At 42.4% G+C, this 144,179-nt stretch overlaps 1 protein-coding gene across 1 annotated transcript; it reads right to left on the bottom strand.

Annotated features, from left to right (window-relative positions):
- Nucleotides 1–41,666: 41,666 nt before the first annotated feature.
- On the bottom strand, nucleotides 41,667–126,515 carry MAPK8IP2 (mitogen-activated protein kinase 8 interacting protein 2). The gene is made up of 12 exons (XM_044283409.1): nucleotides 126,258–126,515; nucleotides 92,644–92,749; nucleotides 81,963–82,211; nucleotides 79,865–79,937; nucleotides 77,711–79,558; nucleotides 77,423–77,498; nucleotides 71,441–71,610; nucleotides 68,971–69,080; nucleotides 52,674–52,784; nucleotides 48,085–48,155; nucleotides 46,965–47,063; nucleotides 41,667–41,793 (listed from the first exon to the last, which is right to left on the bottom strand). The coding sequence occupies exons 1-12, from the start codon at nucleotides 126,320–126,322 to the stop codon at nucleotides 41,721–41,723; spliced, it is 3,051 nt and encodes a 1,016-aa protein (XP_044139344.1). The 5' UTR covers nucleotides 126,323–126,515; the 3' UTR covers nucleotides 41,667–41,720.
- Between the last annotated feature and the right edge of the window lie 17,664 nt (nucleotides 126,516–144,179).

Below are 144,179 nucleotides of genomic sequence, written 5' to 3'. Positions count from 1 at the left end.
AGAGAGTCGAGACCCTGTCTGCCTCTGTGCAGGACCTGCAGCTGGAGAACCAAAGATTGCGTACTTTGGTTAACCAAAACGCAGGTGCTGCACCTCCCAGAGAGGGACCTGAACCCAAGGTCTGTGCCCCCGAACCCTTCTCCGGGGATAGGAAACTATTCCGTCAGTTCTTAAGTTCGTGCAGACTCATGTTTGATCTGCGGCCACGCACTTATTACAACGACCGTATAAAGGTTCTCACACTCATTTCCTACCTTAACCCCTTAAGGACACATGACGTATCGGTACGGCATGTTTCCCGAGTCCTTAAGGACACATGACGTACCGGTACGTCATGTGTTGTTCCGATCACTGCCGTGCGGCCGGCTGTGATCGGAACAAGGTGCCTGCTCAAATCATTGAGCAGGCACCTCGGCTAAATGCGCGGGGGGGTCCCGTGACCCCCCCATGTCCGCGATCGCAACAAACCGCAGGTCAATTCAGACCTGCGGTTTGTTGCGCTTTCTGCAGTTTCTGATCGCTGCGGTCCCTGACCGCGGCGATCAGAAACTTTAGTGTGGCGAAAATATATATTTATTACCCCCCCTGCACCTCTGAATGATTTTAGCCCGGTGGGAGGTGCAGGGGGGGTGTTGCGGGCGGTGGGGGCGGTGCGGGAGGCGGGCGGTGCGGCAGGCGGGATCGCGATCCCCCGCCCGCCTCCTATTGCGTAATCGTTGGTGTACAGTGGGTATACCAGGGTGCCAGCACATTGCTGGCACCCTGGTATAAACGGCTGACATCGGTGATGCGATGTCAGCCGTTTAACCCTTTCCATACAGCGGTCCGTACGGACCGCTGTATGGAAAAAGTTAACAGTAAGAGGGAGCTCCCTCCCTCTCCGATCGGGGGGCTGCAGTGCCTTTGCAGCCCCTCAATGGAGAGGGAGAGAGCCCCCAGACAGCCCCACCAGAGCCCCGTCCTTACCCTTCCCCGTCTGCGCAGTTCTGACCATAACTGAGCAGACGGGGAAGGTTCCCATGGCAACAGGACGCCTCTCAGGCGTCCTGCTGTCCATGGTGCTGAACAGATCTGTGCTGAAAGCATAGATCTGTTCAGTGTAAGTAAAATATAGTACAGTGCAATATATATTGTACTGTACTGTATTATACAGACATCAGACCCACTGGATCTTCAAGAACCAAGTGGGTCTGGGCCAAAAAAAAAGTGAAAAAAAGGTAAAAATCAAAAAACACATTTATCACTGATTAAAAATTAAAAAAATAAAATTCCCTACACATGTTTGGTATCGCCGCGTCCGTAACGACCTGATCTATAAAACGGTCATGTTACTTTACCCGAACGGTGAACGCCATAAAAATAAAAAATAAAAAACTATGATGAAATTGAAATTTTGTCCACCTTACTTCCCAAAAAAAGGTAATAAAAGTGATCAAAAAAGTCGCATGTACGCCAAAATTGTAACAATCAAACCGTCATCTCATCCCGCAAAAAATGAGACCCTACTTAAGATAATCGCCCAAAAACTGAAAAAACTATGGCTCTTAGACTATGGAAACACTAAAACATCATTTTTTTTGTTACAAAAATGAAATCATTGTGTAAAACTTACATAAATAAAAACAAAGTATACATATTAGGTATCGCCACGTCCGTATCGACCGGCTCTATAAAAATATCACATGACCTAACCCCTCAGGTGACCACCGTAAAAAAATAAAAATAAAAACGGTGTAAAAAAAGCCATTTTTTGTCATCTTGCGTCACAAAAAGTGTAATAGCAAGCGATCAAAAAGTCATATGCACCCCAAAATAGTGCCAATCAAACCATCATCTCATCCCGCAAAAAATGAGACCCTACTTAAGATAATCGCCCAAAAACTGAAAAAACTATGGCTCTTAGACTATGGAAACACTAAAACATCATTTTTTTTGTTTCAAAAATGAAATCATTGTGTAAAACTTACATAAATAAAAAAAAGTATACATATTAGGTATCGCCGCGTCCGTATCGACCGGCTCTATAAAAATATCACATGACCTAACCCCTCAGGTGACCACCGTAAAAAAATAAAAATAAAAACGGTGTAAAAAAAGCCATTTTTTGTCATCTTACGTCACAAAAAGTGTAATAGCAAGCGATCAAAAAGTCATATGCACCCCAAAATAGTGCCAATCAAACCGTCATCTCATCCCGCAAAAAATGAGACCCTACTTAAGATAATCACCCAAAAACTGAAAAAACAATGGCTCTTAGACTATGGAGACACTAAAACATTTTTTTTGTTTTAAAAATGAAATCATTGTGTAAAACGTACATAAATAAAAAAAATTGTATACATATTAGGTATCGCCGCGTCCGTGACAACCTGCTCTATAAAATTACCACATGATCTAACCTGTCAGATGAATGTTGTAAATAAAAAAATAAAAAACGCTGCCAAAAAAGCTATTTCTTGTTACCTTGCCGCACAAAAAGTGTAATATAGAGCAACCAAAAATCATATGTACCCTAAACTAGTACCAACAATACTGCCACCCTATCCCGTAGTTTCTAAAATGGGGTCACTTTTTTGGAGTTTCTACTCTAGGGGTGCATCAGGGGGGCTTCAAATGGGACATGGTGTAAAAAAAAACAGTCCAGCAAAACCTGCCTTCCAAAAACCGTATGGCATTCCTTTCCTTCTGCGCCCTGCCGTGTGCCCGTACAGCGGTTTACGACCACATATGGGGTGTTTCTGTAAACTACAGAATCAGGGCCATAAATAATGAGTTTTGTTTGGCTGTTAACCCTTGCTTTGTAACTGGAAAAAAAAAATTAAAATGGAAAATCTGCCAAAAAAGTGAAATTTTGAAATTGTATCTCTATTTTCCATTAAATCTTGTGCAACACCTAAAGGGTTAACAAAGTTTGTAAAATCCGTTTTGAATACCTTGATGGGTGTAGTTTCTTAGATGGGGTCACTTTTATGGAGTTTATAATCTGGGGGTGCATCAGGGGGGCTTCAAATGGGACTTGGTGTCAAAAAACCGGTCCATAAAAATCAGCCCTCCAAAAAACAAACGGCGCACCTTTCCCTCTACGCCCCGCTGTGTGGCCGTACAGTAGTTTACGGCCACATATGGGGTGTTTCTGTAAACAGCAGAGTCAGGGCAATAAAGATACAGTCTTGTTTGGCTGTTAACCCTTGCTTTGTTAGTGGAAAAAATGGGTTAAAATGGAAAATTAGGCAAAAAAATGAAATTCTCAAATTTCATCGCCATTTGCCAATAACTCTTGTGCAACACCTAAAGGGTTAACGACGTATGTAAAATCAGTTTTGAATACCTTGAGGGGTGTAGTTTCTTAGATGGGGTCACTTTTATGGAGTTTCTACTCTAGGGGTGCATCAGGGGGCTTCAAATGGGACATGGTGTAAATAAACCAGTCCATAAAAATCAGCCTTCCAAAAACCAAACGGCGCACCTTTCACTCTACGCCCCGCTGTGTGGCCGTACAGTAGTTTACGGCCACATATTGGGTGTTTCTGTAAACGGCAGAGTCAGGGCAATAAAGATACCGTCTTGTTTGGCTGTTAACCCTTGCTTTGTTAGTGGAAAAAATGGGTTAAAATGAAAAATTAGACAAAAAAATAAAATTCTCAAATTTCCTCCCCATTTGCCAATAACTCTTGTGCAACACCTAAAGGGTTAACAACGTATTCAAAATCAGTTTTGAATACCTTGAGGGGTGTAGTTTCTTAGATGGGGTCATTTTTGGGTGGTTTCTATTATGTAAGCCTCGCAAAGTGACTTGAGACCTGAACTGGTCCCTAAAAATTGAGTTTTTGTAAATTTCAGAAAAATTTCAAGATTTGCTTCTAAACTTCTAAGCCTTATAACATCCCCAAAAAATAAAATATCATTCCCAAAATAATTCAAACATGAAGTAGACATATGGGGAATGTAAAGTCATCCAAATTTTTGGGGGTATTACTATGTATTACAGAAGTAGAAAAACTGGAACTTTGAAATTTGCTAATTTTTCCAAATTTTTGTTAAATTTGGTATTTTTTGGTGCAAAAAAAATAATTTTTTTGACTTCATTTTACCAGTGTCATGAAGTACAATATGTGACGAAAAAACAATCTCAGAATGGCCTGGATAAGTCAAAGCGTTTTAAAGTTATCAGCACTTAAAGTGACTCTGGTCAGATTTGCAAAAAATTAAGGTGAAATAGGGCTGTGTCCTTAAGGGGTTAAAGGGGAACCCCGAGCCTGGGCCGAGACCTACTTTGATGAAGAGGATGAGGTCCTAGATTCCTTCCCCAGATTCATGGAGGCCATGGCACTCCTCTATGATGACTCCAGTAAACAATTGACCGCAGAGACTGCCATCAGAGCACTTAAACAAGGCCGCCGACCAGTCGAAGATTATATAGCCGAGTTTAAACGGTGGGCCAGGGAGACGGAGTGGAATAATCTCAGCCTTCGTAACCAATTCCGCCTCGGCCTTTCGGAGGCCTTAAAAGATGAGATTGCCCGTGATGAATTACCCCCCACCTTAGACGACCTTATCCAACGCTCTGTTACAATTGACCGCCGCCTTCGTGAACGGAGAGCAGAGAGAGTCTTTACCCCCACACCAGCTGTAAGAGGAGCCAGATTTACCCCTAAAGAGGAGCCAATGGAGCTGGGAACCTTGCGAGGACCCCTCACGCCGGCTGAAAAGGCCAGGAGACGCACACTGAACCTCTGTCTCTACTGTGCCTCCCCTGACCACGTAGTAGACGACTGCCCGGCGGTTAAAAAGAAGACAGAAGGTAGGGAGATACATATCTGTAAATTGACACATAGTCTCTGCCACCGCAATTCTTACATATACATTTCTCTCAGCTTACAGTGGGATACCGAGAGGATTATCGTCAAGGCCATGATAGACACCGGAGCCTGTGGCAACTTTATAGATTCACACCTGGTTAAATCCAATAAAATACCCCACACCTTGAAGCAGAACCCGGTCTCAATTACTTTTTTAGATGGGTCCACATCCCCTTCTGGACCAATCTCTCACCACACCCAACCATTACTCGTGGCCTGTGGAGAGGGTCACATCGAACACCTTATGTTTGATGTCATTTCCTCTCCCATGTTCCCTGTAGTATTGGGGCTTCCCTGGATCAGACTGCACCAACCCTCTCTCCTCTGGCCTAAAGGGGAGGTACAGTTGGATTCCCACTACTGTACCTCCACTTGTTATCCAAACACTGCACTCATGCAGATCGCTCCCACGGGGATACCTCCCCATCTTGCTGAATTTGAAGACGTTTTCAGCCAATCAGGTGCAGCCACACTTCCCCCACATAGACCCTATGACTGCCCTATTGACCTCATTCCAGGCAGTCCTCTTCCTACGGGCCGCATTTATCCACTTTCCCAACCCGAATTAGTCCACCTGAAGGCCTACTTAGACGAGAACTTAAAAAAGGGTTTCATCAGGCCCTCAACCTCACCTGCTAGTGCAGGGATGTTCTTTGTGAAAAACAAAGATGGCGGATTAAGGCCAATAATTGATTACAGGGGTCTCAACAAAATTACCATAAAAAACCGCTACCCTCTTCCACTCATCCCCGAACTGTTCGAGAGGTTACAATCATCCCGTATTTTCACCAAACTCGACCTCAGAAGCGCATATAACTTGATCAGGATCCGGGAAGGAGATGAGTGGAAGACGGCATTCAGAACCAGATACGGACTGTTCGAGTACATGGTAATGCCTTTCGGGTTGTGCAATGCCCCGGCAACGTTCCAGCATTTCGTTAACGACATCTTTCAAGATCTGCTGGACGTCTGCGTGGTAATCTATTTGGATGACATTCTGGTGTACTCGGACAGTCCTACCGACCACAGGAGGCACCTAAGATGGGTGCTGTCCCGTCTTCGGGTCCACTCCCTTTTCGCTAAATTAGAGAAATGTATCTTCGAACAGCCTTCCATTTCCTTCCTGGGATATCACATGTCCCCCCAGGGGATTCAAATGGATCAGTCCAAAGTGGAATGCATCCAGGCCTGGCCTGTGCCCCACACACGCAAAGCACTCCAACGATTCCTAGGCTTTTCCAACTATTACCGGAAATTCATAAAAAATTTCTCAGAGATAGTAAAACCCTTGACAAAACTAACCAGTACTACAATACCCTATACATGGTCCTCCGACGCCCAAAAGGCGTTCGAAATACTCAAACAGAGATATACCTCAGCTCCCATACTCCAATTGCCCAACCCCGATTTCCATTTTGTTCTAGAGGTTGATGCTTCCCACCTCGCCATTGGAGCAGTTCTATCGCAACAACCATCCCTTTCTGGTCCCTTGCACCCAGTTGCATACTACTCCCGAACTCTCAATACTGCTGAAAAGAATAACCCCATTGGGGAAAAGGAGCTGTTAGCTATTAAGGATGCTCTGGGCAACTGGAGACATCTTTTGGAAGGAGCCAAACATCCCATCATGATCTACACTGACCACCGCAATTTACAGTTCCTCAAAACTTGTAAAACCATGTCGGCAAGGCAAGTACGGTGGAGCCTTTTTTTTGATCGTTTTGATTTCCATATATCTTACAGACCAGGTTCCAAAAACACAAAAGCTGACTCTCTCTCCAGGTTATACGAGGAGAGTACTGACACAGAACCTCCTGCCCTACTACTTCCGGCAAACCGGTTCGTGGGTCTCACCACGGGATTCAAGGAACTCTTGAAACATACTCCCTCTGAAGGGGATCCTCCTGCTCCTCCGGGGTTGACAACAACAGATGGATTTCTTTTCAAAAACGACAAACTTTACATCCCTCCTAGAATGCAACCATCTGTCATTCGACTCATGCATGACACACCCCTAGCGGGCCACCCAGGCATCACCAAAACCTTGGAGCTTGTATGCAGAAAATTCTGGTGGCCAGACATGACCAAATCCATCCACGAATATGTCTCCACCTGTGATGTCTGTGCCTCTACCAAAACCGACAGAAAACCTCCCTATGGGTTACTGATGTCACTAGAAACACCCACCCGACCTTGGCAGATGGTCTCTGTCGATTTTATAGTCGACCTCCCTCGCTCAGAGAGTTGCAACACCATCATGGTTACTGTCGACCTACTAACCAAAATGGCTCACTTCTCCCCACTTAAAAAATTACCATCTTCAAAAGAAACCGCCCAAACTTTCCTCAGTCAAGTCCTTCGATTGCACGGTTTACCCTCCGTAATTATTTCCGACAGGGGCAGTCAGTTTGTATCAAAATTTTGGAAGGCACTTTGCACAGCCCTCCAAATTGATCACAGAATGTCAACCGCATACCACCCACAAACTAACGGCCAAACAGAGCGAGTAAACCAGTGTCTAGAACAATACATTCGATGCTATTGCAGCCATCTCCAAGATGACTGGTTCGATCTACTGCCTCTCGCCGAGTTTGCATACAACAATTCAATGAACTCCTCCACTCAATACTCTCCTTTCTATGCAAACTACGGTTTCCACCCCACCAACCTGCCCCCTGATTACTTACCCGGGAACGTTCCTGCAGTTCAGGACTATCTCGAATGTCTAAGAGAGACTTCCCTTACAATACAAGGTAACCTAAAGACCGCAAAGGAGCGACAAAAAAGACATTATGACACTCGACACTCTAATCCCCCCGCATACTGTGTGGGAGACATGGTGTGGTTGTCTACGAGAAATCTCCGCCTTAACGTACCCGCTAGGAAACTCGGTCGTCAGTACATCGGGCCATTTCCCATCGAGAAAGTCCTGAATCAAAATGCGGTTCGCCTAACTCTTCCTCCCGACTGGAAAATCCATCCCTCCTTCCATGTCTCCCTGCTTAAACCGTACAAACCTAACCGACTCCCCCTTAGAGCCTTCCCCCCTGGCCCCCCAATTCAGGTCCAGGGTGAGGTTGAGTACGAAGTCGACAAGATACTCGACTCCCGTAAAAGGGGATCATCTATACAGTATCTCATACGATGGAAGGGTTATACTCCTGCGGATGATTCTTGGGAAGACTCGCGGGACGTACATGCTCCTAGATTGACCCGTTTGTTCCATCGTAGGTATCCTGATCGGCCTACTCCCAGGGAGAACTCCGGAGGCGTTCCTTTGAGGGGGGGATACTGTAATGCCGCCGACGCGACGGCCTTTCCTTCTCTGCCGCGCTCCTTGCGTTCCACCGTGGAACGCGGAAGACGCGCGGGGGCTCCAGGTTGTGACGCGGCGGCTGCGTTCCACGGTGGAACGCGGAAGTCGTCCGGGCCAATCTGAAGGTCCTATGACACTTCCTGGTGCTATTTAAAGGGGCTGGTGAGGCGGCATGGCGTGCTGTGATTGTAGTCGGTACGCCTGCTGCCTCACCACCTGTGTTTGGGACACCAAGAGATCTACGCTTGCAAGTCTCCCGCACTGTCATCTGGGAGACGGATCCGCACCGCAACCGGACCCGCTCCAGCTACCCTGCTGACATCTGCGAGACGGATCCGCACCGCAACTGGAACCACGCCAGTAACCCCACTGCCAGCTGGAAGACGGATCCGCTTAGGAACCGGACCCTTCTCATCTCCTCACTAACATCAAGAAGACGGATCCGCTCTGCCCTGAAACTACGGTCTCCAAGGAAGTCTTCACCATCGCATAGCCGCTGCCAATCGCAAGTACCCTCTCTGTGAGAGAGCACCTCTCCTTACTTTCATACAGGCTGAGATAACTGTGTAGGTCCCCTGTTGAGTGGCCTCTGTTAACCCCGCGGCAGCTACCACATTCTTGTATGCTAAACCCCTGCCCGCAGTCTATGAAGCAATAGTACTGCGCCGACCAGAGTTGTTTTCTCCCGATCACGTGATGGTAGAATCTCAAACTCACCGTTGAGGTTGTGAGTGACGCCTGAGATTCATATCTGATTGATCCTAATAAATCCGCAGTTGAGATCCACTGTTGAAAAATTGTAGGCGTGACAAGCGGCCGGGCCTAGCGACTGGTCAGGAGTGAGGGAAAGCTGAATGGAGCAAAGTACCAAGAAAATCTTAATGAAAACTTGATCCAGAGTGCTCTGGACCTTGGACGGGGCCCAAGGTTTACCTTCCAACAAGACAATGACCCTAGGCATATAGCCAACAAAGGATGACAACTCTGTGAATGTCCTTGAGTGGCCCAACCAGAGCCCTAACTTGACCCAATCAAACATCTCTGGAGAAATCTGAAAATGGTTAACCACCGATGGTCTCCATCCAACCTGACAGAGCTTGTATATATCTGCAGAGAATTGCCGAAAATGCCAAAATCCAGGTGTGAAAACCTTGTGACATCATACCCAAGAAGAATGGAGGCTGTAATCACAGGCAAATGTGCTTCAACTAAGTACTGTGTAAAGGGTCTGAATACTGAACGTCAATTCAGTATTTTAGTTTTTCCTTTTCAATAGATTTTGAATATTCTGTTTCCACTGATTATGAGGTATTGAGTGCAAAATGACCACAACATAACGAAATGTGAAAAAAGTGAGACTTTCTGAATGCATTGTAGTTGTGTGGGAAAGTATCCATCAAAACGTGCAATTTACACATTTGAATATCTGTTCTTTCTAAGTTCAATTATACAAGGAAGGTGAGTTATCAGTTACTGACAGCTATATACATCTGTGTATACACATTTACACTGAGAATGCTATCACTGAAACTAGTCGAATGGGAGTTTAACCATTTCTCCTCTCAAGACAAAGAACATTTTAGAGAATGACTAATACAATCATCTTCAACATTCTTCCTTATGGGACCAGGGCAAGGGTAGGCAGAGTAGTCAGCCTTCTTTGGAACTCTTGAGGTTGAATGTAATTTATGAATTTAAAGCCCTTTTCTGTTTCTATGTCCAATTATATGCTGTCACTAAGTGAATAATAATGCTGTAGACACAGGTGCCAAGAGTACTTATCCTGTGCTAAAGGAACTGCACCTATATCAACTGCACCTATATCACAGAGCAAAACCTTTGCTCTGTGAGTCATCCATTGAAAACTATTAGTACTTCACTAAAGAGGGCTGATTTATGAGAGAAAGCCACAAATAGAGATGTGTCCACCTTTACCTTAGTCCTAATTTGGTTAAGGAGGACAGTTCCTTATTAACCCAATTCATTATTGTGACATACTACCAAAACTCTTGAGAGGCTGTAATTCACAACACAAACACTAGGCGGCCACACATTGACATATGGCTGTGATGGCTAACCTCCGGCACTCCAGCTGTGGTAAAACTACAACACCCAAGATGCACATTCGCTTAGCTGTTTTCAGAACTCCATAGAAATGAATGGAGCATGCTGGGAGTCGTTTCACCACAGTTGGAGTGCCGGAGGTTACCCATCACCGACATATAGGATAGACAACATGTTACACAATATTGCAAAATTGTGTATTTCATTGTTAGTGGCATAGTACAGCCGATATGAAAATAAAAACAGCTACAAAATCTATACAAAAAGGTGTCCCTACATGGGCGTAGGGATCACCATAGCAACCATAGCAATGGCTATGGGGCCCTATGCCACTGGGGGCCCAGGCCGCCTGCTGAGGATTATTATCATTTTTTAAATTCATGTAGTATAGCTACAGGGGTCGCAGGCCCCTCCAGGACAGACAGAGAAGGCGCTATCTGCAGGGCCTGTAGGCTGTGGGCAGTGCGATAGGGGGCGGCTGGAGGCAGAGAGGCGTACCTGCAGTGAGGAGAGGGAGTGGTCCCGCTCCCAGTCTGGGCGGCAGTCCTACTGGTCGGAAGTTGAAGAGGCGGAGCATACAGCGAAGCTGCGTGCTGCAGGGCCTGGCAGCACTGCTGGAGTGTGGGCGCGCAGACGTTCAAGTGGCTGTGAGGTGAGGGCTGGCTGACTCTGGGACTGGTAAAATTTACTCTAGAGTCCTGGACCATTATATCTAGGGAGGAGGGGGGAGCAGGACCCTGGAGGTCTGGACCAGTACATTTAAGGAGAAGGGGGGAGCAGGACCTGGAGGTATGGTCTGGACCATTATATAGGGGGGAACACGACACTGGACCATTATATCTTGGGAGGAGGGGGAGCAGGACCCTGGAGGTCTGGACCATTAAATTTAGAGGGAAGCAGGACCCTGGAGGTCTAGACCAAATCTCCAAGGTCTAAACCATTAAATTGAGGGGGGGGGGGGGAGCAGGACACTTGATGTCTGGACCATTATATCTGGGGACTGGCGGTGGGAGATTTCGGATGGGTGTGGGGGTGGGAGGTCTTGGAGAAGTGTTGGGATGCTGGGGTGGGAGGTACTGGAGGGCTGTTTGGGTGGGAGCTCTGGAAGGGGTGGGAGGTCTAAGAGGTATGTGGGGGTGGGAGATCCGGGAGGGGGGCCCATACATTTTTTTGCTATGGGGCTCAGTCATTTCTAACTACGCCCCTGTGTCCCTATATATAATAAGCCTCCTTCACATAGTGGCTTTGGCTTACAAATACTGATGAAAAATACTGTCCATAAGAAAGTGGCCATGCTGAATATCAGAAAGGGACAAGGAGTGACTTCATATCTGCATTCATGTTACATTTCTCTGCCTTTTTATCCCATGCGGTGCATTATGGGATCTCAGCTATGCTAATAGGACAGGCTTGGAATCTATATCTCTTAGGGCTTGTTCAAACGACTGTGAAGCCTGTGCCCATGCTGTGGACCCCAAATTGCGGTCCGCTAAGCATAGGCACCTGCCGTGTGGCAGACGCATAGGGATCGCGGGCCCATTCACTTGAATGGGTCCACGATCCCTCCGTTCCACAAAAAGATAGAGAGCGGAAGCACGGAACGGAACCTCAGAACCCCTTCCATAGTGCTTCCGTAGTGTTCCGTTCCGCATCTCTGGATTTGTGGACCCATTGAAATGAATGGGTCCGTATCCGTGATGCGGAATGGCCACGGAACGGGACCCGTGTATTGGGGGTCCGCAATACGGGCACGGGCTTCACACGGTTGTGTGAACGAGCCCTTACATACGTGTTTTATCTTAGTACATAGGAAGTAAACTGTTTCTTCATACCAATCAGAAACATGCTCATTTTGGTTTGTTTCCCAAATGATTCTTCCAAGGTCTGTTTAAAGGACCAGGCATTGACTTATTATGTAACAATCCATCAGGTCGCACTAAACATTTCATATAATTTTAAAAAAATCACCAAAGTTCAGCATATTTGCTTTCCTTCTCTTATTAACTGGTTTTCAGTATTTATACATTTATTCAGGGTTTTCAAAGGGAAAAAAACTCTTAATTATTCCAAGACTGTTGTTAAAAGTAACTGCTGTATCGATTCTCTTCTTTTTTGAATAGTTATTGTTCATATATGCCACTAGGTGGCAGAACTATCTAAAGTTTTATGAACCTTGCAAATCTTTGCCTACAGCAGTGATGGCAAACCTTTTACAGACTGAGTGGGTCTTTTACAGACCCAGGGGTGCAGAACCTCCAGGCAGGCCCTATGTCCAACATTATACATTTACTACACTTTTTGACACTGTTGATATGTTGATAGGCATATCAAAAGTATTGATAGCGGGGATCCCAGCTCTGGGACCCCTGCTAATCTCTATAACGAGCAGTCTGAAGCGCTCAGCAGAAATCCCATAGACTTTATATTGAGACTGTCTTCACTACAGCTCTCGGCAGTGAGGAGAAGCACCGCGTTTCAGACTGCTCCCTATAGAGATCAGTGGGGCTCTCAGAGCTGAGACCCCTGCTAAAGCCCACAACTGCAAAATCTGGCACCCCACTGCGCAGCAAGGCCGCATAGCCTGCCGAGCGCCTCTGGTTAAGGATCACGCGCCACTGCCAGAGCCTCCTCCTACACATCTTGAAAGCTGTGCCCGCTCAAAGTGACCAATACCAAAGCTCCTTTCTGTACTGATGATGGCATTGGTAAACCTTACATTTTTTCCAGGGCGTGTGTGCCCACAGAGAGGGCTCTGAGTGCCTGCTCTGGTACACGTGGCATAGGTTCACCACCACTGGCCTACAGCATTGCTCAGAAGTTAGCAAAGCGTTATTGTTTCATGTTAAATTCGGGACCACGCACAGGAGGTAAGTGGCCTGGAGCAGGTGGCAGGATGATGTCATTACATAGCACAAAATGCTCCGGGACCCTGACTACGGCTCGCTTTGCTAATTGCTAAAGGGCCGTCATTGCTTTTTAGGTTGCCACAAGGGGCATTATCACTTTTAAAAGGAATAACCATGGGGCATTATTACGTTATTACTTTTTGGGGATACTCAGGGGCCATTATTACTTTTTAGGGAGCACATTTTTATTTTTAGGGTCACTCAGGAACATTACTTAGTAGGGGAGCACTCAGAGGGATATTTTTTGGGGGCATTACTGTTCACAAGGCAAAACGGGGGAGCTATTACTTTCTAGGGTGCAAACTGGAGCATCATAGAGGGTATACCTAGGGCATTTTTATTTTTAGGTTGTATCAGCAGGATGGGAAGTTTGTGTAGGTCAGGAAAAGATACAGAAGATTCTGAAAAAGTGGGGAGCCAAAGATGTCTTTGTTACAAACAGTGGAGACACAAGTCATGGATGGAATAAGTCATCAAGGTGGGAAAAGGTAGGAAAAATGAATGAATCCGATTAAAGAACGCGTGTCAGCTGTACGTCATTGGATTTTACAGTAGTGCATTCACTTACACAATCTGCACAGCACCTGTGTAACATGAATATCTACCACTATATGGAGGTAATATTGGTCTTTTGAATAGTGGTATTTATTTGTATGGTGGTAATGTTCAGTCACTGTGGTGGCAGTATAGTGGTTTTGCTAATATTGGTCTTTGTATGTTGGTTTTGCTCTGTAGCAGTGTGGTAATATTATTCAGTTGCCATTTAGTGGTACTGGAAGTGGTCATGTTGTGGCACACAGCGTTTTTTGTCTGGCTGAATCCTGGCATATTTTCCAGGTAGCGGCCAGATTTCTGAGCAACCCTATTATGGTAAATGGAGCTGGCGGGCATTCCGGTAACATCCGGCAATGCCAGAGAGCTCCAACAAGCTGTTCTCTGTTGAAACATATAATGTACTAAACCATGCAGTGACCCTATATTCTACTATAGAGTGAAAGAGCGCACCCCTTTTACACCGTCTGCTGATTCCACATAGAGTGCTGAAGAACCTGTTCTGTTACACGCTCATACATGTAGTGTCCCCCTGACTGGAGAGGGTGTCAGTAGTAAGTTTGTGTTGATGTCACTGTTTATTTTTTCCCTTTTTCTGATCTGTCAGAAGAACAACTCCAAAAAACTGATTCTGTCTTTTGAGCATCCACCTTCACATGATCAGTATTTGGTCAGTAATCCATCAGTATTGCTAAGGCCAAAAAAAACTGGAGTGGGTCCGAAAGAGAGATGACACGTGATGGAAATATTTGCATGTCTTCTGTGTTTTGGACCCATTCTTGCTTTTGGCTTCCAAATCCTGATGCAAAGACACCAACTGTTTTGACAGATCAGAAGAAGGGTAAAACAAAAGGCAAATGGGGCACAAGAGGCCCCTTCACAGAGTGGTGACGGTGGCAACAATATGAGGAGTCAGCATAGTGGCATAGTCACAGAGTGGGGAAGGTGGCAACAGCATGAGGAGTAACACAGTGGCCTAGTCACAGAGTGGTGTGGGTGGCAACAGCATGAGGAGTCAACACAATGGCCCAGTCAAAGAGTGGTGTGGGTGGCAACAGCATGAAGAGTCAACACAGTGGCCCAGTCACAGAGTGGCGAGGGTAGCAACAGCATGAGGAGTCAACATAGTGGCCCAGTCACAAAGTGGTGAGGGAGGCAACCGCATGAGGAGTCAACACAGTGGCCCAGTCACAAAGTGGTGAGGGAGACAACCGCATGAGGAGTCAACATAGTGGCCCCGTCACAGAGTGGGGAGGTGGGGGGGCAATAGCAGTGGCAGTAACAGCACAAAATGGTGTGTGGCAGCAGGTGTGTGGCATCAAGCAGGTGGCAGATAATATAAAAAAAAGAGAGGAAACCACTAGTCAGCGCTGCCAATTAAACATCATCTTACATGTCACTTCTTGTACGTCACATATTTGATAGAGTGTGGATGTGGCTTATATTATGTTGGACGTACTACGCAAGAATTACATTGCCGTGTCAACCAACATAGGCACAACATTCAGAAACAATATTTGAAACAGTCTATCTAGACATTGTGCCTCCACACTGGATAAAGCAGAACATCTGTGGAAAATTACCCCAATTGATTTTATACCTGACAAGCCGTTCAACCGCTTTGAAAACTTGCAGAAAAGGGAAGTCTATTGGATTTATCAACTGGACACCCTCAATCCTTATGGTCTAAATGAAATCAGTGAAACCATTTTATAATCTCCAGCTATTCTTGTCTTACTTTGTATCCTTGTGACTGTTCCTCTATTATTCCTACTAGAACATAAGTAAGATTACACTAATCCCCTAATAAAGCCGAATCTTTACTCAGTCATAATGGTCTTAATGAAATCAGGGAAACCATTTTATAATCTCCAGCTATTCCTGTCATACTTTATACCCTTGTGACCATTACTCTATTATTCCTACTAGAAAACAAATAAGATTAACAATAACAAATATTTTCTCATAATTAATCTATTATTGTGTTTTTATCTTAATATGTGCCTTATGAACAAATAAATGAGGACAAACTATTCCCCCCCCCCCCCCTTCTATAGGCTTTTAAAACTTTTTTTTTTCCCATATACTCTCAGCTCAGTATTTCTTTTTTGTTGGATTATATATATTTTTATGGTCAGGGCTAGGAACTGGAGATGATTGTACATGGACTCCAACCCTGACCACAGTGGCTGAATTATGCCCGGAGCCATGGACGCGGGAACACCAAAAAGGGGGCACACCCAAGGATGCAAAGAAAGAAAAATGGACGGGAGGGAGTGGCGCGATGAACGGGCGACTGGCCTGGGATCTGCCTGAGAGGTTAAATAGTCAGACGCCCCTCCCACAAATACAGGCTGAATATCAGCCTTAACTATTTATGGTCAGGGTTAGGAACTGGAGATGATTGTACGTCGACCCCAACTCTGACCACAGTGGCTGAATTATGCCGGGAGCCACGGACGCGGGAACACCAAAAAGGTGGCAAGAAAAGGAGTCAACCTGTTAGGTGTAGGTAATTTCTATTGAGATTATTACAGAGCCAAAGTACAAAAAGCTTGTGATATTTCGGTATGAGGATTGGGAATATACCTGGCAAAACAAGATGACTGCCAGCGTCCCATGGAGTGGATTATATGGGCCGGTACTTAATGCCGGGAAGCTGCTGATGCCGCCCCTATGTGAAAAGAGTGCCCAGAAATTACCTTGGGATCGTGACCTAGACCTTGGACAAGTGTACGGATATGAGAAATGAAATGCATGGTGGTTAGGGGTCTATCTCTGAAGGGCAGGAGCGGGCTATCTGGAGAGGAAGCCTGAAATGTGGACAGCAATCGATTGAGTACCTGGACCGGGCACCATTTATTAAACGTAGGGTAGAATTTGACCTCTGTGGGCGGACAAGACTGATTGGTTTTAGATGAGGGCAGGTGGAGGATATAGTGGCCATTGCCCCATGATAAATAACGTTTTAAGAGGCAGCTACGTTGATATGCACCGGATGTGAATTCCACAGGCCTGAGGAACCCGTAAAAACTAAGATACATGGCTGCTTTCAGGACAATGCTGGTGGAGTGCCCAAAGGGATTGCCGTCCAAAGCCGAGGATAGCTTCCTAAACAGCACGCTGGACACTGGCTGTCTGCAATTTTGCGACCCCTTCCCTTCTCTTTGTATGCCCCTGAGAGTGGCTTTGCTGGCTTGAATAGACAGGATGGACCCGCCGCTTGGATTAGACAGCATGTAGTGGTGTTGTAAACCAGCTAGGTATAACTTAATAGTATTATGAGACAAGGTAAGCTGCGAGTGGCAAAAACCGATGAAAGCCATGATGTAAGATGTTTGGCTGAGCTGACCCCTCGGGTAGGCCCTTGTGAATTTGTTGAACACTCTCAACCCAGCTTGATAATTCCTAGCCGTGTTGCGGGATAGGGATCTCTTGACCAGGTTCTTAACTTCAGCCACGAAAGAGTCTAGTCCATGGTGAGTGAACTGAATGCTGTAATTTGTGTGCCTGAACGATCTGCGTTGGGCATTTCCTGAAAAAAGACCGGAAAGTTAAGACGGGACAGCGCATCGGCGGCTATATTCTTCTTGTCTGGGATAGGAACGCACTGACTATGAAAATTTAAGGTAAGAGAAAGCCAAACTAATTTGTATAGCAATGCCATGATTTTATGTGACTTGGCCCTGTCCTTGCTGATAATATCCACCAAAGTCTGGCTATCTGTGACAAAAGTTACTGATGAGTTGGCCTAGCTGTGGCCCCAAACCTGAGCGGCCGCTACAATGGGGTAAAGTTCCAAAAGTGGTGATGATTTGAGGGCTGACGTGTCTGAGCACAATTCCGTTGGCCATCTGGCAGCCAGCCAGTGGGTCCTGAATATGGCAGCGAACCCGAGAGAACCAGCGACATCAGAAAAGATGATGGGTGAGGAGGAATCCCATTGTGGAACAAACAAAGATATGCCGTTCCAGTCAGAGAGGAAGGAGTTCCACATGGTCAAGTCAGCTACCGTATGGCCCCAGAGAATCCCGCTCTGGGGCAAAAGTTGTAACAACCTGGATAAAAAGGTCCTACCCTGTGGCATGATCCTAGTGGCAAAGTTCAAAATCCCCAACAAAGACTGAAGTTCCAACTTGGTCAGGGTGCTGGACCTGACTGCCTTGGAGATGGCAGAACGGATCTTGAGCAACTTCTCGGGGGGAAGACTGGCTTCCATTTTGACTGAGTCTAGATTGATGCCCAAGAAAGTGACCTTGGTCGCTGGACCTTCAGTCTTTGCAGTGGCCACCGGAACCTGGAGTCGGGAAAAAATTTCAAGGAGGGTGGCAGGGATGGATGGGACCTGGTGAGGCCTTTTAATGAGAAAAAAAGTCATCCAAGTAATGAATGACCATGGATAAGCCACCGTGGTGGGTGAGTATCCAATGAAGGGCTCTAGCAAATTGGTCGAACAACCATGGGCTACTTTTGGACCCGAAAGTAAGTCGGTTGGCAAAATAGAATTTGTTCAACCATTTAACGCCATAATACCTCCAAAGTTGCGGATGGACTGGCAGCAACTTGAAAGCATCGGCGATATCCGCCTTGGCAAGCCAGGACCCTTTGCCTGACAACAAGATGAACTGGATTGCCTCGTAAACTGAAGAGTAGTGCATGGAGAACTCCTCTGACGGGATAAGCGAGTTCAAGCTGGGAGTAGCAGACATATGAGGAGCGGAGAGATCATAAATGAGATGTTTTTTATTAGATGATTGTTTTGTGACAAGGCCGATGGGATTAATCCGCCAACACTGATAGGGAACCTCTTGGAATGGTCCGATAAATCCTTTCTTGACCTCTGATTGAATGAGATTTTCTACTGCCTGTAGATCTCTGGTGGCAGATAACAAATTGGGGCCTTCCCAAGAACCCTGAGGCAGCGTGAAGAGGTCAGTATGAAAGCCTTCTCTGAACCCTGTCAACAGGAATAACACAAAATGCTGATCGGGGTGTTCCTGCAATAGGGCAGCTAACAGGTCTACATTTATGTCGGTTAGTCAGGAATTCTTGGCTGACTTCCTAGGACAAGTGGACCGGGGGTGTGCCCTAAAACAAACGGTGCAGATATGGAGCACCCAGCAAGCGTTGAAAGCGCAGCCCCCTGCATTAAAATTATTACATACCTGGCTTTTACCCAGGTACACGATTGGTCTACCAAGCTTGTCTACCAATGCTGCATTCCTCGGAGCCCCGAAGGGACCTGGAGCGGGCCCTGACTGATTAGGATGGACCGAATTGGGGCACCATTCAGATGAATGGAAGATGGATTGGCATATGGAACAGAGTAAAGCCTTGAGGCCTGCAAAATGACAGCAGAAAAGTTCCATGTCCAGATCTGCCCAATTTGTGACAAACTGAAACTGGGCTAGGGCCGACTGTTCTTCTGCCGGACCCGAGGCTGTCATTAGTAATCGGTATAACTCCACTTTGCGAGCGGACGCAGGGTGCCGAATCTGCCTACGATTAAGTTCGGCGATCAGCTTCGGAATAGTCCAACTCCTTAAAGACATGCTGCTGGTGTGGCCTGAAACGGATGTTCCTGGCATAGAGAGGTTGTCATCCATCTCTGAAACTTGGGACATGCTTGACCCGATGCGACCGATAAGATGCACTTGAAGACCCGGCTTCAAACACACTTTGAAACTAGAGGCGAGACTAAAGAAATCATTGCCCTGAGTACTGATTCCATCAACTAACAAGACCCAACTAGAAACCCCCTGAACAAAACTTACCTTGAGACGAACTCGACACTTACCTGACTGGTTCAGGAAAAAAAAAAAAAAAAAACACGCGGAGATCCTGAAAGCTAGGAATGAAACGATGGAAGATGAATATCACAACAAGTTGACATACTGTAACCGCCTGGTCGCCTGCTGACGAACCAAAGGTTTCTCTTTTTTTTTAATGCTAGATGATGAAAAGAGTACAGACCTGGGCGTGCCAGGACACGACAATGACTGATGAAACACAAGCCTGTGTGAGCCAGGCAAGAATGACAGACAGCGCAGGAGATGACATGAAAACTTGGGCATGCAAGGCGGCAATGTGGGGAAACCAGTGACATTTAGAGGACCATGAGCACAGCACAGAACAGGTAAGATAACACACAGAACCTAAAAGTGGCGTGAAGGACGATGGAGGTGAGACACTAGACCCAATGCCTGGGGCCCGGACACCCAGTGATTTGGCCGAGCCGTGCGCCACTGAGCAGCGGAGACTTAGCGGACCAGGAAGCGGGATACGGGATATGAAGGACCTGAACCCTGATGCCAAGAGGAGAAGAAACCTGAGCGTGCCAGGTGACAAAAGAAAATGCGAATCCTGGTTGGACCAGGGAACCATGAAGCCAGGGATGGTGAACTGTGTGACTAAGGGGAAATGACAACACAAGGCCTGAGGGAGCGAGACAGCAGGAAAAGAAGAAGGACAGGCGGAGCCTGGACGTGCCCAGCAACACTGTGACCTTGGCGATCCAGGTAGCAAACCAGGTCGAACCAGGTGGTGAAGGAGGAAGATGACAAGACCGAAATGTACCATGCAACATTGGGAGAAAAAACATGGAGCCTGAGCGTGCCAGGCGACACAGAGGCCTGGGCGATCCAGGAGACAAAACATAAAGCTTGGGCGATCCAAGCAACAAAGGAGGAAGACAATGCAAGGCCTGAGCGTACCAGGCCACAGAGGAAGGAGAAGGACAAACACGGAGCCTGGGCGTACCAGGTGACACAGTGACCTGGGCGATCCAGGAGACAAAACATAAAGCCTGAACTTCCGTTTCCGGCGCCTGCATGTGAGCAGCAGAGAGAGTCAGCACCGGAATCCCTGACCGAAAATCAAATCATATTGCCCAGACATTCTCATTTCAGGAGCAGTTTACTGTTCCGATAGATTGCTACGGTCCGGAGGTGGTGAATGGACCGTTTCATTGTCACCATGGGCAAGAAAATCAAGTCTAAGACCTTGGCTGATGTTCCCGCCGATATAGCCAAGGAGGAAGACATGGCGCTTGACGCCCCTTCACCCCGCTCGGAAAATGACGAGAGCTCACCCTCCGCTATGATATCGCAAGAGGTGACCGCAGCAGGAGGAATTTATTATAAATTACTGGCGATAGAGGTGGCAGCGCAATTGGCTACTGATTTACAGGCCACACTGGAGGCGTCAGTGAAAACCTCCATGCAGCAACTACATGAGGCGCTGCAAAAGCAGGACACACGAGTGACAGAGGTAGAAAATAGGGTGCATACCCTGGAACTGTACTCTGAGGAATGTATCACGCAAATTTGTGGTCTTATGCAAGAAAACTGGAAATTGTGGGACCGAGTGGAGGATCTCGAAAATCGATCCCGCAGGAATAATTTGCGGATCGTTGGCTTGTCGGAAGAGATCCCTGCAAAGGACTTGCTCACCATATGCGAACAAGAATTGCCTAAGCTACTAGGCTTAAATGGGCCTTGCAAAGTTGAGCGCGGGCATAGGCTGGGTCCCGATTTGAAAAATATATCGCATGTCAATGATAATAACGGTGCTAGATTTAATCGCAACCCGAGACAAGTGATAGTAAAATATCTTGACTTTCAAGACAAGACGAATATACTTCGCAACTTCAAGAGATTCACTGACCCTGTCGAATTGAGGAATTTGAGAATCATCATATTCGGGGACTACTCAGCAGAAGTCACCAAGAGATGGAGGGCCTTCTCAGCCATCTGCTCTGAGCTTTACCAGAGACATACCAGGTTCGCTTTATTGTACCCAGCTTTGCTGAAAGTCTTCAAGGGAGACAGATCAGCGCAGACCTTTTCAACGCCGGAGGAGGCTGCTGAAGTCTTACAGATTACAGTGGATTCCTCGGATCGGGCCCCAGGAAAACAAATTAGGGAGAAGGATGACGACTTTGATCGCCCTGCAAGCCCGAAGAGATACGTGGGTCGACAAAGGAAAGACCTGGACAATCAATACGGTGCAAGAGCGCCAAGGGCTCCGGATGAAGATCCAAGGGACTTAAGTATACCTTGTATTGTTTATTCTTGACTCTAGCACAAGGAGTCTTGTAGTTTTGCTGAAGGGTTGTATAAATAGCCATGTCTAGATAAGTATGATTCTAGGATGTGCTCTCTAGATAATCCAGGTTAGCAGAAAGTCCTAAAGTTTGGTTTTTAGATAACCACTTAATTTACCATAGGTCAGGGACCGAGTTTAGAGGTAATACTATAGAGAAAACTTTGTGTGTAATTTTGCACATAGGCAGGAAAAAAGTGAAGTCAGCTTACAATTCATTTTTGGAGGGAGGAATAGAGACTTCTCGATGTATTCCCAGAAGGGGAAATGTTGCGTAGTTGCCTTTAGGCAGTATATTTGTGATGTTGGGGGGTTTTCGGGGGATTATGGGATGGTTATTTTCTGGATGTGTATACATCTTTTCCATGCGAAGATCCCATGACGCGCATAGTGTCTTGGAACGTCAGAGGTTTGCGTTCCCCAGCCAAACGTAACATGATACTCAAATGAATGCACCGGCTCAAACCAGACATCGCTATGCTGCAGGAGACCCACTTAGCTGAAAGGGACTTTTTTCGTATGGAAAAGATGTGGGTCGGGAAAGTGGTTGGATCGTCCTCTATAGCCGGGAAGGCAGGTACACTAATCCTGATGAGTAAACACTTAGATCACAAAATACTGCATCACAAGGCGGATATAAACGGAAGGTATCAGAAGCTGAAAATGCAATCTCCTTTGGGAGAAATATGTTTGGTTAATGTATATGGCCCAAATGGGGAAAACGGATCTTTCTTTAGAGAGTTGAGTGCTCTAATGGGACAAGATCCCTTAACACAGTACATTGTGGGAGGAGACATGAATGCTGCTATAGACCGTAGGGAGGATAGACGGATTACATCTGGGAAGGTTATTTCACAAAGGACTAAACTTCATAAATTATAATAATCTAGTGGATCTCTGGAGACTAGAAAATCCTGAGGGTAGAGAGTACACGTTTTATTCCCCACCAAACAATTCTTGGTCCAGGATTGATTATATTTTTGCGACAACTTCTGTCCAGCGCAGAGCCCACCATTCCAAAATTTTAGATATTGCAATCTCCGACCATGCTCCAGTACAGATACGGTTTTTCTGGGGAGTTCTTTAAGATTCTTAGAGAGGACATTACACAGATATTAGTAGAAAATTACAATAATATATTAGGTGGCCAAAACCTGACGGAAGCAAGCAATTTAGCGCATATCAAATTACTGCCCAAACAAAATGGGAAAGACCCCTTTCAACCTGCATCTTACCGCCCTATATCCCTTATAAATGTAGATGTCAAAATACTTTCTAAAATAATGGCGGACAGGTTGGCCAGTATTTTACCATCGCTGATTGGAGAATCTCAAGTGGGGTTCGTGAGGGGGAGAGAGGCGGTGTTCAACATCCGTAGAGTTCTATCTGTGCTGGACCATGTTAACAGGAAAGAGAATACTATACCGTTACCTGCCTTATTGACTATTGATGCTGAGAAAGCATTCGACAATATAAGCTGGAGTTGGCTGGGAAATGTTATGGACAGAATGCAAATTACAGGAGTCTTTAGGACTTATGTCGCTGCTCTGTATAGACCTCCCAGGGCGCAGATTGCTATACCAGGATTTTTATCCTCCTCTTTTCCACTTTTAAAGGGGACGAGACAGGGATGCCCTTTATCTCCTTTATTATTTAATATTGCACTTGAACCATTAGCTAGACTGATGGAGTCCACAGATGTCTATGAGGGTATTCGCATAGGCAAACAGGAGATTAAACTCTCACTGTTCGCAGATGACATCATCATGTTCTTGTCAAACCCGCAAAGGGATGTTAAAAACATTTTTGATGTCATAAGGAACTTTGGCTCCTTCTCAGACTTCAAAGTAAATCAAAACAAATGTGAATTGATGACTTTAGGGGTGGGACCCTGTAGGAAAGAATTTGTCCTGGGAGACTGTCCGGTATCTTTGGTCACAAGTCACATCACGTACCTAGGGATTAAGATAGGCCGCACGCCGCATTCTCTATACACCCTTAACTATCCACCATTATTCATACAGATGAAGCAGGAACTGAAGAGGTGGGAATCGTTACCATTGTCAGTAATAGGTAGGTGCCACCTAATCAAGATGATCAGTTTCCTGAAACTGTTGTACCCCATGCAGACTATGCCGATTTTACTTAGACATTCGGACGTGGTAGGTATTAATAAGGCCTTTACTGAGTTCATCTGGTCTGGGAAGAAACCACGTATAGCTTTAAAACAACTGTGGGCTCCCATAAACAAGGGAGGGTTAAGAATGCCAGATGTGAGGAGCTACAACTTGGCATGTCTTTTCAGACACTGTAGAGACTGGCTGAATAAAACATCACATTACTCTAACTGTAGTCTGGAAAATGAATTGGCGGGAGGATGGGATCTTGGATCCCTATTACATTCCGGGTTGAGCTCCTTACCTTCGAATATAAAGAACTCAGTAGTGATTAGAGATACGGTGGTCACCTGGAAGGAGACAAGAAAACTCTTTGGCCTGTCTTTCCTGGCATCTAAGCATATGCCATTGTGGAATGATCCTGATTTTGTTTCAGGTAAAACAAACAAGTTGTTCCAAGCTTGGAGAGGGTTAGGTATCCACAAAATGTCACATATACTTCATGAGGCAGAACCTAGGTATGTGTCATTAGAAGAGCTTCATGATAAATTTGGGCTTTCTAGGGAGCAATTTTTACAATACTATCAGGTCATTAATTTTTGCAGGTCTAGATTGAGGGACTTGAAGTATGAGTATGTCTCTAACCCTTTTGACACCCTGTTGAAACAAAAGGAAATTAAAATATCACTCTCTGACGTATACAGAACTCTGAGAGAAAAGGGGGATGATAACATGTTTAGCAAAAGATTCCAGGGATGGAAAGCATTTTTGAACTCTAGTGATTGTGGGGATAAACTCTTGGGAGGATGGGAGAGAGTAAGGAGAGCAGTTTTGTGTGAAAAGTGGAGAGAGTCCCATTTCAAATTATTACACAGGGCGATATATGCCTTTAACATTCCATTCAAAAATAACCTCCCTGATAGGATGACGGACTGCCCTAAGTGCCATCTACCTAAAGCGGATCTGATCCATTGTGTCTGGGAATGCCCACAGGTAGAAATATTCTGGAAGGAAGCACTAGCCTGGATACGAAGAATATGGCAATTAGATTTGCCACTTGAACCTCTGGTGGTCCTGTTTCATGTATTTCCAGATACATTGGTAGTACCCAAGTTATTGGATGGAGCTTTGGTGGTGGCACTTAGGTGTTTATTGAGCGCGTGGTTACAACCAAAAACTCCCACAATCTCAGAGATTCAAGTACAAATGAGATTTTTTATACTAATGGATCAATTAGATGCGGAAAAACAAAAGTCTGGTAAAACATCACAGTTCTTTGGACAGTGGAAGATTTACATTAGTAAACAGCTTTCCGAAATTGAAATTCAAAAGATTATGAAAAACTTTCAATACACGGAATGGTATCTGCTCACTGACTTGAAAGGGAGGTTGGGTAATTTGAAGGTAATTCAGCCATCCTAGCGGGGAATTTACACCTGCTTTTAGGAAGTGAACGTTGTTAGTTGGGACGGGTACACATCCAGAAGGGGGTGGGGGGGGAGAGTTGGGGAATTGAGTAATATGCTTTAAGAAAAGAATAATGTAATTTGGAGCAGAATGTGTTACTGGTACTCTTCTTTTGTACAGATGGAATGATTAGTCAGTATGCCATTATTTTGACTCTTCTCTTGTACTTCAGCTCTGTGTAAAACCATATTTTGCTTCTGAACTGCTTTTATCATAAAATGAATAAAAATGTTATTTAAAAAAAAAAAAACATAAAGCCTGGGCGAACCAGGCAACAATGAATGACACCAAGATTTGCACTACTATAAAGAAATAGCCTATGACGTGAGCCTGAGCGTACCAGGCAATCCTATTAACAAGGAAAACCTGGGCGAACCAGGAGACAAGTGATGTGAGAAAGCCGTGACACGCCGAGCAACCCAGCATACTAAATACCCAGGAGAGACTGAACGAGCCAACCATATAGAGGTAGACACATGAACCATCTGGTGGGGATTTAAGAATCCGGAAAGGGGTTAACAACGGGTCCCCTCGATAGCCAGGAACCGATACCAACCCCCAAACCCTATATGTGTTCCCAGAAACCATCCCCCGGGGACTACCCCCGAGCCTCACGCTGTGCTGAACAAAGCGCCGGCACTTGGGCACCATGAGAACTGAGCGACCCATGAAGCATTCACCGGGGGCGGTGCCTTGGCCAGGATGCCGTTCTCAGTATGAAGGAGAGCCCCCTAACCTGTTGCAAGAGCTCTTGCCCACTTACCTATGCAGCGAGATAGGGGGCCCCGGCGCTGGGGTAACTTGGCTGCCAGACGGGGACGTGAGCAGTGGGGGGGGAAGCACGGCAAACCTCGCTACTTACCAGCCGGGGTCCACACCTAGAGTGAGAGAGTGGTGCGGATCCCCCCTGCCTGTTCGACCCACGGGGAAGAGACTCCTGAGCGGGATGCTGATCAGCAGAGCGGCGGCTGCTCAGAGCCACTTACCTTGTGCGCAGGTGTGGTAACGGTATGGTAGGTAACGGGGAAAGGAACTCCAGCTACCAGTGGGGCGCGATGAACGGACGACTGGCCTCGGATGTGCCTGAGGGGTTAAATAGCCAGACGCCTCTCCCACAAATACAGACTGAATATCAGTCTTAACCATATATATATATATATATATATACAGTACAGACCAAAAGTTTTGACACACCTTCTCATTCAAAGAGTTTTCTTTATTTTCATGACTATGAAAATTGTAAATTCACACTGAAGGCATCAAAACTATGAATTAACACATGTGGAATTATATACATAACAAAAAAGTGTGAAACAACTGAAAATATGTCATATTCTAGGTTCTTCAAAGTAGACACCTTTTGCTTTGATTACTGCTTTGCACACTCTTGGCATTCTCTTGATGAGCTTCAAGAGGTAGTCACCTGAAATGTTTTTCACTTCACAGGTGTGCCTTGTCAGGTTTAATAAGTGGGATTTCTTGCCTTATAAATGGGGTTGGGACCATCAGTTGCGTTGTGGAGAAGTCAGGTGGATACACAGCTGATAGTCCTACTGAATAGACTGTTAGAATTTGTATTATGGCAAGAAAAAAGCAGCTAAGTAAAGAAAAATGAGTGGCCATCATTACTTTAAGAAATGAAGGTCAGTCAATCCGAAAAATTGGGAACATTTTGAAAGTGTCCCCAAGTGCAGTCACAAAAACCATCAAGTGCTACAAAGAAACTGTCTCACATGCGGACCACCCCAGGAAAGGAAGACCAAGAGACACCTCTGCTGCGGAGGATAAGTTCATCCAAGTCACCAGCCTCAGAAATCGCAGGTTAACAGCAGCTCAGATTAGAGACCAGGTCAATGCCACACAGAGTTCTAGCAGCAGACATATCTCTAGAACAACTGTTAAGAGGAGACTGTGTGAATCAGGCCTTCACGGTAGAATATCTGCTAGGAAACCACTGCTAAGGACAGGCAACAAGCAGAAGAGACTTGTTTGGGCTAAAGAACACAAGGAATGGACATTAGATCAGTGGAAATCTGTGCTTTGGTCTGATGAGTCCAAATTTGAGATCTTTGGTTCCAACCACCGTGTCTTTGTGCGACGCAGAAAAGGTGAACGGATGGACTCTACATGCCTGGTTCCCACCGTGAAGCATGGAGGAGGAAGTGTGATGGTGTGGGGGTGCTTTGCTGGTGACACTGTTGGGGATTTATTCAAAATTGAAGGCATACTGAACCAGCATGGCTACCACAGCATCTTGCAGCGGCATGCTATTCCATCCGGTTTGCGTTTAGTTGGACCATCATTTATTTTTCAACAGGACAATGACCCCAAACACACCTCCAGGCTGTGTAAGGGCTATTTGACCATGAAGGAGAGTGATGGGGGATGGGGTGCTGCGCCAGATGACCTGGCCTCCACAGTCACCGGACCTGAACCCAATCGAGATGGTTTGGGGTGAGCTGGACCGCAGAGTTAAGGCAAAAGGGCCAACAAGTGCTAAGCATCTCTGGGAACTGCTTCAAGACTGTTGGAAGACCATTTCTGGTGACTACCTCTTGAAGCTCATCAAGAGAATGCCAAGAGTGTGCAAAGCAGTAATCAAAGCAAAAGGTGGCTACTTTGAAGAACCTAGAATATGACATATTTTCAGTTGTTTCACACTTTTTTGTTATGTATATAATTCCACATGTGTTAATTCATAGTTTTGATGCCTTTAGTGTGAATCTACATTTTCATAGTCATGAAAATGAAGAAAACTCTTTGAATGAGAAGGTGTGTCCAAACTTTTGGTCTGTACTATATATATATATATATATATATATATATATATATATATCTTTACTATTTATTCATATTTTTTTTGTTATTTCTTTTTTTATCTGGTTTTACCTATATTTATTATATATTTTTTACATTTTCCTTTTGGCTATTTGTCTTCGTTACTCTCTGCCTTAAAAAATGCTGCGAATAGCCATCCAAAGGGCCGTTTTCACTTTTAGTGGGATCAGGACTCGGCACCGCCTAATAGCCTCTCCACCCTGCTACATAGTGAACTGTCTGACTACCCACAGTGAGGAATGAAGGATATTACATCAATTTCACTGCACATACCTTTCCCTAATCAAGTAACAGGTATATATATACATATATATATATATATATATATATATATATATTTTAGATACAATGGCCATTAACATTGTAACAAACACAGAGCGCAGAGCTAGTACGGGATGGTGGAGACTTTTGTAGAGCAAGCTCTGGACGCGATCGCTACAGCTGTTCCCTGAAAGCACTCCTTGTAAGACTGTATACTAATAAAACAAGCACGATGTATATGTAGGTAGGAGTGGGCACTACACAAGGGTCAATTGGGTAGCGTGTTACTTCTACTCACAAGGGACAGTGATATTGTATTGATCTATGCATTTAATGTATTTCCTATGTGTTTTTGCATTGGTATATTTTCCCTGTTCATGTTTATCAGGCCTAGTGGGGTGTAATTTAACATTCCAGACACTAGAGGGAGATAGGGAGCCCCTAGTATAAATGTCCAGGCCCAGACAGGGAGGGGTTAGGTCATAGTCAGGAGTCTGTGGAGATAGAAGTGAGAAGGCACCAGCCCAGGATATGCTGCTGGACAGTCCTGGTTCCTAGCTGTACCAAGAGGCTAGAAGGATTACAGCCTGCTTGGAGACCGAGTAGTGTATTCCAGGGGACTAGAGGAGTTACCTCGTCACCCTGATGCCCCTAAGGCTAAGCTTAGCTCAGTTGAGATACCCCAGTAGTAGGAGAGCACCTCCTGGGAGCAACCTGCAGTTACCCTACCAAGAGAGGAGAACACAACCAAGTACAGATAAGTAACCTGATGGGCAGAGACACTATAAAGTGAAGAGCAAGGGTCTATACTGGAGAAAGGAATTTATACCAAGGATTTAAGCCAGCACTCAGGCATCCGGGCCTTGGGATCCAGCCAGCTAGAATAGCTGAGGGGATAGAGCAGCATTGCACCGCAAAGCATTAACTGTTTGCCCTCCAAGTATCTTGCATGATTTATACCTGCCATCATTGTGAAGTAAGCCTGCTTGGGACATTGTGTTCAAGGGACTGCGTCATCATCTGTAACTTCTGTAATAGACTGTACAAAGTTGGACTGTTTACCGTTTACCAAGTAAAGCAACGTTTGGTTCACCCTACAATCTGTGTACCTCAATTTCTGTGCCTACCAACCGGTGTGCCACCGTTACAGGCACTGGCGTCACGATCCTTAAAGGGACCTTGCCTCAGGCACTCTAAACACCTGCAACAACCAGGGCACCTCACCCAACATCAGGCCAGGTCTCTACACCCAGAGTGTGCCACAGAGGAACTAGTGTCTGCCTCTCATTCACTGTCGCATGCCTGCCCAAGGTCCTCCAAAAAGTGAGTAACCCTCGATTGCCCATACCGTGACCTCACTGTCGCTATACCCTACAGGTCTGGCGTGCTGCATAAATTGGCGTCACGAACAGGATACGATCATTCCTGCGCCATTGCGGATACAAAAACTGTGTGCTGTTAATTGCCTTAAAGTGACAAGCCCTAATTGTTTTATTAAAAATTGCTGGGCCAAAGTGAACTGTGATAATTGCGGTGTGAAGATTATATTGTATGGACTGTTTGCTGCTTATTTTAGCCACCGCTTGCTGTCAGTGAATAGACAGCGATTTTGCTCAAAGATGGCCGCTTAGCTTGACTGGATTTGTTTGCTGCGTCATCTTTATACTGAATTGGCGGTAAAAATTGGCGCCTTCTGCTGAAAAGTGCAGGAAAGGCTATATGTCCGCGCCACCGCCCTGTCTGGAAATTTACATGTCTGCAGAAATGGACTCCGCCTCCCCCATACTGGAGTACCTGGGGGGCGGCCTCCCAGTGCAATGGGAGGATCTGTCTGAAATTGTAAGCGCCACCCTGTCGCTCTCCAGAGAAGGATCAAGCATGTTGAAGAGTGAAGACTGCTCTGCTGGGATGTCTGCGCCTGATCTGCTAAAGATGAATGTTATGGGTGTAGAGCAAGAGGACGCTCCACCGGCCTACTCTCCGGGACCGGAGAGACCCACCTGCCCGCCACCGAGGACGCAACCGGAGACCTATTATGGCTCCTGGAGAGACTTTTTCCAGCCCTCATTCAAGTGGTCAGCGTTGATGGCAGAGATACGGGAGGCTGCAATAAAGAAAACGACTAAGACTAAAATCTACTACGAGGAACTGGCAAAGACCGTTCATGAGCGCCACACTGACACCCAACCCCGCCTGGAAAGGAGAATGGGGTTGGTTGTGGCTTTTGATAAAGGCCGAGGCTTCGGTTTCATCAAGGACTATATTACCGGCAGATACTTATACGTGAATCGGAGGTCCGTCAAGCGGAGTTACCTCCCAGAGCATCTGCATAACCTCCGCGAGGGAGAGGAAGTAGAGTTCACCCCTGCCGAGGGCCTGCGAGGTCCCTACGCCACTGCCGTGTCCCGTCCTAAAAAGAAAACGGAGGACTGGGACCTTGATGAGGACCACCCTGGCTGCGAGCGCGAACCTGTGCGCTCTCCAGAACCGGCCCATCATGCCTTCCAAGAACGGGGCTCCTTCATTGGCCCGAACGTCTTTTGGCAACCTACAGTGGTGGAGAAGAGGCTAAGCCCATGGCCCTCACCTGAGCTGCCTCGCAGGGAGAAGACTGTCCGTGAACTGGAAGATGCCGAAAGATTCCGTGCTGCCCTGGACAACATCAGAAGAGGAAGAAAAGCGGACGCCTCACCTGAACCTGCAGCGGCTGCGCAGGACGTGCCATCCACCTTACAAGTGCCGGCGACGACAGCGGAGGACAGCGATCCCGACTCCGAAAGCCTGGACGACCAGATCGTGCGGCTGGAGAAGAAACTACGGGAGCTGCGCCAGATTGCCTCCGCCAGGATCCAGACTCCACCTGACCTGAAAGAAAAAGGACTTAAGGACTCGGACGTCTCCGGGTCTAAGGTGAGAGTACCTGTCCCTTCCAGCCGGCCCTCTTTAGTGTCAGCACCTGCGGTGAGTTCCTCCTATGCTGTGCACCGGCGCACAGAGCCAGTTGTCCAGGAACCCACCGGACCGCTTGCAGCAGCGGTACCCAGGCCAGTGCAGCAATCTCCAATTGTCATGCCTTGCACCGGTGCGGTCAGCAACAGTGATAACCCCTAGGCCTATGGGGCCAATACCTATTAGGGGTCCTTTCATGCTGCAGTTGCCCCCCAATACTGTGTTGTGGGCACATCCGCCTGTTGATTCTCAGTACAGGCCCAGTCTACAAATGGAGCCAGGGAGCACCACTGAGATGCCAAGTGGATATGACTTGCCCCTGTGAATTGGCCTGCTAGGTCATTGATTTCATTACTTTTGCCAAGGGACCCTAATAAAGTGGATTAACCCTTGCCAGGACAGGAGTCCTTCGTTGTTTTGGCCCTCTGTTGCTGCTGCCAGTTACCCACGGCTCAGTGGTAATGGTCGACCACTTTAATACCAATTGCAGCAAGGCCATATTGTTTACAGGACCTCCTGCCTGCTTTCTCAGAGTGAAGATATAATCCCAGTTGTGCCTATTTTATATGTTGCACCTTTAACCCTTTCACCCCCTTTTCAGGTTGATTAAGGGTATTGCAGCACTGATTTTATATGTGCCATTTGAATAATGTGGACTATTTATATGTGCTGTCATTTTATTGTGCAACTTAAATTCCAAGGAAATGTGCCCAGGGATAGACTCTAAACGCACAAGAGCCTCTGAGATATTGCTATTTTAAAGAAATGTGCCCAGAGATGGACTCCACTGTATGCGAGCCTCTGTGGTCTTGTACTTCTGCCACTGCTATGAATAAGAAAGGAACCTGGGTACGGACTCATGTTTGTTCTTTGAGCCTCTAAGAACTTTTAATTGTTTTACATTTTTCTACTGTTCTATTATGGACAATTTGCACTTAAAGTATCAATAGTGGACTATCCTGGTATCTACTGATACGCTGCACCAGGTCAGCGCCCCTGTTCCCTTATGTTATCCTGAGAGAAGAGAACGACGCCCCTTTTCACCGAACTTGCTCCTTAGCCAGTGGAACTGCCTGATGTATACGTATAATGTATTTCGCAAATGTAGATGTATTTTCCTGCTTTGCATTATTTTTCTATTTCAGGTGCAGTATCCAGCTGGGCAGGGCCCCTTTCATGTTGCGCCGAGGATGGGCAACGTCATAGCGTGGGGGTATGTAGTGTCCCACTAGGTAGGAGTGGGCACTACACAAGGGTCAATTGGGTAGCGTGTTACTTCTACTCACAAGGGACAGTGATATTGTATTGATCTATGCATTTAATGTATTTCCTATGTGTTTTTGCATTGGTATATTTTCCCTGTTCATGTTTATCAGGCCTAGTGGGGTGTAATTTAACATTCCAGACACTAGAGGGACATAGGGAGCCCCTAGTATAAATGTCCAGGCCCAGACAGGGAGGGGTTAGGTCATAGTCAGGAGTCTGTGGAGACAGAAGTGAGAAGGCACCAGCCCAGGATATGCTGAGGGCCTCCTCCTGACATGCAGCTGGACAGTCCTGGTTCCTAGCTGTACCAAGAGGCTAGAAGGATTACAGCCTGCTTGGAGACCGAGTAGTGTATTCCAGGGGACTAGAGGAGTTACCTCGTCAGCCTGAAGCTCCTGAGGCTAAGCTTAGCTCAGTTGAGATACCCCAGTAGTAGGAGAGCACCTCCTGGGAGCAACCTGCAGTTACCCTACCAAGAGAGGAGAACACAACCAAGTACAGATAAGTAACCTGATGGGCAGAGACACTATAAAGTGAAGAGCAAGGGTCTATACTGGAGAAAGGAATTTATACCAAGGATTTAAGCCAGCACTTAGGCTATTCCAGCCAGCTAGAATAGCTGAGGGGATAGAGCAGCATTGCACTGCAAAGCATTAACTGTTTGCCCTCCAAGTATCTTGCATGATTTATACCTGCCATCATTGTGAAGTAAGCCTGCTTGGGACATTGTGTTCAAGGGACTGCGTCATCATCTGTAACTTCTGTAATAGACTGTACAAAGTTGGACTGTTTACCGTTTACCAAGTAAAGCAACGTTTGGTTCACCATACAATCTGTGTACCTCAATTTCTATCCCTACCAACTGGTGTACCACCATTACAGGCACTGGCATCACGATCCTTAAAGGGACCTTGCCTCAGGCACTCTAAACACCTGCAACAACCAGGGCACCTCACCCAACATCAGGCCAGGTCTCTACACCCAGAGTGTGCCCCAGAGAAACTAGTGTCTGCCTCTCATTCACTGTCGCATGCCTGCCCAGGGTCCTCCAATAAGTGAGTAACCCTCGATTGCCCATACCGTGACCTCACTGTCGCTATACCCTGCAGGTCTGGCGTGCTGCATATAGATGAAATGTATAAATGCTTATTACTACAAAGGAACCTTATACCATGGACTATATACAATGTATTATGGACTTAGTTAATTATGCAGAACACGCCTCTGTTCTCCCCTCCCCTTCCTGCCTCCTGGCTAGCCCGACAAAAGTGTTTTTAAATTTCCTTGTGTATGTCACTCTGTTATTGTCCTGATGAAGGGGACGCTCCATCCCAGAAACGCGTTGTCCGTTTATTATATATATTTTTTTAAATAAAGAACTTTTAAAGAACACTGATTCTCCATCCATATTGCTGGCAGCGCCGACCAGTGGATTCCACTCTTTTTTTTTTACATTATCTACAAAATCATCCTGATACTCGTTTATTCGAGTCAGGAGGGAACCTGGGCAGCAGCGCAGCATTACCTTATTCTGGTGAGGATCAAAAACCAGCGAAGCCATCATAGCTGTTGTGACTACTCACCACAGCATCTGGTAAGCGCATATACCTTACTATATCTGCACATCCTTCAAGGCGATATTGCACATGAGGCCCTGTATGTTTTTGTTTTTCTTTTGTCTATCTATATCAAGTGGGTGGCAGCATCAGAAAAGTGTCTGAAGCACTTGGCCAGAAGTAACGTGCCTGTTCTGCCCAGCTGAGTTAGAGAATTATTACAGATCACGTCTGCCTCAGTCTTTGTATTTCTCAAGTGTTTAGTGTGGTTATAGCACCATCTAGTGGTGTTAAGTTGTATTACACTTTGTTTTTCCTGTTACAATACTACTGCATTATGGGTGGTGCACTGCATTGTGGGAGTACAAAGCATTCTGGGAAAGAGAAGTCTCCAGGACACATCAGCAGAGCTATCCTTTCTCATATCTCCTTCTTAAACTCCACTATCCTTGTATAAGCATATCTGGTGAGAGATCTACCTTTGTTTCAAGGACATGATGTTATGCAGAGCTGTTCAGCTAGTTGTAATTGTTAATCATGGAGTTGTTACTGCTGTTAGCTAGACATGTAATCCTATGTATAGGCAGCCATTTTACCACGTGCTTTCAGTGTTAATGCAAATGTTATAGTACATGCTATCTATACTTTATACTTATATTTGCTATTTGTATTCTTATAGTTTTACCAGTCAACAATCCTGTTTTACCAATAACCAAGTTAGACTACAAAGAACAGTCCTCTTATTTGGAAGACAGGAATGGTTTATGCTGAATGTCAGATTGCACACTGTGTGAACATGTATGAAGACAGAACAGGGTCATTTGTCACAATTCTCTGATGTGGCAGCACACTGCAGTCAGAACATTATGCCAGAATGTTCTAGTCTGATGCATCCGGCACCGATGTGTGGAAATCTTGGCTGATCCACCTCTGATTCATCTTTAGAAAGGTTAGTCTCTCAACATTTCCTCTTGAAAGGTGAGTTCTCTTTGTGTAACTATGCCTCACACCACATTAAACACCTGTTCTGATGTCACACTACTGGCTGGACAGGAAAGTTTGTCCAGGGCAAAATCGGCCAGTTGCGGCCACAAATCAAGTTTGGCTACCCAGTAGTCCAGGGGATCTTGGATCTGGGATGGCAGGGTACAGTCCAAGTATGCCACCACCTGCTGGTTCAGGTTCTGCTCCATGTCCTGCTGATGCTGCTGGGTGGTTTCTTCAGTAGGCAGGTGAAGAAAAGTGCTTATTAGAAACTTAAGTTGCTGCTGATGGAGCTGGTGCCTGCTCTGCCCCACCCCCCTAGCAGTCATGGCAGTGGAGCGTGAGTGCAGGGGTCCCCCCGGTCAGACCTTTGTGAGGATGAGTGATGGCGCACATAGACAACAACTAACTCACTACATAGGATGTCTCCATAGTTGATTTTTTTCATTCCTCTTAACAGGTGTAAAAAAAGGCCCCTATTTTGGACCGGTAGTGAGGGTCTAACATTGTGGAGAGCCAGTATTCATCTCTGCACAAGGGAATCGGAGCGAGTCCCTGCCTACAGCTCCACTGCATACTGCAACAGTCTGTCCGGTCTTCCTCATCACCTCCAGCTCCTCCTGTTCCTCTCCGGTCACCTGGACAGATAAGCCACCTATTTATGTATACAATTCCTGGGCTTTAATGTCCTCCTCCTCTGCCAGTTCAGACCCCCCAGGAATCAGGTGGTTGTGAAATGTAGGCGCCACGTCTCCTGTCCTTTGGCCAGCCAGATTTATCAGCATCTACTCAGGGATGTGAAGGAGTGGAATTACATCATGCATCCTGTAGTCCTGGCGACTGACAAAGTGGCCTCCTCAAAGAGCCTGAGCAAACAGCAGGTGTCACGCAGGAGCTGCCACTGACTAACGTCAAAGTTACACAGGGGAGTTCTCCTGTCTGCCTGCATCATCAAGAAATCGTTCAAGGCCTTCCTAAGCTTATATAGTCAGTCCTACATGTGGAGGGTGGAGTTCCAATGTGTGGAAATGTGGCATATGAGGCAATGTTGGAGAACACCATTCTGCAAGAAGGGTGTGTTTTGCAGGGTAAGAGTGGCTAAAGTACATGCACAGTTTTCTGGCTATTTTCAAGACGTTTTGTATTTGGGTGGAAGACTTGAGGAACTAGTTTATAGTAATGAGCGGCAGGGACAATATTCGAATTTGCGATATTTCGCGAATATTTGCCATATATTCGCGAATTCGTAATCTCCAGGCATTATTTTCTTGATTGCGAAAATTTACATAAAATTTGCATACAAATTTTCGCATAAAAATTCGCATGAACTGGTATTTTCAAAAAAATTGAATATTCGCAATTACGAATATATTTAGCGATATTCTAAATATTCGCGAATTCTCGAAGTGCCGATATTCGCAATTAAAATTCTTAATTCGAATATTCGTCATCAACACTACTAGTTGACAACCAGATTAAAGACGTGCGCCATGCAGGGTACATGGGTCAGCCCTCCTTGACGTAGTGCCGACACAATGTTTGTAACGAACCAGCGGGTGTGAACCCACTGTACCACTGACTGGCTTTTTGTTATGATTAAGAACAGTTGTTCGAAACGCATAAACAATGGTCATATGGTGGATGGATTGTCCTTGTCTGATGTATTGAAGCAACAATAAAGAACAAAAAAACAACACATCTTAAAAGTGAGTGTTGGAACCTCTCTTTTTTTTAAATTATGCAATGAGGTCTTACCTGTTTGTTCCGTGCACAATAGGTGCTGGGATATAAGTGAGCTGGAAACAACAGAACATGGAAACTGACTGGCAATACTCTGGAGAGGTGTGACTAAGAAACACCTGGTATTCACTAGAGCCTCAGATAGTGAGGATAGGCTTGGGCTGAAGGTAGTTGCCAGGGGCTACTCCAGAGCGTAAACTGAGTCAGTGGCAGCTGGTCCAGCAGACCAGAAGATACCAACAAAGGTACCAGCAGAGTCAGACAGCGATACTGATACAGATACAGAATCCACACACAGGCAAGGCATAGCAAAAGGCAGAATCAGGTACCTGAGCCACCAGCAATAGAAGCAAGGCAGCCCCAGGAAGAGCTGCACAGAGACAGAGAATGGGCATTCCCCCTCTGGGGAACACAGGAACCCTCTTCCGAAGGTAGGACATAGGAGTGACCAGAACAGAACACTAGAAGCAGTAAGGACTGCCAGACAGACAATAACAGGAACAGGCAAGAACAAACATGAACAGGAACAGATGCAGATCAGCTCTGCTAGGCTATCCAGACGCAGATAAGCTCTGCTCGGCTCTCAGATGCAGTTACGCACTGCTAGGCGAACATGGACAGGACATAGATCATGGACAGGACATAGATAACAAACATGATACAGAGCAGGAACAGAGCATAATACAGGGCAGATACAAATCAGGCAAGGATAAACAGATACAGATACAGAATACAACAATGTAAAACCAGGCAGAACGATACAAACGGGCAGATGGTAAGACCCCTTGGGTCAGCAGTAAGGAGGTACACCTAGAACGAAACAGGACAGACTGACTCCCCTGGCAACCAGCATCCACGGAACACCGCAGCCAGTACGTCAGAACACAACCAACCTGAACACCCACAAGGAGACAATACAGCCAAAGGGAGGGTACACGCACACACACGGGCAGGAACACACAAGATACTGCAGCCAGCACGCAGCCAAAAGCAACCAGCCTACATGGTACACCACAGCCAGTACGCAAAAGGCGTGCAGCCAGCCTGCACGGCAACCCACGTCAAAGTGAACCACACCGTGACAATGTTCTTCCTATTATCGGTGACCATCATTCTAATCTTCAGTTGGCGAGAACACATCCAGGGTTTGATTTCTTGGTTGATGACGCTGAGCAGTTTTTCCCCGGTGGGACTCAGTTCGCCCAGGCAATATGAGAATCAAGGCCTAATGGAATTGATTATCTATAAAATGAGATGGACACCACACTAACTGTTATATTACATTGTTTATTCACCCCAATATGAGAATTAAGGCCTAATGGAATTGCTTATGTAATGAACACCACTATAAGGCCTCTTTCACACTACAGTATGTCGATTTCAGTGTTTTGCGGTCTGTTTTTCACGGATCCGTTCAGTTTTTTTGCTTCTGTTGTGTTTTCCGTTTCCGTTCCGTTCTGTTTTTCCGTATGGCATATACAGTATACAGTAATTACCTAGAAAAAAATGGGCTGGGCATAACATTTTCAATAGATGGTTCAGAAAAAACGGAAACGGAAGACATACGGATGCATTTCCGTATGTGTTCCGTTTTTTTTGCGGACCCATTGACTAAAATGGAGCCACGGACCGTGATTTGCGGGCAATAATAGGACATGTTCTATCTTTCAACGGAACGGAAAAACGGAAATACGGAAACGGAATGCATATGGAACACATTCAGTTTTTTTTGCAGAACCATTGAAATGAATGGTTCCGTATACGGACCGCAAAAAACGGACCGAAAAAAAGGGAAAAAAAAAAGGTAGTGTGAAAGAGGCCTAATGGTTATATTACACTGTTTATTCATCCCAATATGAGAATCAAGGCCTATTGGGATTGCTTATGTATAAAATCAGGTGGACACCACTACAACAGTTATATTACACAGATTTTTCCCCCCAATTTAAGAATCAAGGCAAATTAGGATTGTTTATCTATTAAACAAGGTGGGCACCCAAATAACGGTTATATTACACAGCTTATTCACTCCAATTTGAGAATAAAGTCGTAATAGAATTGCTTATCTATTAAACAAGTTGTGCATCGTTCAGTTAGATAGCTCTGTGCTCTACACAGGAGATTGATGCAAACTGCACTCCTATGGATTCCTTCAGCTTACAGATTCTGCACTGTACTGCAGTATTCCTATGCCCTCCCTACAGTGACTGAAAACTCTCCATACGCTCTCCCAGCACTGTCCCTATCCCAGATTATACTGTTAAAAGCTTTGTAAAACACTTTCTCTAGCACTTGTCACAGCTGTTCCTATGCAGGATGATGCTTTTTATAGGGCTGTGACATCACATAGGTTGGCTATCTGCTGATTGGCTGGATGCACGGCATTATGAATGATCCCCCATTCCCTGGCTTCTTACTTACATTTTGTGCAGCAGTCATTTTAGAAAAAATCTGATTCATTACCACGAAGAACGAGGCAATTTGGATTCAGGGCAAATCTATTTTTTCTTGAAATTCGGATTGAATTACACTTAGAAATTCGGATTGAATTACACTTAGTTAACTTCGATTCGCTAAACACTAGTGATAATGTCACTGCACCTGGCCAGTGTTATGACATGGTGACATTATCATGTCACCACATGTGACATTTTGAGCAGTTTCTTAAAATCAAGTTGGCCAAGATGGCATATCCGCGAGCAAATGGATGAGGTTTTTATTTTTTTTTACCCCTGATTAACCCCTGAAAGGCCTCAATGTTACTGTCAGATGCCGCGATCAGCGATGAACGTGGCATCTGAGGGGTTCAATGACAGGGGACAGTGCATTCGCCATTGTGCCTGCTACATACAATGGAATGCAATTTGTGACAAAGTTATTTGTAACAAATCGAATTTCTTTGTGAAATTCGGTGAAGCAGCCAAATCAAAGTTTTAATAGCTTATCTCATCTGTAGCCGTGTTGTTCCAGACATGTTTTACTGCACCACCACACACTTCACAATATAAGTAACACAAAGGAAACAGCACTGGCGCAACTCCATTTTTTATTTAATGCTGAAAGGAAAAAATATGAGCATATTATGACATGAAAAAGATAAATACCATTATCCCATCAAGTGTCCTTTTTGTAGTCCAATGTTCTGGAATCGTAGAACACAGCAGGTTTTCAAGATTTCTACCCCACAACCAGAGGACTAGTAATAGCACAAGATTTATTTCTTAATATGACATGGCCACGGCTAGATAGTAGCAATTTACTAAGTTCTCTTTAATGGATAGGCCAAACCTGCACTGCATTTGGACATTGGGATTGTCTTAGCCCACCATGGTATAGATCCGTAGCTGTTCTGATGAGATGCCCCCCTATGCCTCACAATATGTATATGAATGCTTCACATGAAAGCACTTCCATGACAATACGCTAACTTTATAGCCAATTTTAATAATGATATATATATACGACCTACGGTAGCTATGCTCTTCTCACACTCTCCAAGAAGACTTCTTGATACAAAGTGAGGGACCAGTGTCTGCACCTGATGTCTACACAGACTTCATGCTATACAGTGTGTGTCTTGTGCCATTCAACCCTTTTACTGCAGGTCTGGCATGAAAAGCATGATATCAGGACAAGGGAAAAGGGTCTGCAGATTGCAGTACAAGTAATGGAGTAATGAGCTGCTCATCTCCTCACAAGGAGAGGTCATCTTCAATGAGCTGCAGATTGTGAAAGGTATATTTTTAGGGGGCTTGCAGATGTGGCAACTAGCATATCACCCGTCCCAGCATTTACACAAAATATTATATACAGTTGTATTATTTTAGTGTATACTGTAACAGAAAAAACTTTATTACATCTACCAGCAACATAGAAAGTGCTGACAAATCTCAGCAACACGTTTAACATTTTGAATGAAGGCCCCATAGTTTGCTGCCTCCCATTGCCTGTTGCTGGAGTAAGCAGTCTGAACCCGCCGCGTTAAAAAGTGACCGCTTGGTACTATATAATGGACAATGGTGGTATCCAGGTCTCGTTTATGAGAAGACGTAACTGAATGATGAACTATAGGTCAACGGAAGTAGTAAAGAAACTGTACATGACCGAAATGCCGTAAGTGTGTTTGACACATGAGCGGTAGGCTTGTCAGATGTAATACATGAGGCAAAGGGACATGCCTGCTCATAGCCAGAGACTGACAGGGCCATTGGTAAAGAAAAGATCATCTACGGTGATGTGCTAGGCAGACACTAAGCAGAAAATCAGCAGATCTGTAAGATAAAAGGTGCAGCAGGAAACATGGTTAACGGGAATCGTTTGCATGTTTTGTGTGTGAAGGGGGTTCACACGGGGACTGCAGTCTGCAGTATAAAGCAGGATAACAGTTAACCCAACATGCTCTGCAGTCAGAAGCCAGGAAGGGGTTACTCCGAGATGCTCTACAAACCAGAGCAGGGACTAAGTCATGGTGCTCTAAAGTCTGTTGGGGGGGGGGGGATTAACGGGAGGAGGCTTAGAGGCGAGTAACTGCCGTTGGCTTGTAGGAAAGGGGTTATGTATAATCTGTATAATGGAAATGATATAATTCCTACTAAAGATTTGTGGTGGAGTATGTCAGGGTTCATGCAGACTCACTGCTTCTTGTGTCCTGGCTGAATGACGGTGACATTAAATTTGCAAATATATTTCTATTCCCAGAAACCCCCTCCCCAATGCCCATTTTAATATCTACAAGCCCCAGATTACTCCAAGTAAATATCTTCTGTGGGACAACTGAATTCCACATGTTCCTGATAGAATTCCTGGAAAGCCCGTCTAAAAAAAAAAAAGAAAACAGTGAGATAAATGTCCTCAGAAGCTTAGGTATTGCCCAACTTGTTATGTACTGTACTGTATGAACTGGTTCTTATATCCACATGTCTTGCATCCCAAACATAAGGATGTAAAGAGATTAAATGTCTTAACTGTGGTTTGTAGTTTCTCCAAAAACCTTGGGAAAAAGTTATCCCCATCACATTCATCACAATATATCCCCATATGAAATTGAAGGGAGTAGTTCACCTAAAATTACCATCATACACCACAAACATGAAGATATCCACATATTCCCCATATTATAATCTTACCTTTCATATTGCTGTCCATCGCCTATTTTCTCTTAAAAACGCTTTTATTCCATATGCTAATTAGCTTCTGAAGGTGCCCGGGGGCGGCGTTTATGTGGCCGGTGCCCATGTCCCACGGCGCTTTTCAAATCAAACCCCTCCCCTTTCACCCCTCTGGCCCTAGGTTCTTCAGAATCCATCCTCCCGACATTGACAAATCCGGCGCCTGCGCCGTTCAACATAATCCTCGCGCCTGTGCACTCCTTAACCACTATGGGCAGAGGCAGCAGAGCGTTTAATGCTCATGCGCCGGCCTGTACCTCCCAATCTAGCCGGCAGAAGTAAACTGCCACAAGATCGGGAGGTATGGGCCGGATCATGCGCATTAAATGATCTGCTGCCTCTGCCCATAGTGGGTAATGGAGTGCGCAGGCGCGAGGATTATGTTGAACGGTGCAGGCGCCGGATTTGTCAATGACGGGAGGATGGATTCTGAAGAACCTAGGGTGGGCCTGAGGGGTGAAAGAGGAGGGGTTTGATTTGAACAGCGCCGTGGGGCATGGGCAACGGCCGTATAAACGCCGCCCCCGGGCACCTTCAGAAGCTAGTTAGCATATGGAATAAAAGAGAAAATTGGCGATGGACAGCAATATGAAAGGTAAGATTATAATATGGGAAATGTAATGGATATCATCATGTTTGTGGTGTATAATGGTCATTTTAGCTGAAAGGGTTTTTACAGGATTTGTTTTTTCTTTTTTTCTTTTTTTTATTCTTCCTCTAGCAGTACCTGTGAAGAGATGTATACTTACCTGCTGCTCCATTTCAGCATTGTGGCTCCTGGGCTGTGTTCACGGCACTTCCAGTCCCTGCCTTTCATCTTCGGCACCCACAGGGTCATGTGTACCACTGTAGCCATTGAGTGGCCTCGTGGTGATGTGTCCCCAAGTGGCACATGACCCAGCAGTGACATGCCACTTAGGGATACATTACCACTGAGGTCAGTCATTGGCTGCAGCGGTGCATTGGACTCCACCTGTGTAGAAGATGGCAGGCAGAGACCAGAAGGGTGATGAAGACAACCCAGCAGCCACAGAGCTGGAATGGAGCAGGTTAGGTATACATCTCTTCACAGGTACTACTAGGGGGGTAAGGAATAAAAAAAACATTCTGGCTAACTCCATTAACCACTTTAACCCCGCTAGCTAAAACCCCCTTAATGACCAGGCCACTTTTTACACTTCTGCACTACACTACTTTCACCGTTTATCCCTCGGTCATGCAACTTACCACCCAAATGAATTTTACCTCCTTTTCTTCTCACTAATAGAGCTTTCATTTGGTGGTATTTTATTGCTGCTGACATTTTTACTTTTTTTGTTATTAATCAAAATTTAACGATTTTTTTGCAAAAAAATGAAATTTTTCACTTTCAGCTGTAAAATTTTGCAAAAAAAAACGACATCCATATATAAATTTTTCGCTAAATTTATTGTTCTACATGTCTTTGATAAAAAAAAATGTTTGGGCAAAAAAATAATGGTTTGGGTAAAAGTTATAGCGTTTACAAACTATGGTACAAAAATGTGAATTTCCGCTTTTTGAAGCAGCTCTGACTTTCTGAGCACCTGTCATGTTTCCTGAGGTTCTACAATGCCCAGACAGTAGAAAAACCCCACAAATTACCCCATTTCGGAAAGTAGACACCCTAAGGTATTCGCTGATGGGCATAGTGAGTTCATAGAACTTTTTATTTTTTGTCACAAGTTAGCGGAAAATGATTTTTTTTTTTTTTTTTTTCTTACAAAGTCTCATATTCCACTAACTTGCGACAAAAAATAAAAAATTCTAGGAACTCGCCATGCCCCTCACGGAATACCTTGGGGTGTCTTCTTTCCAAAATGGGGTCACTTGTGGCGTAGTTATACTGCCCTGGCAATTTAGGGGCCCATATGTGTGAGAAGTACTTTGCAATCAAAATCTGTAAAAAATGGCCTGCGAAATCCGAAAGGTGCTCTTTGGAATATGTGCCCCTTTTCCCACCTAGGCTGCAATAAAGTGTCACACATCTGGTATCGCCGTACTCAGGAGAAGTTGGGGAATGTGTTTTGGGGTGTCATTTTACATATACCCATGCTGGGTGAGAGAAATATCTTGGCAAATGACAACTTTTCCCATTTTTTTATACAAAGTTGGCATTTGACCAAGATATTTCTCTCACCCAGCATGGGTATATGTAAAATGACACCCCAAAACACATTCCCCAACTTCTCTTGAGTACGGCGATACCACATGTGTGACACTTTTTTGCAGCCTAGATGCGCAAAGCGGCCCAAATTCCTTTTAGGAGGGCATTTTTAGACATTTGGATCCCAGACTTCTTCTCACACTTTTGGGCCCCTAACATGCCAGGGCTCAATATGCCCCTCACAGAATACCTTGGGGTGTCTTCTTTCCGAAATGGGGTCACATGTGGTGTATTTATACTGCCCTGGCATTTTAGGGGCCCTAAAGCGTGAGAAGAAGTCTGGAATATAAATGTCTAAAAATGTTTACGCATTTGGATTCCGTGAGGGGTATGGTGAGTTCATGTGAGATTTTATTTTTTGACACAAGTTAGTGGAATATGAGACTTAGTAAGAAAAAACAAAAACAAACAAAAAATTTCCGCTAACTTGGGCCCAAAAAAATGTCTGGGGGGTGATCAGGGAGTCTATATGGGGTGATCACCCCCCTGTCATTGATCACCCCCCTGTCATTGATCACCCCCCTGTAAGGCTCCATTCAGACGTCCGTATGATTTTTTACGGATCCACGGATACATGGATCGGATCAGCAAAACACATGCGGACGTCTGAATGGAGCCTTACAGGGGGTGATCAATGACAGGGGGGTGATCAGGGAGTCTATATGGGTGATCACCCCCCTGTCATTGATCACCCCCCTGTAAGGCTCCATTCAGACGTCAGTATGATTTTTATGGATCCACTGATACATGGATCGGATCCGAAAAACACATGCGGACGTCTGAATGGAGCCTTACAGGGGGGTGATCAATGACAGGGGGGTGATCAATGACAGGGAAGTGATCAGGAAGTCTATATGCGTGATCACCCCCTTGTCATTGATCACCCCCTGTAAGGCTCCATTCAGACGTCCGCATGTGTTTTGCGGATCCGATCCATGTATCAGTGGATCCGTAAAAATCATACGGACGTCTGAATGTAGCCTTACAGGGGGGTGATCAATGACGGAGGTGATCAGGGAGTCTATATGGGTGATCACCCCTCTGTCATTGATCACCCCCCTGTAAGGCTCCATTCAGAGGTCCGCATGTGTTTTGCGGATCCGATCCATGTATCAGTGGATCCGTAAAAATCATACGGACGTCTGAATGGAGCCTTACAGGGGGGTGATCAATGACAGGGGGGTGATCAATGACTGGGGGGTGATCAGGGAGTCTATATGGGGTGATCAGGGGTGATCAGTGGTTCATAAAGGGTTAATAAGTGACAGGGGGGTGTAGTGTAGTGTAGTGTTTTGTGGTACTTTACAGAGCTGCCTGTGTCCTCTGGTGGTCGATCCAAACAAAAGGGACCACCAGAGGACCAGGTAGCAGGTATATTAGACGCTGTTATCAAAACAGCGTCTAATATACCTGTTAGGGGTTAAAAAAATCACATCTCCAGCCTGCCAGCGAGCGATCGCCGCTGGCAGGCTGGAGATCCACTCGCTTACCTTCCGTTCCTGTGAGAGCGCACGCCTGTGTGCGCGCGTTCACAGGAAATCTCGGCTATCGCGAGATGACGCACGGATGCGTCCAGGAGGAATGAATCAACCACCTTCCGGACGCATCCGTGCGTTAGGCGGTCCGGAGGTGGTTAAAGGGGTTATCCAATCCTATAAAAAGCCCCCCAATATGCCGAGCCCCCCACACTGAATATACTTATCCCGCTCCCCGCACTGCTCCTGGTCCCCGCATCACCACTGCTGCTTCTCCCTGTGCACGGATAAAAAGATTTGGTGTCTGGGGGGGGGGGGGGGGAGCAGCCAATGGCGGGGACAAGGATGAGCCTCCCTAGCATTGCCTGCCATTGGATAACCCCTTCAAGGCTGTGGCTAAACATTGATCTTAGCCGCAACACCCACTGTGTGATTGCAGATTGCACTTTCACTATGGCATCTCGCAGCATAATGAAAGTAAATGGAGTTGGGTGGCTTCTTGCGGGTTACCACGACTGTGAAAGTGCAGTTGCATGAAATCCAGCAAGTTTGGATTTCTTGTCACTATAGTGTTGCAATAGTAGCAGCGCACTAGTTGTGACTTCATTCACTTTTACTATGCTGCAATGTAACATAGAGAAAATGCAATCTGTCATTGTGCAATGGGTGTTGCAGCCAAGATCACAGTGTAGCCTCGGTCTAATCCTTCTTCTTGGATAGGAGACATGGAAATTACATGTTGCCCTAGTGGCGAACAATGTAGGACCCCTGGTGTATCCACTTGTGTATAGCATATATACAGCAAAATAAGAATTAGGACTTCCAAAGCCATATTGAACTTCTATGGAACCATGGTTTCCTTATCTTGCAGTAAAAAAGGGAATAATCCTGAAATAAAGTTGGAAATAAATCTGATGTATAAGGGTGGGACTGGATTTTTATGTAAAGTGGAATATGCACTTTGGCGCCATAAATTATACTGTCTATGAGCCCAGAGCATCAACTATTATTATGACACCTCCTGTCTGGGTTTTAATGTGCTGACCGATGTGCCCTAGGTATTATGTAGGACTATCCCCTACATAATCAATAGTTTCCTCAAAAATGTATTTTTAAATTGTGCATATATGGTTTAAATATCTATAGAATCAAACTCACCCCACACACTCAGCCACTCGCCGCATGGAGTCTTGGGAAACAAAGACGTGGCAAGCAAATCGATTCAGAACAGGGTGTTTCGTAATGAAGCCAAAATAACTATAAGAAGAAGTGAAATATACAAAAGGTAAGAAGCTCATATATGAAGAGAAAGGGGATCACATGTACTAAAGTGAATCAATTCATTGTCAAAAGGAGAAAACTAGGGAAGACATATTAGTGTGATGGAAACATAAATGTACTAAATGTGTGGTATCCAGTAGTAAGATAGACCAGATTGTAGATGAAAGCTTACATATCTTTTAGTACAATATGTATGGATGGTTGGTGAAAAATAGTTTGGACCGAACCAACTGCGATCTTTTTGAAAAAAAATTACATACTACAGTCATATTGACAACAGTGGCCAAAAGGCTTAGTCTAGAGGTTGTCATGGCCTAAAATGTCAAAGCTGAGTTCAACCCATGGATCAGTAAGTAATTCATTAGGACAATATCTGTCCTTTTGTTGCTGCTCATTACCTAAAGGTCTTTTGAGGAGGCACCACGGCCCAGCCAATATTTGGCCAATATACTGTAGGTGCAGACCATTTTATGAACACAATTAAAGAGGTTCTATGGGATTTACATATTGATAACCTATCCAACCCCCGACACCCCTGTAAATCAGCTGCACTACGTAAGTGCTTAGGCCTCCTCATGGGCCATGTGATGTCACGTTCATGGGGCTGAGCTGCAATACCAAGAACAGCCGCTATACAATGTACAGCTCTGTGCTTGGTGAGCTGTGAGGAGGCCGCAGTGCTCACTGGATAGGTCATCAATATGGAAATCCTGGAGAACCCTTTTAACACTTCCTATTCAGGGTTCTAATTATAGGTTGACTTTTCAGTTTAGCGAAGAAGAAACTCCCAGGACTGTCTGTGTCCAAAACTTAGAAAGTAAAATGTCTGTGTCCAAAAATATAGAAAATAAAATGTTTGTGTCCAAACTTTCGAAAGTAAAATTTCTGTGTCCAAAATTTTGACATTAAAATGTAGCAGGTAAAATGGAGATTTGGATGCCATTTTAGATGTATGTATAGGATGCTGTAATGGTACAGATACTAGATCACTTCTTACCAGCTGTTACGTGGATGACAACCACAGAAGGAAATATTTTTCATTTGGAAAAAGTGACTGCAACGCTCATCCTGCAAAACAATGAAGACAAAGCACCAATGAGAACTACAGTGTGAATAGGTTTTTTTTTCTTTGTGGATGTACAACAAAAATATTGTCAAGGGTTCACTAGCAGTTAAAGTTAATATCTGAAGACATTGGCGCAGATTTTCTATTACTGTCTAAGACAGTGTAAACTTAGACTAGACAGTGTACAAATGGAGTGGCTGATGCTGGAGGATAAATCTGGAGTATATTTAGACTGTCTAGTCTAACTTTACACCACAAACTTGTTGGCTTAGTGTACGCCAAAAAATGTGGCAACATATTGGTGCCTTTTTTTGGCACAGAATGGAATGTTTTTAAGCCACGCCCTTTCTCAACAAAGCCACACCTCCTTTCCATGAAGTCATGACTTGCCAGAATAGGCATGAAAAGTGTCAATTGTCTAAAAGACTTAATAAATATAGTGCAAGATATGTAGTAGTCTGGCACATTTTGAATAGTAAATCTTTCCCAATGCCTGTGGTGAAGAATAGTGTTGATCACAAATATTCAAGTTGCGAATATTAATCACAAATACCGGCACTTCGAGAATTTGTGAATATTTAGAATATAGTGCTATATATTCGTAATTTCGAATATTCTAGATTTTTTTTTCATCAGTAACCTCCCTTCTTGCTTGTGGACCAATGAGAAGGCTGCAATGTCTTTGTCTGAGCTTAGCAACATCCCTAGCAACCAATAGGAAAGCTGCCTACCCCTCACTATATAAGAACCTCCCCAGCAGCCGTTTTCTGTAGTTTTTTTTAAAAGTTCTGAGAGTGTCATTGCTGTGCTCTGTGTTTTCCACACTACATTAGATGGATAGTTCGATAGCTTATATATATAATACAGATAGTTAGTGGGAGATAGTCAGTGTAGGTTAGATAGTGATATAGTGTAGCTGTTGCCAGAGCAGGACGTTAGGTAGTGTGATAGGTTCTACTGTCCATACATATATGCAGACCTGCTAAAATGTGAAGTTTCACGTATATATTGGAGCACTGTAATGGCATATAAAGCCATTTTTAATGTTCTGCCATGCCAACCATTTTCTCCAGTCTCAGGAAACTTCTAGCAGCTTGGAAAATGTAGCAAAAGTGACCCACGCCTGTATTTCGCACGCATTATGCGAATATTAAATCTCTGATTTTTCGCAATCAAGAAAATAATCTCGAATTAGCGAATATATGATGAATATTCGCCCAAATATTCATGAAATATTGCAAATTCGAATATAGCCCCTGCCGCTCATCATCACTAGTGAGGAAGTCAGATATCAGCCTCTGAACATCGAGTACAATGCTGGAAAGTAAGTACAAGGTGGCCTGACAAAGAATTAAAGACAGAATTCCAGGAAGGTCAAAGTCATATCAGCAACCGGGCAATGTATAGTGATCATCGGGGTATGTTTTCTCATGAGCATGTACAATCCTGCCAGGCAGGGTTGATAGTGCTGCTCATAAGAAAGTAGCCACTAAGGTAGAGATTTATTATCTCCCCCTCATCAGACAAGTGGCTTTAAAAAGTCGTAAGCTGTGTTTTTGTGACTTTTTAAATGCAACGTTTTTTGGGGAAAAAAAAGTTGTAACAGCCTCTTTTTATGTAGCCCTCACCACTTTTATAAAAGAGGCTTGGCAAGGGCGGGAAAGGGGCATGACCAACTTCCGAGACAAATTTATCTTTATTTAGACCAGTTTTTTGGAGCAAATGAAGCTGCCGTATATTTCTGTTTAGGCACACGGACTGTTAAAAGATGATCCTAATTTGTGACAAGGCCCGCGCCTCGTCATAAATTAGGCACATCCTCTGGCAGCACAGGGGATATCAAGATAAATCCTAATAACTATCCCCCTAAGTGTATATACTACGGTCACTGAGACAGCTGCTCTAATTTAGCTGCTAAATCAAAAGGACCTTGAAGAGGTTTAATAATGGAATGGATTTTATTTTTCTGCCTACTGATGTCGCAGATGGCGGATAAGCCCATGCTATGGAGCTACATTGTTTAAAAACAGCTTTTGTAATTTCCAAGTATCCACTTCATGTCACTGTATGACAGTACATCATCAATGTCTAAAAGAGGGAAAGGAATAGCTAGGTCATTACAATGGCCTTTGTTACAGTGTCTGAGACAACAATAAAAAACACATTACCACCTTAAGGTAAGGCTACTTTCACACTCGCGTTTTCGGCGGATCCGTCATGGATCTGGAAAAACGGATCCGTTACAATAATACAACCGCATGCATCCGTCATGAACGGATCCGTTTGTATTATCTGTAACATAGCCAAGACGGATCCGTCATGAACTCCATTGAAAGTCAATGGGAGATGGATCAGTTTTCTATTGTGCCAGATTGTGTCCGAGAAAACTGATCCGTCCCCGTTTGGCTCAGTTTCATCAAGCGGACAGCAAAAGGCTGCAGGCAAACTGATGCATTCTGAGCGGATCCTTTTCCATTCAGAATGCATTAGGGCAAAACTGATGCGTTTTGGACCGCTTGTGAGAGCCCATGACGGATCTCACAAACGGAAAGCCAAAACGCGAGTGTGAAAGTAGCCCAACATAACTGCATATGATGGCCCTGATAAAAAGTCACTTTCAGCATGTGCTGTTATATGCTAGAAGAAGAATGCAGGACAGAGCTGTTCCTCAGAAGTTAAAACACTGTGATTTGTTATAAGCATTTGCAGGCTGGGCAAACGTCGTAGGCAGGCTCGGACTTGCCCACAGGGGAACAGGTGAATCCCCCAGGGGGCCCTTGAGCAAGGTTGGTCCCTAGTCCCTCACAACTTGCACAAATGGCACAGCACTAAATATAGATAGGCCTATGTTCTTCTTTATGTTCATATAAAAATCTATTATCTTGTAGCATATTGCTGCGGCCTACCAATGTGTGAGCAAATAATATTTGCATGTAGATTTTCAATGGGCCCTCCAAAACAAATTTTACTAGTGGGCCCAAGGCACCCCAATCTGACACTGGTCGTAGGGCACCCTTTTATTTCAGAAACATAAGGGAAAATGAAATATATGAATACCCCAGCAAGTAATGGGTGAGGGGGCCTATTAAAGGGCTACATCTGGAACATGGCCGCCATCTTAAAGGCCACCATATTGGATCAAGGGCAAATTTTTCCATTGGGAAGGGGGTCATGTGGAAGGTCATGTTCAAAAGTTATCAACACAGAAAGTTCAAAATTTCAAAGTTCTGTGTTCAGCACCAGGGACAGCACATTGAACATTAGATAGCTGTGTATATCAGAGAATGCTCCCGGTTGTTGTTGATAACTTTTGAAACACAAGAGATATTGGAAATATGATTGCAGCAATTGATTTCTTAGTAAATTCTGGTCTTCTTTTGTACAATTATTTATAGTACCAATGAAAACTACAAATTGTCCCATGAAAAATCAACCATCACCAAGCTTTGTCAATGATAAAAAAAAAAAAAAGCTATACCACATAAATTATTTTTTTTAATGATTTTTATAAAGTAGTAGAAAAAAACTGTATAAATTTGATATTTCCCAAATTGTAATGTCCCGCAAAATAAAGCTAACATATCATTAATACTAAACAGCTTGTGGGTTTTTGTGTATCCTGACCTCCACCCATCAAAAAATGAATACAAGTTAAAATAAATGAAACCAGTAGAAAGCAAGCCCTTCTTAGGAAACATTCATAATGCATTAGCAGTTTAAGGCCTCTTGCACATAACCATATTTTTTGCAGATATCCACATATTTTGCAGACTGCACACTGACCCATTCATTTGTATGGCACCATGCACGTATCCGTATTTTTTGCAGATCCGTGTGCTGTTCCACAAATTATAGAACATGCCCTATTCTGGTCCATATTGTGGATGAGAATAGCCCTTTCTCTTGATGGGAGTGAGAAAACTACGTAATGCACATAGAAGGTATCTGTATTTTGCATATCTGTTGTTTGTGAACCAAAATACAGACACAGCTGTGTCCAGGAAGTCGAAGGAATTCCTGGTGTATGACATAGTACTGTCAAACCTCACTCACAGACTCTCATGTTAAAAAAACAACAGTGCAACAGCGAATGCACGGTCTGCATCTGCAATGCTCAAGCAGAAGAGCCTCTGTCCTTGCTCCACTACATGGAGCAGCAGTGCAGGGGCAAAATGGCTGGCACGTTAGATCAACAGGACGAGGGTGTCTCTTGATCAGCAGGGACAGACCCTCACTACTCAAGCAGGCTGAGTGAGGAACAAATTAGATTCAAAAGAATAGATTCGCTCATCTGTAGTTTTTCACATATGCGCCAGGAGCATTCTTGGCACATATGCAAGGTGAATACACCCTTAGCTAATACACAGAGCTAGATACATATTTACAGTCTGCCACAGGAGAGTACCTGAGATAAAGATCATCTGTACAAAACCAAAAGACATTACAGTAAATGTTACTATTCACTTGATGCTATCTGTTTCTTACCAAACAGCACAAGTGGTCTCTTTCTACTGTCTTACCTCTGGTCGGTCGTTTCCTCTCAAAATGAGCTTGATGCCACGCAAAGAAATTTCCAGTTCACAGCTAGCGGGCGGCCTCAGGTGCACTGTCAGCTTCCTCGCTGTTGCAATCTGGTTGTGATATAAGATGATATAGTAAGACCCAGGAGTTTATCATGCAATAAGTATCTAACTGTAAAACTACTACTGTACAGCAGTAGCTAACCTATATGATTGATAACTCATGATTAATGTTATGCTCTGATTATATGCCCATTTTACTTCTGAATGTGGATCTTAAATTGTTTGCAAACATTATTTGTTTCTTCAGCACATCAAATTAGTTTTATGCTCACCAGAGAGGCTAGGGATACTACAACAAAGAGGATCAATATTCTCCATCACATCTACCACTTCCACCCTGGCTATGTTCCTTTCAACCGACGCTGAAAGGGTCTTTGACCAGGTCAACCTGGACTTTTTGTCCTGGACTCTCCATCATGTTGGTCTTGGTCCCAATATGCTCAGCAGGATCAGCTCCCTATATTCCCAGCCCTTAGCGGTGGTCAATGTCAATGGTTTCATTTCTGAGTTCTTTCCCATTAAAAGGAGCACCTACCAAAATTGTCCCCTATCATTTTTATTCTCAGTATACAGCCTTTCCTTTGCACATTATTCTATAATCCTAATATCCTAATTGGGCACTCGCTAAGCAGGTAACCTGCTAATCTTCCTCTCTAAGCCCTCTAGTTACTTTCTGAACTCTCTCCTAGTTACTTTCTGAACTTTAATAATATACCACATTGTCTAGTCATAAGATCGACTAGTACTCTTCTGTTCTATTTTCTTTTCTTCTTTCACATTGGAACACTTAGGAGTCTATTTAACACCCCAAGTTAATATACTCTATCAGTAAAAATGTTCTCCTCTTCTCCATTCCATTAAAGCACATCCTGATTGATCCATCTTGGATTTCACATGGTTTAGGTGTGGCATATGTAAAATGAATGTTCTCCAGAGAAGCCTTATCTATTCACATTCCCCAGGTAGTCTTCAAAAAGATTTAGTTGCTTCTCACCAAATTCATCTGGGCCTATAAACCCATGGTTGAAGTATCTGCCTGTCAATTGTAAGTTGCATCCTACCATTTCTACTACCCTTAAAGCGCCTCTCAAATTACTCTCTGTGGGTCAACTCTCTTCATGCATGTCTCCTCTGTTCCCAATCCTGAGGATTCTGCTTTGGCCTTAAGTGTTTCAGTTTTTTCCCATTTGTATCATGTAGGCCATTGCCGAGTCTTATATTTTATCCAGAAAGGGGGGCGGATCCTGACCGCACATGGAGAAAGAAGTGTGAGAGACAAGCTCCTCCACAGCAGTCCCTGCAAATAGCCTAAAAACCTTTTTCTCTAGCGGAAACATGGTCAAATATGGGAAGGACCAGAGGGGGGAAGCTATAGGTATAAAAATGCCTCAGACATCCACAAATTCCTGCAGCAGAAAACCACTAGCTCTCAAGTGCAGCCACCCAAGATGGTGCCTGATGACTCAGCTGTAGCTCAAAGTGAAGAGAACTCAGACCAACCCGGCAACTGTATAAGCGAGCATAGTGAGTCGGATATAGCCGCCACGTCTAAAACCTTCTTTAAGACAACTATCATTAAAGTCCTTCGCCCAGTCCTCTCAGATTTATCCAAGATCAAAACATAAATCAAACAGGTGGGGGCTAGAGTGGAAGGGCTAGAAAACACGTACGCGGCCATTATTACTCATTCAGCAGCCATGGAATCGCACTCCTCAGACCATCTAGCTTATATTAACAAAGCACTGACCCTAATAGAGGATCAAGAAAATAGAAGCAGAAGGCGTAATATACGCATAAAGGGTCTGCCTGAATCATGGTCGACTGACTCGTTAAAAAAAAAATCGGCCTTGAGATCTTTGGAGGTCTGCTAGGGGAAGCTGAAGCTCAAGGAGTAACTATTGAACTAATTCATCGCTCCCTGAAACCTAAACCATCACCTAATGAACCTCCGAGGGACATGATCTGTGGCCTCCTCTCGTATGTTGACACGGCTAGGATCCTGGAGGCGGCAAGAGAACAAGCCCCAATAATCTACGCTGACATGGAGTTAGTGTTTTACCAAGATGTGGCCCGCACAGGCCACTGGATGTACCGCAGTTAAACTTACAAATTTAGAAGGTTGGCACTTTTTTCACAGGGCTCATGCAGGTTTTCTCACACTTGCCTACTAGAGTTGAGCGAACACCTGGATGTTCGGGTTCGAGAAGTTCGGCCGAACATCCCGGAAATGTTCGGGTTCGGGATCCGAACCCGATCCGAACTTCGTCCCGAACCCGAACCCCATTGAAGTCAATGGGGACCCGAACTTTTCGGCACTAAAAAGGCTGTAAAACAGCCCAGGAAAGAGCTAGAGGGCTGCAAAAGGCAGCAACATGTAGGTAAATCCCCTGCAAACAAATGTGGATAGGGAAATGAATTAAAATAAAAATTAAATAAATAAAAATTAACCAAAATCAATTGGAGAGAGGTTCCATAGCAGAGAATCTGGCTTCCCGTCACCCACCACTGGAACAGTCCATTCTCAGATATTTAGGCCCCGGCACCCAGGCAGAGGAGAGAGGTCCCGTAACAGAGAATCTGTCTTCATGTCAGCAGAGAATTAGTCTGCATGTCATAGCAGAGAATGAGGCTTCACGTCAGCCACCACTGCAACAGTCCATTGGCATATATTTAGGCCCAGCACACACACAGGCAGAGGAGAGAGGTCCCGTAACAGACAATCTGGCTTCATGTCAGCAGAGAATCAGTCTGCATGTCATAGCAGAGAATCAGGCTTCACGTCAGCCACCACTGCAACAGTCCATTGGCATATATTTAGGCCCAGCACACACACAGGCAGAGGAGAGAGGTCCCGTAACAGAGAATCTGGCTTCATGTCAGCAGAGAATCAGTCTGCATGTCATAGCAGAGAATGAGGCTTCACGTCACCCACCACTGCAACAGTCCATTGGCATATATTTAGGCCTAGCACACAGGCAGAGCAGAGAGGTCCCGTAACAGACAATCTGGCTTCATGTCAGCAGAGAATCAGTCTGCATGTCATAGCAGAGAATGAGGCTTCACGTCAGCCACCACTGCAACAGTCCATTGGCATATATTTAGGCCTAGCACACAGGCAGAGCAGAGAGGTCCCGTAACAGACAATCTGGCTTCATGTCAGCAGAGAATCAGTCTGCATGTCATAGCAGAGAATCAGGCTTCACGTCAGCCACCACTGCAACAGTCCATTGTCATAAATTTAGGCCCAGCACCCAGGCAGAGGAGAGAGGTCCCGTAACAGACAATCTGGCTTCATGTCAGCAGAGAATTAGTCTGCATGTCATAGCAGAGAATCAGGCTTCATGTCAGCCACCACTGCAACAGTCCATTGGCATATATTTAGGCCCAGCACCCAGGCAGAGGAGGGAGGTCCCGTAACAGAGAATCTGTCTTCATGTCAGCAGAGAATCAGTCTGCATGTCATAGCAGAGAATGAGGCTTCACGTCACCCACCACTGCAACAGTCCATTGGCATATATTTAGGCCTAGCACACAGGCAGAGCAGAGAGGTCCCGTAACAGACAATCTGGCTTCATGTCAGCAGAGAATCAGTCTGCATGTCATAGCAGAGAATCAGGCTTCACGTCAGCCACCACTGCAACAGTCCATTGGCATATATTTAGGCCTAGCACACAGGCAGAGCAGAGAGGTCCCGTAACAGACAATCTGGCTTCATGTCAGCAGAGAATCAGTCTGCATGTCATAGCAGAGAATGAGGCTTCACGTCAGCCACCACTGCAACAGTCCATTGGCATATATTTAGGCCTAGCACACAGGCAGAGCAGAGAGGTCCCGTAACAGAGAATCTGTCTTCATGTCAGCAGAGAATCAGTCTGCATGTCATAGCAGAGAATGAGGCTTCACGTCAGCCACCACTGCAACAGTCCATTGGCATATATTTAGGCCTAGCACACAGGCAGAGGAGAGGTTCATTCAACTTTGGGTAGCCTCGCAATATAATGGTAAAATGAAAATAAAAATAGGATTGAATGAGGAAGTGCCCTGGAGTCCAATAATATATGGTTATGGGGAGGTAGTTAATGTCTAATCTGGACAAGGGACGGACAGGTCCTGTGGGATCCATGCCTGGTTCATTTTTATGAACGTCAGCTTGTCCACATTGGCTGTAGACAGGCGGCTGCGTTTGTCTGTAATGACGCCCCCTGCCGTGCTGAATACACGTTCAGACAAAACGCTGGCTGCCGGGCAGGCCAGCACCTCCAAGGCATAAAAGGCTAGCTCTGGCCACGTGGACAATTTAGAGACCCAGAAGTTGAATGGGGCCGAACCATCAGTCAGTACGTGGAGGGGTGTGCACACGTACTGTTCCACCATGTTAGTGAAATGTTGCCTCCTGCTAACACGTTGCGTATCAGGTGGTGGTGCAGTTAGCTGTGGCGTGTTGACAAAAGTTTTCCACATCTCTGCCATGCTAACCCTGCCCTCAGAGGAGCTGGCCGTGACACAGCTGCCTTGGCGACCTCTTGCTCCTCCTCTGCCTTGGCCTTGGGCTTCCACTTGTTCCCCTGTGACATTTGGGAATGCTCTCAGTAGCGCGTCTACCAACGTGCGCTTGTACTCGCGCATCTTCCTATCACGCTCCAGTGCAGGAAGTAAGGTGGGCACATTGTCTTTGTAGCGTGGATCCAGCAGGGTGGCAACCCAGTAGTCCGCACAGGTTAAAATGTGGGCAACTCTGCTGTCGTTGCGCAGGCACTGCAGCATGTAGTCGCTCATGTGTGCCAGGCTGCCCAGGGGTAAGGACAAGCTGTCCTCTGTGGGAGGCGTATCGTCATCGTCCTGCCTTTCCCCCCAGCCACGCACCAGTGATGGACCCGAGCTGCGTTGGGTGCCACCCCGCTGTGACCATGCTTCATCCTCATCCTCCTCCACCTCCTCCTCATCCTCGTCCTCCTCGTCCTCCAGTAGTGGGCCCTGGCTGGCCACATTTGTACCTGGCCTCTGCTGTTGCCAAAAACCTCCCTCTGAGTCACTTCGAAGAGACTGGCCTGAAAGTGCTAAAAATGACCCCTCTTCCTCCTCCTCCTCCTCCTCCTCCTGGGCCACCTCCTCTTCCATCATCGCCCTAAGTGTTTTCTCAAGGAGACATAGAAGTGGTATTGTAACGCTGATAACGGTGTCATCGCCACTGGCCATGTTGGTGGAGTACTCGAAACAGCGCAACAGGGCACACAGGTCTCGCATGGAGGCCCAGTCATTGGTGGTGAAGTGGTGCTGTTCTGTAGTGCGACTGACCCGTGCGTGCTGCAGCTGAAACTCCACTATGGCCTGCTGCTGCTCGCACAGTCTGTCCAGCATGTGCAAGGTGGAGTTCCACCTGGTGGGCACGTCGCATATGAGGCGGTGAGCGGGAAGGCCGAAGTTACGCTGTAGCGCAGACAGGCGAGCAGCAGCAGGATGTGAACGCCGGAAGCGCGAACAGACGGCCCGCACTTTATGCAGCAGCTCTGACATGTCGGGGTAGTTGTGAATGAACTTCTGCACCACCAAATTCAGCACATGCGCCAAGCAAGGGATGTGCGTCAAATTGGCTAGTCCCAGAGCTGCAACGAGATTTCGCCCATTATCACACACCACCAGGCCGGGCTTGAGGCTCACCGGCAGCAACCACTCGTCGGTCTGTTGTTCTATACCCCGCCACAACTCCTGTGCGGTGTGGGGCCTGTCCCCCAAACATATGAGTTTCAGAATGGCCTGCTGACGTTTACCCCGGGCTGTGCTGAAGTTGGTGGTGAAGGTGTGTGGCTGACTGGATGAGCAGGTGGAAGAAGAGGAGGAGGAAGCCGAGAAGGAGGAGGTGGCAACAGGAGGCAAAGAATGTTGCCCTGCGATCCTTGGCGGCGGAAGGAAGTGCCAGAATTAGACTTGGAAATACACAGTAGCGGGTGTGTGTGAAGTTATTCTGAATGACCCAATGTGCACCTTGAATATTATATACCCTTTTAGGGATAGATTTCAAATAGCTCTGATATAGCAGAAACCACTAAATTATGAAATTGCTAAATTGGGAATTGTATTTCAACCCAGAACAAGAAATGTGCTTGAACGGACACTAAATAACTCGCCCAGCTACAGCACTAAGGACAGATTTAGCGGGATATAAATTTGAGGCCTAGTATTTAGGCGCTGGGTGACAGGTATGGGTTTAGTGCCAGAATTAGACTTGGAAATACACAGTAGCGGGTGTGTGTGAAGTTATTCTGAATGACCCAATGTGCACCTTGAATATTATATACCCTTTTAGGGATAGATTTCAAATAGCTCTGATATAGCAGAAACCACTAAATTATGAAATTGCTAAATTGGGAATTGTATTTCAACCCAGAACAAGAAATGTGCTTGAACGGACACTAAATAACTCGCCCAGCTACAGCACTAGGGACAGATTTAGCTGGATATAAATTTGAGGCCTAGTATTTAGGCGCTGGGTGACAGGTATGGGTTTAGTGCCAGAATTAGACTTGGAAATACACAGTAGCGGGTGTGTGTGAAGTTATTCTGAATGACCCAATGTGCACCTTGAATATTATATACCCTTTTAGGGATAGATTTCAAATAGCTCTGATATAGCAGAAACCACTAAATTATGAAATTGCTAAATTGGGAATTGTATTTCAACCCAGAACAAGAAATGTGCTTGAACGGACACTAAATAACTCGCCCAGCTACAGCACTAAGGACAGATTTAGCGGGATATAAATTTGAGGCCTAGTATTTAGGCGCTGGGTGACAGGTATGGGTTTAGTGCCAGAATTAGACTTGGAAATACACAGTAGCGGGTGTGTGTGAAGTTATTCTGAATGACCCAATGTGCACCTTGAATATTATATACCCTTTTAGGGATAGATTTCAAATAGCTCTGATATAGCAGAAACCACTAAATTATGAAATTGCTAAATTGGGAATTGTATTTCAACCCAGAACAAGAAATGTGCTTGAACGGACACTAAATAACTCGCCCAGCTACAGCACTAAGGACAGATTTAGCGGGATATAAATTTGAGGCCTAGTATTTAGGCGCTGGGTGACAGGTATGGGTTTAGTGCCAGAATTAGACTTGGAAATACACAGTAGCGGGTGTGTGTGAAGTTATTCTGAATGACCCAATGTGCACCTTGAATATTATATACCCTTTTAGGGATAGATTTCAAATAGCTCTGATATAGCAGAAACCACTAAATTATGAAATTGCTAAATTGGGAATTGTATTTCAACCCAGAACAAGAAATGTGCTTGAACGGACACTAAATAACTCGCCCAGCTACAGCACTAGGGACAGATTTAGCTGGATATAAATTTGAGGCCTAGTATTTAGGCGCTGGGTGACAGGTATGGGTTTAGTGCCAGAATTAGACTTGGAAATACACAGTAGCGGGTGTGTGTGAAGTTATTCTGAATGACCCAATGTGCACCTTGAATATTATATACCCTTTTAGGGATAGATTTCAAATAGCTCTGATATAGCAGAAACCACTAAATTATGAAATTGCTAAATTGGGAATTGTATTTCAACCCAGAACAAGAAATGTGCTTGAACGGACACTAAATAACTCGCCCAGCTACAGCACTAAGGACAGATTTAGCGGGATATAAATTTGAGGCCTAGTATTTAGGCGCTGGGTGACCGGTATGGATTTAGTGACAGAATTAGACTGGGATATGGCCAAAAAATAAACAGACTATTGCTGGTTAAATGCACTTGGTGTGACAGCTTCACCCTGATGTAGGCTTTAGCCAAAAAACAACCACACCATTGAGGGTTAAATGCACTTGGTGACAGGCGCAGCTTGCCCCTGATTTAGTATATGGCCAAAAAATGAACAGACTATTGCTGGTTAAATGCACTTGGTGTGACAGCTTCACCCTGATGTAGGCTTTAGCCAAAAAACAACCACACCATTGAGGGTTAAATGCACTTGGTGACAGGCGCAGCTTGCCCCTGATTTTGTATATGGCCAAAAAATGAACAGACTATTGCTGGTTAAATGCACTTGGTGTGACAGCTTCACCCTGATGTAGGCTTTAGCCAAAAAACAACCACACCATTGAGGGTTAAATGCACTTGGTCGCAGCTTGTGCTGGCGCACCACAAGACACAAAATGGCCGCCGATCACCCCAGAAAAATGTGACTGACAAACGGTCTGGGCAGCCTAAAAACAGTGAGCAATTGAGGATCAGCAGCTCAATGATCCACAGCTGCAGATCGATCAGTTAATCAAGTCCTTTGGAGGAGTTAATCTGCCTAATCTCGCCCTACTGTCGCAGCCGCAACCTCTCCCTACGCTAATCAGAGCAGAGTGACGGGCGGCGCTATGTGACTCCAGCTTAAATAGAGGCTGGGTCACATGGTGCTCTGGCCAATCACAGCCATGCCAATAGTAGGCATGGCTGTGATGGCCTCTTGGGGCAAGTAGTATGACGCTTGTTGATTGGCTGCTTTGCAGCCTTTCAAAAAGCGCCAAGAAAGCGTCACAAAAGCGCGAAGAAAGCGACGAACACCGAACCCGAACCCGGACTTTTACGAAAATGTCCGGGTTCGGGTCCGTGTCACGGACACCCCAAAATTCGGTACGAACCCGAACTATACAGTTCGAGTTCGCTCATCCCTATTGCCTACTCATGTTGTTTTATCCTATGTTCCTCTCTTTTGTTCTTTATTTTTTCCCTCTTCCTTGTCCTTTGTACTCGCCCTTTTTTGAAGATATAAATTATGCCTCACCTTGGTGAGGCACATCCGGCATGTCCACATAGAACTAGTGTTTATTACCTGACGACCAGTCAACCTCCCCTTTTCAGAGTCTAGACTAGTAGGTTGTAGGTTGACTCCAAACCTTGCCTACTAACTTTTTTAAGACACCACCAGGTTTTGTTTTATGCATCACTTCTTTTTGGGTGAAGGGAGGCATATGGGCGAAATCGCCTGACAGAACTCTTCTAGCTCCCAGGTTCTTATTATGTGTATTTGGTTTTCCTCTGTAATGCAATATGGTATGGTATGATGTTTTGCTGATTAGTAGGCTGTTTTGCTAACTGCTGAACGGGACATTTACTGTCTTTGCTCTCACTTCCACCCCACCCCATCTCGAGAAAACTCGAGCACATACACTCACACACTAAGAGCAGTTAATATATATTTGCTTATCAGGCTCACTTTCTTGGCTCCCGCACACTCCCTCACCCATAAACCCTACTTACATACCCCCTTAGTGCTTTTCGCATCGTCAACCGTCCCTCCCCCCTGGCCACCCTCTCTTCATACATCCCACCGTCTTTCCCTAGATGGACTGCAAAATAACCACAACGTAAAAGGCTTGAATTCTCCCAATAAAAGAAGCCACATTCTAGTATTACTTCGTAAACTGAAATCTCACATCATCTTTCTACAAGAAACCCATTTCACGCACTGGTTTCATAGTACTAGTACCTATTTCTGCTTCCAGAGGGGTGGAAATTGCTATTCACAATTCCATCCCTTTCAAATTGAAACAACACAATGACGCAGAAAGGAGACTATTACTGGTCAAGAGTGAAATAGGATCACAGATGTACACACTGGCAAACTTCTATGTTCCCAACCCCGGTCAAGTTGCATGGCTAATCAAAGCATTAGATGTTGTTAAAGGAGATATTAATTATTGCTATTTTTGCAAATCTCAATAATTATTATTCATAAATAGGCGTGAGTTAGAAGCACAGGGGCAATACCAGGGTAACAGAGGATATCTACAATCCTGGGGGGATACAGGGGATATCAGGAGTATAGGGGGGACTCAGGGTAAGGGTTACCAAGGGTTCAGGGGGTAAGGGTAAATGAGCTGTAGTGGAAGGTAAGGGTTATAGTGGGTTTAGGGGTATCCGAAGGGTTAATGAGAAGGTATCAAGGGTTATAGGGGGATTAGGGGCATACAAAGGGTCCAAGGGGTTCGTTGGTGGTATAGGGGAAATAAGGGTTGGTTGTATGGGGTGGAGTAAGGGTTAAACAGCGTTGGTGGTATAGGGGGGGTAAGGGTTGGTTGTAGTAAGGGTTAATAATATCGTTGGTGGTATAGGGAGAATAATAATAGTTAATGATACTTAGGGTAGTATGCTCGTTGTCCAGGGGGGCTCGTTCGTCCAGAGGATGCTTCTTCCTGCTCCTGGTGGTCTTACCTGTCTGCTGAGCGTAGCGCCGCCGGCCTATTTAAGCTTGGCGGCGCCCACTCTTCGTCCCACCATTGCCACCGTGGGCATGCACACCGCCGGCCTGAACACGTGGGCGGGTGCAGTGATATGACGTCACGGCGCCGGCCCGCGCATCTCGGCGCGCGCTTCCAGGCGGGGGGACCCTTTGATCCTCCCGCCTGTGGAGCGGACGCACACCTCCGGCGCTGTAATTACAGCGCCGGAGGTCAGCCATCCACAGTGGCATGGGAACTCTTTGTTCCCATGTCCCTGTTAGGCACACCATCTCTGGCGCTGCTGGAGATGGTGACAAAGGGCAGAGGATCTTATTGATCCTCTGTCCTTTGAAGAGGCCGACGCTGGACATAATTGTCCAACTGTTGGTCTCCTCCACCCCCCCCCCCCCCAAGCAGGCGCAGTGAGCAAGGGAGATTGGGCACAAGAATAACGGCCATATATGTTTATAGATGCTTGAGGCACATCTATAAACATATATGAATGGACATGACATACACATAGGGGGCAGGCACAATAAGCCCACCTATAATATATGCATAGGGGTACATATATATCCATAGATGTTTGGGGCACATCCATAGACATATATGTACCCATACCCATGAAACCCCCCCATATAATATGCACTATATACATAGAGATGTATGCTGCCAAGGGGGCATACATACATCTCCATGTATGCATACACATCCTACCTGGACGGGCCCAGAAAAAGGGCCCATGAATATGCATATATGTCAGGGCATATATACATATATATATACTTGAATATGACACTTCCCTCAACAGATATCCTACAGTTGTTTGCAGAGGGCACGGTCATTCTGGGAACAGACTTAAATACTGTCCTAGACCCACACGTTGACTCTTCTACGTCCAAATCTCACATTTCTGCAAGGGTCCTCAGCAAACTCATAGACAAACCCCATGATTTGAAGTTGGCATGAGAGATTATACTTTTCATTCTATTCTCCATAATTCCTTTCAACGCCTGGACTACTTATTTGCCTCTGAGAGTGCCCTATCTCACTTTTCCGTAGCTCAAATAGGTTCAATCACGATCTCAGACCACGCAGCATGCTCTGCGATATGTCATTTATCTCAACTCCCCAGTTGGGAATGGATGTGGCGACTTCACGAATCGCTACTTAGTTCTGACCCCAACCAGAAACATATTAGACAACATATAAACTCGTTCTTTGAGAACAATTTATCACCCCAAGTCCCGCCCTCATTGCTGTGAGAATCCTATAAGGCTTATATAAGGGGAGTTCTAGTTAAGGTAGGCTCTAGAACCAAAAGAGAGAGACAAAAAGAAGTTGATTCACTGCTAGACCAAATAGCCTCAGCAGAAAGGATTAATAAATCTTCCTATTCGCAAACGAAGCAGACAGAGCTGACAACACTCAGGCAACAACTCAGGCATATCCTAGATTTGCGACATGCGAAACAGCACCTATACTTTAAACATAAGTTATACGCTCATGGAGATAAAGGAGGAAAGCTGATGTCCTTTCTAATCAAGAAAACAAGGGAAAAAACTTACATCCTCAAAATTTTAGAGAATCAGGGATTAATACATACCCAGACAGCTGACATAGCACAAGCTTTTCACTCTGATTATACAGGACTGTATAACTAGTGATGAGCTGCAGGGGCAATATTCGAATTTGTGATATTTTGCAAATATTTGGGCGAATATTCACCATATATTCGTGAATTCGTTATCTACAGTCATTATTTTCTTGATTGCGCAAATAGGCAATTGAAAATTTTGCAATATAAATTTGCATTACGAAAATTCGCAATCAACACTACTTCAAAAGTCAAAGATTTTTCAGCCTTCTCATTGGCCCACAAGCTAGAAGCAGGGAGGGATCATGTGTACTGATTTAAAAAAATCTCAAATATTCGAAATTATATATTGCTATATTTGCAATTTGAATATTCGTGATCAACACTATGTATAACCTCCCAACTGCTCCAGAGCCATCTTTCACAACTCACCTCCGAAACTTTTTAGGCTCACTAAATCTTCCCACTATCTCGCCTGATGAGGCCTCTAACTTGTTAACACAGGTGACTACAGACAAACTTAGAGCTATTCTACATAGTTTTCCACCAGGGAAAAGCCCAGGTCCAAACAGCCCTCCACTTATCTATTACAAGAAATGTAAAGACATTTTATTACCCCACTTAGTATCACTGTGCAATCATCTACTACAGGGTGGCATCCTATTCCCGCAATCACAAGAAGCCCACATCACACTAATCCATAAAACGGGAAAAGACCCTCAACTATGCGGGAGCTACCGTCCTATCTCGTTACTAAATCTTGACCTCAAGATATGGGCCAAACTGATAGCTATGCGTATTAGCCCCTTGATCCCAAGACTGATAGGGAAGGCTTTGTTAAGGGGAGGGAGGGAAGGGATAATACCTGTAAAATGCTACACGTCATTCATTTAGCACACAAACGAAAATTACCTTTAGCTCTTTTAGGAATAGATGCCGAAAAATTGGGCTTTCATGGAAGCCACTCTAAATAAGTTTAACTTTCCCCCAGAATTGATTGCGGCCTTCTTTATGCTTTATAAACAACCCTCAGTGCGCCTCAAAATAAATGGCACATTGTCACCTTCTTTTCAAATAGCTAACGGAACGAGACAGGGTTGCCCCCTTTCACCCTTCCTTTTTTATATTAGTAGTTGAAACTCTTCTCCAGAGCCTCAAAATAGGTCACTCACAACTCAAATGTGTAGCATTTGCGGATGACTTGCTCTTCCTTCTCTCAAACCCAGCAACAGATCTACCACTCCTCACAAAAATATTGGAAGACTTTGGTCCGATATCCAATTTTAGGTGAACGTGCTAAAATCGGAAATACTTATTATCACCATTCCTGTTAGAGAAGTCTCTCAGGTGAAGAATTCCTCTCAGTACCCATGGGTCACAACCTTCCTGAAGTATCTAGGTATCCATATACCGAGTCAGCTTAAAGGGTTGTAGAAAAAACGAAACTTTCTCCCCCTTTTAACTGAGATTAAAAACCTCTTACAGGATTATGATTTCCCCTTTATCTCATGGATGGGTCGCGGAAATCTTCTCCAGACATATATTGTGCCCAAAATACTATATACACTTCTGACAATACCAATACACCTACCAGCCAGCATCTTTAGCTCTATCAAATCCCTATTCTCCAAATTCGTCTGGAAAGGACGTAGACCCAGGTTACCATACACAAAAAAGCGGGATAATGGAGGTCTGGGTATCCCTGACATAGCCACTTACTATAAAGCCATTCACCTTAACAGATGGTTAGAATTGATTAAGCCTAGTAAACAACTAGATCTAGAGGTTCTGGCACAACTATCACTTAAGTCTGCACTTCAGAAAACTCTTTGGTGGCCGAAGAAAGGCACCCTTAGTTGATCTGACATGGACCCGCTACTGAAAGGTACTTGCAAAGTCTGGGTCTCAATGAAGGATGCCCTGACACCCTTCCCCTCTCCATTACTTCCTTCAAGTACACTTCCCATAGCTATCACTAATATTGACTCACCATATTCAGACTTCTGGGAGAAACTCAAAAATATCCCTATCTCAGACCTCTTCCATGCAAACAAGTTGCCATCAGCAGAAAAGCTACAAGATCTCATGCAATATACGCCTATTAACCCACTCCATTTAGCACATTTTAGGAGAGTAGTGGAAAGATTTCTACAAGCTTACTCCCTTGGCAGACAACTCAGTCCATTTGAAACTGTGTTAGCCTCTGGCCTACAAATGCCACGGAAAGAGAGAAAACTTTATTCACTACTTATCACCCCTAGGACTCCCTCTAAACTCACCTTATTTCCTCCTGGGAGAGAGAGCTGAGCATAACTCTAAACGATAAAGAGATTCGAACAATTCTATACACATCTCATGGCTTTTCCTCTTGAGTGAGACTACAGGAGAACCATTATAAATTGTTAACCCGGTGGTACAAAACCCCAGAATTTCTCTATGCACATAAGCTATAACCATCAAGGAACTGCTGGAGATGTAAAACACATGCCGGCTCCCTCTCCCATTTCTGGTATGAATGCCCACTTATTTCTAGCAACTGGAATCAGGTCGAGGGGACTATTCGTAAAGTTTGCTCGACCTCTCTCTCCCTCTCATTTGACCAAATCGCCCTAGCAAGGGCAAGCTCTTCTTACTTACCTTCTAAGAATAATCTAACCACCCATATCTGTCAGCAGCTAAAGCCCTCATTCCTCCTAACTGGCTCAGTAAAGATCCACCATCTCATCAAGAATGGATCTCAAAAGTAAACCAAATTTGCCAGTTTGAAGAACTTACTAGTATGGCCACTAGAACCAGGGAGAAATCTCTCAAACTCTGGTCTCCATGGTGAAAGTACCAGATGCAAAGCCCATAAGTCACTTGGCACTTTGGGGTCTGACGAATACAGCTTAATTTAAGAAAACAACTTGTTCCTCCCACTCCCCCCCCTTCCTCTACCCCCCCCCCCCCTCACCCCGACGTTTTTATCTCTAAATGATCCAAATATATTGTATGAGAATATGGTTTGTTTCTCTCGTTTATCTGTACATGTTATATAATCAGTACACCCGCCTTTTCGCAAAATTGTTTTACTATTGTATTACATAATGAACAGTGATGTTATTGTATTTCGTTAACTTGAGAATAAAGAATAAACACATATTTCATCCAGAAAGGTTTCTGGATACCCATAGGTGCCCTTATCATCTCAGAACCTCTCTCACTGTGTTTATGGAGAGCTAACCAACTTTTTAATTTTCTTGCCTCTTTGCCATTGTCAATGTCTGTTTCCAGGGCCAAGACCTCACTGGATTCTCTTTATTCTGGTCCAATGAGACAGAGACTCGTTGGTTTACACGTTGCACTGATCAGCACTCCCACCTTTTATTGCAAAATAGGAAAAAGACCTGTATTGTCCCACGATCATTTATTTTAGGAGTGGGGTGTAGAGAATAGCTCTCCCTTCTGAGATTATACTATACCCTTCACTCCATACTTATTTTTACTCACAGCAACCTTCCCCTAAAGTTCTACTGTATTACTATCATCAGGCATCTTGTTTATGGTGCCAGAACTTGCATTCCAGTACAATGGAAAAAACCCAATCCATCATCATTAAATCTCTGGTAGCAAAAACTGATCCCTTACCAACGGAAACTTACCTATGACTCCTATGTACAGTATGTCAGGCCTGCCTTTATACATGCCCTCACATTGCTCCAACATTACATGTATTTGCATTACAGTTTCTTCCTGTAAAGGAAACTTGTCAGCTCCATTTTGAAAAACCAAACCACTCATGTTGACATGTAGAACAATGGAATGATTATCGTTCCTCTAAATTTCTTGATTTCTTTTGCAATTTATAGTTATTTTACATGTAAATAGGTGTTATGCATTTCATCCAGAGGCTGAGTTTGGCGTATTTATGAATTGGCAAACTAACCACACCCTCAGCAATGACGAGGGTGAATTATGATCAAAATTCCTTCTACATCCAGGATCTTCTTATGGAAATCTTGTGCATATGACATGATCGAAGTTTTCTGACTGCTTTGCAATGTAACCACCCTATACAGAAGGTTGACTGCACAGATCTACTATGGATGCTACAGAAGTGAGAAGTGAGAGAGAACGAAGATGTCCATCAAAAGGCTGGAGGTGGAATGAAGGTTGATTCAGACTACAAAGTTTACATACAAGGCAGGAACGCTTTGAAGCCAATTTAGAAAGGTTTTGCACATTATTTGGGAGAAATGATAAGGAACAACCATCATTGCTTTGCTCTACATGCCAATTAGAGTACCCAGTTTTGTTGCCAAAACAGAGGTGACAAGTTCCTTGCTTTTATTTTACATGGTAAATGTTTTCCGAAAAAGAGGATTCTGGTATCCTTTCACCACAGCCTTTTATCCTATGTTGCTGTCACCAGTTACTTACCTTCTGCATGGCTGCACACAGAATACCATTGCCCTGATGATGTGGAACTTCAACAGAACCCAGAAACTGCACATCAAACATCTGGACCCAAGGAGAATTTCCTTTGATTACTGTACAGAAAGTAAAAAAAATATATAGTACTGTAATAGACATATACTATAGCCAAAAGATGGGCAGCAATTCTAAGATACATAAGCATCTACGCTGTTTCCAACCTGGTGAATTATGTACAGATGGTGCATTGTCCCTGTGAATGGATGGCATGTTAGTCTATTTGAGCATTGCATCGCAGCATACCACATTATATGCAAAGCCATTCAAATTGCATGAGAATTAGAATGGAATGCTATACAGATAGCATAGTGCGAGGAGGTACAGATGACATTTGCAACATATGTACATTAAAGGGAACCTATCATCAACTTTATGCTGCCCATACTAATGGAAGAATAAAGTAGAGACAAGTGAGTTGATTTTAGCGGTCTGTCGTTTTGAAATCATTACAGACTGGGCCTGGAAAAGAGTCCCGGCCACCTGAGAAGAGCCCTGGTTATTCATGAATTCCTGCTCTCCTGCCCACCGGCTGATGACTGACAGTCTTCTACCTAGTTTTCTCCCTTTTTCTCTAGGAGAGAACTGACGATCATCAGCAGATGGGTGAGAGAGCAGGAGATTAGGAATAACCATGACTCTCTTCTTGGGTAGATTTGACTCTTTTCAAGTGCTGTAATGATTATGATGCTGGTTCTCAGCAACCACCTACTATTAGCTCATGAGTGACATACCGCTGAAATCAGCATTTCTGTCACTATTTTATCCTGCCCTCAGTAAGGTCAGCATAAAGTTGATGACAGGTTCCCTTTAATTACATTTTATAATAGAAGCATATGACTATTGTGCTGGCCTAAAGGATGATACAAGAAGTCTACAATTTCTAGGACATAAATGCTTTTCTTGAAAAATCTTTTGTGCTACAACATCAAAGAAATCAACAAATTTGAGTTTTAGATACTGTTTTAAAGGTGCAACTTTCCCCATAAAATGCAATGGTAAAAAATGGTCATGCATAAATGTGGTGAGTGACCTCAAAAATTGTCCTTTTAAATGTAGCTTAATGAGTCTAGTTGTAGCAGATAAAATATAATACATGACAGTGAAAAAAATGTGCATTAAAAATCGACAAACTGTCAGTTTTTAATGGTCATTCTGCATTCATTTTCTTTCTATTTGTCCATTTTAATGGCCACTTTTCATCGTCATTAAAAACGGCTATGAAAACAGATGAATGTCTTTTTTTTTGTTTGTTTTTTAGTAAATGCCAACCCCGGCAGTGCCTTCAAAATATATATTATACACCCCCATAGTTCTCCCAGTATATATAATAGCCACCATATTGCCCCCAGTATCTATAATGGCCCCCTGTAGTGTCCCCAGTGTCTATAATGTTTCCCCATAGTGGCCCCAGTATATATAAGGCCCCCCACAGTGACTCCTGTATATAAAAGGGTCCCAATAGTGCCCTCCAGTATAAATCCTGCCTCCAACAGTGCCCTTCAGTATAAATATTGCCCTCAATAGTGCCCTTCATTCTGCTCGGTACGAAAATCTAAAAATATTTTTATTTCATTTGAATATGAGGGAACGCTTGTTCTGCACTAGGGGAGCAGGACCTGATGCTGAGAGTGTCAGGTCCTGCTTCCTCCAGTGCAGAGTGAGTGTTCCCTCACGTTCAAGTGGATGAGTTTTTTTTTTGTTTCTTTTAAACCCTTGAAAGGCACTTTTACCCATTTTTGACGACCGTTAGATGGGTGCACTCCCGTCTAAATGGCTGATAAATATGGGCCTATTGACTTTAATGGGGTTCTTCTTACTGTAAAAATATACAAAAATAGGACATGTCCTATTCACTAGCGGTTAAAAAAAAACACCATGTGAATTGCCCCATAGACTTCTATTGGTTCTGAAAATGGCTGTCACTCGGTTGAAACACAACTAGGCAGCCACAACACAAAAAGGCAGGGACAACAGAAGTAGTCGGGGCCAGTAACACTGTAGTGCTGCACAAAATGTCACCCTAACACAACCAAAAACCATCCTGAGGACGGCAATATAGTTCAATTCAGGAGGTTACCTGCAGCCACCGGCCAGGGGCAAAAGTATCTGATGCCCCTATCATTAATTACTACTGAGAGCATCAGATTCTTAGGTATCCAGCTGGCAGTCATGAGGAGGGCTCTGGTGGCCCACTGGGCAAATTCTCTGTAGGGTCTATGGCCAGTCTGCCCCTTCGTGACAAAAATACAGGTCCAGAGGTGGTAACTGCATCTATCACACATTTGTTGAATATGCCGTAAGATGGAAATAACACTTTAAAACATAATTTATGTATGTGTATTCAAGACTGGAGGAATAATATCTGAAAAAAAAAAATGGTAGTTTTACAAAATATTTGACTCCTGCAGAACCTTACCAACATTCTCCTTCACTGGACACACAACCTCATGAGCATAAAATGAAGGGAAAATCCCTCGTTCTCCCGTCCTCATGTTATAACCACGACACCATGAACCATCCTCACACTCCACCAGTAATGGGTCATCAACATCTAGCTCAAGCTCATCTTCATGACGAGGAATAAACCTGAATAAGAGAGTCACAGACAGTATCCAAGTGAAAATAATGATTGTCTTTCACAGCATACACTGTTTAAAGAACTGGGGGAAGGGGGGCCCAAGCTGAACTCTTGCACCAGGGCCCATGAGCCTTTAGCTATACCCCTGCTGCTGGTTATTTTTATTTCTGCTTGGCTGCTATTTTGGGCCAGCTTCTTTATTTTAGAGCTGTGATCTGTGACTACAGTTTATCTGCTGTATATACAGGGAGTCTGATGTAGTCCAAGACACACCTCCTGTCTTATCATTGGTTCAGGCTGCAGCTCTCTCCCGCCCCCTACAGTTCTGACTCCTTAGATTTGCAGCTGTGTGTAAACACAAGTCTCTGCCTGCTGAGCTATGCCTTGTGCACGGTTTTACAGGCTCATCAGGAAGTCAGTGTATGGAGAACTGATTGCTATTACAGCAAGGGCAGAATGATTATAAAGTACAGATTACTAAACCATTGGTGAGAAATAGATGATTATCAGGTACAGTAGCTGCCACACATACACTAAGGTAAGTGAGCCAGAATTGGGTTGCCCGAGATAATAGAAAATCTTGGAGAAGCCTCCCAATTGGAAAGAATTAAAAATTATGTTATACTCCAGTGCCATCCCCTGCATCACCGATCTGATCCTCCTGCTTGTTTACACACTGCAGTGGTGATGTGCAGGAATATAGCATGTGACTGCTGCAGCCAATATCACTGGTCTCAGCTGTATAAGACACGATAATGCTGAGGCCATGATTGGCTGCAGTGTTCACACATGGTACAGTCATGGCTGTAAGTGTTGGAACCCCGGAAGTTTTTCCAGAAAATGAAGTATTTCTCCCAGAAAATTATTGCAAATACACATGTTTTGTTATACATATTTATTTCCTTTGTGTGTATTGGAACAACACAAAAAAAAAACTGAAAAAAAAAGGCAAAAATAATATAATTTCACACAAAACTCCAAAAAAGGGGCCAGACAAATTTACTATCACCCTCAACATAATATTTGGTTGCACACCCTTTGGAAGAAATACTTGAAATCAATTGCTTCCTATAACCATAAAGCTTCTTACACCTCTTAACTGGAATTTTGCAAACTCATATTTGAAGGATGCCTTCTCCCAACAGTAATTTTAAGATCTCTCCACAGATGTTCAATGGGATTTAGATCCAGACTCCTTGCTGGCCACTTCAGAACTCTCCAGCGCTTTGTTCAAATCCATTTCTGGGTGCTTCTTGGAGTATGTTGTCCTGCTGGAAGTCTGGAAGACCCATGACCTAGGATGCAAACCCAGCTTTCTGACACTGTGCCCTACATTGCGACCCAAAATCCTTTGGTAATCTGAAGATTTCATGATGCCTTGCACACATTCAAGGCACCCAGTGCCAGAGGCAGCAAAACAACCCCAAAACATATTTGAACCTCCACTATATTTGACTGTAGGTACTGTGTTCTTTTTTGTAGACCTTATTCTGTTTTCGGTAAACAGTAGAATGATGTGCTTTACTAAAAAGGTCTATCTTGGTCTGATCTAACCACAAGACGTTTTCTCAGAAGGATTTCGGCTTACTCACATACATTTTGGCAAACTGCAGTCTAGTTTTTTTATGTCTCTGTGTCAGCAGTGGGGTCCTCCTGGATCTCCTGCCATAGTGTGTCATTTCATTCAAATGTCAAAGGACAGTTTGCGCTGACACTCATGCACCCTGAGCCTGCAAGAAAACTTTAGAACTTGATTGGGGATGCTTATCCACCATCTGGACCTATCCTGCGTTGCAACCATTCATAAATTTTTCTCTTCTGTCCACGTCCAGGGAGATTAGCTACAGTGCTATGCGTTGTAAACTTCTTGATTATGTTGCACACCATGACCAAAGGAACATGAAGATCTCTGGAGATGGACTTGTAACCTTGAGGTTATTGATATTTTTCCACATTTTTGGTTCTCAAGTCCTCAGACAGTTCTCTTCTCTTCTTTTTGTTCTCGATGTGGCACACACAGACAGCACAATGCAAAGATTAAGTCAAATTCTCTCCTTTTTATCTGGTTTCAGGTGTGATTTTTATTTTGCCCACACCTGTTAGTTGCCACGGGTTAGTTTGATCAAGCATCACATGGTTGAAACAAAGTTGTTACCCACAATTTTGAAAAGGTGCCAACAATTTTGTCTGGCCCATTTTTTTTAGTTTTATATGAAATTATGTCCAATTTGCTTTTTTTTTTCTTCAATACATTTTTCTTCAATACACACAAAGGAAATAAACATGTGTAAAACAAAACATGTGTAATTACAATAATTTTCTGAAAGAAATACTTAATTTTCTGGAAAAATGTCAGGGGTGCCAACACTTGCAGTCATGACTGTATATAGGCACATCACTGCTGCAGCCACATAAACAAAGCCCAGCCAGGAGGACCATAGTGGGTTCAAACTGGTAGGTATAACGTGTTATTTATGTAACCCCCTCCCTGCCATTTAAACATGTTTGTTTTAGCTTGGGCAACCCCTTTAATCAATTACTTACTGCAACCTGGTATTCATTGTTACCTTTTTTTTTAATGCAGTATTTTGATGCCTACCGCAAATATACTGCTGTTATTTTCAATATGCTAAAGCTGAGTAGCTCAGTACAGGAACAGTACTAACACTGTGTAGACCTAATAATTTCAAAGATGGGTTTCTTGTGTCTAAATGACCCACACTTCTATGCAAACGTTATTGCTAAACCATTTTTTTCAAAAATGCATAAAAGTCCCAGAAGGGTGAAAAGGTTTGACACTGTGATACTAACATTGTACAGATAGCGAAGAAGCATTTTACCAAATAAGATTTGTCCACTTGATGGAGCCAAAGTTTTGTCAATAGCTAAATATTGCTCCACCCTAAAGTTGGATGTCCACATGAGATAGCTAAGGCCAACAGCTAATTTACCCGACACATGCTCAGCCAAGCCTGAACAAGAATCCTACATTTCTGTTTAAAGGATGAGAAAAAGAAAATGAAACAAAACTAGACATATTTAAAGGGGTTGTCCAGATGTTAATATTGATGATCTATCATCAGGATAGGTCATGAATATCTGATCAGCGGCGGTCCGACACCCGACAATCCCACTGATCAGCTGTTTGAAGAGTTTGGAGAGTGCTCCCTGCGAGTGCCGCTTTCTGTTCATCACGCTGCACTTCATCTCGGAAGTGCAGTGTAATACAAGTACTAACTCTATTCAAGTGAATGGAGCGAGTACTTGTAATTGCAGTACGCCACTGCTCCACAGGAGACGAGATGTAGTGTAATGATGAGAAAGTCAACCAACTGATTGGCTATAGGCCATCAATAATAACGGCTGGACAAACTGCTTAACAAGTATTCAGTGTTTTGAAAGGGTTGGCTGTGTAACCTTCATCTATTTGTTACATGACATCAAGTTATAATTTATGAAACTTAAGGGCACATTTATTAAGACCGGCATTTTAGAATACGGTCTTTAAAAGCCCTATACCTGGTGGTGGAGGCACAGACCTCTTCATAACTTCAGCACATCCAGCGCCACATCTAAATGTAAGATGTCCTTTGCTGTGTTACATTTAGACCTATTCTACGCCTAAAACAGGCATAGAAAGGGGTAAATGAAGGGGTCTACCTTCCCTTCTCTGCTCACACCCACTTTTTTAGACCTGGCGTGAGCGGCTAAAAGTCACAGATTGCGGTGCAAAGGACTTTTGCGCTGCAATCTGTGCCAGAAATGCACCTAATTTAGGCATATTTCTGCTTAATAAATCACCTCCCTAGTCCTTTCTGGGAAGGGAATTCTATGAGGTCTATAGGATTTTGTTGACTCCCATTGGTAAAAAATTGGGATCTTACCATCATAGCCAGATTATAGAACTTATGTTGTTTTATATATGGTTGATGCATATTGTGTGCTGTGGTCACTACGACATAAGTGGTGGCGTCCAGATGCCATAAATATTTATAACTAGATGTTATGACATACTGTAGAGCCAGGGGCAGACCACGCAGCTGCTATGGGGCCCGTAAAGAAGGGAGATTGCAGTGGTCGCAAGGCCCCACCCCCTAATTACATTCAATACAGGCTCCAGTCTAGCTCCAGTCCAGAGTCCCTGTCATGAGTGGAGATAGCTAAAGGACCTGTGATGGCAACATGACTGAACCCTGGACCATTAGGAATTTTAAAAGACTCTAGTCCTTTATAACCACTACTGACTTTTCACAGAACAGGATATGTGATCGCGGTGCTGTAGATGTTACTGTTCTGGGGCACTGTGGATGTCACTGATATGGGGGCACTGTCGATGTCAATGTTATCAGGGCACTGTAAATATCACTGTTATGGGGGCACTGTGGATGTCACTGGTATGCGAGCACTAAGAATCTCACTGTTATCGGGCACTGTGAATGTCACTGTTATGGGGTCTCTGTGGGTGTCACTGATAAAGTATGGGGGAACTGTGGATGTCACTTGTATGCGAGCACTAAGGATCTCACTGTTATCGTGGGGTGCTGTAGATGACACTGTTATGGGTCTCTGTGGATGTCACTGATAAAGTATGGGGGAACTGTGGGAACTGTTATCAGGGCACTATAAATATCACTGTTATGGGGGCACTGTGGATGTCACTGTTATGCGAGCACTGTGAATGTCACTGTTATGGGGGCACTGTGGATGTCACTGTTATGTGAGCACTGTGAATGTCACTGTTATGGGGCACTGTGGATGTCACTGTTATGGGGCACTGTGGATGTCACTGTTATGCGAGCACTGTGAATGTCACTGTTATGGGGGCACTGTGGATGTCACTGGTATGCGAGCACTAAGAATCACACTGTTATCGGGCACTGTAAATGTCACTGTTATGGAGTCTCTGTGGATGTCACTGATAAAGTATGGGGGAACTGTGGATGTCACTTGTATGCGAGCACTAAGGATCTCACTGTTATCGTGGGGTGCTGTAGATGACACTGTTATGGGTCTCTGTGGATGTCACTGATAAAGTATGGGGGAACTGTGGGAACTGTTATCAGGGCACTATAAATATCACTGTTATGGGGGCACTGTGGATGTCACTGTTATGTGAGCACTGTGAATGTCACTGTTATGGGGCACTGTGGATGTCACTGTTATGCAAGCACTGTGAATGTCACTGTTATGGGGGCACTGTAGATGTCTTTTAACCACACACAAAAACAACAAATGAAATAGACCCATTTGAAGCTGAGTAACTCTACTAGTACTGTATACTGTTGGTAAATTTAAACTTTGTTTTTAGAATCTGAGTTTAAGGTCTTCTTTATAAACCTGTCCACAGGATAGGTCCCTTCTCTGAATGGAGCTGTAGTGCAAACGTCTGTTCACCACTCCATTCACTTCTATAGGGATGATGTAGACAGTGCTTCAGCAGTCCTATAGAAGTGAATGGAATGGTGGACCAACATTACTGGCACTACTGCTCCATTCAGAGAGCGAACTCAGGATCCCTCAATCTTGGGAGTGTGAGGGATCCCATCTGTTAGACTCCCCACCACCACCATGATTCCTATTTATTACTATTTGTTACTTATCCTGTGGATTGCCTTGATGGGATAACCACTTTAATCAAATTCTATTTTAAAGTCAGAATTTACACCAGCTACAATTCAAGGAAAACCGAGTTGTGTTGATTGGATGACTGGTGTATTGTGAAAAGCAGAGTTTATAATGCAGGCAGTCAAATAAGGTATATTCAGAACAAAGTTAGCAAAAGGTTTAATTGTGAGTTATTACAGAGCAGAATTCTCATACCTGAAAACAGCTCTGTGTGTCTGTTCACGCTCTTCTCCATTGAGTACACAAGAAAATAGTCCAAAAGACTCAGTGCCTGGGGAAAACATCAGATAACAGTATTATTATTCAACAAAAGTGAGAAATATGGCTGAAAAACATGACACAATAAAACAATTGTGCAGACAATGTGAACTTGCTGCAGGTTTCACAAAGATAGGGGCGTAGGGATCACACAATACAACATATTTAGAAAAATTAGAAAATAGCTCACTACAGACACATACTTCTAATAAACCTTGCACTTACTGGAGGACCGTGATGTGCTGTTGACAAAAACATTGAGGAACTTCTTGGAGAAAGGCATGTTGGGCTCTGGTGATGAGTCTTCAGATGAAGATTCATTTTCATGGGCTTCAACATCATCTCCAAATTCATCCTCTTCAAAGTCACAGGCTTCACAAGCTCTAAGAAGGTCACTGCCATCACTTAGTATAGATGTACATCTCTGAAGACTAACCAGCTCAAGTTGAGTGTGCTCATCCACTACCAAAGTGTATTTCATTGAATCATAGGCCAAAGAATCATCTAGGATTCGAGATTCAGCTGAAGACCGCTCCATAAAAGATTCTTCTCCAACACAATTATGGTAAGAAGAACTTTTTAGGCTTCTGTAATAAGGAATATCTTCATCTTCCTCACCAGTATATTCTAGGTTAAAGCCATGATTTGTTCTTGCTGTTGAAATGTCCATTGTGGGTTTATTTTGGTCTAGCTCTTGACAAAGATCATCACAAAGATCATTATCCTCTAGAATACCAGAATCTAAGTCACGATCAATATCCCAGCCATCTCTTCGTTTCTGAAGAATTTGTTCTGTGCCAGGCCAAGGTTTCTGTTCAACTTTATGCCCTGGAGAAAGGGGACGACATTTAGCTGTATGAGATAATCCCTCCAATTGAAGAGGAAGGCCCTCAAAAATTGGAGCTACAGTGTCACGTGAGTCATGCAGAACATATAATCCGGGAACATTTTCCTCTCTATCATGATGACTAAGAGAATGCTGTAGTGTCTCCATATCCACCAGCTCTATACTTTGTTGTGCTGTATCTAGATCTTGTGAGGATTCTTTGGAACTTGTAAGATCAGCCTCAATGTCTGGACTAACTGACTCAGGATCCAGCTCAGAGGCAGGAGAAAGAGTATCACATGATGGGCTTGTTTGCCTTTGAAAACACTCATCTGGGCATGAAATGGGATAGGATCCTTCAGAAATCATCTTATTTACCAGGTTGCTGAGCAGCCAAGGCGAATCTGAATCCTCACTTAGGTCAGCTTCTGATTCAGAGTCTGAGTCATATTCACTATTTGCATCTGTTTCTGGCATGAGCTTGGGTCCTACAGGTAAGTAAAATGAGCGTCGTATACTTTCCAGACTTCGTTCTTTATTCTGATCTCCTTTTTCTTGTGACAGGTTCTCTTCTTCATTCCATGTACTATATTTATCCTCTGGTTCTGTCATTAAAGGACCTCTCTCTTTCTCCTTGTCTAGCAGGATGGAGTCTTTGATTCCTTGAAGCCCTAATTCTCCCACATGATCTGGTTCTGGATCAGAGGTTGGAGAGCTTGCCTCTTCAATAGAGTTGGTGAGATGAGACGACCTTCCACTGCTTGACTCACTGGTTAGGTCTAGTTCTGTTTCTGATATTGAGGAAATCATGTTACTAACAAGTCTCCCACCCTCACAAGCAAATGCTGCTTCTATTTCTCCTTCTATGTCAGAATCAGAGCCAGGGGAGCTGAGATCCTGACTACAATGTCCTGTTGGCAGGAACCGACCTCGACTGGTCAAATCAGCCTCAATACCAGGATCTGAAGATGGAGATGTTGTTTCATTGGAAGAATTAGATGGATGTCCTCTGGTGCTCCCTCTCTGCTCAGGGCTCAAATCTGCCAGATTCTCTTGAAGTGGTGTAGTTACCCTCAACTGTGAATCTGATGCCCATCGCTCTCCTGGACTGGAGACATGATTTCTGTCTGGAACAATCCTTGAGACATCAGTGATATCTCCACTGTCTAATTCTGTCTCTTCAGTATCATCATCTTCTTTTTGAGTTTCCATTTCAACATGGGTAACCTGGGTATGGGATACCATTTCTGTAGATTGAAAATGTTTGTTATTAGTTTATTACACAGAAAATCATGATATACTTATAATTTGCAGTAAAAATAGGGAATTCAAACACAGAGGTATGCAACAACCATATTGCACCTTCAGAAAAAGACAGTGAGATCAAAACAGGAGGTAAAGAGGATAAATAAATGAATTCGTGCTAAGACAAATGATTTTAGCATGAACAAAAACATTCCAAACCATGAGGAAAATATAAAACTAACACAAATGAGAAATTCCAGGAAAGTAGTTATAGACAGCCATGCAAAGAATGAGTCTAACTCTCTCACCAGTCTCATTTCTCTCAGGATCTGCCCAGGTGTCACTCTGAGAAATGAATCCACCGTTGTTGTTAAGTGTGTCCTGAGATTCAGAGAATAGAACATCTCAAAATAATCCAATGTAATTAATGGCACCCACCATATGACAAATTAACCATAAAAACATTTTCATTGCGGCTATGCTCCTATTCACTTCAATCGGAGTAGCACCACAGTAAGCAGCTCTGTCCACTGCACAATGGACGGGGTTGTGTAGTTCTGGAGCCTATTTCCGATATCGGACTGACTCAGGAACAGCTGGCAGGCAGTGAAGGCATCAGGCCCCTGCCAATCGAATACGAATGGCCAATCCTTAGGGTAGGCAATTCATATAAAAATCCTGGAACACCCCTTTAAAGCTAGGGCTACATTGAGTAATATAATTGCTTTTTCATGTTCTGATCATTCTGTGGAGAAAAGTGTTATTACAAAAAATGTAATCCAAGCTTAAAGGGAATGTGTCATCAGAAAATTACCTCTTGTTTAATTCAAGTATTAAAAAAAAATTATTGAATTTTTTATGATTTTTTAATGAGTGTCACTATATATAGTATAGTGTCACTATATATAGTATATAGCTTAAAAAAATTCTTCACGTTTTCACACTGGCCAGTATGCCTAATAATATGTCAAGTCTTCTGGTATTTTGTACAACAGAATTGTAAGTGATGAACTTTTGGTATAATGGACTTAAAAAAAAAAAAATCTAATAGCTATTACTTCAGCATTTATTGATACATTGCATTCGACTCCATATACATTTCTGTACATCATTTAGTAACATCAATTCTTTAAAACTTCTCTTTATTTATCTTTCTGAACACTTAAGATAAAGCAAACCAGTTACGACAAAGAAAAATAGATCATGTACTGTATAATAAAACCAGCAAACCGAAAAAGAAATTAGACACACAGAGGCAATATGGGATAATATAACAGAGAAACAATTATAAGAGGGGAAAAGGAAAATGTTCAAAGCTCTAGTTTCTGTGTTACAAACAGAAATTAAGAAAAATAAAACTAACTGGATGGGAGAAAGTACACAAAAAAGACAAAAAAGAAAATCAGAAAGGCCAAAGAAAATAAGGGAATCAGACTTTACTGTGTTATCACAATGCAATTCACACTAATATTTCTAGCAGTTTAATATTTAACCTCACAATTTATTGTGGCATAATTCTTGAACACCTTTGTTATTTATCATTTGTCCCAGTGAGTATTTTCTGTCACCCAAACCCGCAAAAATAGGTGTAGTTTACTTTTCTGGGATAAGACATTTGGAATATGCCATGTGCTAATGTAAGCGCTCATGTGTATACAGATAAATTGTGGGCCCAATCTTTTGTGGTTTGTAAATGTCTTCCAGGATGTGTTACTTTACATTAATTTAATGTCTTAAGTTTTACCATGGTAAGTTTATATGATCTGTTCTATTGACCTTTCCTAATGCAGGCGCTACTGATCAAATCTATTTATTTCTCAAATAACCACTACTTAAAAAGCATTCTCGCTGGTCTAATATTTACTCTTAGATATGGTCTATATATGAGGTTGAGCGACTGTGAATAACTGGCTTTACCCTTGTCTTCTAATCTTTTCACATATGGGAACCAGAATTCTACTTGGTACTTAAGTTAATTATTCCCGACAATCTCTTTTTGTTCAGTGTCTACACGTGTTCTGCTAATTTGCAGTCTAAGTACAGTAAGATGAAAAAATAAAATGAACTCTCCCTGTAAGGAGTGCATGAGAAATCAGTGCATTACAAGAGCTCAGCTCATCATTTCTGAGGTGTCAGCACAGCTCTGATTCCATTAGATACCCAAACATAGATGGGGCTGTTCTGTGACCTTACTTCTGAATAACTTAATGAGATTGCTCCAGTTGGACATTGTAAAGAAAGGTGATTCATGTGTTACTAAACACGAATTGTTATTGATTGTATTGAACTCAAATTTGTCTTCAGTTTGCTCCCTCTATCCTTAGTAGATTGAGTAGACAATTCAAAGCTCCAACCGATATTAATAATAGTAAAAAATTTAAAGATGTAAGCCCTTGTGTTTCTCACCTGGGTTCGAGGGGCACTAAGTCTCAATGTGCATGGCCTGTTTTTCAGGGTATCCTCAGGTGGTAGAGGAGAAGGATTTGGTGATGGAGGTGCTTCTACTTGTTTTCTGTTTTCTTGAGGTGGGAGCTCATCTTCCTCTTCTTCTTCATCCTCATCTTCTTCCTCATCAATCATTTCAAATTCTTGGAAATCCTCCTGGAAAGTGCAGAGTGCACGGGAAGGATCACATCTTCCAAAGCCAAGACCCTCCTGAAAAAGGAAATGAACATACAGTAATTCTAACATCAGTTGCAGGCACAAGAAGCTCATGGCTATAAGCAGCCCTACAGGGATAGGTGAATGCTCCTTAAAGATGATAGTTTTGTTCTTTTAGTAAATGCTGTTAACAAAAAAAACATACATACACAGAGTCATTTTACTGTGAGTAGTCAATAAAGAAAGCTTTAAATCAATGTATTTCTTATCCTTGTCATAACTTATGATTCAGGCAGCTTGTAGGCTCTGTTGCTAGAGTGTGGGTGGGAAGCATCTCTGCACCACATGATGCTGACTTTATCAGCAGAGAAAAGCCATATGTACTAATATTTGTATCCCACCTGAAGCTGTTAAAAATAGTCCTTTTGTTGCCTTCCTACGGTGTGCCACATCAATCCCATTGCCTTGATAGTGTTGATGCAGTTTCTTCTCTGCTTGTTAGAGGAGAAGACTTCCATGTTGATTACTCAGCAGCTCCCCTGACAAGCAGAGAAGACGATGCAGCTTCAAAGGCAGACTATTCAGGAGGATCTCTCCACAATACCAGTGTACCCCGCTGAAAAAGAGTATCATAATGGTGATGGTGAAGGTGTGTCCACCTTGGCACTTTTCCTAAGGTAGATGTAGTAAATGGTGTTCAATAGAAAAATCTTAGTTGTTGACTATATAGTGAAATGAGCATTTTTTTAAATAATTGTAATTATAAACTATATTCATATTTTGGCGCTTGTTGTAAATAAAAGCAATATTCATCATGGGACAACCCCTTTAAAAAACCTGCCAAGATTTCTTTTGTTCTTGAAACATTTTTGTTGCTAGCAGCCCCTCTACACAACTACAGTCTTCTTTCTCCCAAACCTGCTTCTCCACCATTACAGATTGCATCTATATGCTTCTGTACCACTTGTGCACTTGACCCAATCCAATCCCACCTCATCCCCAGTGAGTGTTTATCCCAGCTTATCTCTAATCACTGGAATCTTCACACCTATGTTTAAAAAGCATTTCCTTGCTCAGTCCTCTTTGTCCAACTATTGCCCTATATCACTACTCCTGTTTGCTTCAAAACTCCTTGAATGGGAAAGAAGGTGGGATACATTTCCCTGACATTAGAAGATATAACTTAGCAAGCAACTTACGACACTGTTTAGACTGGTTGTCGCAGTCCAGTCACTATTCCAACTACTCAGTAGAGGCCAGCTTAGTAGAACCTTGGTCATTATAGGCTTTATTACATACTAGATACTCATGTTTATCTCCTAATGTAGAAAAGAGTCTCTTAATTAAGGATACTATAGCCTCGTAGAAGGCCACCAGAGAGATGTATAATCTACCATTTTTACTATCCCAAAATGTAAACTTTTGGGGTCATCCAGAATTCCAGGAGGGCCTGCATAATAAGCAGTTCCAGAAGTGGAGGGACAGAGGCATATACAAAGTACAGGATTTGTGGCATGGCTCGGAGAAAAGGTAACTCGTTTTCTCGGAAGTGTGTAGCAAATTTGTGTTGGCTCCATCACAGTTTCTGGCATACCTCCAAATAATGGGATTCCTAAAACCAAGGCTCCTAGACATTTAAAAGAAATTTGACCCTATGCAATATGACTTACTTATTCAGGGAAACACTTCAACTTCCCTTTCACTGTCTGATTTGACACAAACATGCCCAAGTTACTCCACGGTTTCTCTGTTTAAACCCTGGAGCAAACAACTGCAGATCCCGGAGCTGCAGGATAAAATACTCAACGAAATATGGAGAGAAACCCAATTTAAAATAATGCATAGGGCAATCTATGGTTTTTATGACTTCCGCCTTCTAAAGAAGGCAGACAGAATTACTAGCTGTCCCAAATGTCATCAAACTCTGACTTTTTTACATGGTCCATGCTTATGCCCAAACTCCAACGCATACTGGGAAGGAGTAAAAGCCTTAGCCGTTAATCTGATGAATATAGACATTCTATTGTCCACAGAATTGTTTTTATTTTATTGGCAACCTGAGGGGCAGTCTACCTCCCAAATAATACATTTCTTGCAGCTAAAAGGTGTTTGCTACAATGGTGGTTAAAACCCCCAACCCCAACCCCTTCTATATTCATACAACAAACGAAACACTGCCTGAGGATGGAATTGTTGGGAGCAGAACGCTCCAAGGAGGTTTTAATAGGGAACACAAAATGGAGGAGATTCATATGTGCAGTATTGAATGATGAGGAATTTAAAGGGTTTCTGTCACCTGAAAAATGTGTATTAAGCTGTCTGACATTACTTGTATAACATGCTAATTAGCCTCTAGAAGCGGGGGGAGGGGGGGGGGGGGGTGCTGCCCCTGCTCCTAGCGGCTCCATTCTCCCACCTCTGGCCACGCCCTGCTACACTAGATTGACAGGGCCAGGCAGCGTTGGTCTCCTACCTCCGGCCTGTCTGCAGTGTAAATCTCATGCCTGCGCCATCCTGTTCAGAATACGGCACATGCGCAGTGAGTGAAGGGTGCTCACCAGCTGCCAGCTTCCTCACTACGCCTGCGCATAAATACTGAACGGCACGAGATCTCCCCAGCGCACAGGGGCGGCAGGAGGAGGTGAAGGCTGCCTGGCCCTGTCAATCTAATGTAGCAGGGAGAACGGAGCAACGCCCCTCCCCCCTGCTCCTAGTGGCTAATTAGCATATTATGAAAGTTTATTTTCTCAATAACAGGGGCAGGCAGTGAGATGGCACTAATATAGTTTAGCACATCACTAATGTCAACCAGCTTAATACCCATTTTTCAGGTGACAGAAACCCTTTAAGGCCTTGGTCAAGCCATTTTGCAATACCAAATGGTTTCTAACAGAACAATTAAAGGGTACCCTGGGAAGTCTAGAAGTAGCAGATGAATAAAGTATTCTCGTAGTGATAAGAAATAGCTAGAAGATATGTGTACCAGGCTGATCATGGTCTCTCAGGGGGGATGGGTGGTCTTAGAGCGGAGAAGGGGGAGGGAGGGAAACGTTTCTGTAAGGGAGTTATTGTATTATTCTTTTCAAAAAGGAGCAGGAGGTAACTAAATGTGGAACATGTGACTGTGGTAACGAAGTCATCAATGTGCCGATTATTTTATTTTATCATGTACTGATTAATGAAGAAATTTAACAAGCTGATGTATGTATGTAACTGCTTCCATGTGCTCAAATAAAAATTATGTTTAAAAAAAAACAACTCCTTGAACAACACGGCCACCTTAAACTATCCTCCTATCTCTCATCCTACTCCCTTCTCGACCAGCTACAGTCTGGCTTCTGACCCAGTCAACCCACTGAAACCACCCTAATAAAAGTCACCACCAATCACATAACTGCCAAAGCCAAACAACTTTGTCCTCCTTTTCTGAGAACTCTCTACCTCAACCTGAACCTGAACTACCCTGGAAACCTTTAACCCTTTCTACCCTGGAGGTTTTTTCATTTTTGCGTTTTTGTTTTGCGCTCCCAGAGCCATAACTTTTTTTATTTTTCCATTCACATAGCCGTATGAGGGCTTATTTTTTTGTGGGACAAGTTGTATTTTTCAATGCCATATTAATATTGCTTATGATGTACTGGGAAACAGGAAAAAAATCCAAATGGGGTGGAACTGGAAAAAAAATTCCTCCGCAAGTTTTTTATTTACTACATTTGATGTGCAATAAAAGTGACTTTTATTCTACAGGTCTGTACGAATTTGGCGATACCTTATATGTATAGTTTTTCTCGCATTTTGATACTGATAAAATAATAAAAACCTTGGGGGAAAAATTTAGTTTTATTTTTTTGTCGCCATATTCTGACCCCTATAACTTTTTTGTAGTTATGTGTACAGGGCTCATTTTGTGGGAAATGAAGCAACCATTTATAAAAAAAAAATATTTTGGGGAAATGGCGGGTGATTTGAATTTTTATATTTTATTTATTTTTAAAAGCTATATCATTAGATTAGAGTCCATGAGAAATGTAGTAGTTTCCTATGTACAGACAGTGGCCAACCCCTTTAACAGCAATACGGCACAGTGGATATAAGTGTTTCATTAGGCATTTTGGCATAACTATTAGGAAAGAACTCATTAAGATACAGTGGATATAAAAAGTCTACACACCCCTGTTAAAATGTCAGGTTTCTGTGATGTAATGAGACAAAGATAAATCATTTCAGAACTTTTTCCACCTTTAATGTGACATATAAACTGTACAACTCAATTGAAAAACAAACTCAAATCTTTTAGGTAGAGGGAAGAAAAAATATTAAAATAAAATAATATGGTTGCATAAGTGTGCACACCTTTAAACTAATACTTTGTAGAAGCACCTTTTGATTTTATTACAGCACTCTGTCAGATTGCAAGGACATCTCCTGTGCGCAGTCCTCTTCAGATCACCCCACAGATTCAGGTGTGGGCTCTTGCTGGGTCATTTCTTCTGGTGAAGCCATTCCTTTGTTGATTTGGATGTATGCTTTGGGTCATTGCCATGCTGAAAGATGAAGTTCCTCTTCATGTTCAGCTTTCTAGCAGAAGCCTGAAGGTTTTGTGCCAATATTGACTGGTATTTAGAACTGTTCATAATTCCCTCTAGCTTAACTAAGGCCCCAGTTCCAGGTGAAGAAAAACAGCCCCAAAGCATGATGCTGCCACCACCATGCTTCACTGTGGGTATGGTGTTCTTTTGGTGATGTGCAGTGTTGTTTTTGGGCCAAACATATCTTTTGGAATTATGGCCAAAAAGTTCAACCTTGGTTTCATCAGACCATAACACCTTTTCCCAAATGCTTTCGGAAGACTTCAGATGTGTTTTTGCAAAATGTAGCCTGGCTTGGATGTTTTTCTTCATAAGAAAAGGCTTTCGTCTTGCCACTCTACCCCATAGCCCAGAAATATGAAGAATACTGGAGATTGTTGGCACATGTACCACACAGCCAATACTTGCCAGATATTCCTGCAGCTCATTTAATGTTGCTGTAGGCCTCTTGGTAGCCTCCCAGACCAATTTCCTTCGTCCAGTTCTTGGTATTGTCACTGTTGTGCCATATTTTCTCCACTTGATGATGACTGTCTTCACTGTGTTCTATGGTATATCTAATGCCTTGGAAATTCTTTTGTACCCTTCTCCTGACTGATACCTTTTAACAATGAGATCCCTCTGATGCTTTGGAAGCTCTCTGTGGGCCATGGCTTTTGCTGTGGGATGCGACTAAGAAAATTTCAGGAAAGACCAACTAGAGCAGCTGAACATTATTTGGGGTTAATCAGAGGCACTTTAAATTATGGCAGGTGTATGCTGACTCCTATTTAACATGATTTTAAATGTGATTGCTTAATTCTGAACACAGCTACATCCCCAGTTATAAGAGGGTGTGCACACTTATGCAACCACATTATATTAGTTTTTTTTTTTTTTTTCTTCCCTCCACCTAAAATATTTCAGTTTGTTTTCCAATTGAGTTGTACAGTTTATAGGTCACATTAAAGGTGGAAAAAGTTCTGAAATGATTTTCTTTGTCTCATTTTTTTTACAGCACAGAAACCTGACATTTCAACAGGGGTGTGTAGACTATTTATATCCACTGTATATGCACATTGCAACATAGTATCTGTAGAATTTCCATGCAGATATTTGTGCAGATTTCTAGGTGCACCAAAATTTGCATATGTTGAAATCAGCACTGAAAATATGCACAAACCATTGACACACTGCACACCACACCGTGTAGATGAGATTTTGAAAATGTCATCTACTTAGCTGGTGATGTATTATGCTGCATATTTCCATACAAAAATCTGAGCAGGAAATCTGCACGTAATGTGCATAGTGGCATCATCGTGGTGGAAAGCGGAGAAAAAATTCAAAATGGGTGGAATTATTTAAAAAAATACCATTCCGGCACAGTTTTATGGGTTTTGTTTTACATTTCCTATGCAGTAAAACCATCCTGTTACTTTTTATTCTCCAGGTCAGAACGACATATGTATACGGTAGAGTACAAAACCTTAAGACAGGAGCGTAGCTATAATTGATAATGCCCTGTAGCTAAATAAAATGGGGCCCTCACCACCTAGCGTAAGAAAAACAGCAGCATAAATAGCAATAATTAAAGTTATGGTATGTATAATCGCTATATTGTTATTGCCCACAAAAAGAGTCAAAAGAACATCTACTGTATCTATGTAATTATTGTAATCTACTTATATTTACGATTGCCATATTGATTGTGATGTCAATACCCTACTTTCATGTACTACCTCATTTTGTACTTGTAACCTATTGTATAATTGAATAAAAACCTATTGTTAAAAAAAAATAAAAAATGAGTCAAAAGAGTCTGAGGGGCGTGTCTGACTCTCAAAGGGATTGTCTCTACTTGCTGACTGCTGAGCTACGCTGTTTCCATAGCTCTCATGCACTATAATGGGACATACTGAAACAGCAAGCGCCGGAGTGCCCTGCAGTTTCCCGGCTGGCTGTGTCTCATCTCGCCTTAGTAACTCAAGATGAGACGACCCCTTTAACGAGGGGACCTTCAATGATGGATTTGACTAATCATGTTCATTTTTGTTCAGTGAATCTGAGGCCAGCTGACAACCCAAGCAGCTATCATAATGTAGAGGAAGCTGTTTAATTATGTATTCTAAGAGGTGTGGACAAGGGGGGAGCATCTAATGAATATTCATTAGTGACTATTTCAATTAAGGAATACAAGGGAATTTCAGGAGGATTACAGTATAAATTACTGAAAGAAAGCAGTTCAAAATGTATTTTTATCATTCAGACATGATTTGTACAAATACATGAAAAAAGTCTCTAGATGACGACTAAATAGAAGTACTACTACACTGAGAAAATCTGATTAAAATTATGACAGTGAATTTTCAGCCATAATACTCTCAAGTTCTTTAATCGCGTCTTGCAAAAGGCTGATTATGATAATCTACTCACATAAAAATGTATTCATGTTTCCTAAAGAAAGGAATCTTAGGCTGTGTAATTAATTTAAAAAAGCTATCTGGCCTGATAGAGTGCAACAATTAACACTAGATTCAAGAAAGTTACATTTAGGTGACCTTGACAAATGGCAGTTGCAGTGGCGGATTGGCCATAGACAGGGAAATTTTCCGGTGGGCCGATGCCCAGGGGGCCGCCTGAGCCCCCCTCTTTGCCGCTGACCAGGTACAAAATGAGCTCTCAGCGGTAATTAATACTTTGAGAATCAGAAACTCATGTACCCAGTCAGAGACCGCACATGTCCTCCTGAATTCAGCTGCTGTGGCTCACATCTCAGCTCCTAAGCCCCATACTCCATATCTTAATCAGACACAACCGGAGGAGGACAGAAAATGGCATCTAATGATGGCCACAACTGAAGGACAGTTTTTTGGGCAGTATATTGTGCTGCTCTGTGGTATATGTTTCTGATGGGACAGTATTTTGCGCTATGGTACTGCTGCCCCTGTCTATTTGTGTTGCACAGCCTTTTGTCAATTTGGATCAGTCCATTGCTGGGCAGTTGTATATAGTCTTAAATCAAACTGCAATGCAGGCATTGCCGACAAAATACACAGAACAGGTATTATCATGAGGAATTTCAAGAGGTATTCCCCATCTCAGACATGGGTGGCAGACCGCTAGATCCACGTTAAGGAGAGCACACTGCACATGCACATTATGTTTTCCATTAACTGCTTTGGAAATTCCAAAAATAGCCAAGCAAATTAGCTCAGCTATTTTCAGAAGTCCCATAGTGGTGAATAAAGCGCGCATCGCGCATGCACGGCCACGTTTCCATTCACTGTTGTGGGACTGCTGGAAATAGCTCCTTCATTTTGGGGGACCCATTCTGGAAAGAGAAGCAGGCCCCAGAGGTCATTGGTGGCATATCCTAGTGATATGGCACCAATGTTTGAAATTGGTATAACCCGTTAAAGGGGTTCCAGGAATTAAGAAAATAAAATTACTAAAAATACTTAAATATTACTTTATTATAAATATATTCCCAAATACTTTTCATTTGTTATAATGGCTCGTTTGGTCTGGGGAGCAATCATTAGGAGAAATATAATGGCTGCCGTCCTATTAGTACCCATAAAACCTGTCCTAATCACACAGGAGGACAAGTTACTTCACAACGCTGAGGTTAAGAGCTGCCTTACCCTCCTCTCTACTTGTCAGGGATTATAATCCTGAATACAGCTGGTAAGATCTTCAGCTGAATCTCTGTAGGAATGGAGCTGACATGAGAAGACATGAAGTACAGCGAAGAGGTGGGCATGTGGCTGATGAGCAGCAGCTCTTGTATGCAGTCTCCATTACCACAGCCCCACATTACTACAGTCTGTCCTGTCCATCCTCCCTGTACTTCATGTCTCCTCATGAACTCCATTCCCACAGAGATGCAACTACAGATTAGCTGTATTCAGGATCATAATTCCTGACAAGTAGACCAGAGAGGAGGACGAGGCAGCTTTTTACCTCAGTGTCCTGAAGTAACTTGTCCCCCTGTGTGATTAAGACAGATTCTGTGTGTACTAATAGGACGGCGGCCATTTTATTTCTCATAATGATTTCTCCCTAGACAAACAAGCCATTTTAACTAATGAAAGGTATTTGGGAATAATTAGAGATGAGCGAAGTTTGCAAAAATTCAATTCAGCTACTTTACCAAAGTTCATAAAGAAATTCGATTTGTGACAAATTACTAAGTCACAAATAACATTCCATTGTATGTAGCAGACCCAATGACGGGGAACAGCAATTGTGCCGCCGCCTTCATTGAACCCCTCAGATGCTGCATCCAACTCTGATCGCAGCATCTGACAGTCACATTAAGGCTTTTCAGGGGTTAATCAGGGTTTAAAAAATAATAATAATACATACCTCAATCATTTGCCATCTTGATTGAAGAAAACGTGCAAAATCTCTCGCACACTGGTGAGATGTAGTTACCAAGTCATTACCCTGGGCAGATGCAGTGACTTTATTACTGATGACGTCACCGCGCCTGGGCAGCATGAAGACATCACATGGAAGCGTGAGAGATTTTGTGAGTTTTCTTCAATCAAGATGGCGACAACAGCCTCTCCGCAAACAAATGGATGAGGTAAGTACAGTATGTATTTTTTTACTTTTTTACCGCCATTTCAGGAAAAATTTATTTGTTACCACGAAAGCACCAGGAAATTCAGCTTCATGGTGAATCAAGTTTTTCCTGAAATTCTGAGGTCAATTCGTTTTACTTTAATTTGATCAACACTATTTATAATAAAGTAATATTTCAGTATTTTCATTTTCTTTATTCCCAGAGAACCTCTTTGAGCTGAATTCTTAGGTGAAACTCACTTATGCTAGATTCACACTACATTGGAGATCTTCACTTATTGAATATGCTGTGTACACTTGGCCATACAGTACCTTGCAAAAGTATTCACTCCCCCCCCCCCCCGCCCCTGTTTCCTCTTAAACCACTCAAGTGTTGCTTTAGCAGTGTGTTTGTGGTCACTGTCCTGCTGGAAGGTGAACCTCCGTCCTAGCGTCAAATCACGCACAGAGTGGTACAGGTTGTTGCGCGACATTGGTGCAACAAAATGTTGCACGATAAATGTTGCAGTGTAGTTGTGCCCTATCTGTCGCGGGACTTATTGTCGCGCAACACATGTCGTCGTGTAGACCTAGCCTAATACCTGAACATCAGGTGATCCTACTACACCTTTATGAACATCACATGATCCTACACCTTTATATAATCATCTCACCTGAGCTGACTGAGTGGTCTGGCAGCAAATGAAACCAAGAATAGAAAGATTTTGCACTTAATTTTAGGACATTTAAATGAGATGATTTTAAAATCATGTGATACTTGAAGATTTAATTTTCATCTTGATGTGGAAACAGAAAATGCTTCCATCAAAGTCATTGCAAGCAGTACTTTTTTTTGTAAAAGTCACATATGCTACCTTCATTTTGTTTTGAGCATTTTTAACAGGGTCTGTGTGAGGCAGTGTATACTGAAAGAAAAGTCATTTACATCATTAGGGCAATCATAGTGCAGCATCCTATATTATGGCTAGAACTTTGTGGCTGGTTAACACATTCCGTTTTTGAAGCTTAAACCAGATGGAGATCCTAAGGACAGATACTTCCTCACTTTTACTTTAATCCACTCCTGGTTTTGGCTTCAAAAACCGCACCAGAAAACGAAACTTGTAACAGCCTACAGCGACCCCTTTTAGGATAAAAGCTGGCCCGCTTAGACTTGCGCCTGGCAGCTGTAGTGATAACATGGGTAGCAGGGTCAACCAGGGGGACAGCTTCTGTTTGTTATCAGCTCTCTGCACTAGCTCAAAGAGCGGCCCCCATATGATACCCAAATGTCCTAACAGGCCACGTGAGTGACAATATTGCTATATTACCATATTGTACATTACCTTGTCACAATGGTCTGAGTCATAGTTTAGTCCAATTCCACAGTCATCTGTAATTTCTGATAAATCTTCATCATCAAATTCCTCCAAACTGATGTCTTGTGATGGCCTAGTTACAAGAAGAGAGATGGCAACTTACTAAGAAGGGCAACAGACAATGATGATTTATTAGAATAAAATGCTGGCCACGGGAGGGCTGTGCGGCATTAAAGGGAACCTGTCAGGTCCGCTATGCTGCCCTCTCTAAGTGCAGAGACAGACGTCAGCAGATGTGGATTTATGGAGTAGTTGTTAAGAAGGTCCAGGTTATGCTCTGCTGGGTTCTGCAGCAGCAAGGAGTCCGATCATATTGGGAAGATACAGTCCTCCCCTCCGCTGATTGACAGGTTTCTCTGCTTTACTGATGTTATAGAGAAACCTGTCAATCAGCTGGAGGACAGGAGGAGCCTGCAGCTCATTGGACGCCTCGCTGGCGACAAGTTCCAAAAAAACACTATATAAATCCACATACGTAGTTTTTCAGAATCTACATGTTAATTATGTTGCCATCAGAGAGGGCAGAAAAGGGGACCTGACAAGTTCCCTTTAAGCGCATTACACATAATATATTTACAGGTTTTCCTTCAGCATCACCAGATTTTTCTACATTTAGAAACACAATCCATTTCATCCTGATGTGCTAGCTCTGCATTCCTTCCTATAAAAGCCTGTCAATGCAAATGTGAATGGCTGGTCCTTCACTAATGGATGTGTCTAGTGCTTGCCTTCAGGGTAATCATTTATGGCTTTCCGCGCTAGTGTAGAAAGCAGGAGATGAAAAAGTGTGGTCAAACCATTGAATGGAATCTGTCAGCAGTTTTTTGCTGCCCTAACTGGGGGCAGCATAAACTAGTGACAGATCCCCTTAGCAAAGCTCTGGGTCACTTAAGGTGGATTTATCCAGGGCGATACTCAGGCAGATTATTGTGAACGGACGTTCCCAGCAATCTGCCCATCTAAAGATGCAGCGGGTCAACCAATGAATAAGAAAAGCGCTTGTTCATCAGGTGAAATGATCGTTAGTGCTTGCAAGTTAATGATCATTTCTGGGCAGCAGACTGTGTTGTCTAAACAGTGATCTTCTGCCCAGAAACAATGCCGCTGAGGACGAACAATGAAATTAGCGATCACTCCTCCCCATACTGTGGAGGAGATCGCTGCATGTAAATGCAGCGCTTCACCCCCACTAAATGAGCAGACTGTCGGGAAGGAACGCTTCTAGTCACCACATCCACCAAACCATTTTGCTAAAATCTTGGACTAAACAGTTCTTGTGCTTGACCGAGACAACAGGTTTTATTGAACATTTTTGGAATTTGAATATAAATCATACATAAAGGCATATCTTTATCCTTATATAAACCTGATGTTTTTAATACTGGAGGGGGGGGGGTGCATGCGCCACCAATGATAATTAACTTTGAATACAGGTACAGGAGGCGGGTGCAGCAGAATCACATAGCCGGCACCCGACCTCTGACAGGGAGCTGCGATCAGCGGCAGTTAACCCCTCAGGTGCGGCAGAGGTCGAGTGTCGGCTATGTGATTCTGCGCACCCGCCTCCTGTATCTGTATCAAAGGTTAATTATCATTGGTGGCTCAGTTCAGTTCTCCCCTGTGCTTCTGAGGGAACATGGAGTGCGCTGAGAGCAGCACGCTCTGTGTTCCTCGATACTAGGCAGGGACAGGGTGATATTTAAAGGGACCGCGACTGCCGGAGTGGCCCCCTAAGAAACAGTGGGCCCCGGCATTCGCCTGGGTATTCCGGGTGCTGATGCCGGCCCTGGTCCCAGGACAACAAATTATGCATTATGTAAAGAAGGTAGTGAATATATTAGCACCAATTTAATGTTTAAATACAATAATATGATTGCTAGATTTCTATAGGAAAATTATGTAAATCAGCAGGGAGAACCAGGTCCCTATGAATATCAGAACTCCTTGGCTATCTGTATTGCTACACACGGGTTATGGCTTATGGCTTTTATCTGATTTCCTCTCAGTTGACCTTACATGTCCAGTACTGATGAGAAGAAGCCTTTTCTACTGTGTACCACCTGTGTACAAGAGGATGCAGACGGCTGGATAGAGTTACTGAGCATGTGCTTCCAAGGGAAAAAAATGTGGATGTGCAGGATAAAAAAAAAAGCGTGCTTTCTTTCAGAACCACACCAGTCCATACTGTAAGTGTCATGTCTGATATGCAGCTCAGCTTCATTAAAGTCAATGGCAACAGGAATGTAATACCGCACACAACCTGTGGACAGCGCTGTTAGGCTGTGCTCAGACCTGAGCGTTTTACAGCGCGTTCCTACGCGCTGTAAAACGCTCAACAGGCAAGAACCAATGATTCCCTATGGGAATGGTTCTCACCTGAGCGTTTTACAGCGCATACAATCGCGCTGTAAAACGCCCGACGCCCAAAGAAGTACAGGAGCTTCTTTGGGGCGTCTTGTCGCGCGTTCCCGTACATAGACTTCCGGGAATGCGCGACAATGGGCGTTCGCTTGTCTCTGCATGCGCGATTGCAAACGCCGGTACAATCGCGCATACAGAGCGCGACATCCCGAACGTTCAGGTCTGAACCCAGCGTAAGAAGCCACGCTGTCCCAATCCTGAACAAGCTCTTTAACAGTCCACACTGAGATTTAACACCTACCTGAAAACGTGCTTTCTGATTGTCAGAGAGGCAAAATTTAGCCATGACAAGATGTTACGGTAATCTATGCATTTTAGGAACATTACCCTTAAACATTCTACATAAATGAACATGTATTTCTAAAAACTTAGTGACGAAATATAGGGATTGTTCCAACAGAAAATGCCCTACTGTTTACAAACACATTTATAGAGAATTTTACTGATGTTATATAAAATTTTCCATGTCTCTACCTATATAAAAAAAAATAATCCTAAATTTCTGCAGGTTTCTTATGGCCACTAAGCATAATAATAGGCTCCACTTCTTGTTCTGTCCTGTACTGGTCACCATTCACAATATGTGATATCACAGCTTATCAGCTCCCTCCTGACCTCTGCACAGAGCAAGCCTCTCCCATAGAAATCAATGAGATCCCGTCCAGACCAGTGTCTATGGCCCATGGGGCTGACGGAAAGCTATTTTCTTAATGCTTTGTAAATGCTGTTAAAGGACACCTGTCAGCAGATTTGTAGCTATGACACTGGCTGACCTGTTACATGTGCGCTTGGCAGCTGAAGCCATCTGTGTTGGTCCCGTGTTCATATGTGCCCGGATTTCTGAGAAGAATGATGTTTTAAGATATGCAAATGAGCCTCTGGGAGCAATGGGCTCAGCTGTCTCTGCAATGGCAACTCCCCCATTGCTCCTAGAGGCTCATTTGCATATATTAGAATATCATTTTTCTCAGCAATGCGGTCACATATGAACATGGGACCAGCACAGATGCCTTCAGCTGCCAAATGCACATGTAACAGGTCAGACAGTTTCATAGGTACAAATCTGCTGACAGATGCCCTTTAAGAACTGCTCAGGCAAGATGGCCGCTCTCATAATCATGTCCAGGATATAGAATAAAAACTGTACAATCATAAATACAAGGATATGTGTCATGATCTGGTTTTAACTAGCAGAATACAATACAGGTGACATATTCCCTTAAAATACTGAGAGGGAATTTGAAGCACATGGGATCCTGAACACTGTCTCCTTCAGCAGGTGGATTTTCCAGATTTCCATGGCGGTGAGTATCAGACATGCACTGACGGATCTTTCGTGCGCCATGACACGTTTGTGGTAGCTATATGTGAAGTACAGGTGTGGCCCATGCTCATGCAGTTATGGAGGCTGTAATAGCACCCTTAGATTTACACACAGGGCTCCTTGTTTTACCACAAAAGATGTGTTTCTTCAAACATGGGGACTAATTACAGTCATTAGCAAGCCTGTCTGTATAATGTTGTGACTACAGCACGTAGTCAGAAACAACTGCAAGAGTACAATGCAATCTTCCCACAGCTGTAAATCTAACATAGCCCTTTTACGTATCTGGCATCTTAACCCACTCAGTCAGAGACCGGGAGTAGATGTCTGAGAGCTATTTTCCGACAACCAAATTACCACTATTCAGGGGGCCGTTTTTGTCCCCTAGTCGCCATGGAGCACCCCTCCTCCCTGTCCTCATGTGTACCGTCATGCTTTATTTCACGTATGCCTCTACTGTGAGAAACATAACCTGCTAAGAATGAGGAAATGTTTATTTGTCCACCAGGGATGTGACAGACAGACAGACATCCCTTTTTAAAGGGAACCTCTCCGCAGGACCATGCGTCCATAACAATGGGCTCTATGAAATAGTGGCAGGTTAGCTTATTACAGAGACCTACGTCTTAGGTGGAGACCAGTCAACGAAGCTTAGCTGGGTGGAGAGAAGGCATTGGGCCGCCACCCAGTGACATTTCTCAACACTTTTTACAGCTATATTTTCTCGGAAAAACCACTATTCCATGGTCGTGCCTCTGCCGGAACTCCGCCCCACCCCCATTATAGTCAATGACGGAGCAGCAGTCCGGGGGCACACGTTCACTAGCGGCAGGACGGATCCGACAGGCTGTTCACCCGACGGAACGGTCTGCCGGAGGTCTGTGCCGCTAGTGTGAAAGTAGCCTTAATACATAACAACATAGCATAGCCTGAACCTCTCCAGAGACACATCTAAACACATTTTATACCACAAATATGCTATATTAATCACTAGTAATACAGTATATGGGGGTACATTTGTTCCTGGTAGGAATAAAGCAACTCTCCCTAAAGCTTCATTTACTCCTATGAAACCCTTTAGAATGTCTCAGAAATGTTTCTGTAAACCTGCAGAAAGGAGTGTAACATACTAGATATATTAACTGTGCTTTTTAACATGTACTAGTCACAGAGAACCAGACAGAATATCATCATCTAATATCTATAATGGGCTTCCTGGAATCACGGACATACTGTCTGAATTACTTCCACTACACTGCACTCACCATACACCATAGGTCTTCATCTCTACTCTTCACAGGCTTATTGATAACAATAAGGTAATAAAGCTAGAAGATCATAAAAGACTCAACTGATGTGGTCATTAACTGTCAGCCGGACGGCAGGGAGTCGGAAAAGGGGACTAATGTAAAGAAGAGTTGATGAGGAGGAAGTGCTTTTGAGAACATTACTTGCTATGGAGGGCAATCACAGCTGGAGTGTATACAAAGGGGAGTCTCCAACACTTCTGCTAAGTGCCTTAATGTTCTTGCTGTCCTTTTCCACCAACTGCCTTAAAGTCCCTTCTGACTCCACTAACCAGGTGCCTCACTGTCCCTGCTGACCCCCTCCCATCATGTGTCTTAATGTTCTTGCTGCCCAATCCCATTAGTTTCCTAACATATCCCTGCTATCCCCCCGCCCCCTCGTCCCAGGTGCTTAATTTTTCCTGTTGCCTCCCTTCCTCCCCTGCTGACACCCCAGCCAAAACACACACAGGTAGATACAAAAACTGTGGGGGATAGACTCCCCAGGAGAAGTAGTCATGGAAGTCTGGACTGGAGAAAGAAGAAAATATTTATAAAATGGCTCCAAAGAGAGATTAAGCCTGTGAAATGGCTCCAAAGAGAGAAATGGCTCCAAAGAGAGATTAAGCCAGTTTATTCTGTCTCCAACTGCTTTGAATTGGTATTGGATTCCCCAGTCCAGCCAGTACTAAGTGTAGCCCTGGTACCATATGTGCTAAACTAGGCTTCATCTATGTGCTAAACTTAGCTGCAGTACATCTCTCATTACTGTGCATGATTCTGATACTGTATCTATCTACTACGCTTGGTTTTAGTACTCTTTATGTACTATGCTTGATTATGGAACTGTATCTACTGAACTTGGTTGTGACATATTTATGTGCTGAGCTTGGTTCTGATACTGTATCTCTGCATTGACCTTAGTTCTATTGCTGTATCTATGCACTATGTTTTGTTCTGGTACCAAATGAGTAACACGTATTCTACACATTTACATAAGCATTAAAAGGGATCAGCGCTGTCCATTTGATAGCGGCTTTGCTTGGTATTGCAGTTAAGCCCCATTCCCTTAAATGGGGCTGAGCTGTGCCTAAGCCATTTGACCAATTAATATGACGTCATATGGCCCAGAGGAAGCTGCAAGTGCCACTAACTTCTCAATATAAGTCCTGGAAGACTCCTTTAATATTATTCTGTTCTAAGAATTTATCTAAGCCTTTTTTTAAATCATCAACTGTTCCTGCCATTACCAAATCTTGAAGTGACTATTCCACAGGTTCACAGCCACTGGAGACTGAAACATTTTCTTCTCCAGATGGAGGCAGTGCTCCTTTGTCTTTTGATGGGATTTTACATAGAACAGATTTTCAAATATTTTGTTGTAAGGACCATTTATATGGGCTAATCATGTTCCCCCATCGACACCTTTTTTCATACATTTTCCAACTCCAGGGCATAATGTCACAGGTTAAGGGGAAGGGAAAACACCAAATACACACCACAACGAATAGACAACAATCTAGGCCTCAAAAGCTAAGGAAGAGGGATGTGACCTCCTAGTAATCCCTAGGCCTTTACCTAACTCCTGCCAGTATGAGCAGATCCTGATGGTGGAAATACTCATACGCCGGATACCTAAATCTCTACTAAAACTGACGAGCCCTAGGATAGGTAGCAGGGGATGAGACTGCTGGTTCCTTCCAGAATGAAGGATCCTGCGTCTCCCTGAGGCCTAGAAAACAACACACACCAGATAATAAGAAACAGCAAAGGCAACAAGTACTTAGCTTAGAGATGTATGGAGAAGCAGGAGCTCCAAGACAAACCAGCACTAGCAACTCCAAGCAGAAACTATCAACCGCATGGTCAGCAGTGTGAGGCGGATCTAAATAGAGCCTCATCACTGATAACGAGCGGCACCTGAGGAGAGGGGAGATCCTGCCAAACAACAACATACATATAGGAAAACAGAGAGACCTATCAGATAGCCTCACATGCAGCAAGTCTATCCGATCTTCTCACCTCTCTCACAGGAGGGACCGTGACACATATTTTCTAAGAACTGATGCCCAGAACTAAACTGCATATTCCACATGAGGTCGCAACAATGCTCTGTAAAGTGCTAATATTACATCCCTGTCCCATGAATTCATGCCTCTTTTAATACCTGACAGTAGCTAGCCTCAGGCTACTTTCACACTAGCGTTTCTATTTTCAGATATTGAGATCCCTCATAGGGTCTCAATACCGGAAAGAAACGCTTCCCCATTCATTGTCAAAGGAGACAAAATGTAACTGAACAGAACAGAATGCTCAAAAATGAATTCCGTTCCAAACCGCAGCATGCGTCATGACCCACAATGCAAGATCCGTTTTCTCTGACACAATAGAAAACGGATCCCTCCTCCACTGACTTTTAATGGAGTTCATGATGGATCCATCTTGGGTATGTTAAAGATAATACAACTGGATCCGTTCACAACGGATGCAGATAGTTGTATTATCAGTAGCGGAAGCATTTTTGCTGAACCCTGCCGGATCCAGCAAAAACGCTAGTGTGAAAGTAGCCTTAGAAGCAGCTGATTGACATTGCATTCTGTTATTTAGTCTATGATCTACAAGGACACCCAAATCCTTCTCTACAAGTGACTCCCCAGTGTTACTTCCCCTAGGACATACAGTATGATGCATGCAGATTATTCGTTCCCAGATGCATAACTTTACATTCATCCACAATGAGCCTTATTTGCCAAGTGGATGGCCGAATACTCAGTGTCCAAGTCAGCTTGTAGTTTAGGGAGATCTTGTTAACTCTGTAATACTGTGACACTGTATAGCGTGGCAAAAAGTGGGAGAATAGCCACACACAATTTAAAGGATTATACCATCTCACACATAGGTGGCATATCGCTAGGATATGCCATCAATGTCGGTATAGGAGCAGGTTCCACCTCTGGGATCCTCTCCTATCTCCAGAACATTCAAGGAAGAGTCCCAGCAGTCGTGTCTTCAATCAATCAATCGGATATTTATTTCAACAAAGAAATGTCCACAATCCTGGACGCGTTTCGGCTAGCATGCCTTCATCAACAGGTACAGGTATACATAATGACCTAGTTTATATAAGAGAATATACTCCTCCCCTTATGAGAACCTCACCTACTCCCATTATCCACACAGATGATGGGAGGGCTCCATGATTAACAAAGAAACACCCATCATTAACACTATAAGTGGGTCTGTGTCTCAGACTGAGTTTCACAATCACATATATATAAAGAAACAATTCAAAACATATGCATGTATTTATAGATACTTCTATGTCATATGTTGCCAGGTATTAGATCCCTCACCGAATATTAGAAGTCTGAAAAATAAAAATAAAAATATAAGTATAATGTTAACTTACTAAATATGCATAATCTCATAATCCCTATTGAGGCCTCTGGGATGTAAGGTATCCAACGTATGGATCCAATACGCCTCTCTGCGCAACAGCAACTTCTTCAGATCACCTTCTCTCCTAGGTCTTTTGACCTGTTCCAATATTTGAAACCACAGTTGCTTATGATGAATCGCTGTATTTTTATCATTTTCCTAAAGTTGATCTTAACCTTTTATTGAGTGCAGATAATGTTTTCTTGATTTGTAGTAAATATATCAGAGAGCATCTCTCAGATTAGCTACTGAGTGTCCTTTAGTGACCACTGATACTGTTTTACTAGGACACAAAGATTTCAGAGGAGCTCCCCCTCTATGCCAGAATGGAGGGTCACTCTGGAGGAGCATTCATCTAAATGACCTGTATGTAATGCCACATTTCTCCTACATTATCTGCTGCTGCCGGGGAAATGTATAGCTTGACTGCTCCCAGGGACAACATACATAACAAAACTACAGAAGCATCTACTCGCATCTTTAAACACAGCATAAAAATAAGGCCTCATGCACACGGCCGTGCCGTTTTTTGCGGTCTGCCGGCAATGTAAATGCCTATTCTTGTCCGCAAAGCACGGACAAGAATAGGACATGTAATATTTTTTTAACGGGGCCGCGGAACGGAGCCACGGATGCGGACAGCACACGGAGTGCTGTCCGCATCTTTTGCGGCCCCATTGAAGTGAATGGGTCCACATCCGAGCCGCCAAAACGGCAGCTCGGATGCGGACCCAAACAACGGGCGTGTGCAGGAGGCCTAAGGATAACAACTCCTTTAATTCTAGGTTTTTTTGATTACTGGTTTTCAAAGCATATGGTCTCAAGTCAAACGATTAAGACTTAATCCCACATGCATTTACACAGAAACATGAAGCCAACAAAACCTGAAATTATCTAGAATCCTGTGGTAAGAAAAAAAGAAAGTCCCTGGGATTATATTAGATAACAGATAGGAAGTGACCAGAAATGAACAGATGTTTGACAATTCATTGTGTGTCGGCTAATTACCCTAATTACACTTCTTTTGAGGGTACAATACTTTTGACCCAAATTCCTCATTCCTGGAATGTGCTTATTTAGAAATGAAAAAACAGATTTTCAGTATTAAACAGGACCGGAGGCTCTCCTATAAAGTGGATTTTAGTAAATACTTACATTTCTGAAAAATAACAATTCTGGAGTATTTTTATTTTTTTCATTTTAGTGTCATCATTTCCCTTGTCAATAGTTTGCGTACCTACACACTGTAAAGGTGGATTTACACAAGCCAATTCGACAATCTGTCCATGTTAATGTGCTGCCAATCACCCGATGACTGAGCGAAACGCTCGATCATCGGGTGATCCTGTCACACGTGCAGGCACATCAATCATCATTTCTGAGCCTTCCTCAGACATATGTCTAAAGTAAGGCTCGTCAAGCCAAAACGAGCCACATAACTAAGATAATATGGCAATAAATAACACAATTTATCATCGACAAGTGAGTCCCAGTCTTTCCTTCACATGTATGTGGAGTGCCTTGACGTGAACACCACATTCAATATATACCGGAGTGCCGACTTATGCACACGATCTGATAAATGGATCACTGTGTTTCCTTGGAGGTAACCATGGTTAACAGATGAAGACAATGATTTCAAGAACCAACTCCTTTTTAAGCAACTAGTCTGCTCATCTAAGTCAGCCAGCATGATAGAGTCATCTCAGCTGCCTTGTCCTCATTAACACTTTCTCCAGAGCTAATGAGAAGATCACTGAAATTGTGTTAGCAGGTCATTTTGTGGAAGGGCTGAAATGCGGTGGAAATTGGGTTTTTGTAATTAAGTTAATTTCATGGCAAGGAATGACTTTGCAATTAATTACAATTTATCTGATCACTCTTTATAACAATCTAGAGCAGTGATGGCGAACCTATGGCACGGGTGCCAGAGGTGGCACTCAGAGCCTTCTCTGTGGGCACCCACACCCTGGAAAAAGTCTATGCTGTACCAATATGCCTTAGACTTCTCCTGTCAGTCATCAGCGCAGAGCGCACTATGAACCCCACAGGCAGCGCACTGAATGTAGGCAGGCTATTGTAGATAAATGATAAAGTACTTGGAAGATATTCTATATCGGACTGTAGTATTCAAGGTAAATTGCTGTGTTGGCACTTTGCGATAAATAAGTGGGTTTATGTTGCAGTTTGGGCACTCAGTCTGTAAAAGGTTCGCCATCACTGATCTAGAGTAAATGCAAATTGCCACCATAAAGACTGAAGCAGCAAACTTTGCAGAAAACATGAACTTGGGTCAGTCTCAAAACTTTTGGTCACAACTGTATATTTTGAGTCTGCTTAGCTGCCTGGCCCTTTAAGAATTTTAATATTCAGTATTCACAACTTTTTTCTGTAAATCAATGACGCTCTAGGCCAGATTCACAAAAGTTTACTGTTCATTCAAGTTTTCTCTCCCCAAAATCTATTTCTATATTGAAAACATGCTATGCAAGGAATGACCATCTCTAACCATCCAGAGTGTGAGGCATGTAATGGAGGTTTATCAGTAAATAGCTTTCAGTCTTTTCGCCAACTAAGCCATGAAAAAATTCTGTAATAAACGTTAAATCCATTAAATCCTTAGACCATATTTACATAAGAATCCTGTCTTTCCTAAGCTGAAGCAGTGATCACTCTATAAAGAACAATAAAAGCTCCAATAGAACTTGTTTTTTACGAAAAAAGCGGCTAATAAGCATCACAGTAGCATACCTGAAGGTCTCTATGAAAGCAGCTTTATTTTTATTCATTTTCTTTCATTCTATTTTTTTCCTCTTGTCATTACCAGTGATGGTGGGAAATGAATCAGGTTGCAATGTGTTAATATTGATATCATGTTCTGAGTCATTTCCTGCTAAAGGATGCTAAAAGAGCCCCCATTGCCCGTCCACGGTCTTACTCTAGAGGACCTTGGAAAGATCCCTCATCATTGTCTTGCTCATCAAATATTACTAACACCATTACAATCTGGAATATTTATGAGTGCAGCATGTAACCCATTTTATATAAAACTTCATGGTAGATGTTTTATGATATACATGTTTATGTCTGAGGGGTGACATTGAGAACCCAGGAAAAGTCTCTATAGAGACATGGTTTGCTCTCATCCCACCAATTCCCTCCTCTAAAAACACATCACAGGCATGATAAAGCCTAAAGGGCTCATGCACACAACCATATGTTTGACCTGCAAAAAATGCAGATCAGATGTGGACCCATTCATTTCACCATGTGCTGTCTGCATCCGCACATCAGACAAAGATAGATGAAAATGAAAGCATGCGTATGGCCGGGATCTGTGTTTTGCGGATCCGTAAATTGCGGATATGATCGTGTGGGAGCGCAGTCACAATCCCTAAATTCTCCTACAAAAGCACTTTCCAGGCACTTCACTATTCTGAAGGTCCTCAACAAAAGGAAATGTATCACAGGACAATTTTGTAGGATAATTGCACAAAACCATTTCTCCTATGAAGCTTCGTAGCAGTAGCAGAAAATATAGAAAAAAATAAATGTTCGTTACTGCAATAAATGATAGTGGTATGTGCTGAAACAATCTTGTGATATATTTAAAGAGAAAAATAGGCTGCCTTTTTCCTCGCTATTGTAGTGGTTACTCACTGAGAATTTATTAGAAATTAATTTTATTTGAGGCAATGAGCAAGATGAGTTATCAGCTCGCTGAAGGATCAGGTTATAGCTGCTGCCCACAGAAGTCTATGGGGAAAGGAGCAGATGCAGAAAGAGAGAAGCATACTACTGCTGCTTGTAGTGTGTAATCTGTCTCCAGTGCTGGACCCACAGCCACACTGCTCGTTACAGCTGTATAATGTCCTCCATGCTGCTGACTGAACATGAAGGACAATAAGGGGCACAAAACCTGCACTTGTTTTATGTGTGCTGTGCATGGGAGACATCATAGCAGCTTGTCTCTGTCCTCTCTGGATCTGGCCGCACCTATGTGCATTTCTAATTAAATCCATATCTATCTTCTATTGAAAATATGCAGCTACTAGCAGAATACTGAAGATGTAACATTACCGTTCCAGTGAAATCAGCCACTGGCCCTTTTCTGCCATTGTAAATGTAATACATTATGAGCTGCTCACATTTGTTATTTTTAGAATATGAATGTGTTCCTAAGGAACAATATATAACCTCTCTCCTATTAGAGCATAACAATAAAATGTGGAATCATGAAGAATAGAACTGGTGCTGCTATTTCAATTCTTTGTGATGGTATCTGAAATGGAATTGCTACTATGACTATTAACATGACTGTATCTTTTGCCGATTGGATGCGGACCCATTCATTTCAATAGGGCAAGAAAAAATGCAGACAGTACATTGTGTACTATCCACATCTGTATGTCCATTCCACTGTTCTGGCAAAAAAGATTGACCTATTCTTGTTGGTTTTGCGGGCAAGAATAGGCATTATTAGAATAGGTCTGCAAAAAAAAAAAAACGGATGCGACGCAGATCGTGCATTCACATGAGATTCCCCCAAAACATGGATGACATCTGTGTTGCATCAGTTTTTTCCCGACCTGCTGTAACAATGCGTATTCTTGTCTGCAAAACAGACAAAAATAGGACATGTTCTGTCTTATTTGCGGGGCTGCGAAACAGACATATGAATGCAGACAGCACGCGGTGTGCTATTCGCATGTTTTGTGGCCCCATTGAAATGAATGGTTCTGCATCCGATCCGCAAAAAATACATATCGGATATGGAGCAAAAATACGATCGGCAGGGGTCTGACACCCCACACCCCGCTGATCAGCTGTCATTTGTATATTACAGCTGGAACCTGATGCTGAAACCACAGACACAGCTCCTGTGACATTGCCATCCCCTGCACATACTATTATGTCCAATTGGGGTAAAAACACGGAAATTAGGACATAATGGTACGTCCATTTGTGGGAAAGGTTATTCAATGATATAACTTGTACCATTCATTTTTACAGTGGCTAATATGCGTCATGTTTTATGGGTTCATTGACTGTGGACCCAGCAGTTTTCCCCTTGGAGGCAGTTCTCTTAGCTTCCCCTGGGGTTTCCCTGCAGCCATTTTACCCTTTATCTGCACAGACCTTCTGAGGCCTGCTGCGTGCGTGTTTTATAATTGTATATTGTAGTGATATAACTAATGGTCTCACATGGAATAAATGGAGTGAATGGAGCATGCTGGGAGTTGTAGTTTCACAACAGCTGGAGTGCCTGAGGTTGCTGACTCCTGATCTATTGGATGGACAACAATAAGTTAGACCCATTGCAGACGAGCGTGTGCAGATTAGGTCTGGATGCATTGCGAATGCGTTCTATGAAAAATGCGCGATTTCGCAAACAAAGTCATTCAGTTTTGTCTGCGACCGCGTTCAGTTTTTATCGCGCGGGTGCAATGCGATTTAATGCGTTTTGCACACCCGTGATAAAAAACTGAAGGTATACAAACAACATCACTTAGCAACCCTCCATGAAAAACGCAGCTCCATTCACTTCTATGGGGCCAGCTTGTGTGAAAATCGCAGAATATAGAACATGCTGCGATTTTCACGCAACGCACAAGTGATGCGTGAAAACCAAGGCTCATGTACACAGCCCCATTATAATAAATGGGTCCAGATTCCGTGCGGGCGCAATGCGTTCGCATCACACATTTCACCCACGCGGAAAACTCACTCGTGTGAAAGAGGCCTTATACTGTAGTTCCCATTTATTAATATATTACCCTCCTTCTTTCCTCTACATTCTTCTTTTTATTTTGATGAGGTAATATGAATGTGGAATGATGAATATTTTTTTTCTAATTGTTATTTTCATGAAATTGTGTTTTTCTGGTATTCTTACTGCTATGCTTACCATGATAGCTAAAGGGGATTGGTAACTGACCTATTATGTAATATTGGGTCATGGTGGATAATGCCTATTTTCCATTTTTTGCGTGCATCATTGACGTTTTATTGGTATATACTGTACATCCATCAATATATTCGCCTCATGATGAGTCGCTAGCTCTATGCACTGTATTCTGTAGGGGGCCTATTTGGCACCATAGAATAACGGCACATTTGCAGTTTTTTTCATTAATAGATATATGTATTGTATATTCACGAATTCACACAAGGCACCGCATGTCCCTACACCCCTTGGTCACAGACTGATACCATGACATGGTGGTACGCGTGATGTCGCACGTCTCTTTATATTTGATGATGTGAGCAACAGTGCCATAATGGGGTCTATTAAGAATGTCTTGCACCAGATGACGGTATTGGATTCAGCTGTGTTAACATGACCTCATTGGCTACTGTGGGATTATAAGGGAGGGGGGACTAGCTTAATGATATGCCCCCAAGAGGAAGCTGGGCGACACATACGCTGGGGTGTCACCTACGGTCTGTGTTTTCTCCTTGCTTTATGTCCTTGGATTATGCTGCATTGTGTTACTTAGTCTTATATTTATGATGTCTCCCGCAATGGTTTCCATGGAGATATATACTTGTGTTATCTGATGCACCATTTTTCCATAGGGACTGAATTGATGGATTTTCCTATACAGTGACCAGTTAGCTAGAATATCCTATGCTGCATACATGTTTTTTTTAATCTGTTTATCTTTTCAATCATGTTATAATAAAGACGTATTTATATTTGATGATGACATGTGGTATGTATTGGTTTCTATTATGCTGCACACTGCTGTCACTACGCTTTATGCTTAGGATGATGTGTTTCTATTGGGTTCAACTTTCTGACTTACATCAAACACAGCATATTTATTGCCTAAATCTAACCTGTAGCCCAATCAGACCGTACAACATTTTCCCACTTGACATTAGAGTCTCCCACATGGCTTTCACTAACCTACAACTCCCATCTCATCCACAGAAGCCTATAACTCCTTCAGACTTTTATAGGACTCCTAGGGGGTTCCTTTGTCTTACTCATTGTATAAAGCGTGGCCTGATGCAGAGCTAAGAAGACGTGTCCTGCTCAAGCTCTGCCAACCACAGCTAACCACCGCTCTGTACAGCGATCTTGCAGTGTCCCACTACGTGACCGTGGGCACGTGGGCAGTGTTTTAATTATGTATTATTGCTGGTGAATATTTTAGGTATTGTCCGGATTTTACTATTTACTACTAGATTGGGTGAGTCTTTTAGCAGTGCACCTATCCATCATTACCCCTGGTTGAGCAACCCAATACCACTTTGTTTCAATTATGTATTAATGTCATGTGATATGCCTGCATTTTGTACAGTATTTTATCTCCTGTCATATTCTCCCATGTCACACTGTGATTCTACATGCAAATATCCATTACACAGGCCTAGTCAGGGTGCACTACACTTGTTTCTCCACAAGATGGAGCAGTGTCAGTGTACATATATATATAGCTTAGCTCAGACCTAAATTAGGCAAATCAGCTCAGGTCAATCCAGTTAAGAGTTCAGTTCAAAGCAGTTCTCTCAGCTCAGTCAGAAAGCAACAGCCATGTAGCTGAATACCTGGAGGGAGGCATATTCCTAGCCTCTCTACTCTGTCCCTGTCGGATTCACAGTCTAGGGTTAAAGCCTGAAATCAGTCTACCTAGAGGTGAGCAATCCACTCCTATAGATCGCTCTTCCAGGGTGACCAATGTCCAAATTGCATGCAGCCAAGTATATAAGTAATTATCACGTTTATGCAAGACAAAGGATTAGCAAGATAGTCATTACCTGAAGACTTATTAGGCACCTTTGTATCAGGTGTAGGAAACAGCATAAGGCATCCACACCTCCAGTTTAAACTCTGAGGACAGTTAGGGCAACTGTCAGAACAACATTGGAATAGAAGTTCAATGATTTAGAAAAGCAACCAAGGTTAGGATAAGGCCGGAGTTTTGACCAGTGTAAGACTTTCATTATTACAAGCCTAGTCTGAGCAGTAGTTTCTTATGTATTACAAGAGCCCGTATTTCATTGAGGATTTGCATTTCCCTTTCCCCATATGTATGGGAGATTGTGCTTAATGCCGGGCTGAATCAAAAGACTGTTTTAATCATTTGGATGTAATGTTATCAGGAGTTATGTTTAGTAAAGTTCCACCCTGGATTTCATCCTTCCTGTCTCAGTTTCAAGTTCCTCCATTAACACTATAGTAAATGGTTGTACCTCCATACAAAAGGTACTGGTGTCACGACTACAAGGGACCTTGCCACTGGCAAATTAATACAGACCACCAAGGGCACCTCAAACCACAATCTGGCCTGTGTCCCTTACACCAGAGTGTGCCCCAGAGAATCCTTGTGCCGTTCTCCTCTTCACTTATGCAAGCCTGCCCAGGGACGACATAACCATGAGTAACCAGAACTGTATTTACCTCGGCCCACCTATTGCTCACACCGTGACCTCACACATAATTCCCCTGTTAGGTCTGGCATTCCGCAATCTCCTTCCTCCACAAGCAGCCCAAACGCTCACACCAGCCTTCTCACCTCCCCAGGAGACCCAGCAATGACGAGGACCAAGAAAATACCGGGTCCCCCAGCAAAGCATACCTCCTTCTTCTCCTCGGCGCAGAGTCAAGAGGAAGCTGCAGACGCTCTGAGCTCCCAGCACAAGTGTGCCACCAGACATCACATAGCTGCAGGAGCCTCAGATAATTCACCCCGGCAAGTAAATCAAGCACACCATGTGGAGGGTCACCTATAAATTCCTCTCCTGGAACCAATTCAGGCAACAGTATAAGACCTGAAAAGGAGGACATTATTACTTTATCTGTTATGCAAGAGCTAATGGCTGACCTTAAAAGCTCTATACATTTAGATATACAATCAGCCCTAAACACTATCAGAGCTGATATTACAGCGATCGGAGATCACACTGCCCATTTAGAGGAAAAGATGGAAGAGTTTAAAGAAGCTCACAACTCCATGGTTGACTCATATAACGAAACGCAAGATGATGTAGCTACCAAAAAACTGGCAGATTTGAAAGATCATTCCAGAAGGAACAATATCAGGCTCAGGAACACCCCTAAAACTTTCACGAATGAGTTACTTCAAGATTTCTTCATAGATTTCTTCACATCAATTCTTCCAGATACCCCTGAAAGGGACCTTGTCATTGACAGAGCACACCAGGTTCCTAAACCCAGGTCAATGCTTCCAGGCACGCCGAGAGATGTACTTGTGAGACTGCACTTTTTTTACTTAAAAAACAACCTGCTGAGAAAAGCTGGTCACAAAAAAGATATGCCAGAGAGGTTCAAGCAAATCTCACTTTATGGTGATCTGTCCCCTGCAACATTAACGAGAAGGAGAGAATTCACAAAATATATCACCACAGTAAGAGAAAATAATATCTCGAACAGATGGGGATTCCCAGTCAAATTAATAGTCAGCAGGAATGACTCCAACCATGTGCTATTATCTCCCTCACAAGCCACAGAACTGCTGAAGAAATGGTTCCCTCATCTGCCACCAGGGGGAGAAAGATCTCCAGGAAAGCAGAAACCTCCAACCCTGATGCAGGAATGGACTGTAGTGAAGAGATAAAGATGGAATTGACAGCTTCATGAGGTACTTCCTCCTCTTCCTCCACTCAGGGATACACATCCTTTTTCTTGTTCCAGGTTTCTGGTTTTTCATCCATACTCTTCTTCCTCCATATCTGATTTATAATCTTCATCAAGACACTGAAACACTCTGTTCTGATTATATGGCTGTTGGTTAACCTGTCGCGTTTTCTGCAAAATACCTTAGTATTGTTTTGTTACTACAGTTACTTAACATTTGCTCACTACTGATTGACCCCCCTGCACAACCTCCCCAGCCCTACCATATGGCAGGTATGAAGGGGTTTGGCTATTATTTGGGAATCCTTAGATACCCTACAATTTTTAGTTTATATGTTATGGGTTTTATTTGTTATGAGGGCATTAAGTCTATTGTAATCGTTGGAGACATGACACAGTATGAATTTCTGGCACCCAAGCGGTTATCTCCAATTTGGTTTATACCACATATTCACCTAGATGTACATAAGCACACAACCATACTTCTAATATGGCATTAAATCATAATCATAATCTGCACAATTAATAACCAAATCTACACTATTTCTTCTATATACATCCCCAATAAATCCCAAATCTGATTCCTTAACAAGGTCCTCACTACCTTAGTGCCTCTGAAACGTGGCTCCTTAGTGTTATGTGGTGATTACAATAAAATCATAGACCCCATCATGGATAAATCTCCACCAGACACTTGAGAAAAGGACTTCTCTTTTTAGAGACCTTCTTCACAAAGAAGTATTATTTGATCCGTGCATCTGAAAAATACTTTACATTTTTTTCCATTCCCCATAGCTCATATTCCCTGCATAGACATAATACTGGTAGATAAAGTACTACTCCAAAATGTTATCTCTGCAAACATAGGACTCATATCCTGGTCTGACCACGCTCCAACATCTATAATTATCAAAACACAATTCTCCAAATCACACTTCACACCTTGGAGATTAAACAACTCCATCTTGAATAATACTTAAACGTATTCCATAAAGCCCTACAGGAATATTTTGAAGTAAACTCAACACAAGATGTCTCCATGACAACATTATGGTGTGCACATAAAGCAGTCATGAGAGGCCTTTATCTAAAATACTCAGCTCTTGAAAAGAAAAAACGCACACAAAAAGAAGAACTACTCACTAATAAAATCATACACTTAGAAAATGAAAAGAAAAGGCGCCCCAAGGGCCAAGGCAAATCTCACCCTTCAACTGAAGGAACTTAGACACAATCTATGTCCTAATGCAATCCAGATTTGAATTTTATCTCCGTAAATCTAAGTCAATGTACTATCACAGTGGAAACAAAGCTAATATATCCCTAGCTAACAGAATTAAAACTAAGTCGGCCAAATCAAGAACGAATTCGCAACCTACGACTCTAAATTATACAATCTGAATAAAGATCATATGACCTTACAACCCACTTCCGAAACAATTAAGGCTTTCCTAAGCAAGATTTCTCTTCCCAAACTAACAAACACTCAACTTCTAACCCTAAATCAAGATTTAAAGACTGAAGAAATACTGAACGTTATAGCCTCCCTTAAACTTATTAAATTCCCGGGTCCTGACGGATTAATTTATGAATATTATAAAGCATTTTCACCAGTTTTATTAGAACATATGAGAGAGTGTTTTCAACAATTCTTTGCAGGGCATCCCATACCCAAAGAGATGCTATCGGCCATGATCGTGACATTACCTAAAGCTGCTAAAACTCCTTACACCCTGGCCAGTTTTCGCCCCATATCCCTTCTCAACTCGGACCTAAAGATCTTTGCCAAACTGTTATCCAATTGACTAATAGATATCCTTCCCGACTTGGTGAATAATGACCAAGTAGGATTTGTTAAAAACAGACAGACATCAGACGGTACAAGAAGATTCATTGATCTTCTGGATATCATTGATAAACGCAAAACACTTCTCTGCTCCTATTCTTGGACGCAGAGAAGGCGTTTGACAGAGTTAACTGGGACTTTTTGAAGGCCACATTACTAAAATTTGGTTTCCAAGGTAGTTTTATTACTGCACTCCTCGCCCTATACTCCAGACCAAATGCTACAGTCTATACTTCATGTTTCTTATCAGAAACATTTGACATCTCCAACGGTACTCGCCAAGGATGCCCTATGTCTCCTCTGATCTTCACTCTATGGAACCCCTGGCAGAGAGTATTAGAACACTATAGTGATTATTACTACTGGATATTGCTATATTATATGTATTATAGATGGATGGCACACTATAGTGATTATTACTACTGGACAGCAGTACATACAGAGTACAGATCACCCATATAATGTTATATTATATGTATTATAGATGGATGGCACACTATAGTGATTATTACTACTGGACAGCAGTGCATACAGAGTACAGATCACCCACATAATGTTATATTATATGTATTATAGATGAATGGCACACTATAGTGATTATTACTACTGGACAGCAGTACATACAGAGTACAGATCACCCACATAATGTTATATTATATGTATTATAGATGGATGGCACACTATAGTGATTATTACTACTGGACAGCAGTACATACAGAGTACAGATCACCCATATAATGTTATATTATATGTATTATAGATGGATGGCACACTATAGTGATTATTACTACTGGACAGCAGTGCATACAGAGTACAGATCACCCACATAATGTTATATTATATGTATTATAGATGAATGGCACACTATAGTGATTATTACTACTGGACAGCAGTACATACAGAGTACAGATCACCCACATAATGTTATATTATATGTATTATAGATGGATGGCACACTATAGTGATTATTACTACTGGACAGCAGTGCATACAGAGTACAGATCACCCACATATTGTTATATTATATGTATTATAGATGGATGGCACACTATAGTGATTATTACTACTGGACAGCAGTACATACAGAGTACAGATCACCCACATATTGTTACATTATATGTATTATAGATGGATGGCACACTATAGTGATTACTACTGGACAGCAGTACATACAGAGTACAGATCACCCACATATTGTTATATTATATGTATTATAGATGGATGGCAAACTATAGTGATTATTACTACTGGACAGCAGTACATACAGAGTACAGATCACCCACATATTGTTATATTATATGTATTATAGATGGATGGCACACTATAGTGATTATTACTACTGGACAGCAGTACATACAGAGTACAGATCACCCACATATTGTTATATTATCTGTATTATAGATGAATGGCACACTATAATGATTATTACTACTGGACAGCAGTACATACAGAGTACAGATCACCCACATATTGTTATATTATATGTATTATAGATGAATGGCACACTATAGTGATTATTACTACTGGACAGCAGTGCATACAGAGTACAGATCACCCACATATTGTTATATTATATGTATTATAGATGGATGGCAAACTATAGTGATTATTACTACTGGACAGCAGTGCATGCAGGGTACAGATCACCCACATATTGTTATATTATATGTATTATAGATGAATGGCACACTATAGTGATTATTTCTACTGAACAGCAGTACATACAGAGTACAGATCACCCACATATTGTTATACTATATGTATTATAGATGGATGGCACACTATAGTGATTATTACTACTGGACAGCAGTACATACAGAGTACAGATCACCCACATATTGTTATATTATCTGTATTATAGATGAATGGCACACTATAGTGATTATTACTACTGGACAGCAGTACATACAGAGTACAGATCACCCACATAATGTTATATTATATGTATTATAGATGAATGGCACACTATAATGATTATTACTACTGGACAGCAGTACATACAGAGTACAGATCACCCACATATTGTTATATTATCTGTATTATAGATGAATGGCACACTATAATGATTATTACTACTGGACAGCAGTACATACAGAGTACAGATCACCCACATATTGTTATATTATATGTATTATAGATGAATGGCACACTATAGTGATTATTACTACTGGACAGCAGTGCATACAGAGTACAGATCACCCACATATTGTTATATTATATGTATTATAGATGGATGGCAAACTATAGTGATTATTACTACTGGACAGCAGTGCATGCAGGGTACAGATCACCCACATATTGTTATATTATATGTATTATAGATGAATGGCACACTATAGTGATTATTACTACTGAACAGCAGTACATACAGAGTACAGATCACCCACATATTGTTATACTATATGTATTATAGATGGATGGCACACTATAGTGATTATTACTACTGGACAGCAGTACATACAGAGTACAGATCACCCACATATTGTTATATTATCTGTATTATAGATGAATGGCACACTATAGTGATTATTACTACTGGACAGCAGTACATACAGAGTACAGATCACCCACATAATGTTATATTATATGTATTATAGATGAATGGCACACTATAATGATTATTACTACTGGACAGCAGTACATACAGAGTACAGATCACCCACATATTGTTATATTATATGTATTATAGATGAATGGCACACTATAGTGATTATTACTACTGGACAGCAGTGCATACAGAGTACAGATCACCCACATAATGTTATACTATATGTATTATAGATGGATGGCAAACTATAGTGATTATTACTACTGGACAGCAGTGCATACAGAGTACAGATCACCCACATATTGTTATATTATATGTATTATAGATGGATGGCACACTATAGTGATTATTACTACTGCACAGCAGTGCATACAGAGTACAGATCACCCACATATTGTTATACTATATGTATTATAGATGGATGGCACACTATAGTGATTATTACTACTGAACAGCAGTACATACAGAGTACAGATCACCCACATATTGTTATATTATATGTATTATAGATGGATGGCACACTATAGTGATTATTACTACTAGACAGCAGTACATACAGAGTACAGATCACCCACATAATGTTATATTATATGTATTATAGATGAATGGCACACTATAGTGATTATTACTACTGGACAGCAGTTCATACAGAGTACAGATCACCCACATATTGTTATATTATATGTATTATAGATGGATGGCACACTATAGTGATTATTACTACTGGACAGCAGTACATACAGAGTACAGATCACCCACATATGTTATATTATATGTATTATAGATGATGGCACACTATAGTGATTATTACTACTGGACAGCAGTACATACAGAGTACAGATCACCCACATAATGTTATATTATATGTATTATAGATAGATGGCACACTATAGTGATTATTACTACTGGACAGCAGTACATACAGAGTACAGATCACCCATATATGTTATATTATATGTATTATAGATGGATGGCACACTATAGTGATTATTACTACTGGACAGCAGTGCATACAGAGTACAGATCACCCACATATTGTTATATTATATGTATTATAGATGAATGGCACACTATAGTGATTATTACTACTGGACAGCAGTACATACAGAGTACAGATCACCCACATATTGTTATATTATATGTATTATAGATGGATGGCACACTATAGTGATTATTACTACTGGCACAGCAGTGCATACAGAGTACAGATCACCCACATATTGTTATACTATATGTATTATAGATGGATGGCACACTATAGTGATTATTACTACTGGACAGCAGTACATACAGAGTACAGATCACCCACATAATGTTATATTATATGTATTATAGATGGATGGCATACTATAGTGATTATTACTACTGGACAGCAGTACATACAGAGTACAGATCACCCACATATTGTTATATTATATGTATTATAGATGGATGGCACACTATAGTGATTATTACTACTGGACAGCAGTACATACAGAGTACAGATCACCCACATATTGTTATATTATATGTATTATAGATGATGGCACACTATAGTGATTATTACTACTGGACAGCAGTACATACAGAGTACAGATCACCCACATATTGTTATATTATATGTATTATAGATGGATGGCACACTATAGTGATTATTACTACTGCACAGCAGTGCATACAGAGTACAGATCACCCACATATTGTTATACTATATGTATTATAGATGGATGGCACACTATAGTGATTATTACTACTGAACAGCAGTACATACAGAGTACAGATCACCCACATATTGTTATATTATATGTATTATAGATGGATGGCACACTATAGTGATTATTACTACTGGACAGCAGTACATACAGAGTACAGATCACCCACATATTGTTATACTATATGTATTATAGATGGATGGCACACTATAGTGATTATTACTACTGGACAGCAGTGCATGCAGGGTACAGATCACCCACATATTGTTATATTATATGTATTATAGATGGATGGCACACTATAGTGATTATTACTACTAGGACAGCAGTACATACAGAGTACAGATCACCCACATAATGTTATATCATATGTATTATAGATGAATGGCACACTATAGTGATTATTACTACTGGACAGCAGTACATACAGAGTACAGATCACCCACATATGTTATATTATATGTATTATAGATGGATGGCACACTATAGTGATTATTACTACTGGACAGCAGTACATACAGAGTACAGATCACCCACATAATGTTATATATATGTATTATAGATGGATGGCACACTATAGTGATTATTACTACTGGACAGCAGTACATACAGAGTACAGATCACCCACATAATGTTATATTATATGTATTATAGATGGATGGCACACTATAGTGATTATTACTACTGGACAGCAGTACATACAGAGTACAGATCACCCACATAATGTTATATTATATGTATTATAGATGGATGGCACACTATAGTGATTATTACTACTGGACAGCAGTACATACAGAGTACAGATCACCCACATATTGTTATATTATATGTATTATAGATGAATGGCATACTATAGTGATTATTACTACTGGACAGCAGTACATACAGAGTACAGATCACCCACATATTGTTATATTATATGTATTATAGATGGATGGCACACTATAGTGATTATTACTACTGCACAGCAGTGCATACAGAGTACAGATCACCCACATATTGTTATACTATATGTATTATAGATGGATGGCACACTATAGTGATTATTACTACTGACAGCAGTACATACAGAGTACAGATCACCCACATATTGTTATATTATATGTATTATAGATGGATGGCACACTATAGTGATTATTACTACTAGACAGCAGTACATACAGAGTACAGATCACCCACATAATGTTATATTATATGTATTATAGATGAATGGCACACTATAGTGATTATTACTACTGGACAGCAGTACATACAGAGTACAGATAACCCACATAATGTTATATTATATGTATTATAGATGGATGGCACACTATAGTGATTATTACTACTGGACAGCAGTACATACAGAGTACAGATCACCCACATATGTTATATTATATGTATTATAGATGGATGGCACACTATAGTGATTATTACTACTGGACAGCAGTACATACAGAGTACAGATCACCCACATAATTGTTATATTATATGTATTATAGATGGATGGCACACTATAGTGATTATTACTACTGGACAGCAGTACATACAGAGTACAGATCACCCACATATGTTATATTATATGTATTATAGATGGATGGCACACTATAGTGATTATTACTACTGGACAGCAGTACATACAGAGTACAGATCACCCACATATTGTTATATTATATGTATTATAGATGAATGGCACACTATAGTGATTATTACTACTGGACAGCAGTACATACAGAGTACAGATCACCCACATATTGTTATATTATATGTATTATAGATGGATGGCACACTATAGTGATTATTACTACTGGACAGCAGTACATACAGAGTACAGATCACCCACATATTGTTATACTATATGTATTATAGATGGATGGCACACTATAGTGATTATTACTACTGGACAGCAGTACATACAGAGTACAGATCACCCACATATTGTTATATTATATGTATTATAGATGGATGGCACACTATAGTGATTATTACTACTGGACAGCAGTACATACAGAGTACAGATCACCCACATATTGTTATATTATATGTATTATAGATGGATGGCACACTATAGTGATTATTACTACTGGACAGCAGTACATACAGAGTACAGATCACCCACATATTGTTATATTATATGTATTATAGATGGATGGCACACTATAGTGATTATTACTACTGGACAGCAGTACATACAGAGTACAGATCACCCACATATTGTTATATTATATGTATTATAGATGGATGGCACACTATAGTGATTATTACTACTGGACAGCAGTACATACAGAGTACAGATCACCCACATATTGTTATATTATATGTATTATAGATGGATGGCACACTATAGTGATTATTACTACTGGACAGCAGTACATACAGAGTACAGATCACCCACATATTGTTATATTATATGTATTATAGATGGATGGCACACTATAGTGATTATTACTACTGGACAGCAGTACATACAGAGTACAGATCACCCACATATTGTTATATTATATGTATTATAGATGGATGGCACACTATAGTGATTATTACTACTGGACAGCAGTACATACAGAGTACAGATCACCCACATAATGTTATATTATATGTATTATAGATGGATGGCACACTATAGTGATTATTACTACTGGACAGCAGTACATACAGAGTACAGATCACCCACATATTGTTATATTATATGTATTATAGATGGATGGCACACTATAGTGATTATTACTACTGGACAGCAGTACATACAGAGTACAGATCACCCACATAATTGTTATATTATATGTATTATAGATGATGGCACACTATAGTGATTATTACTACTGGACAGCAGTACATACAGAGTACAGATCACCCACATATGTTATATTATATGTATTATAGATGGATGGCACACTATAGTGATTATTACTACTGGACAGCAGTACATACAGAGTACAGATCACCCACATAATGTTATATTATATGTATTATAGATGGATGGCACACTATAGTGATTATTACTACTGGACAGCAGTACATACAGAGTACAGATCACCCACATAATGTTATATTATATGTATTATAGATGGATGGCACACTATAGTGATTATTACTACTGGACAGCAGTACATACAGAGTACAGATCACCCACATATTGTTATATTATATGTATTATAGATGGAATGGCACACTATAGTGATTATTACTACTGGACAGCAGTACATACAGAGTACAGATCACCCACATATTGTTATATTATATGTATTATAGATGGATGGCACACTATAGTGATTATTACTACTGGACAGCAGTACATACAGAGTACAGATCACCCACATATTGTTATATTATATGTATTATAGATGGATGGCACACTATAGTGATTATTACTACTGGACAGCAGTACATACAGAGTACAGATCACCCACATATGTTATATTATATGTATTATAGATGGATGGCACACTATAGTGATTATTACTACTGGACAGCAGTACATACAGAGTACAGATCACCCACATAATGTTATATTATATGTATTATAGATGGATGGCACACTATAGTGATTATTACTACTGGACAGCAGTACATACAGAGTACAGATCACCCACATATTGTTATATATATGTATTATAGATGGATGGCACACTATAGTGATTATTACTACTGGACAGCAGTACATACAGAGTACAGATCACCCACATAATTGTTATATTATATGTATTATAGATGGATGGCACACTATAGTGATTATTACTACTGGACAGCAGTACATACAGAGTACAGATCACCCACATAATGTTATACTATATGTATTATAGATGGATGGCACACTATAGTGATTATTACTACTGACAGCAGTACATACAGAGTACAGATCACCCACATAATGTTATATTATATGTATTATAGATGGATGGCACACTATAGTGATTATTACTACTGGACAGCAGTACATACAGAGTACAGATCACCCACATAATTGTTATATTATATGTATTATAGATGATGGCACACTATAGTGATTATTACTACTGGACAGCAGTACATACAGAGTACAGATCACCCACATAATGTTATATTATATGTATTATAGATGGATGGCACACTATAGTGATTATTACTACTGGACAGCAGTACATACAGAGTACAGATCACCCACATATGTTATACTATATGTATTATAGATGGATGGCACACTATAGTGATTATTACTACTGGACAGCAGTACATACAGAGTACAGATCACCCACATATTGTTATACTATATGTATTATAGATGGATGGCACACTATAGTGATTATTACTACTGAACAGCAGTACATACAGAGTACAGATCACCCACATATTGTTATATTATATGTATTATAGATGGATGGCACACTATAGTGATTATTACTACTAGACAGCAGTACATACAGAGTACAGATCACCCACATAATGTTATATTATATGTATTATAGATGAATGGCACACTATAGTGATTATTACTACTGGACAGCAGTACATACAGAGTACAGATAACCCACATAATGTTATATTATATGTATTATAGATGGATGGCACACTATAGTGATTATTACTACTGGACAGCAGTACATACAGAGTACAGATCACCCACATAATGTTATACTATATGTATTATAGATGGATGGCACACTATAGTGATTATTACTACTGGACAGCAGTACATACAGAGTACAAATCACCCACATAATGTTATATTATATGTATTATAGATAGATGGCATACTATAGTGATTATTACTACTGGACAGCAGTACATACAGAGTACAGATCACCCATATAATGTTATATTATATGTATTATAGATGGATGGCACACTATAGTGATTATTACTACTGGACAGCAGTGCATGCAGGGTACAGATCACCCACATATTGTTATATTATATGTATTAGAGATGAATGGCACACTATAGTGATTATTACTACTGGACAGCAGTGCATACAGAGTATAGATCACCCACATATTGTTATACTATATGTATTATAGATGGATGGCACACTATAGTGATTATTACTACTGCACAGCAGTGCATACAGAGTACAGATCACCCACATATTGTTATACTATATGTATTATAGATGGATGGCACACTATAGTGATTATTACTACTGGACAGCAGTACATACAGAGTACAGATCACCCACATAATGTTATATTATATGTATTATAGATGGATGGCACACTATAGTGATTATTACTACTGGACAGCAGTACATACAGAGTACAGATCACCCACATATTGTTATATTACATGTATTATAGATGGATGGCATACTATAGTGATTATTACTACTGGACAGCAGTACATACAGAGTACAGATCACCCACATATTGTTATATTATATGTATTATAGATGGATGGCACACTATAGTGATTATTACTACTGGACAGCAGTACATACAGAGTACAGATCACCGACATATTGTTATATTACATGTATTATAGATGGATGGCACACTATAGTGATTATTACTACTGGACAGCAGTGCATACAGAGTACAGATCACCTACATATTGTTATATTAAATGTATTATAGATGGATGGCACACTAGTGATTATTACTACTGGACAGCAGTACATACAGAGTACAGATCACCCACATAATGTTATATTATATGTATTATAGATGGATGGCACACTATAGAGATTATTACTACTGGACAGCAGTACATACAGAGTACAGATCACCGACATATTGTTATATTACATGTATTATAGATGGATGGTACACTAGTGATTATTACTACTGGACAGCAGTACATACAGAGTACAGATCACCCACATAATGTTATATTATATGTATTATAGATGAATGGCACACTATAGTGATTATTACTACTGGACAGCAGTACATACAGAGTACAGATCACCCACATATTGTTATATTACATGTATTATAGATGAATGGCACACTATAGTGATTATTACTACTGGACAGCAGTACATACAGAGTACAGATCACCCACATATTGTTATATTATATGTATTATAGATGGATGGCACACTAGTGATTATTACTACTGGACAGCAGTACATACAGAGTACAGATCACCCACATATTGTTATATTATATGTATTATAGATGGATGGCACACTATAGTGATTATTACTACTGGACAGCAGTACATACAGAGTACAGATCACCCACATAATGTTATACTATATGTATTATAGATGAATGGCACACTATAGTGATTATTACTACTGGACAGCAGTACATACAGAGTACAGATCACCCACATAATGTTATATTATATGTATTATAGATGAATGGCACACTATAGTGATTATTACTACTGGACAGCAGTACATACAGAGTACAGATCACCCACATATTGTTATATTATATGTATTATAGATGGATGGCACACTATAGTGATTATTACTACTGGACAGCAGTACATACAGAGTACAGATCACCCACATAATGTTATATTATATGTATTATAGATGAATGGCACACTATAGTGATTATTACTACTGGACAGCAGTACATACAGAGTACAGATCACCCACATAATGTTATACTATATGTATTATAGATGAATGGCACACTATAGTGATTATTACTACTGGACAGCAGTACATACAGAGTACAGATCACCCACATAATGTTATATTATATGTATTATAGATGAATGGCACACTATAGTGATTATTACTACTGGACAGCAGTACATACAGAGTACAGATCACCCACATATTGTTATATTATATGTATTATAGATGGATGGCACACTATAGTGATTATTACTACTGGACAGCAGTACATACAGAGTACAGATCACCTACATAATGTTATATTATATGTATTATAGATGGATGGCACACTATAGTGATTATTACTACTGGACAGCAGTACATACAGAGTACAGATCACCCACATAATGTTATATTATATGTATTATAGATGGATGGCACACTATAGTGATTATTACTACTGGACAGCAGTACATACAGAGTACAGATCACCCACATATTGTTATATTATATGTATTATAGATGAATGGCACACTATAGTGATTATTACTACTGGACAGCAGTACATACAGAGTACAGATCACCCACACAATGTTATACTATATGTATTATAGATGGATGGCACACTATAGTGATTATTACTACTGGACAGAAGTACATACAGAGTACAGATCACCCACATATTGTTATATTATATGTATTATAGATGAATGGCACACTATAGTGATTATTACTACTGGACAGCAGTACATACAGAGTACAGATCACCCACATATTGTTATATTATATGTATTATAGATGGATGGCACACTATAGTGATTATTACTACTGGACAGCAGTGCATGCAGGGTACAGATCACCCACATATTGTTATATTATATGCATTATAGATGGATGGCACACTATAGTGATTATTACTACTGGACAGCAGTACATACAAAGTATAGATCACCCACATATTGTTATACTATATGTATTATAGATGGATGGCACACTATAGTGATTATTACTACTGGACAGCAGTGCATGCAGGGTACAGATCACCCACATATTGTTATATTATATGCATTATAGATGGATGGCACACTATAGTGATTATTACTACTGCACAGCAGTACATACAGAGTACAGATCACCCACATATTGTTATATTATATGTATTATAGATGGATGGCACACTATAGTGATTATTACTACTGGACAGCAGTACATACAGAGTACAGATCACCCACATAATGTTATATTATATGTATTATAGATGGATGGCACACTACAGTGATTATTACTACTGGACAGCAGTACATACAGAGTACAGATCACCCACATAATGTTATACTATATGTATTATAGATGAATGGCACACTATAGTGATTATTACTACTGGACAGCAGTACATACAGAGTACAGATCACCCACATATTGTTATATTATATGTATTATAGATGGATGGCACACTATAGTGATTATTACTACTGGACAGCAGTGCATACAGAGTACAGATCACCCACATATTGTTATATAATATGTATTATAGATGGATGGCACACTATAGTGATTATTACTACTGGACAGCAGTGCATACAGAGTACAGATCACCCACATAATGTTATACTATATGTATTATAGATGGATGGCACACTATAGTGATTATTACTACTGGACAGAAGTACATACAGAGTACAAATCACCCACATATTGTTATATTATATGTATTATAGATGAATGGCACACTATAGTGATTATTACTATTGGACAGCAGTACATACAGAGTACAGATCACCCACACAATGTTATACTATATGTATTATAGATGGATGGCACACTATAGTGATTATTACTACTGGACAGCAGTACATACAAAGTATAGATCACCCACATATTGTTATACTATATGTATTATAGATGGATGGCACACTATAGTGATTATTACTACTGGACAGCAGTGCATGCAGGGTACAGATCACCCACATATTGTTATATTATATGCATTATAGATGGATGGCACACTATAGTGATTATTACTACTGGACAGCAGTACATACAGAGTACAGATCACCCACATATTGTTATATTATATGTATTATAGATGAATGGCACACTATAGTGATTATTACTACTGGACAGCAGTACATACAGAGTACAGATCACCCACACAATGTTATACTATATGTATTATAGATGGATGGCACACTATAGTGATTATTACTACTGGACAGCAGTACATACAAAGTATAGATCACCCACATATTGTTATACTATATGTATTATAGATGGATGGCACACTATAGTGATTATTACTACTGGACAGCAGTACATACAGAGTACAGATCACCCACATAATGTTATATTATATGTATTATAGATGGATGGCACACTATAGTGATTATTACTACTGGACAGCAGTACATACAGAGTACAGATCACCCACATATTGTTATACTATATGTATTATAGATGGATGGCACACTATAGTGATTATTACTACTGGACAGCAGTACATACAGAGTGCAGATCACCCACATATTGTTATACTATATGTATTATAGATGGATGGCACACTATAGTGATTATTACTACTGGACAGCAGTACATACAGAGTACAGATCACCCACATAATGTTATATTATATGTATTATAGATGGATGGCACACTATAGTGATTATTACTACTGGACAGCAGTACATACAGAGTGCAGATCACCCACAAGTGCTGATAATGCCTTCAGCTCTGCAATCTATAGAAGGTTTATGTTGTTGTTTAGTTTCCAGTGTCTTAAGATGTCTGGCACTGGTCCCAGTACATTCATTCAATAACATGGAGGACATATGACATATGATGTGAGTGCCCCCCCATATATACTGAGCCCCCCAGCACATGGCTGGCATAGATCTCTCCGCTACCTGGGCATTGGTAATGGCATGCACCTACATATAACAGAACGTGGCCCTCACCTGCAGCCTGGGGGGGAGAGGGAGTGGAAGGCGGAGAGGGAAAACATCTCAGCTCGATCCGCCATCTTCAGCCAGAGAGGAGATGGACTGGAAGCGGATCATACACAGACACACCCTGGGGACAAGAAGAGCAGAACAGTCCAGAGGACAGCCGAGGCCTGATGATGACAGCAGCTCCTATACAAAGACGGCAGGAGACGAGGAGGGGCAGCACCCAGTGACAGCTCTGCAGCACAGTCACGGCACAGACACCCACATTCTCCTCTCCTGCGCTCTCTCCTCACAGTCTCTTCCCCGCCTGAGGATGTCTCCTTGCTTCTCACAGATTGTGATGGCTTTGCTGCGGTTTGATGCAGTCACATCCAGGAGAGACTGCACAAGCTGGTAACCAATGCACAGACTGGGGGAGGGGAGGAGGGCGGGGGTTGTATGGAAGCACAGGATGCAGGGATGGAGGAGGACAGTAGGTACCATCAGTGGTCCAGTGATAGAGAGGAGCTGTCCACCCTGAAGTGCTGAACCTGCACAGTGCCTACATCCAGGGCAGGACAGGGCTCATCTTCTGCCATGAGTGCGCCACATAACCTGGCACAGGGAATAGCTGGCACATGGGCTGAGACTTACTGACGTCACCTTGTAGCTGAAATCCTTGCCTACTATGGGATTTTTTTTATAACCGGACTGGGAGGGGTGTCGTGATCTGGCGACTGTCTGGAGAACTGGGTAGTGAGGTTGTGTTCCTGTGAAAGGATTCTAGTGCTGGCCCAATGCCAGTGAGAGGCAGCAGGCTTGTGAGGTTGGCACAACAGAAGTGAGTTCACTCTGGTTTGTGTAAGGAGCCTGTTGCCCTAGCCTCTGCGCTCCCCACCTCCTCTGCATGGATTTACCCTCTCGGTAGCCTGTCTGAAAACATGGCCTTCGTACTCCAACCAGTCCCTCCGCTCTCCTCCCCTTTGCATGGATTAACTCCTTCTGTGCAGTTTGTTTACTGCTTACTGGAGAAGCGGGAATTACTATGGTGCATGTGCCAAGTGTTCTGGGCTCTCCCCCTCCCTTTCATGAATTAACTCCTTCACTGCGGCGATGCGTATGGAGTGTGTCTCCTGTGTATTCCTCCGCTCTTCTACCCTCTGCATGAATTAACCCCTTCTCTGCAGCCCATTGGAAAAGATGCGTCCCAGGGGGGTGGCAGCACTCCTGGGTCACAGTTTGTTAAACATTGAGTTGTGTACAGGAAGGACTGAGAGACGGGGAATTAGAGACTACATCATCTAATCACTCAGATTTGCTGCTCTGAAATATAGTATGGGAAAAGAGACAATAATAATGGCAAACTAATAAATGTACTAAATACATGGATGATTTCTGGAATATTTTGATATTACTCATTCATTAATACCAACCCATTTAACACACTTCCAGTTTTGTAAGTAATGAGTTATTATTTGAAGAGGAATCCCCTTGGATGCGGAGTATTGTTTTATGAGCAGCATTGGAGCCCTAGAGTTAAATGGACTAAGAAAGAGGAGCTGAGAGATGAAGAAGAGCAGAGAAGAAGTGATATTGCTTGTATTTACTAACCCCAATGGCACTTTAACTACAACATTAAAGGGAATCTGTCACTAGCAATTTACCCCAATTTTTTTTTCATGAATCCATGTTTAATAAAGTACCTTTTTTCCATCTGTCTTGTTCTTTTTATTGTGAGTCTTGTCATTTCTTCAAAAAAATCGATTCTTATGATATGCAAATGACGCTGTAAGGAGCCCAGAGGGGCGTTATTCTTTCTCCACGTTGCCCAGGAACGCCGCTCTGAAGTGCCGTGCCCGCCTAAGTTTGAAAACTAATAACGCCTCCAAGTTCATCTAAATCGCCTCCCAGAGGCGCGGCTAAGTGCTCAACACCCCCCCCCCCCCCAGCGCCGCACTCTGCGGCAAACACCCCGGTCCTCCTGTCCAGGCGCAGTGCCGTCAGTCATCTTATCATAGCGCAGGCAATCGCCGTCACTGCGCCTGCGCGGGATTTGGGATGCCGGCGAGAGGAGGATCGGGGTGTTTGCAGCAGAGCGCGGCGCTAGGGGGGGTGTTGAGCACTTAGCCGCGCCTCTGGGAGGCGATTTAGATGAACTTGGAGGCGTTATTAGTTTTCAAATTTATCCGGGCACGGCACTTCAGAGGGGCGTTCCTGGGCACCGTGGAGAAAGAATAACGCCCCTCTGGGCTCCTTACAGCATCATTTACATACCTTAAGAATCGATTTTTTTGAAGAAATTACAAGACTCACAATAAAAAGAACAAGACAGATGGAAAAAAGGTACTCTGTTAAACATGGATTCATGAAAAAAAAATTGGGGTAAATTGCTAGTGACAGATTCCCTTTAAGAGTAAATTAGTGGCTCAACCAACCTGGGGAAATGTGGGTCGGTGCACACCCCACGACTCACCCCAACGTCGTATAGAGAGTAAAAGAATGTATTCAGCTTGGGGGGCACTCTGTTATCTAGTGCTGTATGGACTATTTCTAGTCAACTTGATATAAAGCTGTAGATTTATTAGACAATACACACATATAAGACATATAACATATGTGGATGTGTAACACCCACGATGTGCATAGAATCAATACAGCACATCCGAAAACCGGTTAATCAACCTTTTAATTATTTAATAAAAAGGAATGAAATATAGAAACAGATTGGTATACTAGATGTAAAAAATAATAAATAGTAAATAAAAATAAGGCTTATAATGTTCAATGCGCTGTTCTGAATATATGCTTTTTGCCGGTGTAACGTTACATTACCCTACTTCGTGAGATTTCCCTACCTCCTAACTTCCGGTCGCACCAGAAATTATGTGGGGAGGCGTGCCAGAGTTGTGCCGATCTACGCATGCGCAAAACAACAGTTTAGGTAAAATCTTAGCGGACACTGCGCACGTGCCGGAGAGCCTCGGTAGGGAAATATTACGGCCCAGTGCGCAAGTGCGGCTAACTCCAGAACATCCATCCGATCTCCGCGCCTGCGCAGTGTGGGGGTAGGGAGATCTGATGGCCATTTTTTCTGTTAAATAAATATATATATATGGGGGTTGTCTGCCTGCGCAGTGTGGAGGTAGGGAGATCGGATGGATGTTCTGGAGTTAGCCGCTCTTGCGCACTGGGCCATTATATTTACCTACTGAGGCTCTTTGGCGCATGTGCAGTGTCCTGGTGTGCAGCTGAACTCCGCTGTGAGATTTTCCCTAAACTGTCGTTTTGCGCATGCGCAGATCGGCACAATTCCGGTACACCTCCTCACGTCATTTCCGGTGCTACCGGAAGTTAGGAGGTAGGGAAATCTCACGAAGTAGGGTAATGTAACGTTACACCGGCTTTGATGGATTTAGAAGAGATATTCGTAAGTGTTCATTACTCCTTTCACTGCTAGGTTACACTACGCTCCTTCCTCAGTGGCTAAATCCATCAAAGTCGAGCGCTTGGTCTAACATCCCTTCAGCTTGATAAAATACGCCAAAAAGCATCTGAACACTTGCCATCCATATTCCATACCTGAGAATCATCAGGGCTGCAGCTCCCAATCACGTGAGCGGTGAGCGCAGCAGAAGAAACAGCGCACATCTAGCAACACTATAAACAATTTGAATCTAACATCGCGCTTCAAGGATGGGTAACGTAACGGCTACCAGCCTGAAACATAACGATACTTACCTGCTGAGTATTTGGAATTAATAGTATATTCAAGTGACTGTATTTTTACAACAATGGCATATAGTGACTGAGACATAACTGAAGGAATACCAGCTTAGATAATACGTACAGATACTAATAATATTCATATGCTCTCAAGACTGTCACCACTTGGATCATAATCCTAACATATTCCAGTATTATATATTCAGAACAGCGCATTGAACATTATAAGGGACCGTACAAGCCTTATTTTTATTTACTATTTATTATTTTTTACATCTAGTATACAAATCTGTTTCTATATTTTATTCCTTTTCATTTAATAATTAAGAGGTTGATCAACCGGTTTTCGGATGTGCAGTATTGATTCTATGCACATCGTGGGTGTTACACATCCACATATGTTATATGTCTTATATGTGTGTATTGTCTAATAAATCTACAGCTTTATATCAAGTTGACTAGAAATAGTCCATACAGCACTAGATAACAGAGTGCCCCCCAAGCTGAATACATTCTTTTAAACTACAACATTGGAAGACAGGAGGAATGACCTCTCCTAAAGGTTTCTTGAGTAGTAAAGCAGAAATGGTTAATAAAATGGAATAATGTTGGAAATCACCTACAGGGAGAACCCAATCAGTGGGGGAAAAAAACTGTGTTTAGGAGGCATCACTGAAATTACTGTCGCAGGATCCAGAAATGCCGTCTAAGAGACTGAGGATTCAGAGGAGGACACAAACCCTGGAGGGATAAAGACTGGTGATGATAGACTGGTGGAGATATTAACTGCCAACAAAAAGTCCAATATGGCTCTTTCTGGGGGTCTCCACACAAATGGGAGCAACGCAGAGCGACATTTCAGTCATCCGAGATAATATGAATAAGCTATGAGAAAGGTTGAATCAGTCAGAGCTTGGTGTGAAGGAGTGAAAAAAGGAGTCTCGATCTACGTAAGAGAATAATATTTAAAAAATAAATGTACTGACCTGGAAGACAGGTCACGCCGCTGTAATCTACAAAGAAGAAGTGGAGGAGGGACATGCGGTAGGTTTTATTCATTTTAACTGGCTGGTAAAGACTGAGGGACAAGAAGACCTGCCCCAATTGTTTGGTGTGGATGGGGCTAACAGAATACAAGGCAAATAAAAGCCCCACCCGGAGCTCAACCTCTGTGTCCAACAGATGTAATCCTGGTGTAAATGAGAGAGATTGACAAAATAGGATTTAATGGGCAAAATATATTTCCCGATTTCTCTAAAGAGACTTAAAATAAACAACGAGAATTTAAAGAGGACCTGTCACCACTCCTGACATTCATTCCTGATGTCAGGGGCGTACATAGAACTCACTGGGACCCATAGCAAGAATCTGAATTCACTGGGCCCCCCGGTGCCGCATGCCCCATAGCAACGGCGTGGTCTGCCTATATACGCCACTGCCTCATGTAATAACGATTCTGGAGCCTCTATTCTTATGGCTCTGTGTTGTGCCATTCATTTATTACGTGCACTAGAAGTTATGAGTGAATTGCTAGCAGTCTGCAGTAAGGGTACAGAGGGGAGGTAACCAGTTGGGGGGGTGTACCTGCACAGTCTGAAAATGGCAGCACTGATTGGATGGAGTCAGTCTGTGCAGGGACACCCCCCTCCCCCCCCAACTGGTTACCTCCCCTCTGTACCCTTACTGCAGACTGCTAGCAATTCATTCATAACTTCTAGTAGAAATAATAAAGGAACAGCACAGCATACAGCCATAAGAATAGAGGCTCCAGAATTGGTATTTCATCCGGAATTAATGAAGCTATTAAAACAGACATGTCAGAGAGGGGACAGGTCCACTTTAAGGAAGTTAAGAAGAGGGTTTTGCAAGTGAAGATTACTTATTCTCTGATTTATCCTGCAAAATATGTGACTTATTAATAAAGGACACACAAAGTTCTTTGATAGTCCAGGGCAGGTGGCCGATTGGATACATATGGAACAGTGGCGCAGCTAGAAATGACTGGGCCCCACAGCAAATTTTTGTAATTGGTTCCCCCTTTCCCAGTAATTTTTTAGCGACCCCCTTCCTTTCATGCCGCCCCCATTCCTGTGGCTAGTAAAGATCGCTCTCTCAGACCAGGCCCGGCAGCTGTTCCATCCGTTTTATACACTGTCTATACTCTATACTGTCACTGTATATCATTTCATTGCGTAATAGTGTTGAGGGGGCCCTGACAAAGTCTTTTAGTCCTTCTCCTCCTGGATCGGCCCCTTCTTGGTCAGGGCCCCAAAGCAGCTGCTTCCCCTATAGTAAGCCCCTGATATGGAAGGCTTATTGCGATAGTGTTTTGGACTGCCTTTTACTCAGCCATGTTTTTTGATAATATAATTATACATATGGCGAAAGGGGGGTGAGAGGGGTTGGGAGATTTACGGAACATGTTTTTGTCTCGCAGCTCAAGGGGGGTGAGTTGGGTTGGTGGACTGTGGGGTCCAGCCAGGAGGGTTGTATTTGTTTTTATAATGGTAATGTATGATAAGATGTTTTGTTGCAATGTGAGGGTCCGGGGGATAGAGTGAAGAGATTGTTGTTTTTGACGTAATAAGCAGACACCTTCCTTCTATTGTATGTCATATTCAAACCCACCATACTCAGGATAGCATACAGTGCTTGAAAAAGAACTGAGTCAGCAATTCCACTCTGGTTATTCATTATAGTCTCAGTGGGAAGGGGGGTGCGCTTATCAATAAAGAGGTGGATTTTAAACTGAAGCATAAGTGACACTGAGAGAAGATTTTTTTGTATGTGGAGTGGTTTAATTTGTATAATTGCTGTTGGTTATATTTCTATTTTTGAATCAATTATTCAAATTACAGAAGCGGTGGAGGAATGTCCTCTAGTAATTAGGGATTTCAACTGTGTGATGGATGGAGAATTTGACAGGTTCCGGATATTGGACAGTAGTGTGTCTTTTTCAGGTAGGAAAATCCCATTGTATAAATCATGCCAAGAGCTGGAATTAATGGATGTATGGAAGGTCAAAAATCCAGGTAAGAAAGCATTCTTCTGCTATAGCCGCTCATATAATTCAATGTCTAGAATAGACATAGCAAATGATTCTTTTTTTAAACTCACTGGAAAAAGGGTATATGAACCACAGAGTGTTCCAGAGCATTTATATATCAAATAAGAATGTAAGAAATAGCAGGAGAATGTTTTTTTTTCAGTCAAATTCTCATTTGCTGACCTTGATTTACCACTTCATGACCCAGCGATTTTCTATTTTTGTGTTTTTCGTTTTTCATTCCCTGCCTTCCCAGAGTCATAACTTTATTTTTCGGTTCATATTGCCATGTGAGGTCTTCCAGGACAAGTTTTGCTTTCTAATGACACTATTTACTATTGCATACAATGTAGCGGGAAGCTGACAAAAAATTCCAATTGGGTGGAACTGGTGATCTGAATTTTTATATATATATATATATATATATATATATATATTAAATACTAACCTTTTTACCTCTTTTAAGCCCACCTAGTGTATCGGACCAGGCAATCTCCCGTACACTACTGTGACTTAATATAGTAGTGTATGGTAAATTCTGTATATTCCTATGCAGCACTGCCATCTGCAGGTGTCCATAAGAATATACCTTTGATAGGACTTGTAGCCTCCAGCAGCCTCCTGCCTATTACCACCAATAAATAGCTTTCCTGATCTCAGTGTGAGGAAACCGTTTGGGCCCTGGGAGTGCAGCAGATTGCAGACATTAACCCTGGGTGTATGCTGTGTGAAACAGCAGAAACACGGCAGCTATGGTGGCTGCTCCGCTCAAGAGCAGACGCTATCTTTAAAGTGCCAACATACACCATTGTGAGAAAGAACTGGCAATCAGTCCTGTGAAGGACAATAGACAGAAGTTAAGAAAGGCACAGGGAGAATATATTGACTTTTTGGTCATAAAAGCACAACAATGAATAGTCAGGACAATGGGGGAGAGTTCTAGCAAAAATGATTAGGAATCAGCAGAAGAGACATAATATTCTGTCCATTAGGATTGGTAAAGGTTCATCTTTGATGGGCAATGACATATTGAGGCCAGATTTGTGACTCATAAATCAGAGAGGGAAATGGATGATAGTATAGCATCCAGAAACATTTTTTTACGTCATATACTAAAATCAATCTGCACTAATTAACCCATAATGAGAAAATGAAAAGAGAATTTTAAAAATATTTGTAAAAATATTAAAAAGGAAAAACTAAACGTTTCGAATGGACATATGTATTCAGACTCCTTGATATGAGCTCTAGGAGCCTCCTATCTCTCTTGTTCATCTTTGAAATCTTTCTAAAACTTTACTAGAGGCAAACGGTGGTAAACTCAGTTGATTGGACATGATTTGGAAAGACACACTGCTGTCTATATAAGGTCATACAACTGCCAATGCATATCAGAATAAAAATCAAGCCATGAGGAGGAAAGAACTGCTTGTAGAGCTCAGAGACAGGATTTTATAGAGGTACAGATTTGGAGAAGGGTATAAAAAAATGCATGCACTAAAGGTTCCCAAGTGACCTCCATAATTCTTAAATGGAAGAAGTTTAGAACAAACTCTTTCTAGAGCTAGCTGACCCTTCAAACTAAGTAATCAGGGGAAAAGGGCCCTGGTAAGAGAGCTGACCAAGAACCCAATGATGACTCTGGCTGAGCTCCAAAGATACTGTGTGCAAATGGGAGAAACTTCCAGAAGGTCAACCATCACTGCAGCATTCCACCAATCTGGGCTTTATGGCAGAGTGGCCAGAAAGAAGCCTCTCCTAAGTAAAAGACACATGAATGTTTGTAAAAAAAAAAAAAAAGGACCTTCAAACTGTAAGAAACAAGATTCTTATGAAACCAAGATTTAACTTTTTTGGCCTCAATTCTAAGCATCATGTTTGGAGAAACCCATCACTGCTCAATACCATCCCTACAGTAAAGTATGTTGGTGGCTACATAATGCTTTGGGGTGTTTTACAGCAGCTGGGACAGGGAGATTGGTCAGAGTTGAGGGAAATTTGAATGGAGCAAAGCACAGAGATATTCTTAATCAAAACCTGATCCAGAGTGCTCTAGACCTCAGACTGAGCCAAATGTTAACCTTCCAATGAGAAAATGACCCTAATCACACAGCCAAGACAACACAGGAGCGGCTTAGGGACAACCCTGTGAATGTCCTTGAGTGGCTCAGCCAAGGCCCTGACTTGAAACCAATTAAATATCTCTGGAGAGATCTGAAAATGGCTATCCACTGACAGTCCCCATCCAACCTGACAGAGAAGAAGGAAGAAGGAAGAAGAATGGCAGAAAACCCATAATTCAGGTATGCAAACCTTGTGGAAACATATACAAGAAGACTGGAGGCTGTAGTCACTGCCAAATTGCTTCAACTAAGTACTGAGTATATGGTTTGAATACTTATGTCAATACAATATATTTGTTTTTTGCTTTTCAATAAATTGTCAAAGATTTTGAGCATTTTGTTACTTTCTCATTACAGGCTGCTGAGTGCAGAACGAAGGAACATTTTTTTATTTTATTTTAGCACAAAACATAACAAAATGTGAAAAAATGAAAGGGTCTGAAGACTTTCTGAATGCACTGTATATTATTCCCATAATTAGAGATGAGTCGAATTTTTTTGAAAAATTTGCTTTGATCCAAAATTTATTCACGACGAATTGCGTTAAAAAATGGCTATTTCCTAGCTGCAGAGAGCCTTTATAGTGGTGTAGAACACTGTGCCTTGCAGTAACACGCATAGGGAGTCTGCTGTGGTAGTGAAATAATACTGCGAGTCCGTATGAGATGCAGATGACAGGCGTCGCTCTTAGAATCACTGCACACTTCATGTATTTGGGCTTTCACGGGGCCAAAACTGACCAAATAACTCAAGTATGAACTCAGCCTTACAGGTCGATGTTAGCGCCAAGAAGAAGTGCACTCCTTTTACACCGTCGTCAGCTGATTCCACGCAGATGTCTACAGAACCTGTTCTATTAAACGCTTATACAAGTAGAGCCCCCCGACAGAGTGGAGAGGGTGTCAGCAGTAAGTTTGTGTTGACATCACTGATTATTTTGCCCTTTAGAACATATCCGCTTTACGGCAAATATATATATATATGTTTTTTGCCACTAATACATGACAAAAAGGGCTTTAGAACATATAACTGCACAGCTGAACGGCAAATATATTTTTATTTTGCCACTATTACACACCAAAAAGGGCTTTAGAACATATAACTGCACTGCTGAATGGCAAATAGGCCCTTATTTTTTTCCACTTATATATGCCACAGAAGGCTTTAGAACATATAACTGCACCGCTGAACAGCAAATATATTTTACTTTTGCCACTAATACATGACAAAAAGGGCTTTAGAACATATAACTGCACAGCTGAAAGGCAAATAGCCACTTATTTTTATCCACTTATACATGCCACAGAAGGCTTTAGAACATATAACTGCACTGCTGAACGGCAAATATACTTTACTTTTGCCACTAATACACAACAAAAAGGGCTTTAGAACATATAACTGCACAGCTGAACGGCAAATATATTTAACTTTTGCCACTAATACACAACAAAAAGTGCTTTAGAACATATAACTGCATCGCTGAATGGCAAATATATTTTTCTTTTGCCACTAATACATGACAAAAAGGGTTGTAATTTTCACACTTCACCACGCAACAGCTAAAAAGCCCTTTTTCTCCCACTAATACAAGCCCAAAAATTCTTTAGAACATATAACTGCACCGCACAAGGGCAAATAAGACATAGAAATATTTTCTTGTAATAAACCCTGTTAATGGCTGTATCAAACAACATTTGCACCACAATAACAAGAATCGTTTGCTGGAATTACAGAGCAGTATAATGGCAATTTGGATCCCCAGTCAGTTGAGCAAGGTGTAATAGGATTATTCCTATTACCCAGGCTGTAACCTCCCCTACTGAACCCTGTTTAACAGAAATGCTGTGGAATGATTCCTCCCTGTCCTTTCCCTACACCTTGAACAATAACCTTTCCCTGAACTAAATCATTTTTTAAGCACAATTACGTTTTTTTCTATCACTGTCCCTAGCGCCTACTGACGTCTCTCCCTGCACTAAGTACACAGGAATATTGCAGAATCCAAGATGGCTGAGGCTATTTATAGGGCTGTGACATCACAGGGCTGGCTGCCGATTGGCTGCATGCATGGACATTATGAGTGATCCCGCATTCCCAGAGTTCCTTGCTTCATATCCTCACAAGTGCAGCAGCCATTTTATTCGGTGCAAATCAAATTTTTCCTGAAATTCGGATCGAATTCCACTTCGTTAACTTCGATTTGCTCATCTCTACCCATAATTTATAACGACACATCAGGAGTCCAGGGAAACAGGATTCTTACCACAATCATGTAAACAGGCTACTATTTATTTAATCCTTAAAGGGATTCTGTCACCAGGTTTTGGGCTATAGAGCTGCGGCCATGCACAGCTAGATCGCCGCTAGCATGTCCGCAATATATCTGTCATATAGGGCTGTGTGGTTTTAATTTCTTTAAAAAAGGATTTTATAGCTATGTAAATGAGTCTTGTATGTGTCCAAGGGGCTGTACTAACCTTCCTGGTGCACAGCCGTGCCCAGCCACGCCCGCCTGTGAAGGAGCCCAGCACTGCCTATGTCCTCCGAATCTCCTCCTTTCATCAACTATAGATTGCTGTAATCTCGCGATGCGCGAGCTCGCGCATGCGCAGGGCCGGTATAGTGCTTCTTCCCTGTGCTGGCATTAGCCTCAGGGAAAGAACTGTGCATGCGCGAGCTCGCGCATCGCAAGATTACGGCAATCTATAGTTGATGAAAGGAGGAGATTCGGAGGACATAGGCGGTGCTGGGCTCCTTCACAGGCGGGCGTGGCTGGGCACGGCTGGGCACCAGGAAGGTTAGTACAGCCCCTTGGACACATACAAGACTCATTTACATATCTATAAAATCCTTTTTTAAAGAAAATAAAAGCACACAGCCCTATAGGACAGATATATTGCAGACATGCCCAAAACTTGTTGACAGAATCCCTTTAAGAAGGGAAAGGACCCACTGGTAATGGAATCATATACAGTGCCTTGAAAAAGTATTCATATCCTTGAACTTTTTCACATTGCAACCACAAATATAAATGTACTTTATTGGGATTTTATATGATAGACAAACACAAAGTAACAAGTATTTGTGAAGTGAAAATAATGTGATATATGTTTTTCAACATTGTGGCATGTATTTGTATTCAGCCCCCCTGAGTCAATACTTTGTAGAACCACCTTTTCTTGCAATTACAGCTTGAAGTCTTTTGGGGTATGTCTCTACCAGCTTTACACATCTAGAGGCTGAAATTTTTGCCTATTCTTCTTTGCACAATATCTCAAGCTCAGTCAGATTGGATGGAGAGCGTCCGTGAACAGCAATTTTAATGTCTTGCTACAGATTCTCAATAGGATTAAGCTCTGGACTTGGACTGGGCCATTCTAACACATGAATATGCTTTGAGCTAAACCGTGCCATTGTAGCTCTAGCTGTATGTTTAGGGTCATTGTCCTGCTGGAAGTTGAACCAGTCTGAAGTCTTTTGCAGCCTCTAACAGGTTTTCCTCTAGGATTGCACTGTATTTAGCTCCATCCATCTTCCTATCAATTTTGACTAGATTCCTCGTCCTTGCTGAAGAAAAGCATTCCTACAGCATGATGCTGCCACCACGTTTCACGATGGGGATAGTATGTTTAGGATGATGGGCAGTGTTAATTTTCTGCCACACATAGCGTTTTGCATTTAGGCCAAAAACTTCAAATTTGGTCTCATCTGACCAGAGCATCTTCTTCCACATTTTTGCTGTGTCCCCTACATGGTTTGTGGCAAACTGTAAACAGGAAGCTTATGGCTTGCTTTCAAAAATGGCTTTCTTCTTGCAAATCTTCCATAAAGGCCATATTTGTGGAATACATGACTAATGGTCCTGTAGACAGATTCTCCCACCTGAGCTGTGGATCTCTGCTGCTCCTCCAGAGTGACCAGGGGCCTCATCACTGCTTCTCTAATGAGTGCTCTCCTTGGCTGTCAGTTTAGGTGGACGGACATGTCTTGGTAAGTTTGCAGTTGTGCCATACTCCTTCCATTTTCGGATGATGGATTGAAAAGTGCTCTGTGAAATGTTCAGAGCTTGGGATATTTTTATAACCTAATCCTACTTTACACTTCTCACATTTACCCCTGACCTGTCTGGTGTGTTCCTTGGTTTTCATGATTCTGTTTCATCACTAATGTTCTCTAATGTCCTCTGATTCCTTCACAGAAAAACTGTAGTTATACTCAGAATAAATTACACATAGGTGGACTCTATTTACTAATTAGGTAACTTCTGAAGGATATTGGTCACACTGGAATTTGTTTATGGAGTATCAGAGTACAGGGGACTGAATAATAAAAAATTACAAGGAGTGTCACAGGTATTTGGGATGAGGAAACGTTACACAGGAGAGGTACCACCGGTAACGTCACTGTCCAAAGTGTCTACGTAAAAAGTACACTATATGTCACAGATACATTTTTTAAGCGCACACGTTACACTGGAGATGTGGCACTGGTAATGTCACTGTTAGAAGCAGACACAGTCTATGGAAAAAGTACACTGGATGTCACAGATATTTTTTGGATGCGCACACTTTACACAGGAGATGTGGTGCAGCTAATGTCACTGTCACAAGCGGACACCGTCTATTGAAAAAGTACACTGTATGTCACAGGTATTTTTTGGATGCGCACACTTTACACAGGAGATGTGGCGCAGCTAATCTCACTGTCCGCAGCAGACACCGTCTACGCAAAAAATACACTGGATGTCACTATCTTTTGGATGCGTACACTTTACACTGCACATGTGGTGCAGCTAATGTCACTGTCCACAGCGGACACCGTCTATTGACAAAGTACACTGGATGTCACAGATATTTTTGGGATGCACACACTTTACACTGGAGATGAAGTGCAGCTAATGTCACTGTCCGCAGCAGACACTGTCTACGGAAAAAGTACACTGGATTTCACAGATATTTTTGGGATGCGCACACTTTACATAGGAGATGTGGCGCAGCTAATGTCACTGTCCGCAGCGGACACCGTCTATTGAAAAAGTACACTGGATGTCACAGATATTTTTTGGATGCGCACACTTTACACTGGAGATGCGGCGCAGCTAATGTCACTGTCTACAGCGGACACCGTCTATTGACAAAGTACACTGGATGTCACAGATATTTTTTGGACGCACACACTTTACACTGGAGATGCGGCGCAGCTAATGTCACTGTCCGCAACGGACACCGTCTACGGAAAAAGTACAATGGATGTCAGATATTTTTTGGACGCACACACTTTACACTGGAGATGCGGCGCAGCTAATGTCACTGTCCGCAACGGACACCGTCTACGGAAAAAGTACAATGGATGTCAGATATTTTTTGGATGTTCACACTTTACACTGGAGATGTGGCGCAGCTAATCTCACTGTCCGCAGCGGACACCGTCTACGCAAAAAATACACTGGATGTCACTGATATTTTTTGGAAGCGCACACTTTACACAGGAGATGTGGCGCAGCTAATGTCACTTCCGCAGCAGACACCGTCTATTGAAAAAGTACAATGGATGTCACAGATATTTTTGGGATGCGCACACTTTACACTGGAGATGTGGCAGCAGCTAATCTCACTATCCGCAGCGGACACCGTCTACGCAAAAGATACACTGGATGTCACTGATATTTTTTGGAAGCGCACACTTTACACAGGAGATGTGGCGCAGCTAATGTCACTTCCGCAGCGGACACCGTCTATTGAAAAAGTACAATGGATGTCACAGATATTTTTGGGATGCGCACACTTTACACTGGAGATGTGGCGCAGCTAATCTCACTGTCCGCAGCGGACTAACTATTGTACGCCATTTAGTGCAGGATACATTAAAAATAGATACTGCTGCCACACACAATAGTCCTTAGAAGGACTTTTGGGTCTGTAAAGTTTTAGCTATTTAGTGCAGTTTGCGCTAAAAAAAAGATATTTCTGCTGCCACACACAATAGTCCTTAAAAGGAATTTTGGGTCTCTGAAAAGTTTTGGTGGTAAAAATATTCTTAAATCACTCCCTACACTGCCTGTCCCTTCCTTAACACAGCTGTCCCTGACTAAGGGTCCATTCACACATCCGTGTGTTTTGCGGATCCGCAAAACACGAAAACCGGCAATGTGCGTTACGCATTTTGCGGACCGCACATCGCTGGCACTAATAAAATATGCCTATTCTTGTCCTCTATCGCGGACAAGAATAGGACATTTTCTATTTTTTCCTGGATCGGAATTGCAGACCCGGAAGTGTGGGTCCGCAATTCCGGATCCGGGCTGCACATCGTGTGGCCCCATAGAAATGAATGGGTCCGCAATTCTGTTCCGGAAAATGCAGAATGAAATTGCGGACGTGTTAATGAGGCCTAAGAATGAGCTGAACATGCGTCATCGGGTGCTATATAGCGTGTGGGGGCGTAGATTCAAGCATTGCACTCGTGCACATGCGGTATTGGGGCGAATACCGCCATGTGCCGAGCATCTCGATGCTTAGGCAGAACAGGTGTTCGGCCGAGCATGCTCGATCGTCACTAATTATTACTACTGGAAAGCAGTACATACAGAGTACAGATCACCCACATATTGTTATATTATATGTATTAGAGATGAATGGCACACTATAGTGATTATTACTACTGGACAGCAGTACATACAGAGTACAGATCACCCACATATTGTTATATTATATGTATTAGAGATGGATGGCACACTATAGTGATTATTACTACTGGACAGCAGTACATACAGAGTACAGATCACCCACATATTGTTATATTATATGTATTATAGATGAATGGCACACTATAGTGATTATTACTACTGGACAGCAGTACATACAGAGTACAGATCACCCACATAATGTTATATTATATGTATTATAGATGGATGGCACACTATAGTGATTATTACTACTGGACAGCAGTACATACAGAGTACAGATCACCCACATATTGTTATATTATATGTATTATAGATGAATGGCACACTATAGTGATTATTACTACTGGACAGCAGTACATACAGAGTACAGATCACCCACATAATGTTATATTATATGTATTATAGATGGATGGCACACTATAGTGATTATTACTACTGGACAGCAGTACATACAGAGTACAGATCACCCACATAATGTTATATTATATGTATTATAGATGGATGGCACACTATAGTGATTATTACTACTAGACAGCAGTGCATACAGAGTACAGATCACCCACATATTGAATTATTATATGTATTATAGATGAATGGCATACTATAGTGATTATTACTACTGGACAGTAGTATATACAGAGTACAGATCACCCACATATTGTATTATTATATGTATTATAGATGAATGGCATACTATAGTGATTATTACTACTGGACAGCAGTACATACAGAGTACAGATCACCCACATATTGTTATATTATATGTATTATAGATGAATGGCACACTATAGTGATTATTACTACTGGACAGCAGTACATACAGAGTACAGATTACCCACATATTGTTATACTATATGTATTATAGATGAATGGCACACTATAGTGATTATTACTACTGGACAGCAGTACATACAGAGTACAGATCACCCACATAATGTTATATTATATGTATTATAGATGGATGGCATACTATAGTGATTATTACTACTGGACAGCAGTACATACAGAGTACAGATCACCCACATATTGTTATACTATATGTATTATAGATGAATGGCACACTATAGTGATTATTACTACTGGACAGCAGTGCATGCAGGGTACAGATCACCCACATATTGTTATATTATATGTATTATAGATGGATGGCACACTATAGTGATTATTACTACTGGACAGCAGTACATACAGAGTACAGATCACCCACATATTGTATTATTATATGTATTATAGATGAATGGCACACTATAGTGATTATTTCTACTGGACAGCAGTACATACAGAGTACAGATCACCCACATATTGTTATATTATATGTATTATAGATGGATGGCACACTATAGTGATTATTACTACTGGACAGTAGTACATATAGAGTACAGATCACCTACATATTGTTATATTATATGTATTATAGATGGATGGCACACTATAGTGATTATTACTACTGGACAGCAGTGCATACAGAGTACAGATCACCCACATAATGTTATATTATATGTATTATAGATGAATGGTACACTATAGTGATTACTACTGGACAGCAGTACATACAGAGTACAGGTCACCCACATATTGTTATATTATATGTATTATAGATGGATGGCACACTATAGTGATTATTACTACTAGACAGCAGTACATACAGAGTACAGATCACCCACATATTGTTATATTATATGTATTATAGATGGATGGCACACTATAGTGATTATTACTACTGCACAGCAGTACATACAGAGTACAGATCACCCACATATTGTATTATTATATGTATTATAGATGGATGGCACACTATAGTGATTATTACTACTAGACAGCAGTACATACAGAGTACAGATCACCCACATATTGTTATATTATATGTATTATAGATGGATGGCACACTATAGTGATTATTACTACTGCACAGCAGTACATACAGAGTACAGATCACCCACATATTGTTATATTATATGTATTATAGATGGATGGCACACTATAGTGATTATTACTACTGGACAGCAGTGCATACAGAGTACAGATCACCCACATAATGTTATACTATATGTATTATAGATGGATGGCACACTATAGTGATTATTACTACTAGACAGCAGTACATACAGAGTACAGATCACCCACATAATGTTATACTATATGTATTATAGATGGATGGCACACTATAGTGATTATTACTACTGGACAGCAGTACATACAGAGTACAGATCACCTACATATTATATTATTATATGTATTATAGATGAATGGCACACTATAGTGATTCCCAGTGGTCCCAGTACATTCATTCAATAACAAGGAAGACATATGACATATGATGTGAGTGCATCCCCATATATACTGAGCCCCCCAGAACATGGCTGGCATAGATCTCT

The sequence above is a fragment of the Bufo gargarizans genome, chromosome 2 (genome assembly GCF_014858855.1).
Source record: "Bufo gargarizans isolate SCDJY-AF-19 chromosome 2, ASM1485885v1, whole genome shotgun sequence".
Taxonomy (NCBI): Eukaryota; Metazoa; Chordata; class Amphibia; order Anura; family Bufonidae; genus Bufo; species Bufo gargarizans.
The sequence above is the reverse complement of the archived record's forward strand: the minus strand, read 5'-3'. Positions and strand labels throughout refer to the sequence as shown.

Bases quoted from the DNA above. Each gene is read 5' to 3' on its own strand.
- MAPK8IP2 (XM_044283409.1), bottom strand. From the start codon at position 126,322: ATGGCGGATCGAGCTGAGATGTTTTCCCTCTCCGCCTTCCACTCCCTC. The intron at 79,559-79,864 runs GTGAGAGAGTTA...TTCAATCTACAG, and splicing joins TCCTGAGAGAAATGAGACTG to AAATGGTATCCCATACCCAG. The intron at 77,499-77,710 runs GTAAGTGCAAGG...TGTTTTCCCCAG, and splicing joins CAGCACATCACGGTCCTCCA to GCACTGAGTCTTTTGGACTA.